Source organism: Triticum urartu, chromosome 6A, assembly GCF_056163025.1.
Source record: "Triticum urartu cultivar PI428250 chromosome 6A, HENAU_Tu73, whole genome shotgun sequence".
Lineage (NCBI taxonomy): Eukaryota > Viridiplantae > Streptophyta > Magnoliopsida > Poales > Poaceae > Triticum > Triticum urartu.
In genome coordinates, this window is record NC_141878.1 from 446485264 (window position 1) to 446606767 (window position 121504).

Below are 121504 nucleotides of genomic sequence, written 5' to 3' on the forward strand. Positions count from 1 at the left end.
CTTGCTTGAATTGTGTGATGATTGCTTGACTTGTCCTACAATAGCTAAAATCTACCAAGAACTAAAATTGGGAAAAGGTTAAGTTTTTATTTGGTAAAGTAGTCTAATCACCCCCCCCCCCTCTAGACATACTTTCGATCCTATAGGGTATATGGGTATATATGGGAGGAAGAAGTACGTTGGTGGACCTCCGGGCTGTCCACGAGGCAGGGGGGCGCGCCCCCACCCTCGTGGGCAGCCCGGGACTCTCCTGGTCCAACTCCGATACTCCGTGGGCTTCTTTTGGTCCAAAAATAAGTTCCGTGAAGTTTCAAGTCAATTGGACCCTGTTTGATTTTCCTTTTCTGCGATACTCTAAAACAAGGAAAAAACAGAAACTAGCATTGGGCTCTAGGTTAATAGGTTAGTCCCAAAAATCATATGAAATAGCATATAAATGCATATAAAACATCCAAGGTTGATAATATAATAGCATGGAACAATCAAAAATTATAGATACGTTGGAGACGTATTAGTGGACTTGCTGAAAAGCTCTTATATTAACTCTTTCCTATGTTATGATAAATTGCAATTGCCTCAATGACTGAGATTAGAGCTTTTTGGTTCTCAATGAAGTTTATGATTCATATTTGAAATTGTGATTGAATTGTTACTTTAGCATAAGAGATCATATGACAATATATATATATATATATGTTGTTGTTCTAAGAATGATCATGATGCCCTTATGTCCGTATTTAATTTTTATCGACACCTCTATCTCTAAACATGTGGACATATTTTTTGATTTTGGCTTTCGCTTGAGGACAAGCGAGGTCTAAGCTTGGGGGAGTTGATACGTCCATTTTGCATCATGCTTTTATATCGATATTTATTGCATTATGGGCTGCTATTACACATTATGTCACAATACTTATGCCTATTCTCTCTTATTTTACAAGGTTTACATGAAGAGGGAGAATGCCGGCAGCTGGGATTCTGGGATGGAAAAGGAGCAAATATTACAGACCTATTCTGCACATCTCCAAAAGTCCTGAAACTTCACGGGAGCAGGTTTCAGAATATATAAAAAATATTGAGCGCAAGAAGTACCAGAGGGGGCCACCCATCAGCCATGAGGGTAGGGGCGCGCCCTACCCCCCTGGGAGCGCCCCCCTGCCTCGTGGGCCCCCTGGTGGCCCTCCGATGCCCATCTTCTACTATATGGAGTCTTTCGTGGAGAAAAAGGCATAAGCAAGCTTTCGGGACGAGACTCCGCCGCCACGAGGTGGAACCTTGGCGGAACCAATCTAGGGCTCTGGCGGAGCTGTTCTGCCGGGGGAAATTCCCTCCGGGAGGGGGAATTCATCACCATCGTCATCACCAACTATCCTCTCATCGGGAGGGGGTCAATCTCCATCAATATCTTCACCAGCACCATCTCCTCTCAAACCCTAGTTCATCTCTTGTATCCAATCTTTGTATCCAAACCTCAGATTGATACCTGTGGGTTGCTAGTAGTGTTGATTACTCCTTGTAGTTGATGCTAGTTGGTTTACTTGGTGGAAGATCATATGTTCAGATCCATTATGCATATTAATACCCCTCTGATTATGAACATGAATATGCTTTGTGAGTAGTTACGTTTGTTCCTGGGGACATGGGAGAAGTCTTGCTATTAGTAGTCATGTGAATTTGGTATTCGTTCGATATTTTGATAAGATGTATGTTGTCATCCCTCTAGTGGTGTCATGTGAACGTCGACTACATGACACTTCACCATTGTTTGGGCCTAGAGGGAGGCATTGGGAAGTAATAAGTAGATGATGGGTTTCTAGAGTGACATACGCTTGAACCCTAGTTTATGCGTTGCTTCATAAGGAGCTGATTTGGATCCATATGTTTCATTCTATGGTTAGGTTTACCTTAATACTTCTGTTGTAGTTGCGGATGCTTGCAATGGGGGTTAATCGTAAGTGGGATGCTTGTCCAAGTAAGGGCAGTACCCAAGCACCTGTCCACCCACATATCAAATTATCAAAGTACCGAACGCGAATCATATGATCGTGATGAAAACTAGCTTGACGATAATTCCCATGTGTCCTTGGGAGCGCTTTCCTTCATATAAGAGTTTGTCTAGGCTTATCCTTTGCTACAAAAAGGATTGGGCCATCTTGCTGCACTTTATTTACTTTTATTACTTGTACTCGTTACAAATTACCTTATCACAAAACTATTTGTTACCGATAATTTCAGTGCTTGCAGAGAATACCTTGCTTAAAACCGCTTATCATTTCCTTCTTATCCTCGTTGGGTTCGACACTCTTACTTATCGAAAGGACTACGATAGATCCCCTATACTTGTGGGTCATCAAAGACCAAACTCATAACTCAAATATTCACCTCCACGATCAGATCGTAGAAACTTTATTTTCTTGTTACGATGATTTTCCACTTCACTTTGAAAGTCCTTGAACTTTTCAAATGTTTCAGACTTATATTTCATTAAGTAGATATACCCATATCTGCTCAAATCATCTGTAAAGGTCAGAAAATAACGATACCGGCCGCGAGCATCAACACTCATCGGACCACATACATCAGTATGTATTATTTCCAATAAGTATGTTGCTCGCTCCATTGTTCTGGAGAACGGAGTTTTAGTCATCTTGCCCATGAGGCATGGTTCGCAAGCATCAAGTGATTCCAAAAGCCATCAACATGGAGTTTCTTCATGCGCTTTACACCAATATGACCTAAAGGGCAGTGCCACAAATAAGTTGCACTATCATTATTAAACTTGTATCTTTTGGATTCAATACTATGAATATGTGTGTCACTACTATCAAGATTCAATAAAAATAGACCACTCATCAAGGGTGCATGAACATAAAAGATATTACTCATATAAATAGAACAATCATTATTCTCTGATTTAAATGAATAACCGTCTCGCATCAAACAAGATCCAGATATAATGTTCATGCTTAACGCTGGCACCAAATAACAATTATTCAGGTCTAAAACTAATCCCGAAGGTAGATGTAGAGGTAGCATGCCGACGGCGATCACATCGACTTTGGAACCATTTCCCACGTGCATCGTCACCTCGTCCTTAGCCAATCTTCGTTTAATCCATAGCCCCTGTTTCGAGTTGCAAACATGAGCAACAGAACCAATATCAAATACCCAGGCGCTACTATGAGCATTAGTAAGGTACACACATCAATAACATGTATATCAAATATACCTTTCACTTTCCCATCCTTCTTATCTGCCAAATACTTGGGGCAGTTCCGCTTCCAGTGACCAGTCCCTTTGCAGTAGAAGCACTCAGTCTCAGGCTTAGGTCTAGACTTGGGCTTCTTCACTTGAGCAACAACTTTCTTGTCGTTCTTCTTGAAGTTCCTCTTCTTCCCTTTGCCCTTCTTCTTGAAACTAGTGGTTTTGTTGACCATCAACACTTGATGCTCCTTCTTAATTTCTACCTCCGCAGCCTTTAGCATTGCAAAGAGCTCGGGAATTGTCTTATCCATCCCTTGCATATTATAGTTCATCACGAAGCTTTTGCAGCTTGGTGGTAGTGATTGAAGAACTCTGTCAATGACACTATCATCAGGAAGATTAACTCCCAGTTGAGTCAAGTGGTTGTGGTACCCAGACATTCTGAGTATATGTTCACTGACAGAACTATTCTCCTCCATTTTGCAGCTGTAGAACTTATTGGAGACTTCATATCTCCCAATCCGGGCATTTTCTTGAAATATTAACTTCAACTCTTGGAACATCTCATATGCTCCATGACGTTCAAAATGTCATTGAAGTCCCGAATCTAAGCCGTAAAGCATGGCACACTGAACTATAGAGTAGTCATCAGCTTTTCTCTGCCTGACGTTCATAACATCTGGAGTTGCTCCTGCAGCAGGCTTTGCACCTAGCGGTGCTTCCAGGACGTAATTCTTCTGTGCAGCAATGAGGATAATCCTCAAGTTACGAACCCAGTCTATGTAGTTGCTACCATCATCTTTCAACTTAGCTTTCTCTAGGAACGCATTAAAATTCAAAGGAACAGTAGCACGGGCCATTTATCTACAACAACATAGACATGCAAAATACTATCAGGTACTAAGTTCATGATAAATTAAAGTTCAATTAATCATATTACTTAAGAACTCCCACTTAGATAGACATCCCTCTAGTCATCTAAATGATTAAGTGATCCATATCAACTAAACCATGTCCGATCATCACGTGAGATGGAAAAGTTTTCAATGGTGAACATCACTATGTTGATCATATCTACTATATGATTCACGCTCGACCTTTCGGTCTCAGTGTTCCGAGGCCATATCTGCATATGCTAGGCTCATCAAGTTTAACCTGAGTATTCTGCTTGTGCAAAACTAGCTTGCACCGTCGAATGTGAATGTAGAGCTTATCACACCCGATCATCACATGGTGTCTCGGCACGACGAACTGTAGCAACAGTGCATACTCAAGGATAACACTTGTACCTTGAAATTTAGTGAGAGATCATCTTATAATGCTACCACCTACTAAGCAAAATAAGATGCATAAAGGATAAACATCACATGCAATCAAAATAAGTGATATGATATGGCCATCATCATCTTGTGCCATTGATCTCCATCTCCAAAGTACCGTCATGATCACCATCGTCACCGGCCTGACACCTTGATCTCCATCATAGCATCGTTGTCGTCTCGCCAACTATTTCTTCTACGACTATCGCTACCGCTTAGTGATAAAGTAAAGAAATTACATGGCAATTGCATTTTATACAATAAAGCAACAACCATACTGTAGCGACCCGACCTCAGACGGTCAAGTCTCTGTGCTTAAGTGTCATCCCTGGATCGGTATGCTGACACACAAAGTACTCGAGGATTTATAACAGAGGTAAATCACATGTATAAAGTAACGTAAATACTATTACCTTAATCCAAATAGCGGAAGTAACAAGGTTGTGGATTCCCATCAACACCAACGGCAAAGTTGAGTGTAGAAATCGTAGCCCTAACGTATCACTTACTTGTCGTAAGATTCCTGCAACATGAGACGTTGCAGCCACAGGGTCAGTACATTGAATGTACTGGCAAATTCACACCATAGGATAATGATGAATAATAACTATCACTACATGCATATATGGCTGGTGGAGGCTGTATGGTTAATATGTTTTGCGGAAAGCCAATTTTTCCCTACTACAAAGGAATATATTTTATTTAACTACAAAGTTTGTTGAAAACATTGAGAATGGTAAACCCCATCTCAATCCCAATTAAAAGGTAATTAATAACCCAACAAAATTAATTTAGAGTGATGAGATCCACATGATAATCCAAGAACTAGATAGTCAAGATGTCCATAACTGGGGACACGGCTAACCATGATTAGTTTATACACTCTGCAGAGGTTTGTGCACTTTTCCCCACAAGACTCGATCTCCTCCATTGCATTTCTCCCACTACATAATGTTTGAGAAACGGATGACCGAGACACAGTCTTTCTGAAGAGGTCCCCTTAACCCATAGATAAGCCTGTACACCTACAATCCCCTACATCTGCTAGCCCATCATGGAAAAGTTTCCCACAACTTACTCAACTATGCCAGAGCCCATAATGGCATGTGGCTGCACATGGAAGTTTCTAGCATGGATAATCTTATAATCCCTTTGAGCCTGGGTGGCAGTCCATAGGAGAATCACACGGTACCCCGGGATTTCCAAAAAATACAGGGAATCACTTGGTTCCCTAGGTGCCTCAATCCACCCAGATGTGTATTAAAGTTGCCACCTTAAGTTAACCATTAATTAACAATACTCACATATGTCATGGACTCACTCAAACCCAATCCACGTCTATGAGCATATCATATCATAACATAATAAGCAACGTAGAAGTAACTCCCAAGGGTTTGATAATAAAACAGGTGAATAGGTACTACCTCAACTACTTCCCAACCCACAATTTATTCAGATCCTAACCATGCAATTGTTTAAGGGTTGATCTAATGCAATAAAACTAGGTAGTAAAGAGGTATGATCAAAGTGTGAACTTGCCTGTACTATTGATGAAGATGATTCCACTCAAAACTCTTGATAGTTCTACTCGTCATACTCCGGTCAATCTATCGTGAGCAAGCAATAGTAAACACACATAAGCAATCACTCAAAAGATCGAAAAGAACTAAAAAGACAATTTGGAAAACCTCAAAACTAAGCAAATAACTCATGCAACATAAAACAATTTCTAACAGTACCAAAATTATGTGAATTTGGCCTTATCAGAAAGTTTAGGTCAAGAACTTCGATTTGCAAAAAGAATCAACTGAATTGGAGTTATAAAACTCAAGTTATGATCAAAGAAAGTTTGAATCTAAATCTGTTTGAAACCAAATTTTAAATTTTCAAAAACATGTTTAAGTTGATTATCTGAATAGAGGGGATCATAACGAAGAAGTGAGCATTGGTTTCGTCGGATTTGGATAAACGGGTAAAAAGATGTGATAGATTGAAGATCAGGGACTAATATGTAAATAAATATTCACAGATGGGTCCCTGGCTGAAAAATAAAAAGAAAAAGAAAAACTCTACCGAGCGAACGTTCGCTACCAAACGCTAATCGAACGAACTCATTCACTACAGAACCCTAACTAATGAACGTCCATTAAATAAATCTAACTAAAAAGAAAAACCTAACTAAATCTAACTAACCGAAAAGAACCGGAATAAAAACCGAACTAAAACAATAAACCGGACCGGGCGGTTCTTTACCGGTTAAACGGGGTTCGGCCGAGCGGAAGTCAACGGCGAGTCGGGTGGCGGCTCCGGCGAGCTAGGCAGCTTCGGCTACGGCAGTAGGCAGCGTGGGCGGCGGCAGTAGGCGGCGTGGGCGTCGGCAGACGGCACGGCGGCGGCGCAAGCGGCAGCGGCGTGCAGCGGCAAGAGGCGGTTGGTGGCGGCGATCTGCGGGGTGCGGCGGCGGGCGGCGAGAAGAGAGGGAGGGGGTCGGGCGGCGGCTTAAATAGGCGGAGGGCGGTGGTCTTGGAGGAGGGGGCAGAGGAGGTGGCGGCGCTGCAGACTCCGGAGAGGAGTCCCGGTCGGCGACGGAGGTGGAAGGCGGCGCGGCTACGGGCCGGTCGGCTGGCTGGGCCGGTCCAGTCAGAAAGTTTTTTTAAAAATAAACATTTTTTCAAACAAACAAAATAATAAAAACAAAAAAAAATTGAAATATTATATAGGCATATAATATATCAAAATAGTCAGAAAAAGATTTTCTGCAACATGGACATTTTTGTAAAATCAAATAAAGTCGAGAAAAATTCAAATAATTCAAAGAGTGCTATTGTCCTACTAAAATCCAATAAAAATCATTTTAAAAATACCAAAATGATTTCAAATTTATTTATCTCCAATTTTCTTATGTAGGGAATCATGTTACCCTATTTTCCATATATTCTATTTTTTGGAGAAAATAATTTGAATAAAAACCAAATAACTCCAAATTGAAAATAATTTCAAAGGGACTTTAAATTTGATTCGTTTAAACTTCCAACTCATATTTCATATGTTTTGAAGAAGTCATTTTATCTTCTCTCATGAAAATCATTGAGTTGCTTAAAGTTTCTGAATTTAAAATATTTCCCAATGAAATTCAAATATTTTCAAATACCCTTTTCATTTAATTAAATGGAAGAAGTCATGTCATCTTCTCTCTAGGGTTTTGTATTTGAATAGAATTTGAATTCACGGAGATCAAAATGCAAAATGAAAGTTTGGGAAAGTCTTTTTATTCCCTCTCATTTAACTTTCAAAAGGTTTCGAATTTCACTCAATTTCAGTCAATCAATCACACAACAATCAAACAATCAATCAAATCTATCTATTTATTATAACATTCCAAAATTTAGAATTTTGGGATGTTACAAACCTACCACCCTTAAAATGAATCTCGTCCTCGAGATTCGGAGAGGCTAGAAAGAAAGAGGTTAGGGTCGAGGTCTTCTCAAAATCCATCGATCGTCTCAGGGGTCTGGGGTGCTACCACCCTTAGAAACATGGTAATGGTTCCATGTAAACTCATTTACTCCATCCTTATTCTTGATGGAGTCGGTCTTCTCAAATCTTCAGTGTAATTCCTTCTCTGGCTCTTCCGGTAGTGGCATAACCTTTTCCTCAATACTTATGTCCTTTTCATCTTGGTACGGTTCTTCTGTGATCAAGTCTTCTTAGCTGATGGGTCTGGCGCCAATACTAAACAACTATCGATATCTCATGGTGTCAACAATTTATGGTTTCTCTTGCAGGAAGTGGGTCTGGACTTCATTCTCACTGTATGACCTACGATTGGCAGCAGCTGCCTTGTACGAGGGAAAAAAATACTTATACCATTCTAAGGTTCAAACAAGGTTTAATATCATCGTCCCTCTACTATAGGCAAGTCACTCAGATTTACCATCCCATATAGCAAGGCAAATAATAAGAGTAAGTCGGTATGGTGATCAATCCATCCCGCACCCAAATCATTACCTTGTACATGGTTTAGCGAATCTCGCATTCTAACACTCGGTCATCCTCACAAGCATTGCAGAATTTCTCTTGTCGACGAACTAAGTTCGGATAATCCATTGATTCTGCAAGCCAGACAAACAATCCATCGTTTCTTCATGACTCTCGGGTTTAGCGTTACTCCTGTAAGATCGTCTATCGATAAAATCGTAACTTATTCCATGGTTTTTCCTTCAGCAAGAATGTGCTTGCTTCTTGGCAGGTCCTGGGGCCTATGGTTTATGGCTCATCTCATCGCTTGTAAACCTTGAACTCATCCTCGGGGCAACGGATCTTTAATCCAACATCCAACATCCAACTACCAGCTTCCTAGCATACTTAAAATCCATCCAATTGTATTGTCTCTCTTCCTTCTATTTGTACAAGACTAAGACATCATTACTCAAACTCATCATGGGGTTGCAATTGCTCCATATTTCCAACATCATACCTCCTTTATCCAATAGCACTTCATCTCTTCATACTCTTGGGGCTACCCCACATATCGAGACAAGACTCCTTATTTTGTCCAAAATCCACTTCGTGGTATATCATTCTCCTTTCCATGGGCCAAGTGTCCTCACAGGGTACTACCACCCTTAAAATGCACAAATCTTCCATAGACCATATTTCTCATATCCTCGAAAATGGTCAACATCTTTCTTCATAGAGTAACTACTCATAAAATCCAAATCAGTACCAACGATGCTAACTTTATTGATTCTCCCATGATAATCTCTTGCTTCTCCATCACATGCCTCAACTCATCGCCTCAATATAACAGAAAATGTTCTCACTACTACTACTATACTTCTCACAGACACAACTAATTATCACAAGTCTCCTTCTCCTTGGGGCATTCTCTGGTAAAGTGCCCTACTTTATTACAACCAAAACATATTACTTCTGACAAATCTCGAGGTTTCTTTTTTTGGGCAACTGCTGAAGTAGTGCCCCGACTCCTTGCACCTAAAACAGGTGATATGACTCAGGTCCTTCCTGAAATCCAATCTTCTTCTCTTCCTGGACTTTTCCGTTTCAATCAGGGCTTCTATTTCCTGTGGGTCATACTCTACTTCCTCTACCGGGAATTCTACTAGATCCCCATTCAAACAATTCTGGGAGATGTGTCCTTCTTCTCCACATGAATAGCATGACTTGGTGCAGGGTTTAATTGGTTCTTCTTTGGGTGTGTCCCCGACATCTTCCTTCATCACGAGTTCTTCTAAATCTTTCATAAGGGCTCCTTTCTTTACTTCTTTCTTCTGTTGTATGGTTCTTCGTACCATGGGGTAAATGTGACACTGAGCAGGATAGTGGGTAGTCCCTTCACACAAGAAACAAGTAATCTGCCTAGTTGGACATTCTTCAACTGGATGACTTCCTTCACAATTAGGGCATTCATCCTTGTGTTCTTTATGGGTGTGTTCTATTTCTCCATAAATCTTGCATGCACAAGGTTTCTTCATATCCTTTCCATAAGGCTTCAACTTCTGGGACACAAGACGAGATCTTTGCAGAGTCAACTTAAATTCTTTCCAAGTGGTTACTCCTTGCCATCCATTGATGGTTTGGTACATCCTCCACCAAGTAGCAGCACCTCTTTCAAAGCACTGAAGAGCATGCTGGGTCATATCCTTTCCAACTATAGGGTTATTCTTCATATGATTCTCCATGTTCTGAATCCATCGGTCCGTCTCCAATTGACTCATCGGTCCAGAAAATACAAGCTCATCTTCATTCATCCTCTATTGGGTCCATGGGTTTGGGGTGAGATAAGGGAGATATAGAGGGATACACCTAATACAAACAATAGTTTTGAAAAGACAGGTTTTTATTTGTGTCTATCGGAAAAAATAACAAACAAATGACACCTCACAACGTCGCATCTAACGTAGGTATATAACAGGGGTTTGGTCTTCTAAAGGTCAATAAATCTTCAAAGTCGCCAAACTCCTCAACTCTTGTTCATGTCTCCGATGGGCTTCTTCCGATCGTGCTCGTCCTTCTCAAGTTCTTTTGCCAGATCATCTCTGTTGACGTGAAGTCTCTCGTGACGTCCTTTAATATTTCTGGAGTTGCATTCCAAACTTCTGGGTTTCAACACCCCTGGCATGAGCCATGGTCCTACTGTCCTTCAGTTCCTGACAAATCTCCAGTATTCTCGAGGTTTTGCTCCTCTCTCTTGGCTACTTTCATCTTCTGGGGTCCTGAGTTCTTCACGAAAATGCTTCTTTGTCAAATACGGCTTCCTAAAGATCCATCTTATAATTCTTGATGTAATACTCCAAATCCTAGTGATACACCAGCTAAGGTTAAAACTTCATCTTACTGATAGGTGCTCCATCAGCCTTCTACCATACAATCCTTCTGAAGAAATGCATCCTTAACTCAGCACGGTGACAATAGCATCTACGGGCGATGACATCACGGATAACCGTGTTTATACCCATGTCATTGCCATGAGCTTTCATTCCATAATTGCCATCTCCTGTCTTGGGGTTTTCTTGACAAAATCTTTAATCGAGTTTTAATGCTCTATGTTTCGGTCTTTCTCCGACACACCTTGATCTCGGGTATTGACAGATCCAATAATCTGCCAAGTTCCATAAGGATAATCTTCCTAGGTCATACAAACCTGGAAAATTCTACAGGGCTTCCAAATTCTCCTAGTCTTCGGAGTCTTCAACCGTTGTAGTTTCCATTATTTTAATGCACGATAAAATCCTCTTCATTCCAAAATGATTTTACTTGTCTGATATCTTGTCCTTCTCGGAGTGCTCTCATCAGCTGAATATTCGCGTAGTCAAAAGGGGAAAAGAGGCGTATGGTCTCACTAAAAGGGAATATTTGAAGAAGCTCAGAAGAGAAGAGAGGTAAAATATCTTTTTGAAAATGAAGTTGAGAGAAAAATCTTTCCTATAGGCCTGCCAATTTCTAGGGGTCACGTCCTACAGTCAACATGTGCTCTTATACCATCTTGTAGCGACCCGACCTCAGACGGTCAAGTTTCTGTGCTTAAGTGTCATCCCTAGATCGGTATGCTGACACACACCGTACTCGAGGATTTATAACAGAGGTAAATCACATGTATAAAATAACGTAAATACTATCACCTCAATCCAAATAGCGGAAGTAACAAGGTTGTGGATTCCCATCAACACCAACGGCAAAGTTGAGTGTAGAAATCGTAACCCTAAGGTATCACTTACTCGTCGTAAGATTCCTGCAACATGAGACGTTGCAGCCATGAGGGTCAGTACATTGAATGTACTGGCAAATTCACACCATAGGATAATGATGAATAATAACTATCACTACATGCATATATGGCTGGTGGAGGCTGTATGGTTAATATGTTTTGCAGAAAGCCAATTTTTCCCTACTGCAAAGGAATATATTTTATTTAACTACAAAATTTGTTGAAAACATTGAGAATGGTAAACCCCATCTCAATCCCAATTAAAAGGTAATTAATAACCCAACAAAATTAATTTAGAGTGATGAGATCCACATGATAATCCAAGAACTAGATACTCAAGATGTCCATAACCAGGGACACGGCTAACCATGATTAGTTTATACACTCTGCAGAGGTTTGTGCACTTTTCCCCACAAGACTCGGTCTCCTCCATTGGATTTCTCGCACTACATAATGTTTGAGAAATGGATGACCGAGACACAGTCTTTCTGAAGAGTTCCCCTTAACCGATAGATAGGCATGTACACCTACAATCCCCTACATCTGCTAGCCCATCATGGAAAAGTTCCCCACAACTTACTCAACTATGCCAGAGCACATAATGGCATGTGGCTGCACACGGAAGTTTCTAGCATGGATAATCTTATGATCCCTTTGAGCCTGGGTGGCAGTCCATAGGAGAATCACACGGTACCCCGGGATTTCCAAAAAATACAGGCAATCATTGGGTTTCCCAGGTGCCTCAATCCACCCAGATGTGTATTAAAGTTGCCACCTTAAGTTAACCATTAATTAACAATACTCACATCTGTCATGGATTCACTCAAACCCAATCCACGTCTACGAGCATAGCATAGCATAACATAATAAGCAACGTAGAAGTAACTCCCAAGGGTTTGATAATAAAACAGGTGAATAGGTACTACCTCAACTACTTCCCAACCCATAATTTATTCAGATCCTAACCATGCAATTGTTTAAGGGTTGATCTAATGCAGTAAAACTGGGTAGTAAAGAGGTATGATCAAAGTGTGAACTTGCCTGTAGTGTTGATGAAGATGATACACACTCAAAACTCTTGATAGTTCTACTCTTCACACTCCGGTCAATCTATCGTGAGCAAGCAATAGTAACCACACATAAGCAATCACTCAAAAGATCGAAAAGAACTAAAAAGACAAATTGGAAAACCTCAAAACCAAGCAAATAACTCTTGCAACATAAAACAATTTCTAACAGTACCAAAATTATGTGAATTTGGCCTTATCAGAAAGTTTAGGTCAAGAGCTTCGATTTGCAAAAAGAATCAACTGAATCGGAGTTATAAAACTCAAGTTATGATCAAACGAAGTTTGAATCTAAATCTATTTGATACCAAATTTTAAATTTTGAAAAATATGTTTAAGTTGATTATCTGGATTGAGGGGATCATAACGAAGAAGTGAGCATTGGTTTCATCGGATTTGGATAGGCGGGTAAAAAGATGTGATAGATTGAAGATTATGGACTAATCTATAAATAAATATTCATGGATGGGTCCCTGGCCGAAAAATAAAAAGAAAAAGAAAAACTCTACCGAACGAACGTTCGCTACCGAACGCTAATCGAACGAACTCATTCACTACAGAACCCTAACTAATGAACGTCCATTAAATAAATCTAACTAAAAAGAAAAACCTAACTAAACCTAACTAACTCAAAAGAACCGGAATAAAAACCGAACTAAAACAATAAACTGGATCGGCAGTTCTTTACCGGTTGAACGGGGTTCGGCCGAGCGGTAGTCAACGGCGAGTCGGGCGGCGACTCCGGTGAGCTAGGCAGCTCCGGCGACGGCAGTAGGCAGCGTGGGCGATGGCAGTAGGCGGCGTGGGCGTCGGCAGACGGCGCGGCGGCGGCGCAAGCGGCAGCGGCGTGCAGCGGCAGGAGGCGGTTGGTGGCGGCGATCTGCGGGGTGCGGCGGCGGGCGGCGAGAAGAGAGGGAGGGGGTCGGGCGGCGGCTTAAATAGGCGGAGGGAGGTGGTCTTGGAGGAGGGGGCAGAGGAGGCGGCGACGCTGCGGACTCCGGGGAGGAGTCCCGGTCGGCGACGGAGGTGGAAGGCGGCGCGGCTACGGGCCGGTCGGCTGGCTGGGCCGGCCCAGTCAGAAAGTTTTTTTAAAAATAAACATTTTTTCAGACAAACAAAATAATAAAAACAAAAATAAATTGAAATATTATATAGGCATATAATATATCAAAATTTTCATAAAAAGATTTTCTACAATGTCGACATTTTTGTAAAATCAAATAAAGTCGAGAAAAATTCAAATAATTCAAAGAGTGCTACTGTCCTACTAAAATCTAATAAAAAACATTTTAAAAATACCAAAATGATTTCAAATTTATTTATCTCCAATTTTCTTATGTAGGGAATCATGTTACCCTATTTTCCATATATTCTACTTTTGGAGAAAATAATTTGAATAAAAACCAAATAACTCCAAATTGAAAATAATTTCAAAGGGACTTTAAATTTGATTATTTTAAACTTCCAACTCATATTTCATATGTTTTGAAGAAGTCATTTTATCTTCTCTCATGAAAATCATTGAGTTGCTTAAAGTTTCTGAATTTAAAATATTTCCAAATGAAATTCAAATATTTTCAAATACCCTTTTCATTTAATTAAATGGAAGAAGTCATGTCATCTTCTCTCTAGGGTTTTGTATTTGAAAAGAATTTGAATTCACGGAGATCAAAATGCAAAATGAAAGTTTGGGAAAGTCCTTTTATTCCCTCTCATTTAACTTTCAAAAGGTTTCGAATTTCACTCAATTTCAGTCAATCAATCACACATAAATCAAACAATCAATCAAATCTATCTATTTATTATAACATTCCAAAATTTAGAATTTTGGGATGTTACACATACGGCTCCTGCCAGTTGCCGATAACTGTTACAAAACATGATCATCTCATACAACAATTTATATATCATCACGTCTTGACCATATCACATCACAGCAAGCCTTGGAAAAACAAGTTAGACGTCCTCTACTTTGTTGTTGCAAGTTTTACGTGGCTGCTATGGGCTTCTAGCAAGAACCGTTCTTACCTACGCATCAAAACCACAACGATTTTTCGTCAAGTGTGTTGTTTTAACCTTCAACAAGGACCCGGCGTAGTCAAACTTGATTCAACTAAAGCTGGAGAAACAGACACCCGCTAGCCACCTGTGTGCGAACACGTCGGTAGAACCAGTATCATGAACGCGGTCATGTAATGTCGGTCCGGGCCGCTTCATCCAATAATACCGCCGAATCAAAGTAAGACGTTGCTGGTAAGCAGTATGACTATTATCGCCCACAACTCATTGTGTTCTACTCGTGCATATAACATCTACTCATAGACCTGGCTCGGAGGCCACTGTTGGGGAACACAGTATTTCAAAAAAATACAATTACTGCTATGATCATGCAAGATCTATCTAGGAGGTGCATAGAAACAAGAGGGGAGAGTGTGTCTATGTACCCTCGTAGACCGAAAGCGGAAGCGTTTAGCAACGCGGTTGATGTAGTCGAACGTCTTCGTGATCCAACCGATCCAAGTACCGAACGTACGGCACCTCCGTGATCAACACATGTTCAGCTTAGTGACGTCCCTCGAACTCTTGATCCAGTTGAGGCCGAGGGAGAGTTTCATCAGCACGCCGGTGTGGTGACGGTGATGATGAAGTTTACTGGTGCAGGGCTTCGCCTAAGCACTACGACGATATGACCGAGGTGTGTAACTGTGGAGGGGGGCACCACACACGGCTAAAAGATCAACTTGTGTGTTCTAGGGTGCCCCTGCCCCCGTATATAAAGGAGGAAGGGGGAGGCCGGCCGACCCTAGGGGCACGCCGAAGGAGAGGGAGTCCTACTAGGACTACTAGTCCTAGTAGGATTCCTCCACAAGGAAGAGATGGGGAAGGAAGGAGAGGGAGAGGGAGTAGGAAAGGGGCCGCCGCCCCCTTCCCTTGTCTAATTCAGACTGCTAGGGGGGCATGGCCTTCCCTGGTGGCCCTCATCTCTCTCCAATAAGGCCCATGGTGGACCATTAGTTCCCCCCGGGGTTCCGGTAACCCCTCCGACACTCTGTTTTTACCCGAAACCATCCGGAACACTTCTGGTGCCCAAATAACATGGTCCAATATATGAATCTTTACCTCTCGACCATTTCGAGACTCCTCGTCATGTCTGTGATCTCATCCGGGACTTCGAACAAACTTCGATCATCAAATCACATAACTCATAATACAAATCGTCATCGAACGTTAAGCGTGCGAACCCTACGGGTTCGAGAACTATGTAGACATGACCGAGACACATATCCGGTCAATAACCAATAGCGGAACATGGATGCTCATATTGGCTCCTACATATTCTATGAAGATCTTTATCGGTCAAACCGCATAACAACATACGTAGTTCCCTTTGTCATCGGTATGTTACTTGCCCGAGATTCAATCATCGGTATCATCATGCCTAGTTCAATCTCGTCACCGACAAGTCTCTTTACTCGTTTCGTAATGCATCATCCCGTGACTAACTCATTAGTCACATTGCTTGCAAGGCTTATAGTGATGTGTATTACCGAGAGGGCCAGAGATACCTCTCCGATATACGGAGTCACAAATCCTAATCTCGATCTATGCCAACTCAACAAACACCATCAGAGACACCTATAGAGCATCTTTATAATCACCCAGTTACGTTGTGACGTTTGATAGCACACAAGGTGTTACTCCGGTATTCGGGAGTTGCATAATCACATGGTCATAGGAACATGTATAAGTCATGAAGAACACAATAGCAATAAACTAAACAATCATAGTGCTAAGCTAACTGATGGGTCTTGTCCATCACATCATTCTTTAATAATGTGACCCCGTTCATCAAATGACAACACATGTCTATGGCTAGAAAACTTAACCATCTTTGATTAACGAGCTAGTCAAGTAGAGGCAAACTAGGAACACTCTGTTTGTCTATGTATTCACACATGTACTAAGTTTCCGGTTAATACAATTCTAGCATGAATAATAAACATTTATCATGATATAAGGAAATATAAATAACAACTTTGTTATTGCCTCTAGGGCATATTTCCTTTAGGACCCTCCTAAAATAATCCCTGGTCATCGCGACAAAAGGCCGCAACACCACCAGTATATCCCACCCTAGAAACACCACCGTCCACATTAATTTGCGCATCCAATAGGAGGAAACTTCCATGTATTAATAGGAGTAGGCGGTGCAGGAGAGTTAGAATTGCATAACAGGCCGTTGTATGAATTTTTACCATAGGATTTTATGCACTAACATAAAAATTCCATCATACCCGATAAATTTTGGGCCCTGCCACGCGTCGGCCGGCGGATCTTTTCAAAAGACCCGCCGCCTCGACATCGGCTAGATGTGGCACCATCCAATGATTCAGTCAGGTCTTTATCATTGCAACAAAGACGGTATTGCAGTATTTTCTACAACAGAGCTCATGTTGCAGAAAATATTTGTAATAGTTGCTGAATGCAACATGGATGATATTGCAGAATGCAATGAAAGATGTTGTCACAACTGCCCCTACGTCGAGTGACCCCATAGGAAACACGTTGAGTACGAAGGAGGTAGTCAACGAGTCGCATGAGATCCGGATCCTATAGTATGTAATTAGTATGTAAATTGTTAGAAGGGAGAGAGAGGTTTGGTGGAATTGTCGTTGTATTGCTTGAGCCTCGTGGGCATATATATATAGGAGTACATGATCTACTTGGAGTACAAGGCAAGCCAGACTATTTCCTATTCTAACCTACGTTTCCTAATACAATCACGTTACTCAACATCCCCCTGCAATCACAATGGTAGCGACGCAGACGGTGAGACTAGAGAAGAATTCGAAGGCAAGCCGACGGACACCCCCCACAGTTGTAACGGTCGACGCATCGCGGAGTCGTGGCTGGAGTGAAAACCAACGAGGTTGCTCAAGCAAGGCTGTAACGCCCCGTGACCGATGTGCCAGGTGTCGTCCAGTTATTCGCTGTTGTTGCATTGTCTTTGCTTGCGTGTCATGCATTGCATATCATGTCATCATGTGCATTTCATTTGTATACATGTTCGTCTCATGCATCCGAGCATTTTCCCCGTTGCCCGTTTTGCAATCCGGCGCTCCTATGTCACCCGATGTCCCTTTCTACCTCTTTTCGTGTATGGGGGTTAAACATTTCCGGATTGGACCGAGATTTGTCATGCGGCCTTGGTTTACTACCGGTAGACTGCCTGTCAAGTTTCGTACCATTTGGACTTCATTTGATGCTCCAACGGTTAACCGAGGGACCGAAAAGGCCTCGTGTGTGTTGCAGCCCAACACCCTTCCAATTTGGCCCAAAACCCACCTAAGACATCTCCATCATCTCGGTCGTTCGATCACGATCGCGTGACCGAAAACCGCACCTCATTTGGACTCTCCTAGCTCCCTCTACCTATAAATATGTGATCCCCACCCCAAAAATCGCGGATGAACCCTAGATCCACTCCTCCGCGCGCCACCGGACATGTCCGTCCCGCCGCTGGACGTGTCCACCGCCGCCGCCACATCACTTCGACCAATGGCGCGATGCCACGTCACCCTCGTCGCCGCCCTCGGCCTATCAGCCTGCGCCATGTCATCCCGCGCCTCTCCCTCCTCCCGCCGCGGCCCGTGGGGCCCGAGGCAGGCCCGCCCGGGCCCAGAGCCGCCCGCCGCCGCATTCGCGCGCCCCGGCCGCGCCAGACTTCCGCGCTGGGCCCGCGCTTCACCGCCACCAGCGCGCCACCCCGCCGCCGTGGTCGCCGTCGCCGGCGTCCACCGAACGCCGCGCCACCACCCGGCCTCCGCGACACCGCCCTCCGCCGCCCTCCTCTCCCGGCCGGCAAGCCCCCCTCACTCCGGCGAAATCCTCCCCGACGGGATCCGTCTCCGGCGAACCTCGGGCTACGTGCATGAACAGTACCCGCGCTGGATCTGGATCTGGAAATCCCCCGCGGTTGACTTTCTCATCCCTAACCCTAATTATTTTGCATATTTTGACCTGTTGTATCTCCGCATCTCTAGCTCCGTTTTGGGCATATAGCATATGAAAATGTTCGTCTCACAGAGTACATCATTTCATATCATTGCATCATTTTCATTTGAGTTCATCTTGATGCTCGAAATGTTGTTAGAAGAGTGCTAGTTGAGATAATTGTCAGATCTGCTGCTCCATTTAGCTATTTGTCATTTTTGCCATGATTATTGTGTGCATGATATGCCCTTGAGCTCTTCATGAGTTTTGTTATATGTTTTGCCATCTTTCTAGAGGTGGAGCCCATGTATTTTTGTGATTTGTGTGGTGAGTAGCACAAGCTTGCAAAGTGGTGCATTCGTTAATGCTGATTTCAGGGACTTAGCATTTCCACTAAGTCCTTGACCTGTTTATCTCATTATGCCATATGTTCATGTTGTTTCCTAGTGATCCGTGCCTCTTTTGAGGATGACCAGTAAGGATGTTTTGTTAATCTTGTAGTGCTATATCCATCCATGTCTTTGTTTGCATTTATGGAGCACCCTAGCTTGAGTCAATCGAGCTCTAATTTTGCTATTCCGTGAATCTGGGCAGATTGTCTACTTGTTAGCGATTTTGCCGAGGATGTTGTAGTTGATCCGTGCATGCTATGTTATTGTTCTTGCCATGTCTAGCTTGTATAATGTGTATTATTGATGGGTGTATGCTTAGATTGTCATGACTTGCTCTGTAGTGAGTGCATCGAGCTCGTAAACATGCCTACTTGATATCTGTTTCAGCATGCTCCAGTTTTCACTAAGTCTGTGATCTGATTATGTTTTTGCCATGTTCACATGCTTGCAATTGTATTTTTTGATCCCTTTTGGCTCAAGGTCACTAAGGGACTTTTGTTAAGCTCTTTGAGTAGCTCAATTTCATGCTTTACTTTGCCATTTCAGGTCCTGTAGCATATAGTTTTGTTGCTCCGAAGAGTGCTATCTGATCTAAAATTCCAGACAAGTGTTAATTTCACTAAGTCTGAGATCTGTTTACCATATGCATTTTTGCCATGCTTGTTTGAACCTGTTAATGGATGAATTGGCCGTAGCTCAGTGCTAGACTTTTGTTAAGCATCATGAATGCATCCCTGCCATGTATTTTTATGCCATGTTTGAGTGATGTATCATGTTCATCTTGTTGCATTTAGATGACTACTTGCTGTAAATCGCAGAACATGGTCATATTTGAATTGCTTGCCATTTCCAAACTGTAACTCCGATTCCGGCGTTCTTTATATCGTTTTCCAGCGATTTCATCTCATCTTTACAGTGGCACACTTGGATTTCCATGTTGAGGTCAGGTTCGATCATTCCTTGTCAAATCATGCATATGCATCGCATATCGCATACCGCATATCATACCATGTTCATGTGTTGGTTGTTTACTATGTTGTGTGTTTCTTTTCGGTGTTTGCTTCTTCGGGTTGGTTCCGGTAACATCGTGTTTTTGAGGACCCGTTCGTCTACGTCCGTTTGTCTTCTTCATGGACTCGTTCTTCTTCCTTGCGGGATTTCAGGCAAGATGATCATACCCTCGAAATCACTACTATCTTTGCTTTTCTAGATGCTCGCTCTTTTGCTATGCCTATGCTGCGATACCTACCACTTGCTTATCATGCCACCCATATTGTTGAACCAAGCCTCTAACCCACCTTGTCCTAGCAAACCGTTGTCTGGCTATGTTACCGCTTTGCTCAGCCCCTCTTATAGCGTTGTTAGTTGCAGGTGAAGATTGAAGTTTTGTTCCTTGTTGGAACATGGAGATCGTTCCTTATTGGAACATGTTTACTTGTTGGGATAACACAATACATCTTATTTAATTAATGCATCTATATACTTGGTGAAGGGTGGAAGGCTCGGCCTTATGCATGGTGTTTTGTTCCACTCTTGCCGCCCTAGTTTCCGTCATATCAGTGTTATGTTCCCGGATTTTGTGTTCCTTACGCGGTTGGGCTATTATGGGAACCCCTTGACAGTTTGCCTTGAGTAAAACTTCTCCAGCAATGCCCAACATTGGTTTTACCATTTGCCACCTAGCCTTTTCTTTTCCCTTGGGAGTCGCGCTCCTGAGGGTCATCATTATTTTACCCCCCCCTCCCCGGGCCAGTGCTCCTCTGAGTGTTGGTCCAATCTTCAGCTGCCGGTGACCACCAGGGGCAACTCTGGGCTGGCCTACCCGTACCTAGGACAATCTGAGTGTGCCCTGAGAAAGATATATGTGCAGCTCCTATCGGGATTTGTCGGCACATTCGGGCGGTGTTGCTGGTTTAGTTTTACCTTGTCGAAATGTCTTGTAACCGGGATTCCGAGTCTGATCGGGTCTTCCCGCTAGAAGTCTATTCCTTCGTTGACCGTGAGAGCTTGTGATGGGCTAAGTTGGGACACCCCTGCAGGGATTTGAACTTTCGAAAGCCGTGCCCGCGGTTATGGGCAGATGGGAATTTGTTAACGTCCGGTTGTAGATAACTTGAACCTTAACTTAATTAAAATGAGTCAACTGCGTGTGTAACCATGATGGTCTCTTTCCGGCAGAGTCCGGGAAGCGAACACGGTGTTGGAGTTATGTTTGACGTAGGTTGTTCTAGGATCACTTCTTGATCATAGTTTATCGATCGTGCTTTGCCTTCTCTTCTCGCTCTCTTTTACGTATGTTAGCCACCATATATGCTAGTCGCTTGCTGCAGCTCCACCTCATACCTTTTACCTTACCCATAAGCTTAAATAGTCTTGATCGCGAGGGTGCGAGATTGCTGAGTCCCCGTGGCTCACAGATACTTCCAAAACCAGTTTGCAGGTGCCGTTGAGTCCGTGCAGATGACGCAACCAAGCTCAGGAGGAGCTCGATGAAGATCTTGTCCTTTGTGTTGTTTCGTTCTAGTTGATTAGTGGTGGAGCCCAGTTGGGGTCGATCGGGGACCTTGTCGCATTTGGGGTTATCCTTTTATTTTGGTTCCATAGTCGGACCTTGATTGTATTTGGTTGATGTAATGCTTTATTCATGTAATTGTGTGAAGTGGCGATTGTAAGCCAACTATGTATCTCTTTTCCCTTATTGTATTACATGGGTTGTGTGAAGATTACCTCACTTGCGACATTGCTTTCAATGCGGTTATGCCTCTAAGTCGTGCTTCGACACGTGGGAGATATAGCCGCATCGAGGGCGTTACAAGTTGGTATCAGAGTCTTCCCCGACCTTAGGAGCCCCATTGCTTGATCGTTTTTAGCGGCCGAGTTGTGTCTAGAAAAAAAATGTTTTGAGTCATTTAGGAATTATATATCGGAGAGTTTAGGAATTCTTTTTACTCCCCAGTCTCCTCATCGCTCTGGTAAGGCATCCTGACATAGAGTTTTGACTCTTCTCATCTCAAATTTCACTAATTTTTTTAGGATCACGCGGGTATCTTGGAATCGTTCCGATGGTTTTATGACGAGAACATTGTCTTGGTGCCTCCTATCAGGGGTTTTGTGGAAGTGTCCCGGGGAGTTGAGCTCCGAGGTGTTGTCGTCATAATTTTATCGTTGTAGTTCTGGAATACCTGAGTTTAGTACGCCGACATCGAAAATCTCTTTTATGCAGTTTGTTGGTGAGATAACCTCGGCGCCACCCAGTACTGGGGCGGGAGTTCGGGAGTATCGCCATAACTTGTATAACGGATGCTTTTCGAAGGTTGAGGTAGACGATTTCCGAAGGTTTCTTGGTTATGTGTTGAAGGATGGATACAGCTGGATGTAGGATTTGCTAGATTTGGGTGAGATATTATGCTTCCCCTGTATCCCCAACACCTGATTGCATAACCGGAAAGTTTCGGGAGTTTCATAAGTGGGAAATCAAGTAGCTCTTCGGATATCTTTCCGACAAATGTATGATATGAAATTGGGGTTCGACGTCTAGTGGTCCGCCTATTCACGGTCGGTTTTACAGTGGTCTCGTTGTGTCTTAAAGAGTCCTTGACTATGCCGACTCGGGGATGCTTCGTATGTCATGTGCACTGCCTTGTACATGATGGTGCTGTACGATCGAGCCCGTGTAGGCCCCACCACGAAAACTTCGGACGAAATCTCTATCATATGTTTGTTCCGGCTTATTTTGCAAGTCAATCCTTTGTTTTGTTTTGAGTTGTGGTATTCGAGTTGCTTCAATGTCAAGTGTTTGATTCCATACCTTCCCTAAATGGTGTTCTCATACTCCGATGCGAATACTAATCCTTCTTGATAATCGAGATTGTCATGTCAATCCTCTTCTCAACCGGTGTGCTTCTCCTCAAGTGGATCCGTTCACTTCAACATTCGCAAGACCAATTATCACTTCTTCTCAACGGTGTTCGTTTCATCCATTCCAAATTGTCTTTGTTTTTCCCGCCCTCCCTCCCTTGTTTTTCTTTAAGGACTCAGACTTCTTAATCGAGTATCCATCTTATTGATGTGAAGCCTCTCCGTTATTTTTCCTTCAATATTCTTATCCGATTATTCTCATGAAGGTTCTAACGGAGCTTCTAGTTCATCATTCTTCGCTGTTTTCTTCTCCGGTGGATTCAATTCAAGCTTTGCCAATTATATCCTTTCCTCGTTGCAAATACCTTCTCATGCCGGTGCACCTCTTAATCATCCACTTCTCGCTATTCATTTGTTCCGGAGTGCTCAAGATATCTCGAAGATTCGTGTTTTCCACTCTGCATTCATTCAAGATCTTTCGAGGTTGTTATCTCATTCAAGTCATTTAATTTAACCAGTGCAATATCTTTCAAGTAATCATTCCAACGGTGTTTATTTTGAGTGGGCCCTAACCCACAGGTTTTTTCCCAGGATCTTACCTGACTCTTCCAATCTTCCCGGAGCTATCCTCATATTTTCTTTTCAAAGTTTGACGTAAGAATGATTTATCATCAGTCAAATGTCTTCTCCTAGATCTTTCACAATTCTTTTCATCATTGGCTAAATCTCTTCGCTTTTGATTCTTCCGGTGTGCCTCAACAATTCATGGTGGTGTTTCTCGTCGTAATTCTCAGATTTTGAAGACCGAAGAAGATTTTTCTCTCAATCTTGCTCCACTCTCCTCAAGATTCGTGGTTCAAGCTTGTTGCCATCCTCTCATAATTATTTTCGATTGTGAGAATCCTTTTCACCCATCAGGAGATATTCAAGAGTCTTCTCAGTTTGATTATCCGGAGTCCATCAATTAAGGTGTATTCATTCTAAGCTGTCAGTTATCATTCCCCAATTTTACCGGTGCTTTGTTCAAGTGATCTTTAATCGGATCGTGATCTCTTCGTTCTCATGGGTCTAAATTCTCTCAAGCATCTTCATTCATTTGCTAATTCTTCCCGGTGTCTTCCTTATCTTTTCTTTGTTCATTTTTTTAATTCTTATGGTGATTCGTTCAAGAGTTTTCTTCCTTCGTGTATCATATCTATTTATTCGTTGTTTCCAAATCCTACCGGTGGATCGTTGAAGACTTTCTCAAGTTTGCGCCATATCTATCTTAATCTTTTCTACGGGAATAAGTAATATGCCAAATCCGTTGATTGTCATCAATTTAATTGATGAAGGAGAAGCATAATGTAATTCTTATTCTTGTTTCATCCAAGAGATTAATTCCTTATTCCAGAGGCTTATCAAATTCTCATTTTCATTTGTTTCATCTTTTCTTTTCCCGGAGTTCCAAGCTTTCATCATCATGAAGATCCATCTAATCATTGCAAGGCTTCAACCTTATTCTTTTCATCCTCCATTTCGATTGACCATTTCTTTTATTACCGGAGTTCTCATGAAGGTTCTACATGATGGTTCATCAAGGATTAAATTCCTTCTCGAAGTGTTCATCGAGATTCTTTTCTAATAAACTCAAGCTTTCTTCATTTTGTAGTCCGGAGTGCATTTCTGTCTATCGTATCATTGGAGGTGGTATTATGTCATTCTTGATAATTTGAGTTCATGTTTTTCATGATTCACATGCTTTCAATATTGGGATATTTTAAATCCATCAACCTATTCGTTGGAATTGTCTCGGGTTATATTTCACCTAAAGCCATCCCTAAGGACTGTTGCTATATATGGTGCTCATAAATGATCCAAGCTCTTCTTTATCCTCCCGGTGAAATACTTTCTCGTCTCCTTGTTCAAATAAATACAATTCTTTCCCGTGAGTGGCAAATTGTCACCTCATAATTTTGAGATGTATTTCATAAGACCATATCAAGATTTTTTTTCTTTTCGTTGTTGGTTTTCCAACAACTCCGTTCTAGCCTTTGTTGTAAGCATGCTCTGCCAAGATATTGTTTTCTACTTTGTTCACTCCTTTCCACTCTCTCTTTTCTTCCGGAGGCATTTTGATGTGGCTCTCTTCTATTTTTTTTCTTTTTGTTCTTGTCAAGATCATGTTCCTTTCATCTTATCAAGTCTTGCATCTCTTTCCAACCGGAGCGCTATACGAAGTTGTTCTTATTTGTTCCTCCTTTCTATCGGTGTGTTTTCAATTTTGTTCATCTCCGTTGTATTCTTTTCTCGTATTTGCTTAACCTCTTCAAGGTTCGTGGTTTCACTCGTTTGTCAATGAAGAAACTTAGTTTTACCTCTTCTCTTTCTCTTCCATTGTCCCTCCGGTGCCATTCTAGATCTCGGGACGAGATCCTCTCGTAGTGGTGGAGTGTTGTAACGCCCCGTGACCGATGTGCCAGGTGTCGTCCAGTTATTCGCTGTTGTTGCGTTGTCTTTGCTTGCGTGTCATGCATTGCATATCATGTCATCATGTGCATTTCATTTGCATACATGTTCGTCTCATGCATCCGAGCATTTTCCCCGTTGTCCGTTTTGCAATCCGGCGCTCCTATGTCACCCGGTGTCCCTTTCTACCTCTTTTCGTGTATGGGGGTTAAACATTTCCGGATTGGACCGAGATTTTTCATGCGGCCTTGGTTTACTACCGGTAGACCGCCTGTCAAGTTTCGTACCATTTGGACTTCGTTTGATGCTCCAACGGTTAACCGAGGGACCGAAAAGGCCTCGTGTGTGTTGCAGCCCAACACCCTTCCAATTTGGCCCAAAACCCACCTAAGACATCTCCATCATCTCGGTCGTTCGATCACGATCGCGTGGCCGAAAACCGCACCTCATTTGGACTCTCCTAGCTCCCTCTACCTATAAATATGTGATCCCCTCCCCAAAAATCGCGGATGAACCCTAGATCCACTCCTCCCCGCGCCACCGGACATGTCCGTCCCGCCGCTGGACGTGTCCACCGCCGCCACCACATCACTTCGACCAATGGCGCGACGCCACATCACCCTCGTCGCCGCCCTCGGCCTATCAGCCTGCGCCACGTCATCTCGCGCCTCTCCCTCCTCCCGCCACGGCCCGTGGGGCCCGAGGCAGGCCCGCCCGGGCCCGGAGCCGCCCGCCGCCGCATTCGCGCGCCCCGGCCGCGCCGGGCCCGCGCTTCACCGCCACCAGCACGCCGCCCGTCCGCCACCGGCCGCCGCCTGTACCTCGCCGCCCCGCCGCCGTGGTCGCCGTCGCCGGCGTCCGCCGAACGCAGCGCCACCACCCGGCCTCCGCGACACCGCCCTCCGCCGCCCTCCTCTCCCGGCCGGCAAGCCCCCCTCACTCCGGCGAAATCCTCCCCGGCGAGATCCGTCTCTGGCGAACCTCGGGCTGCGTGCATGAACAGTACCCGCGCTGGATCTGGATCTGGAAATCCCCCGCGGTTGACTTTCTCATCCCTAACCCTAATTATTTTGCATATTTTGACCTATTGTATCTCCGCATCCGTAGCTCCGTTTTGGGTATATAGCATATCAAAATGTTCATCTCAGAGAGTACATCATTTCATCTCATTGCATCATTTTCATTTGAGTTCATCTTGACGCCCGAAATGCTGTTAGAAGAGTGCTAGTTGAGATAATTGTCAGATCTGCTGCTCCATTTAGCTATTTGTCATTTTTGCCATGATTATTGTGTGCATGATATGCCCTTGAGCTCTTCATGAGTTTTGTTATATGTTTTGCCATCTTTCCAGAGGTGGAGCCCATGTATTTTTGTGATGTGTGTGGTGACTAGCACAAGCTTGCAAAGTGGTGCATTCATTAATGCTGATTTCAGAGACTTAGCATTTCCACTAAGTCCTTGACCTGTTTATCTCATTATGCCATATGTTCATGTTGTTTCCTAGTGATCCGTGCCTCTTTTGAGGATGATCAGTAAGGATGTTTTGTCAATCTTGTAGTGCTCTATCCATCCATGTCTTTGTTTGCATTTATGGAGCACCCTAGCTTGAGTGAATCGAGCTCTACTTTTGCTATTTCGTGAATCTGGGCAGATTGTCTACTTGTTAGCGATTTTGCCGAGGATGTTGTAGTTGATCCGTGCATGCTATGTTATTGTTCTTGCCATGTCTAGCTTGTATAATGTGTATTCTTGATGGGTGTATGCTTAGATTGTCATGACTTGCTCTGTAGTGAGTGCATCGAGCTCGTAAACATGCCTACTTGATATCTATTTCAGCATGCTCCAGTTTTCACTAAGTCTGTGATCTGATTATGTTTTTGCCATGTTCACATGCTTGCAATTGTATTTTCTGATCCCTTTTGGCTCAAGGTCACTAAGGGACTTTTGTTAAGCTCTTTGAGTAGCTCAATTTCATGCTTTACTTTGCCATGTTCAGGTCCTGTAGCATATAGTTTTGTTGCTCCGAAGAGTGCTATCTGATCTAAAATTCCAGACAAGTGTTAATTTCACTAAGTCTGAGATCTGTTTACCATATGCATTTTTGCCATGCTTGTTTGAACCTGTTAATGGATGAATTGGCCGTAGCTCAGTGCTAGACTTTTGTTAAGCATCATGAATGCATCCCTGCCATGTATTTTTATGCCATGTTTGAGTGATGTAGCATGTTCATCTTGTTGCATTTAGATGACTACTTGCTGTAAATCGCATAACGTGGTCATATTTGAAACGCTTGCCATTTCCAAACCGTAACTCCGATTCCGGCGTTCTTTATATCGTTTTCAAGAGATTTCATCTCATCTTTACAGTGGCACACTTGGATTTCCATGTTGAGGCCAGGTTTAATCATTCCTTGTCAAATCATGCATATGCATCACATACCGCATCCCGCATATCATACCATGTTCATGTGTTGGTTGTTTACTATGTTGTGTGTTTCTTTCCGGTGTTTACTTCTTCGGGTTGGTTCCGGTAACATCGTGTTTGTGAGGACCCGTTCGTCTACGTCCGTTTGTCTTCTTCATGGACTCGTTCTTCTTCCTTGCGGGATTTTAGGCAAGATGATCATACCCTCGAAATCACTACTATCTTTGCTTTGCTAGATGCTCGCTCTTTTGCTATGCCTATGCTGCGATACCTACCACTTGCTTATCATGCCACCCATATTGTTGAACCAAGCCTCTAACCCACCTTGTCCTAGCAAACCGTTGTTTGGCTATGTTACCGCTGTGCTCAGCCCCTCTTATAGCGTTGTTAGTTGCAGGTGAAGATTGAAGTTTTGTTCCTTGTTGGAACATGGAGATCGTTCCTTGTTGGAACATGTTTACTTGTTGGGATAACACAATACATCTTATTTAATTAATGCATCTATATACTTGGTAAAGGGTGGAAGGATCGGCCTTATGCCTGGTGTTTTGTTCCACTCTTGCCGCCCTAGTTTCCGTCATATCGGTGTTATGTTCCCGGATTTTGCGTTCCTTACGCAGTTGGGCTATTATGGGAACCCCTTGACAGTCCGCCTTGAGTAAAACTTCTCCAGCAATGCCCAACATTGGTTTTACCATTTGCCACCTAGCCTTTTCTTTTCCCTTGGGAGTCGCGCTCCTGAGGGTCATCATTATTTTACCCCCCCCCGGGCCAGTGCTCCTCTGAGTGTTGGTCCAATCTTCAGCTGCCGGTGACCACCAGGGGCAACTCTGGGCTGGCCTACCCGTACCTAGGACAATCTGAGTGTGCCCTGAGAAAGAGATATGTGCAGCCCCTATCGGGATTTGTCGGCACATTCGGGCGGTGTTGCTGGTTTAGTTTTACCTTGTCGAAATGTCTTGTAATCAGGATTCCGAGTTTGATCGGGTCTTCCCGCTAGATGGTCTATTCCTTCGTTTACCGTGAGAGCTTGTGATGGGCTAAGTTGGGACATCCCTGCAGGGATTTGAACTTTCGAAAGCCGTGCCCGCGGTTATGGGCAGATGGGAATTTGTTAACGTCCGGTTGTAGATAACGTGAACCTTAACTTAATTAAAATGAGTCAACTGCGTGTGTAACCGTGATGGTCTCTTTCCGGCGGAGTCCGGGAAGCGAACACGGTGTTGGAGTTATGTTTGACGTAGGTTGTTCTAGGATCACTTCTTGATCATAGTTTATCGATCGTGCTTTGCCTTCTCTTCTCGCTCTCTTTTACGTATGTTAGCCACCATATATGCTAGTCGCTTGCTGCAGCTCCACCTCATACCTTTTACCTTACCCATAAGCTTAAATAGTCTTGATCGCGAGGGTGCGAGATTGCTGAGTCCCCCTGGCTCACAGATACTTCCAAAACCAGTTTGCAGGTGCCGTTGAGTCCGTGCAGATGACGCAACCAAGCTCAGGAGGAGCTCGATGAAGATCTTGTCCTTTGTGTTGTTTCGTTCTAGTTGATTAGTGGTGGAGCCCAGTTGGGGTCGATCAGGGACCTTGTCGCATTTGGGGTTATTCTTTTATTTTGGTTCCATAGTCGGACCTTGATTGTATTTGGTTGATGTAATGCTTTATTCATGTAATTGTATGAAGTGGCGATTGTAAGCCAACTATGTATCTCTTTTCCCTTATTGTATTAAATGGGTTGTGTGAATATTACCTCACTTGCGACATTGCTTTCAATGCGGTTATGCCCCTAAGTCGTGCTTCGACATGTGGGAGATATAGCCGCATCGAGGGCGTTACAAAGGCGGTAGCCCTTTATGCCGTTTGTCGATGTAGCCGAGAGCGTAGGATGGTGTAGCCATGGTCGAGGTAGCCATGCAAAGAATGCCGTGGTTGATGTCGAGTTGGGGTAGCCGGTGTTGAGGAAGTCGCCGTGGAGCCGTGGGCGCAAGGGGGCGCCGAGTTAGCATGGGCGCAGTGGTGTCGAAGTAATGGTGCGCCGGAAAGGAGATGTTGTTGACGACGCGTCGCGGCGGGTTTGCCAAGCCCGGGGACACATCGTAGACGAAGGCACGCGGCCGTGTTACCAACACCGGGCACGCGGAGACTGGGACATGCATGAGCTATACGCCATGTCGAAGAAGTCGGAGAGGCCAGCTAAGAAGAACTCGACGACGATTGCGGCATCCATCGGCGCGGGGCCGATGTCACCAACGGTGGTCGGAGTAGACGAAGTGGTCGGGGTAGATGACGGACGCTGGCGACGGGCTGGTGCTGACGAAGACGAAGGAGGTGGACGGGCGGCGGCGGCTACGTGAGTAGTGGCGGCGGCGACCAAAGAAGAGCGGCGGCGGCGGCTAGGTTAGGAGCGCGGTGGCGGTGCTCGAAGTAGGCGAAGAACCAGACAGTGTGACGGAGACCGGCGCGGACAGTGGCGTTCCCGCGCCAAGGGAGACGGCGCAACGCATACCACGGGAAGTCAACGCGCGTGGATGACGAAGTGGACCGTGGGCCGCTGCGCTACGGCCCGAAGGGGCGACGCAACGGCGGCGGGCAGGTCGGGGTGACGGCGGGAAGACCTCGGGGCGGCGGCAGGGACCGCGGGCCGCGGTGCAACAGCACGAAGGGACGGCGGAAGAGCGCGGTGCAACAGCACGAAGGGGCGGCGGAAGAGCGCGGGTCGGTGCAACCGCGGGGACGGCCTCTAGACGGCGGTGTGGCCCGCGTGCCACGCTCGCTACGGCCCGACGAGGCGACGCAGTGGCGGCGCGAGGGTCGGTGCTGCCACGGGGACGACCTGGAACGGACGGCCTCTGGGCGGCGGTAGACCGCGGGCCGCGGAACTACGGCCTGATGGGGCGACGCAGCGGTGACGCGGGTCGGTGCAGCTGGGAGAAGAACCACGGGGCAATCGACGTTGCGGCCCGATGGGGCGACGCAGCGGCAGCCCATTGCTCGATCGGTAGAGGGGCGCACTGAACTCGGGACGGTCTTCATGGGGCCTGCGGAGGCGCGCGCAACCGACGAGCCAGGATCGGTCGCACGGTGTAGATTAGACGGATCGCGGCGGCGGGCGGGTGATCAATCCGATCGCGCGCGAGGTCGGGGACGCCGCTCGGTGGAGGCGTGGTGGCGGCGGAGTCCGAGATGAAGCCGGCGGCGGCAGGCGGCAGGGCGGCTATGATTGGCCGCAGCATGGCGCGAGGCCGCCGGGTCGGGGTGATGCAGGAGTCCCGGTCGGAGCAGGGCGGTGACAGCCGGCGTAGATCGACGGATAGGCCGTCACGCGAATGGCGGCGGTGAAGGGTCGCCGCATGACGTGAGGCCGCCGGGTACGGCGACCGGCGGGAAGTCATGCGGACGCCGCCGGATCGGGGCGATCGACGGGCAGACGCGCGAGGCTGCCTGGTCGGTGAAGAAGCCGGTCGATCGCGCCGATGTTGGAGTAGAGGCACACGGGATCGACGACGGTGGTGGGCGACGCAAACCGGATCACATAGACCGGAAAATCAAAAAGAAGGCGCCGATCAAAGCGATCGGCGAGAGAGAAAACTCGTATCAAAGAATCGGGAAAAAAACTCTCTAGAGCAGCCGGCCAACATGGCCGGGGGACGAACCCTACATACGGGCGGCGCGGCCCCCGGCGGTGGTCATGGAGGCCGACCGCCCCGGGGGCGGCGTGCGGTTGCGGAAGCGCCGGCGGCTAGGGTTTGGATTGTGATTAGGCTGATACCATGTTAGAAGGACGAGAGAGGTTTAGTGAAATTGTCGTTGTATTTGCTTGAGCCTCGTGAATATATATATATATATATATATATATATATATATATATATGAGTATATAATCTATTTGGAGTATAAGACAAGCCAGAATATTTCCCAGTCTAACCTATATTTTCTAATACAATCACATTACTCGACATAAATAGACTGCTACCCAAGCCATCCGATCAAATCATATCCGACGGCCACAAAGACGAGCGATGTGTGCGTCATTTCGGGTGACGGTAAGCGTTTTCCATAAAGTTTAAGCCTTCAAGTTTAAAAAAAATCCTAATAAGTGTCATACGTATGGCATAAACACATGTCAATTTAAACTTTGTGATGGCAAATTTAGTGACGGGAGAGTGACAACTTTATTTTCGGATGGCAGTTTTCAGTTTTCTTTTAGTTTTTTTTCGGATGATAATTTTAGCTGTAAAAAACATCAGGATTTGCTTCGTTTTACTATCGTCTATCTATGGTTTGGGTAAAAAAAAATAGTTACCGGTGAAAAAGGCGGCCCGCGGGTCTAGCTTGGATCGATACCAGACACACACCGAAGCCGAGATCCAGGCCAGGCCAAGCACGCCGCCGCCGGCAGTCGAAAATAACACATTCCCTAGCCACGCCGTGACATGGCCACTCCGACGGCAGCCGCCGACACCGCCGCCGCCCCGCTGACTCCAGTTGCCCCGGAGCCCGCGGCGAAGTTCTCTCTTGCCTCTTCTGATATGGCTGCTCCGACCGCAGCAGCCGACACCTCCGCCCCGCCGCCGCCTGCTCCAGTCCCTCCGACCGCAGCCGCCGACACCTCCGCGCCGCCGCTGCCAGCTCCATCCCCTCCGACCGCAGGAGCCGACACCGCCGCTCCGCCACCACCTCCTCCTCCAACAACGACGGAGCCTGCGGCCAAGGTCTCTCATAGTCCTTACCACATGGCCGCCCCGACGGCAACCGCCGAGACCGTCGGTCGGCCAATTCCTCCTCCTCCAGCCCCGGAAATCGCGGCCAAGGTCTCCCATTTCCCCCCTCCTTTTCCTCCTCAGCCCGATGCGCCGGCGCCCAAGAGGCGGAAGCTGGAGGAGGCGGGGTTCCACACCTCCGCCTACTACAAGATCCGGGCCACTGTTGCCGACCTCCGCCTCCGCTTCGTCCAGGTCCGCACTCTCTCATGCCACACTGTAATATTTTTCACAATACTAGTCAGTTGCTATGCATTGTGGAAATGGCTAGCTAGTTGTTCTCTTAACCTCACTACCTCAGGAAAACTTGGTTGTTGGCAAATTTTAGGCTGCAAGACCGCAGGAGAAATCTACCAATCTGAACTCTCACGTGCTTATGTTTGATGAAATATTTGGTATGCATTGTTGAGCTGGTAATTTGCTCTGAACTGTTTACCTCTGTTTTAAAGGTTCACGAAGCTACTGATTTTCGGAAGAGCGATGCTGCTCGCGAGATTCTGAGAGGTATTTTTCTCTCTCTCGAACATATGCCATGTTAGAAAGGCATCAGTTATTTTAGACGACCTAGGGTACAGGAAAGAAAAATAGAGAAACAAAAGGTTCTTCGGTCATGGATCCGAATATGAACCCCTTTTCATACCATAATTTCATTCAGAAGCATCCTCAGTTATGCTTTCCACACTGCCGGCAGCAGAGGGGAGCTGTCTTAACCTGGAGAATGTTGTTAGAATAAATCCGAGGCATACCGTCGATCATCCGAGGACCAAGCAATCACACGAGCACGACACCGAGATTTGTTAACGAGGTTCACCGATATGGCTACATCTCCGGGGCCTGACTATGGGCGCTCCTCCCCATGACACCGCTACAATACCGCACCCGGTTGCCCTGGACACCGGCACATGCCGCCGGCTTCCCTTGCGTTCCGGTGCTATTATGTTGGCATAGGTTACATCATGTGTCTACCCCCGCTATATAAGAGAGGCCTAGGATACAAGTGTCCTACTAGGACACGACTCCACATCCTATGTAAACACAATACAACTCATAGTCCAACTGCAACCTACCTTGTACACAATATTCGACACAACTCTAACAAACTCCACCTTGGCGAATATTCTCGACCACCCTGAAATTGTCCATGCATCATACTTCCATGTACATTGGACTTGAGCTTATCCCATGAGTACCGCTGCTACTCCAAAGACCCCATATGACTCCACCTGCAACTTGTAGTCCCTTCTTTTCTTGACCACAGTCAACACTCGAGCAAAATTACCTCTTTACTCTAGATTATGCTCCCAACTTCCGGAGTATCAATCCAATGCCATCACACACTGATCACTGATCTGCGTGAAAGTGAACAACTCACATATTGGGTGTCACACATAAGAGTTACCTGAACTCAACATCACCGCTCCTTTCTTGACCGTCTGTCTGAAACTTGGAAGGAATTTCACCATTGCTTGTAATCATCCCGAGTCAAATTCGCAGTTGTCTCACCACATGTATAACCACCAAGCCCCGGCCCATCTCCATGTCCGTGCGTACCGCACGCCTCGCCGCTATTACCGCGGCGAGCCTCCGCTGTCCCGGTCGAGTCTCAAAGGTCGCGAACCCACACCACTCAACCCCCACTGCAGAGTACCACGGATTATCACCGACTGATGACGAGTTTCACGCTTCCATCAGACCACTGGGCTCCAATCCGAACTGCATGTCACTCGCTTTTCCTGCTGAAATAGGCTTCGACTCTCTGACGTCTTACGCCGTAGCCCCTCAATCAGCACCAAGTGAAGTCTTCCGTCAGACTCCAGCTCCACCTTCAACATGACTCCATGGTAGATGATCAGTCCACCCCTGCGCCTCATCGACTTCAAGCTCCATGTATACACCACCTTGAATCAATCCCGCGCCATAGTCTTGTCTAAGCCGCACAAGCCCTCGGGGCATGCGCCACGCGTTTCCACGCCCAGAAGTCGGTCACCATCAGCATTACGCTCCTATGTCGTCCTCACCGATCCCACCACCGTCTTCTGTACCAACCGACTCGCGTCGATCTGTCAGACTGACCTGTCCGACCCAGCCGAACTTGTCCGGCTACAACCATGCTCCACCTTGCACCATGACCGCTCGCACATCTGTGCATATCTTGGACGCCCTGTGTATTCATGATTCTGCCGTGACACACTCCAGACTTCTCCAAGCCCATATGCCCGTCGCTGTCCTTGCTGCACGCACACCCTGAAAGGCACTCACAACAAACTTGACCCAGCAAGGAAAACTTCCGTCCAGACAAAACACTATTTTTCCTTTTCCTTGTCCCTGTTTGCTTGTAGCCTCTCTTGTGTATGCACGAAGACTTTTTTTTTGTCCAAACAAATCTCACGTAAGCTTGTTGGTGTGTTGCACATCGTATCTCCACGCGTAGACCACACTAGGCCTTGCCTGCACGCACCTGGGCAGCATCACCTCCAGGTTGATCCGCGCCGCTTCGATCGATCCACTGCTACACACGCATCTTCCCGAAACCAAATCCGATCAGCAAGACCTCCAACATACTCGTCTGTGTCTGATTGCATCCAGCTGATATCGCTGAACCACACAAGTCTCGTCGAATCATGTACGACGCCGCTAGCCCTTCCAGCCGCACGCCTGCTTGGACTGCGTGACCGCGTCCTCCGGCCGGACCGCACTTGGCCCAGCTGCCAGCTGCGTTGCCGCAGGCCACGTCCTGACCTCGCCGACTCCGAGTATCTTTCAACTTGGCGTTGTTCACACGATAGTGACGTCACGTCGTCTCTTCCAATCTCGACAGTTGATTCTTCCACGATATCTTCACCTCTAGATCAACTGAATAACCGCCTCATAACCTAGCTCATGATACCACTTGTTAGAATAAATCCGAGGCATACCGTCGATCATCCGAGGACCAAGCAATCACACCAGCACGACACCGAGATTTGTTAACGAGGTTCACCGGTATGGCTACATCCCTGGGGCCTGACTATGGGCGCTCCTCCCCATGACACCGCTACAATACCGCACCCGGTCGCCCTAGACACCGGCACATGCCGCCGGCTTCCCCTGCGTTCCGGTGCTATTATGTTGGCATAGGTTACATCGTGTGTCTACCCCCGCTATATAAGAGAGGCCTAGGATACAAGTGTCCTACTAGGACACGACTCCACATCCTATGTAAACACAATACAACTCATAGTCCAACTGCAACCTACCTTGTACACAATATTCGACACAACTCTAACAAATGTGGTGAAGTCCACAAGCTGAGGATTGAACCGATGAGTATTCTTTTAGTGTGGGGTGTATATAAGCACTGAAAGGAGGGGATGTACCGGATAGGTTCTGAGTAGTTTATTGGTCTGTCTATGGAGAAGTATCTATTTGGTTTGGCGCTGTTGTTCAATGGTTAGTTACTACCAGCAAATATAATTTTATGCATTTTAGAAATATATCATAAGCTTGAGAGCTAGGATAAAATATACCAATACTGTGGATGAACCATAGCTGTTACTTGCTGTCTCATGGTTTTTTGTGCCAAGCAATACTTGAAAGAGAGAATAAGGGACACTGATCTTATCCAACATAAATTCCACTTCCAAGGTGTAACAGTTGAGACTTTAGCTAATCACACTGATCTTTCTTTTGTTGGTTCTGTAATCAAGTTCTTGCGAAGCGTAGTTTGTTGATCCTTTTTGCGTGCGGATCAGCTAGTTGTGCATTTGCATTTTGAGCTTGATGCAGTCTATGTTATACAATCCTGCAGATTGAAGCATATGAACTACTTATTAGCTTGTCTTTATGTCTTAGATTCTACATTCATGACTGACCTGTGAGAAATTGGGTTTATGCAGTAACATCCTTTTCATCTGACGAACCTATTATGCACCATGTCGCTCTAGATTCTTGGCGGTGTTAGTTATGCAAAAATATGTTCTTCAATACTGTAACTCATACAAAATATTGTTTCATTTCTATCCATTTTTTCCGTTAAGGAATTCCTACATATCATGGTAGATGTTTACAAAACTCTCCCAGGTTGTGAAAATAACTAATTAAACTGCCAGAGGTATATCATGTTTTATTCATCATTTTATCTTTCAACTTGCTGGATCTTGACATGCATTGCCTTTTTGTGTTTCAGAGATAAAGACAGTTATGGAACTCTCCAAGAAAATGAGGCTTGATCTCGGCGTCTCTTCTGAACCCATGAAACCGTCAGAGAAGCCTTTAGCTGGAGCTGTGAAGGATGAGCCCGCAGAGCCAATTCCTTCTGGAGAAAGAAATCAAGTTCCTCCGACAGGTCAGCCTGCAGTTCCTCCTAATATTGCAAATGATGGTGCACCGGCCACCCAAGCCTGACAAGTGATAACTCAGCGAGTGCAGCAGAGAAAATATCAGAGGGAAAGGGAACCCTAAGCAGTGAGATGGCAAATCACCCAAAGCACCTCGTGAAAACAGTGCAAGGGTCTTATGTGGTTGGTGGATCTCCTGTTGGCTGGAATTTTCTTGTTTGGCTTGGTGGTGAAATAATGTATTGTGGGGTTGCCAAAGAGGTGTTTCGGACGCGCCAAGCTGCAAATTGAGATGTTCCCTTCAAATTGAAACTTTCTGATTTGTAATGTACTCTTTAAATTGATGGGGGTTATGATTTAGTTTTAACATCCTTATCCTTAAATTCACTAAGCTCCCTAGGGGTTGGGGCGCTCTCAGTCAATTGAGGCATCAATTCTGGCATTTGATTTTGAATTTGACTGTGGGCCTGGATACTCATTGGGGTCGATGGTTATTCTCCCCCCTTTCGTGCCTCCCACGTGGATTTACCCCTGTTGTTCTTGGCTGGGTTCCATTATCCAATAATATTTGGGTCTGACTATATCTTATCTAGATGTGAGATAATATCTAACATCTAACATGACATCACCTTCTGTTAGTAATAACTAAACGATCTCTTATATTGTTTGTTTGTCGGGAAATTATACATCGTGACCTGTGGCGGGGCGCATCAAGCTGTGATTTGTCTTCGCGCAGTGTGGCATTTTGTGTGTGCCTTGTACCACTACTGCATGCATGTGTCGTTGTCCAGCTACAGTGAGCAGTGTGCTACAACGCTGACTAGACTAGTTTGCCAAATTTACCTTTCGCTACGATAGCTCATCAGCTATTTTTGTCTGCTTGCTTGTTAGGCATTACTACAGTGAGCAGTGTCCCTTTCCTTTTTCTTTTGTGATCGTACCTAGATAGGTCTAGCTTTTCTCATTTTGGTTGTCAACATCTCCCACGAAAAGCAGAGATATAGTAAGGCCTATTTCTACAACACCTCACACAGAAAACAAATCGAATTAAATGGGAAAAAAGTGCTAAACAACAAAATGTTAATAAATTCTCTGCATAAAAATGTTAGTATTTAAATACAAAAAAATATTTTTGCAAACTTTATAAAAGCATTTGTAAATTTTAAAAAAGTCGTGAAACTTCAAATGTTCGTGAAACTAAAAAAAGCTCACAAATTAATTGCTTGTCACTTGTTTAAAAAAAGATGTTCACCATGCGTTTAAAATTTTATAACACTGTTTTGAAAAAAAATCACAGAGTATTAAAACAATGTATGCTGCGCATTTAACATATGCGTAGGTCGAGTTGCAAGTCAATGGTGGAGTTGCAACTAGGATGAAACACACTACGATCCTAGTTGCGAGTCAAGGACGGACTTGCAATCTGGACAACTACACAAAATTACGATACCATTCGCGTGTAGAGGGTGGACTTGCAACTGGGACAACAACAAAAAACAAGACCAGTTGCAAGTCGAGCGTGGACTTGCAATTGAGATGAAAAAACACGTGCTCAGTTGCGATACAGGGGTGGACTTCCAACTAGGACAACTACGAGCTCATTTGTGACCCGAGGATAGACATGCAACTGGGACAACTACAAAACTACGAGCTTGTTGCGAGTCGATGGTCGGCTTGCAACTGGGGCCTCCAGCAAAACACATACACCCTTAGTTGTTGAGTCAATGGTCGGCTTGCAAATGAGGGGCCCTCGACAAAACACACGCGCCCTTGGTTGTTGAGTCGATGGACCCGTAGAAAGACACTCTCCTCCCCTCCCCCCCAGTCACGAGTCGATGGTTGGCTTGCAACTGGGAGCCTTAGACAAACACGCACACCCTTAGTCGCGAATCAATGGTTGACATGCAACTAGGGATCTCGACAAACACACAAATACACCTGTTGCGAGTCAAAGGTCGGCTTGCAACTGGGGCCGTGATAAACACACACACACACACACACACACACACACACACACGCACGCACGCACGCACGCACGCACGCACGCACGCACGCACTAGTTGCGAGTTGGATGGTCGGCTTGCAACTGGGGCCCCGACAAACAAACACACACCTTGTTGCGAGTCGACAATCGTCTTGCAACTGGGGGCCCAGACAAACACACACACCCCTAGTTGCGAATCAATGGTCGACTTGCAACTGGGGACCCTCGACAAACCCACACACACCCCTAGTTGCGAGTCGACTGTCGGCTTGCAACTGGGGCCCCGGATAAATACACATCCCCTGGTTGCGAGTTGATGGTCGTTTGCAACTTGGGGCCACAACAAAACACACACATCATTAGTTGCGAGTAGATGGTCGGCATGCAGTTGGGGACCCTCTACAAACACACACACTCTTAGTTGCTAGTCGATAGTGGACATGCAACTCTGGACCCTCAACAAACACATACACCCCTAGTTGCGAGTCGATGGTCGGCTTACAACTGGAGACCCTCAACAAACACACACATCTAGTCGCGAGTTGATGATCGGGCACCGATAACACACACACCCCCTAGTTGCAAGTCAATGGTTGACATGCAACTGGGGACCCTTGACAAATACACACACCCCTAGTTGTGAGTCGATGGTCGGCTTGCAACCGGGGGTCCCAACAAACGCGCACGTACACACACACACACTTAGTTACGAGTCGATAGTAGACATGCAAGTGCGGACCCAAACAAACACACACACCCTTATTCATATTTTTTAAATGTAAATTCAAATAAGTGTTCACAAATTAAAATTTTGTGAATTTTAGTAAGTGGTCACACACTTCAAAAAATGTTCATGTACTTAAAATATCATGAATTTGAAAAAAGGGGAAAAAATTAAAAAGGAGAATAACAACAAAAAGGAAAAAAGCAGCTCAAATAAATGGGACAGATGAAGGGAGAGAAAGTGCCTAAATAGAGAATGAGTGAGAGCATAAGCTAACACCAGATCCTTTGTATATGGTGTCCGTTAAGTCTTCCTATTCTCCACGATCCAGAAAATACAAGTAACGATCCTCAAAAAAAAAATGACCCACGATAGCAGGCCGGCAAGAAAAATGGAAGAAGGGGCCAACGAACCAACGGTAAGCGGCTGCACGTGACAAACAAACGGCCGACCAAAAGCTGCCTAAGATTTACATACAGGACGGACAAAGACTTGAGACACGGCCGAGATAAACAAAACGATTAATGGCCCGTCAATATCGGCGTACTAGACCGGCGAGACAAATACGATGCAGGATAACCACAAAATCAACGCCGATCCAACGGTGAAAGATTTAGATGTGAGATAACCATTTCACATCTAGATATGAAATAGCAAATTCGATAATATTTATCCGAAGAACCAGATATGTGAAGGCTCTCGGATGGTCTACCATCTGTAAAAGCCAGGGGTCATGTGGGTTATTGTGCCTGTCCGTTAGGCGGGACAAGGCCGTGCATTGTCGGCGGCACGACCGACGATCATGGACCGTATAGGTCAAACAAGCCTCGTTAGAATGAGCGTTTACATGTACCATAGTAGTCAGTTCGGTAGGCATGAATGTTGGGGCCAGATTCAAAATAACTTTTCCAAGGGTCAGTGGGCGAATTAGTCATTTAGTACATTGATTTATGGGTGAGTACCTCCTGTGAGTCAAACTAATTAAATTTGGTGCTGTTCATAGACTGAATTATGTTTTTTTGTTTCTTAAGCTTTGAGTGGATATTTCTTTTTGAAGCTAACTTTGAGTGGAATTTGAATGTGCAATTTTGGCACATGGTAGATGTGGACTTTTTATTTACTCCTTTTGATCCATATTAGTTGTCACTGAGGTGGATGTATTTAACAAATATTTTAATGATAGATACATCCATTTAAGCGAGAATTAATATGGATCGAAGGGAGTATCAGTTTTTTACACCATGCCTACATGCATTTTTTGTTGACCTTGTACACTGGCCTTGGTGGCATCAGAGTGCTGGTTGTTAATAAAATCGCAGCAGTTGATCTAAAAGATTTCAGCTTTTAGCCGAGAAGTTGGCAGCGGAAGCTGAACCAGCGACTTGCCTGTACCAGTAAGCATTCGTTTTGCCCCGCAAAAAAAAAAAATCTATTCGTTTACCACAAAATACTGAACGACAACATATCAAACTTTTGTCCATACATGCAACAATATGTAATATGGATTGTCATGTACGTTAATAATACAAAATAGCACTTCAAACATCTTGAACTTGGACAGGAGGGTAAACAGTCAACTGGCCAGACACACCACTGAAGTTAGATTCCTCCTAGCAAAATTTGATTAGGGACCAGGTCACAGTGACCTCAATCTCACATGAATCAACATTAACTGTACCTTCAAGTTTACCGCGTTCCTGAGGCGTAAAATGCAGACCGTCATCAAATCGTTGCCCACCGACGCCATAAGCGCTGACAGAAACTTCCAGATACTCTCGTTTTTGAAGTTCAGCACAAACAACATGGCGTTGAAGCTTGATGGTGCCATCATCAGCAAGAGGCAACCCATTATCATCACCGATCTCAAGCAACCAAACTGTCATGTCATTTATGCTGGCAGTTCTTGCAGCAAAAGAGCCTCGAAACCATCTGGCCACGGCCCATGGACGACTTTCATACTGACTGAGGCCTCTACTGACCCAACAACGTGGCCAAATGTCAAGTCGAGTGCGCTGATCTTGTTGGTGTAGACAGACGTAAACAGGGATGAATCAGGCGGCTGGGTATTCCTGAACGGAGAGGCTACGTAGATTAGCTCTTGATCCTCGGATTGCCCAGCTCCACTCACCTTGAGGTCAACCTCAAAGTAGACAGGATCAACCAGCACAGCAGCACGTGCAGGCCCAGTCAGTGCTAGGTACGGAGACCGTTGGATTATGGATGGGCTTAGGCCATATAAAACACTAATCCCTGGTTAATCTTGAGGCCCATGTATGAGATGGCAGGTGGTGGAAAGTTTAGTCACACCTTATTAGTTGAGAAGAGTTGAGACCCCTTTATAAGGGCTGCTCTACCACTTGCCACTGGGAGCTTGGGAAGAGGAGTGGTACACGCGCGTTCCTCTTCCTCCGCCGCCCGCCTCGCCACGCCGCGGGTTGCGGGAATGAGCCGAAGTTTATTTTTGCCGCTCAGAAATGAATTAATTAATCAGGGATTATTCGTCGACTCGGGAACTACGACTCCCTTGTCGGGAATGGGCCGACTTGGTCGTGGGCCTCGGCAAGGCCCACGACTTTCTTTCTTACGGACTATATAAAAAGGCTCTGGCCAGTGAAGTAACCAAGTTTGGTTCACTCACTCCCTCTCGCGTGACCTAGCTGTCATCTACTGTTTCTCACTCTGTGCTGCCTCCGGCGATCCCATCCCGACGATCGCGTGCACGGCTGGTCGGGAGAGCAGGTGCCTCCGGAACCCTGTCGTTCGAGATCCTGCCCGGGAGAACGGCAATAAGGTTTTTGGGGAGCGTCTCGACGCGACTGCTTCCGATCCGTCCCCAACTCCGTTCGCCTCTGCTTCCACTACTTCCCCTGCATCGACACCATGGCCGACGACGCCGCCTCCAAGAAGAAGGCCACGGACGACGCCGAGGCTGCTGCTGCCGCCGCCGCGTTGGCCTGGCCAACCGGAGGGTATGATCTGTTCACCCCTCGTTTACTCGTACTTATGCTAGCCGTATATGTGCTGCTCATAGATGGTTCGATTCTATATTCTGTACGTGCTAGTATGCTTAGGTATCGCTATGAGATGCATATCTTTTATGCCATGCTTACTGTTAACTCGTGGATAAGTCTAATCGGAAAAGTGCTAATATTTTCAACAATAAAAAAACCTTATTTTAGGCACTTTTCGATTCAAGGCTTTGCTGCTACTCTGAAACCGGAAAAGTTTACCGGGACGCATTTTAAGCGTTGGCAGACTAGGACCACCTTGTGGCTCACAGCGATGAACGTGTTCTGGGTTGGTGGTGTGTCCCTCATAGAAACGGTTGCTCCTGAACAGGAGAAGGCGTTTAGGGAGGCAACCACAATCTTTCTGGGAGCAGTTTTGAGTGTGATTGGAGACAAGTTGGTTGACGCCTATATTCATATGGGTGTTGCCAAAAACTTGTGGGATGCACTCGAAGTCAAATTCGGCGCAACTGATGCTGGTAGTGAGCTGTATGCCATGGATCAGTTCCATGATTACAGGATGGTTGATAACCGTTCTGTATTGGATCAGGCTCATGAGATACAGTGCATTGCTAAGGAGCTGGAGCTCCTGAAGTGTGAGTTACCGGACAAGTTTATCGCGGGTTGCATTATTGCAAAACTCCCTCCTAGTTGGAGGAATTTTGCTACTCCTCTCAAGCACTTGAGACGTGAATTCTCTGTTGAGGATGTCATTGGTCATCTCAGTGTTGAGCAGAACTCGAGAGCAAAGGACTCGCACGTGAAAGGGGCAGAGGGTTCTTCTAGCGCCAATGTGGTGCAGAAGAACTTCCACAAGTTCAAGGGAAAGAACGCTGTCCAGCAGAATACTACCTTTAAGAAGAAGGGTGTAACACCCTCGATGCGACTGTATCTCCCACTTGTCGAGGCACGACTTAGAGGAATAATCGCATTGAAGGCATATGTCGCAAGTTAGGCAATCTTCACAACATCCCATGTAATATATATGTAATAAAAGGGGAGATAACATAGTTGGCTTACACTCGCCACGTCAATCAAGTACATAAATAACATTACATCATCCAAACACTCATGGCCCGACTACGGCGCCAAAATAAAAGATAACCCAACAAGCGACACGGTCCCGATCACCCCCAACTGGGCACCACTACTGATCATCAGGAAAAGAAACATAGTAACGTTGAGAGTCTTCGTCGAACTCCCACTTGAGCTTGAGCGCGTCACCTGGAGCGAAATCATCAGGCCCTGCATCTAGTGTAATAGTAATCTGTGAGCCACAGGGACTCAGCAATCTCGCGCCCTCGCAATCAAGACTATTTAAGCTTATAGGTAAGGAAAGGTAAAATATGTGGAGCTGCAGCAAGCGACTAGCAAAAATATGGTGGCTAACTTATTCGCAAAAGAGAGCGAGAAGAGGAGGCAAAGCGCGAGCGAGAAATTAGAGAACAATCTACACAAGCATTACTCCAACACCGTGTCCACTTCCCGGACTCCGCCGAGAAGAGGCCATCACGGTAACACACTCAGTTGATTCATTTTAGTTAAGTTAAGGTTCAAGTTATCTACAACCGGACGTTAACAAATTCCCATCTGCCCATAACCGCGGGCACGGCTTTCGAAAGTTCAAATCCCCGCAGGGGAGTCCCAACTTAGCCCATGACAAGCTCTCACGGTCAACAAAGGAATAGACCTCCTCCCAAGACGTTCCGATCAGACTCGGTATCTCGGTTCTTCAAGACACTTCGACAGGTTAAAACAAGACCAGCAACACCGCCTAAATGTGCCGACAAATCCCGATAGGAGATGCACATATCTCTTTCTCAGGGCACACTCAGATGAGCCAGACGTCGGGTAGGCCAGCCCAGAGTTGCCCCTGGTAGCCCCGGACATCGCTCGGTGGGACCAACACTCAGAGGAGCACTGGCCCGGGGGGGGGGCTAAAATAAGATGACCCTCGGGCTCCGGAAACCCAGGGGAAAAAGAGGCTAGGTGGCAAAAGGTAAAACCAAGGTTGGGCATTGCTGGAAAAGCTTTAATCAAGACGAACTATCAAGGGGTTCCCATTATAACCCAACCGCGTAAGGAATGCAAAATCCGGGAACATAACACCGATATGACGGAAACTAGGGCGGCAAGAGTGGAACAAAACACTAGACGAGAGGCCGAGCCTTCCACCCTTCACCAAGTATATAGATGCATTAAGATAACAAGATAATATAATGATATCCCAACAAGTAAATAAATGTTCCAACAAGGAATGGCCTCCAATCTTCACCTGCAACTAGCAACAATATAAGAGGGGCTGAGCAAAGCGGTAACATAGCCAATCAACGGTTTGCTAGGACATGGTGGGTTAGAGGTTTGACATGGCAATTTGGGAGGCTTGAAAGCAAGTGGTAGGCATCATAGCATTGGCATAGCAAAAGAGCGAGCAAACTAGCATAGCAAAGATAGTAGTGATTTCGAGGGTATGATCATCTTGCCTGCACAGTTGTCAGAGTTGACTGGATCCTCGAAAGCAAACTCAACGGGCTCCTCGTTAGCGAACTCGTCTCCCGGCTCTACCCAAACAAGACAAACAAGCAACAAGGACACAATCAACCACGTGCAAGGACCAAACAAGATGATGCAAAGATGATATGCTATGCGGGATGCGATGCGGGATGCATATGCAAGATTTGACAAGGGATACATGAACCTGGCCTCAACTTGGGAATCCAAGTGTGCCACTGGAAATATGAGATGAAATCGCTTGAAAAAGATATAAAGAACGATGGAATCGGAGTTACGGTTTGGAAATGGCAAGCGATTCAAATATGACACCGGTCTGCGATTTACAGCAAGTAGCCATCTAAATGCAACGGGATGAACATGCTACAGCACCCAAACATGACAACAAAATACATGGCAGGGATATATTCATGATGCTTAACAAAAGTCTAGCAGTGAGCTATGGCCAATTCATCCATTAACAGGTTCAAACAAGCATGGCAAAAATGCATATAGCAAACAGATTTCAGACTTAGTGAAATCAACACTTGTCTAGAATTTCAGATCAGATAGCACTCTTCGGAGCAACAAAACTACATGCTACAGGACCTGAACATGGAAAAGTAAAGCATGTCATGGAGCTACTCAAAGAGCTTAACAAAAGTCCCTTAGTGACCTTGAGCCAAAAGGGATCAGAAAATACAATTGCAAGCATGTGAACATAGCAAAAACATAATCAGTTTTCAGACTTAGTGAAAACTGGCACATGCTGAAACATAACTCAAGTAGGCATGTTTACGAGCTCGATGCACTCACTACAGAGCAAGTTATGACAAGCTAAGCATACACCCATTAAGAATACACAAAATGCAAGCTAGACATGGCAAGAACAATAGCATAGCATGCACGGATCAACTACAACATTATCGGAAAAATTGCAAACAAGTTGACAATCTGCCTAGATTCACAAAGTAGCAAAAGTAGAGCTCGATTGACTCAAGCTAGGGTGCTCCAAAATTGCAAACAAGGACATGGCTGGATAGAGCACTACAAGATAACAAAACATCCTTACTGATCATCCTCAAAAGAGGCACGGATCGCTAGAAAACAACATGAACATATGGCCATATGAGATAAAGAGCTCAAGGACTTAGTGGAAATGCTAAGTCCCTGAAATCAGAATTACCAAGTGCACCACTTTGCAAGCTTGTGCTAGTCACCACACACATCACAAAAATACATGGGTTGTACCTCTGGAAAGATGACAAAACCCTTATCAAAACACATGTAGTACTCATGGGCATATCATGCACACAATAATCATGGCAAAAATGACAAAAAGCTAAATGGAGCAGCAGATCTGACAAATATCTCAAGTAGCCCTCTTCTAACAGCATTTCGGGCATCAAGATGAACTCAAATGAAAATGATGCAATGGAATGAAATGATGTACTCTCTGAGATGAACATTTTGATATGCTATATGCCAAAATGAAGCTACGGATGCAAAGTTACAAGGCTATGAACATGAGCATATGGGCTAGGGTTTTCTGAGAAAAGTCAACCCTAAAAAAACAGATCTCAGATCCGGACGGCGCGAATAACGAGGTTCGTCGGGGCACTGTTCACCGGCGGGGAGGGAGCTCGCCGGAGCCGACGTGACGGCGGAGAGGCGGCGGGGCGAGGCCGGTCGCCGGAGTCGGCGTGACGGCGGGGAGGCGGCGGCGAGCTCGCGCACGGCGAGGCGCGAAGGCGGCGGGCGGCCGGACCGGGTCGAGGTGGCGGCAGAGCGGCGGGCGCCGGCGTCGAGGCGGAGCGGCGGAGGCGGCGGCGCGCTCCGGCCGGGCGGGGCCGGGCGGCGCCTCGGGCGCGAGGAGGCGGGGCGAGGGAGCGGGCCGCGGGGGCCGGCCTTGGGCTTCCCGTGCCCGGGCGGCGCGGCAATCTGGGGACCGGGCGCGGGCGAATCCCGGGGCGACATGTGGCGGAGGCGGCTGGGTCGGACGTTGTCCGGCTCCGCCCGGACACGTTCGGCTGCGGCGGAGATGGATTTTTTTTAGGGTTTGAAGAGGGGATCCGGGATTTTCGGAGGAGGGGCTATATATAGGCATAGGGGGAGCTAGGAGAGTCCAAATGAGGTGCGGTTTTCAGCCATGCGATCGTGATCGAACGCTCTAGATGATGGAGAGGGTTTAGGTGGGTTTTGGGCCAAATTGGAAGGGTGTTGGGCTGCAACACACACGAGGCCTTTTCGGTCCCTCGGTTAACCGTTGGAGTATCAAACGAAGTCCAAATGGCACAAAACTTGACACGCGGTCTACCGGTAGTAAACCAAGGCCGCTTGGAAAGTCTAGGTCCAATTCGGAAATGTTTAATCCCCACACATGAAAGAAAGGTAGAAATGACCACCGGAGGAGATCGAAGCGCCGGAATGCAAAACGAACAACGGGGAAAAAGCTCGAATGCATGAGACAAACACGTATGCAAATGCAATGCACATGATGACATGATATGAGATGCATGACAATGACAACAACACACGGAGACAAAGACCCGAACCCGAGAAAATAAAATAACTTAATGCCGGAAACGACAAGAGTTGGAGTACAAATTGGGAAAGTTGTTGGGGAACGTAGCAGAAATTCAAAATTTTCCTACGTGTCACCAAGATCTATCTATGGAGAGACTAGCAACGAGGGGAAGGAGAGTGCATCTACATACCCTTGTAGATTGCTAAGCGGAAGCGTTCAAGTGAACGGGGTTGATGGAGTCGTACTCGTCGTGATTCAAATCACCGATGATCCTAGTGCCGAACGGACGGCACCTCCGCGTTCAACACACGTACAGCCCGGTGACGTCTCCCATGCCTTGATCCAGCAAGGAGAGAGGGAGAGGTTGAGGAAGACTCCATCCAATAGCAGCACAACGGCATGGTGGTGGTGGAGGAGCGTGGCAATCCTGCAGGGCTTCGCCAAGCACCACGGGAGAGGAGAAGGACTTGGGAGAGAGGGAGGGGCTGCACCAAAGGCAAAGGTGTGTCTCAAGAGGCCCTCCTACCCTCACTATATATAGGAATCCCAAGGGGGGGTGCGCCAGCCCCTAGGAGATCCAATCTCCAAGGGGGCGGCGGCCAGGGGAGGTTTCCCTCCCCCCAAGGCACCTAGGAGGTGCCTTCCCTCCTTGGGACTCTTCCTTAGGGTTCCCTCTTCACCCTAGGCGCATGGGCCATAAGGGAAGTGGCGCCCCAGCCCACTTTGGGCTGGATCCCTTCCCACTTCAGCCCATGGGACCCTCCGGGATAGGTGGCCCCACCCGGTGGGCCCCGGGGACCCTTCCGGTGGTCCCGGTACAATACCGATGACCCCGAAACTTGTCCCGATGGCCGAAACAGGACTTCCTATATATAAATCTTTACCTCCGGACCATTCCGGAACTCCTCGTGACGTCCGGGATCTCATCCGGGACTCCGAACGACATTCGGTAACCACATATAAGCTTCCTTTATAACCCTAGCGTCATCGAACCTTAAGTGTGTAGACCCTACGGGTTCGGAAGACATGCAGACATGACCGAGACGTTCTCCGGTCAATAACCAACAGCGGGATCTGGATACCCATGTTGGCTCCCACATGTTCCACGACGATCTCATCGGATGAACCACGATGTCAAGGACTTAATCAATCCCGTATACAATTCCCTTTGTCTAGCGGTATGTTACTTGCCCGAGATTCGATCGTCGGTATCCAGATACCTTGTTCAATCTCGTTACCGGCAAGTCTCTTTACTCGTTCCGTAACACATCATCCCGTGATCAACTCTTTGGTCACATTGCGCATATGATGATGTCCTACCGAGTGGGCCCAGAGATACCTCTCCGTTTACACGGAGTGACAAATCCCAGTCTCGATTCGTGCCAACCCAACAGACACTTTCAGAGATACCTGTAATGCACCTTTATAGTCACCCAGTTACATTGTGATGTTTGATACACCCAAAGCATTCCTGCGGTATCCGGGAGTTGCACAATCTCATGGTCTAAGGAAATGATACTTGACATTTAGAAAAGCTTTAGCATACGAACTACACGATCTTTGTGCTAGGCTTAGGATTGGGTCTTGTCCATCACATCATTCTCCTAATGATGTGATCCCGTTATCAACGACATCCAATGTCCATGGTCAGGAAACGTAACCATCTATTGATCAACGAGCTAGTCAACTAGAGGCTCACTAGGGACATGGTGTTGTCTATATATCCACACATGTATCTGAGTTTCCTATCAATACAATTATAGCATGGATAATAAACGATTATCATGAACAAGGAAATATAATAATAACTAATTTATTATTGCCTCTAGGGCATATTTCCAACAGTCTCCCACTTGCACTAGAGTCAATAATCTAGTTCACATCGCCATGTGATTAACACTCACAGGTCACATCGCCATGTGACTAACACCCAAGAGTTTACTAGAGTCAGTAGTCTAGTTCACATCACTATGTGATTAACACTCAATGAGTTTTAGGTTTGATCATGTTGCTTGTGAGAGAGGTTTTAGTCAACGGGTCCGAACCTTTCAGATCCGTGTGTGCTTTACAAATCTCTATGTCATCTCCTAGATGTAGCTACCACGCTCTATTTGGAGCTATTCCAAATAACTGTTCTACTTGGAGCTATTCTAAATTGTTGCTCCATTATATGCATCCGGTATCTCTACTCAGAGCTATCCGGATAGGTGTTAAGCTTGCATCGACGTAACCCTTTACGACGAACTCTTTTTACCACCTCCATAACCGAGAAACTTCCTTAGTCCACTAGTTACTAAGGATAACTTTGACCGCTGTACTGTGATCCATTCTTGGATCACTCTTGTACCCCTTGACTGACTCATGGCAAGGCACACTTCAGGTGCGGTACTCAGCATAGCATACTGTAGAGCCTATGTCTTAAGCATAGGGGACGACCTTCGTCCTTTCTCTCTATTCTGCCGTGGTCGAGCTTTAAGTCTTAACTTCATACCTTACAACTCAGGCAAGAACTCCTTCTTTGACTGATCCATCTTGAACACCTTCATGATCATATCAAGGTATGTGCTCATTTGAAAGTACCATTAAGCGTTTTGATCTATCCTTATAGATCTTGATGCTCAATGCTCAAGTAGCTTAATCTAGGTTTTCCATTGAAAAACACTTTCCAAATAACCCTATATGCTTTCCAGAAATTCTACGTCATTCTGATCAATAATATGTCAACAACATATACTCATCAGAAATTCTATAGTGCTCCCACTCACTTCTTTGGAAATACCAGTTTCTCATAAACTTCGTATACACCCAAAATCTTTGATCATCATCAAAGCATACATTCCAACTCCGAGATGCTTACTCCAGTCCTTAGAAGGATTGCTGGAGCTTTGCATACTTATTAGCATATTTCAGGATTGACAAAACCTTCCGGTTGTATCACATACAACCTTTCCTCAGAAAATAGTCGAGGAAACTATGTTTTGACATCCTATCTGCAAGATTTCATAAATAATGCAGTAATCGCTAATATAATTCCAACAGACTCTTAGCATCGCTACGAGTGAGAAAGTCTCATCGTAGTCAACTCCTTGAACTTGTCGGAAAACATCTTAACGACAAGTCGAGCTTTCTTAATGGTGACATTTACCATCATTGTCCGCCTTCCTTTTAAAATCCATCTATACTCAACAGCCTCACGACCATCGAGCTGTTCTGTCAAAGTCTACACTTTGTTTCCATACATGGATCCTACCTCGGATTTTATGGCCTCGGGCCATTTATTGGAATCCAGGCCCACCATCGCTTCTCCATAGCTTGTAGGCTCATTGTTGTCCAGCAACATGACTTTCAAGATAGGGTTACGTTCCATTCTGAAGTAGTACGCATCCTTGTCATCCTACGATGTTTGGTAGTGACTTGATCTGAAGTCTCATGATCAATATCATAAGCTTCCACTTCAATTGGTGTAGGTGCCACAGGAACAACTCTTTGTGCCCTGCTATACACTAGTTGAAGTAACGGTTCAATAACCTCATCAAGTCTCCACCATCCTCCCACTCAATTCTTTCGAGAGAAACTTTTCCTCAGAAAAGGACCTGATTCTAGAAACAATCCCTTATTGCTTCCGAATCTGAGACGGGAGGTATACCCAACTGTTTTGGGTGTCCTATGAAGATGCATTTATCCGCTTTGGGTTCGAGCTTATCGGCCTGAAACTTTTTCACATAAGCGTCACAGCCCCAAACTTTTAAGAAATGACAGCTTAGGTTTCTCTAAACCATAGTTCATACGGTGTCATCTCATCGGAATTACGTGGTGCCCTATTTAAAGTGAATGTGGTTGTCTCTAATGCCTAACCCATAAACCATTGTGGTAATTTGATAAGAGACATCATGGTATGCATCATATCCAATAGGGTGCAGTTATGATGTTCGGACACACCATCACACTGTGGTGTTCCAGGCTGTATCAGTTGTGAAACAATTTCCACAATGTCTTAATTCCATGCCAAACTCGTAATTCAGATATTCATCTCTACGATCATATCATAGATATTTTATCCTCTTGTCATGACGATCTTTCAACTTCACCCTGAAATTACTTGAACCTTTCAATAATTCAGACTCATGATTCATCAAGTAAATATACTCAACATCTACTCAAATCATCTATGAAGTAAGAACATAACGATATCCACTACATGCCTCAGCACTCATTGGACTGCACACATCAAAAATGTATTACTTCCAACAAGTTGCTTTCTTATTCCATTTTACTGAAAACGAGGCTTTCAGTCATCTTGCCCATGTGGTATGATTTGCATGTCTCAAGTGATTCAAAATCAAGCGAGTACAAAACGGTCCATTTGCATGGAGTTTCTTCATGCATATATACCAATAGACATGGTTCGCATGTCCCAAACTTTTCAAAAACGAGTGAGCCCAAAGATCCATCAACATGGAGTTTCTTCATGTGTTTTATACCGATATGACTTACGTGGCAGTGCCACAAGTAGGTGGTACTATCATTACTATCTTATATCTTTTGGCATGAACATGTGTATCACTACGATCGAGATTCAATGAACCATTCATTTTAGGCGTAAGACCATTGAAGGTATTATTCAAATAAACAGAGTAACCATTATTCTCCTTGAATGAATAACCGTATCGCGATAGACATAATCCAATCATGTCTATGCTCAACACAAACACCAAACTCGATGGTAGAGAGAGCTTGCGATGTTTGATCATATCAACATTGGAAACACTTCCAACACATATCGTCAGCTCACCTTTAGCTAGTCTCCGTTTAATTCCGTAGCTTTTATTTCGAGTTACTAACACTTAGCAACCGAACCGGTATCTAATACCCTGGTGCTACTAGGAGTACTAGTAAAGTACACATCAACACAATGTATATCCAATATACTTCCATCGACCTTGCCAGCCTTCTCATCTACCAAGTATCTAGGGTAATTCTGCTCCAGTGGCTGTTCCCCTTATTACAGAAGCACTTAGTCTCGGGTTTGGGTTCAACCTTGGGTTTCTTCACTAGAGCAGCAGCTGAATTAACGTTTCATGAAGTATCCCTTCTTGCCCTTACCCTTCTTGAAACTAGTGGTTTCACCAACCATCAACAATTGATGCTCCTTCTTGATTTCTACTTTTGTGGTGTCAAACATCACGAACATCTCAAGGATCATCATACATGTCCCCGATATATTATAGTTCATCACGAAGCTCTAGCAGCTTGGTGGTAATGACTTCGGAGAAACATCACTATCTTATTTGGAAGATCAACTCCCACTTGATTCAAATGATTGTTGTACTCAGACAATCCGAGCACAAGCTCAACAATTGAGCTTTTCTCCTTAGTTTGCAGGTTAAGAAAATCGTCGGAGGTCTTATACCTCTTGACGTGGGCACGAGCTTGAAATCCCAATTTCAGCCCTCAAAACATCTCATATGTTTCGTGATGTTTCAAAAACGTCTTTGGTGCCTCAACTCTAAACCGTTTAACTGAACTATCATGTAGTTATCAAAACGTGTATGTCAGATGTTCGCAACATCCACACACAACGTTCGAGGTTTAGCACACTGAGCGGTGCATTAAGGACATAAGCCTTCTAAGAAGCAATGAGGACAATCCTCAGTTTACGGACCTAGTCCGCATAATTGCTACTATCAACTTTCAACTAATTTTTCTCTAGGAACATAACTAAACAGTAGAACTAAAGCGCGAGCTACGACATAATTTGCAAAATCCTTTTGACTATGTTCATGATAATTAAGTTCATCTTATGAACTCCCACTTAGATAGACATCCCTCTAGTCATCTGAGTGATTACATGATCCGAGTCAACTAGGCCGTGTCCGATCTGTGCATGAGACGGACTAGTCAACGTCGGTGAACATCATCATGTTGATCGTATCTTCTATACGACTCATGCTCGACCTTTCGGTCTTCTGTGTTCCGAGGCCATGTCTATACATGCTAGGCTCGTCAAGTTAACCCTAAGTGTTTTTGCATGTGTAAAACTGTCTTACACCCGTTGTATGTGAACGTAAGGATCTATCACACCCGATTAACACGTGGTGCTTCGAAACGACGAACTGTAGCAACGGTGCACAGTTAGGGGAGAACACTTCTTGAAATTGTTGTAAGGGATCATCTTATTTACTACCGTCGTTCTAAGCAAATAAGATGTATAAACATGATAAACATCACATGCAATCAAATAATAGTGACATGATATGGCCAATATCATATGGCTCCTTTGATCTCCATCTTGGGGCTCCATGATCATCTTGTCACCGGCATGACACCATGATCTCCATCATCATGATCTCCATCATCGTGTCTTCTTGAAGTTGTCTCGTCATCGACATGCAAGTCATGATTCCCCTTGACAAGAACATGATCAATCTCATACATCACATATATCATTCATCACATCCTTTTGGCCATATCACATCACATAGCATACCCTGCAAAAACAAGTTAGACGTCCTCTAATTGTTGTTTGCATGTTTTACGTGGCTGCTATGGGTTTCTAGCAAGAACGTTTCTTACCTACGCAAAACCACAATGTGATATGCCAATTGCTATTTACCCTTCATAAGGACCCTTTTCATCGAATCCGATCCGACTAAAGTGGGAGAGACAGACACCCGCTAGCCACCTTATGCAACTAGTGCATGTTTGTCGGTGGAACCGGTCTCACGTAAGAGTACGTGTAAGGTTGGTCCGGGCCGCTTCATCCCACGATGCCGCCGAATCAAGATAAGACTAGTAACGGCAAGTAAATTGACAAAATCAACGCCCACAACTACTTTGTGTTCTACTCGTGCATAGAATCTACGCAATAGACCTAGCTCATGATGCCACTGTTGGGGAACGTAGCAGAAATTCAAAATTTTCCTACGTGTCACCAAGATCTATCTATGGAGAGACTAGCAACGAGGGGAAGGAGAGTGCATCTACATACCCTTGTAGATCGCTAAGCGGAAGCGTTCAAGTGAACGGGGTTGATGGAGTCGTACTCGTCGTGATTCAAATCACCGATGATCCTAGTGCCGAACGGACGGCACCTCCGCGTTCAACACACGTACAGCCCGGTGACGTCTCCCATGCCTTGATCCAGCAAGGAGAGAGGGAGAGGTTGAGGAAGACTCCATCCAACAGCAGCACAACGGCACGGTGGTGGTGGAGGAGCGTGGCAATCCTGCAGGGCTTCGCCAAGCACCACGGGAGAGGAGAAGGACTTGGGAGAGAGGGAGGGGCTGCACCAAAGGCAAAGGTGTGTCTCAAGAGGCCCTCCTACCCTCACTATATATAGGAATCCCAAGGGGGGGTGCGCCAGCCCCTAGGAGATCCAATCTCCAAGGGGGCGGCGGCCAGGGGAGGTTTCCCTCCCCCCCAAGGCACCTAGGAGGTGCCTTCCCTCCTTGGGACTCTTCCTTAGGGTTCCCTCTTCACCCTAGGCGCATGGGCCATAAGGGAAGTGGCGCCCCAGCCCACTTTGGGCTGGATCCCTTCCCACTTCAGCCCATGGGACCCTCCGGGATAGGTGGCCCCACCCGGTGGGCCCCGGGGACCCTTCCGGTGGTCCCAGTACAATACCGATGACCCCGAAACTTGTCCCGATGGCCGAAACAGGACTTCCTATATATAAATCTTTACCTCCGGACCATTCCGGAACTCCTCGTGACGTCCGGGATCTCATCCGGGACTCCGAACGACATTCGGTAACCACATACAAGCTTCCTTTATAACCCTAGCGTCATCGAACCTTAAGTGTGTAGACCCTACGGGTTCGGGAGACATGCAGACATGACCGAGACGTTCTCCGGTCAATAACCAACAGCGGGATCTGGATACCCATGTTGGCTCCCACATGTTCCACGACGATCTCATCGGATGAACCACGATGTCAAGGACTTAATCAATCCCGTATACAATTCCCTTTGTCTAGCGGTATGTTACTTGCCCGAGATTCGATCGTCGGTATCCAGATACCTTGTTCAATCTCGTTACCGGCAAGTCTCTTTACTCGTTCCGTAACACATCATCCCGTGATCAACTCTTTGGTCACATTGCGCATATGATGATGTCCTACCGAGTGGGCCCAGAGATACTTCTCCGTTTACACGGAGTGACAAATCCCAGTCTCGATTCGTGCCAACCCAACAGACACTTTCGGAGATACCTGTAATGCACCTTTATAGTCACCCAGTTACGTTGTGACGTTTGATACACCCAAAGCATTCCTACGGTATCCGGGAGTTGCACAATCTCATGGTCTAAGGAATGATACTTGACATTTAGAAAAGCTTTAGCATACGAACTACACGATCTTTGTGCTAGGCTTAGGATTGGGTCTTGTCCATCACATCATTCTCCTAATGATGTGATCCCGTTATCAACGACATCCAATGTCCATGGTCAGGAAACGTAACCATCTATTGATCAACGAGCTAGTCAACTAGAGGCTCACTAGGGACATGGTGTTGTCTATATATCCACACATGTATCTGAGTTTCCTATCAATACAATTATAGCATGGATAATAAACGATTATCATGAACAAGGAAATATAATAATAACTAATTTATTATTGCCTCTAGGGCATATTTCCAACAAAAGTTACATCCGGGGTGTTACAACACTCCACCACTACGAAAGGATCTCGTCCCGAGATCTAGGACTGAAAGAACGCCGGGTACTCAGAACGGAGGTGATCCTCGCGTTCCCAGGTAGCTTCACGGTCGGAATGGTGTGACCACTTGACTTTGAGAAATTTGATTGACTTGTTGCGAGTCTTGCGTTCAGTCTCTTCAAGAATAGCAACTGGGTGCTCACGATAGGAGAGATCTTCTTGGAGCTCAATGTCCTCGAAGTTGACGGTGCGGTCAGGAGTCTTGAAGCACTTTCGGAGCTGAGAGACATGGAACACATCATGAACATTCGCAAAGTTTGAAGGAAGCTCGAGTTGATAGGTGAGGTCGCCTCTCTTGCTGACAATCTTGAAAGGTCCCACGTATCTGGGGGCAAGCTTCCCTTTGATACTGAAGCGATGAGTACCTTTCATAGGAGAGACGCGGAGGTAAGCATGATCTCCGATCTCGAAAGCCAAATCACGGTGCTTACTATCATAGTAGCTCTTCTGGCGGGATTGGGCTGCTTTGAGGTTATCACGAATGACTTTGCACATTTCCTATGCCTCTGTGATTAAGTCATTACCCAAAAGCTGACGTTCACCGGTTTCAGACCAGTTGAGAGGGGTACGGCACTTCCTACCATACAGAATTTCAAATGGGGCCTTGCCCGAACTTGCTTGAAAACTGTTGTTGTAGGAGAATTCAGCATAAGGAAGACGATCCTCCCACTTCATGCCGAAGGAGATCACACAAGCTCTGAGCATATCTTCAAGAATCTGGTTGACACGCTCGACTTAACCGCTAGTTTGAGGATGGAAAGATGTGCTGAAGCGGATGTTGGTGCCCATGGCCTTCTGAAAAGAATCCCAAAACTTGGATGTAAAGATGCTGCCACGGTCTGAAGAGATCACTTGTGGAATACCATGCAGAGAGACAATCCGAGAGGTATATAGTTCCGCCAATTGAGCTGCAGTGATCGACTCTTTGATAGGAAGAAAGTGAGCCACTTTGGTGAGTTTGTCGATGACAACGAATATAGCATCATTGCCACGCTTGGACTTTGGAAACCCAGTCACGAAGTCCATTTCAATGTGGTCAAACTTCCATTCTGGAATGGCAAGAGGTTGTAGGAGACCTGCTAGCCTTTGGTGTTCTGCCTTCACTCTTCTGCAGACATCACATTCATTCATGAATTGAGCAATCTCGCGCTTCATTCGAGTCCACCAATAAGCCTGCTTGAGGTCCTGATACATCTTCGTGCTCCCAGGGTGGATGGAGAGGAGAGAATTGTGAGCCTCGTTCATGATCACTTTACGGAGGTCACCTTTGGGTACAACAATACGATCCTCGAAGAAGAGAGTATCCTTGTCATCAAGGCGGTAACACTTGTAGTTGAGTTGACTTTTGGCAATCCCAATCTTCACCTTTTTCACCATAGCATCAAGAAGCTGGGCTTGGCGAATCTGGTCTTCCAAGGTAGGAGAGACTTGAAGGTTGGCGAGGAAACCTTGAGGAACAACTTGCAGATTAAGTTTGCGGAAAGCTTCACAAAGCTTGGGTTGATAAGGCTTGAGAATCAGACTGTTGCAATAAGCTTTCCTGCTCAATGCGTCAGCAATCACATTGGCCTTGCCTGGAGTATACTCGATACTCGGATTATACTCTTGAATCATTTCGACCCATCGAGTTTGTCTGAGGTTGAGATTAGACTGAGTGAAGATGTACTTGAGACTCTTGTGATCAGTGAAAATGTCCACTTTTCTTCCCAATAAGAGATGTCTCCAAGTCAAAAGAGCATGCACAACTGCCGCCAACTCGAGATCATGAGTGGGGTAGTTCTTCTCATTGGGCTTCAACTGGCGAGAGGTATAAGCAACAACTTTCTTCTCTTGCATCAATACTGCGCCAAGACCTTGGAGAGAGGCATCACAAAAGACCTCGTACGGCTTGGATTCATCAGGCGGAGTCAGAACTGGAGCAGTGATCAATTTCTCTTTCAAAGTGTTGAAAGCAATGTCACACTCCGGAGACCAAACGTACTTGACGTGTTTCTGGAGAAGATTAGAGAGAGGCTTCGCGATCTTAGAAAAGTTTTCAATGAATCTTCGACAATAGCTTGCGAGACCGAGGAAGCTACGGAGTTGCTTCACGTTCTGAGGAGGTTCCCAATTCACCATTGCAGACACCTTCTCAGGATTCATGGCAATGCCCTTGGCAGAGATGATATGACCAAGATAAAGAACCTCATCGAGCCAAAATTCACACTTGCAGAACTTGGCGTAGAACTGGTGTTCCCTGAGCTTATCGAGTACCAAACGCAAGTGCTTGGCATGATCTTCCTTGTTCTTCGAGAAAACCAGAATGTCGTCGAGATAGACCAAAATGAAGTCATTGGTGTAGGCGTTGAAGATGAAGTTCATCATGCGAGAGAACGTCGGAGGAGCGTTGACGAGGCCAAAAGACATGACAGTGTATTCATATGAACCATAGCTTGTCCTGAAAGCCGTCTCGGGAATATCTTGCTCACGGATTCGAATCTGATGATAACCCATACGGAGATCAAGCTTGGAGAATACTTGGGCACCTTTGAGTTGTTCGAACAGCTCATCGATGTTGGAAAGTGGGTATTTGTTCTTGATGGTCTTCTTGTTCAATGGACAGTAATCAACACAAAGTCGGTCCGTTCCATCCTTCTTCTTCACAAAAAGAACACCACAACCCCACGGAGAAGAACTAAGCCAGATGAGACCCATTTTCTCTTGAATATCGAGTTGCTTCTTCAGCTCCTTCAACTCTTCAGGTCCGAGATTGTAAGGACGTTTGCACACAGGTTCCGTGCCAGGCTCAAGATCAATAACGAATTCAACTGGCCGGTGCGGAGGCATTCCTGGGAGCTCTTCTGTAAAGACGTCTTGATATTCGCAAACGACTGGAATTTGCGAGATGGCATCGAGTTCACCCTTCTCATTGAGAGAAAACAGACGGATGGTATCATCACGAGTGGCAAAGACAATTACATCCTCAGACGAATGAGTCAATTGAATCTGCCTGGCTGCACAATCAAGCTGAGCCTTGTGCTTAGAAAGCCAATCCATTCCGAGAACAAGATCAATATCCGAGTTACCAAGAACCACCGGAGAAGAGAGAAACTTGTAGTCGATAGTAACATCTGGGGCAATAGCGCTAGCATTCATGAATTTACCTGGAGAAACAACAGATAACTGTCTAGGCAAATCTTGTAAAGGCAACTCATGCTTAGAAACAAATGGCCTCAAGATGAAACAATGCGATGCACCCGTGTCAAAAAGAACTTTTGCAGGAATATTGTTAACTGGAAGGTTACCCATGATGACATCTGATGAATCCTCTGCCTGAGCTGCGTTCATCAAGTTGACCTTGGCGGACTTGGGGTTATGCTTGACCACAGCTGTACTTGCCGATCTGACAGGAGGAGGAGGGGGAAGACGCCTCTGGTTTAGACACTTGTTGGCATAGTGACCCTTCTGTTGGCACTTGTTGCACGTGACTTCTGAAAGCGGACGGTGATACGGAGCACTCGATCTTGGAGCTTGAGACGAAGTCTTGTTTTGAAAGCCAGGGTTGGGTGGGTGGGAAGATCCACTGCCACCTTTGCTCTTCTGCTGATACGGCTGACGGAACGGAGGAGGAGGAAGCCAATACTTCTGCTGCTTGGCCATTTGAGTAGAGGAAGAAGGAGTAACATCTCTGACTCGCTTCTTGGAAGCATCACACCTCAACTGAGCGGCCTCTTGCTTCAGTGCCATGTTGTAGAACTCATCGTATCTCAAGGGCTCAAAGAGAACAAGAGCTAGCTGAATTTTTATCTGAGACCACCCCTGAACTGGTATATCATGCTCTTCTCATCTGGGACGTCCTGCTTGGCAAAGTGGGCGAGCTTTTGGAACAACTTGTTGTAGTCATAGAAAGACAAAGAGCCTTGCTTCAGGTTGCGGAATTCCTCACGCTTGCTTTCAACCACACTTTGAGGGATATGATGAGCTCAGAAATCTTGACGGAATTCATCCCAAGTGATAACACGTCCACCTCTGGAATCCTTGTACTGCTGGAACCATTCTGCAGCTTGATCTTTGAGTTGGAAGGAAGCGAACTTGACGAAATCCTCAGGCCTGACGTTACTGCACTCGAAATGCTTGCACAGATCCACAAGCCAATCGTCAGCATCGGTTGCCTCAACACAATTGCTGAAAGTCTTTGGCCCATTAGCAAGGAACTGGTTGAGTGTAGCAAAGTGATTCTGATTGTTGCCTGGGTTCCCTTGGTTGCCTTGATTGCGCTCTTGGAGAATTTGCATGATCAACTGTGTGTTTGCATTGGTTGCGGCCATCACAGCTTGCCATGCCTCCGGAGGAGGTGGAGGTGGTGGCGGATCAGGATTCGGAGTCGTGCACGTTGGAGGAGCCATCCTGAAGAGGTTGACATCCATTAGCACATTGATAGACAAATATTGAAGCTGAATCCAACGGAATGAAAATTGCAACATATAGTCTTCACATCCGAACAAAATGAACGAATGCATTCCTCTTGAAATGGTCACATATCCATAAATTGAGAAGCCACTTAGAATTAAGGTAGAGAAATAAATCAACGAGGTACGGATCAAGAACGAATAATCGGTAAGAAATCCCAATCTCAAACCAATATCCGTGGAAGAAGAACTAGAGCTACTAGAATTCCCACCTATGAAACTCTCGAACCTTTCCGGTTATGCAATCAGGTATTGGGGATACAGGGGAAGCATAATATCTCACCCAAACTAGCAAATCCTACATCCAGCTGTATCCATCCTTCAACACATAACCAAGAAACCTTCGGAAACCATCTACCTCAACCTTCGAAAAGCATCCGTTATACAAGTTATGGTGATACTCCCGAACTCCCGCCCCAGTACTGGGTGGCGTCGAGGTTATCTCACCAACGAACTGCATAAAAGAGATTTTCGATGTCGGCGTACTAAACTCAGGTATTCCAGAACTGCAATGATAAAATTATGACGACAACACCTCAGAGCTCAACTCCCCGGGACACTTCCACAAAACCCCTGACAGGAGGCACCACGACAATGTTCTCATCATAAAACCATCGAAACGATTCCAAGATACCCGCGTGATCTTAATTTTTTTTAGTGAAATTTGAGAAGAGAAGAGTCAAAACTCTACGTCAGGATGCCTTACCAGAGCGATGAGGAGACTGGGAAGTAAAAAGAATTTCTAAACTCTCCGATATATAATTCCTAAATGACTCAAAACATTTTTCTAGACACAACTCAGCCGCTAAAAACGATCAAGCAATGGGGCTCCTAAGGTCGGGGAAGGCTCTGATTACCAACTTGTAACACCCTCGATGCGACTATATCTCCCACATGTCGAGGCATGACTTAGAGGCATAATCGCATTGAAAGCATATGTCGCAAGTTAGGCAATCTTCACAACATCCCATGTAATATATATGTAATAAAAGGGGAGATAACATAGTTGGCTTACACTCGCCACGTCAATCAAGTACATAAATAACATTACATCATCCAAACACTCATGGCCCGACTACGGCGCCAAAATAAAAGATAACCCAACAAGCGACATGGTCCCGATCACCCCCAACCGGGCACCACTACTGATCATCAGGAAAGGAAACATAGTAACGTTGAGAGTCTTCGTCGAACTCCCACTTGAGCTCGAGCGCGTCACCTCGAGCGGAATCATCAGGCCCTGCATCTGGTGTAATAGTAATCTGTGAGCCACATGGACTCAGCAATCTCGCACCCTCGCGATCAAGACTATTTAAGCTTATAGGTAAGGCAAGGTAAAATATGTGGAGCTGCAGCAAGCGACTAGCAAAAATATGGTGGCTAACTTATTCGCAAAAGAGAGCAAGAAGAGGAGGCAAAGCGCGAGCGAGAAACTAGAGAACAATCTGCGCAAGCATTACTCCAACACCGTGTTCACTTCCCGGACTCCGCCGAGAAGAGGCCATCACGGTAACACACTCAGTTGATTCATTTTAGTTAAGTTAAGGTTCAAGTTATCTACAACCGGACGTTAACAAATTCCCATCTGCCCATAACCGCGGGCACGGCTTTCGAAAGTTCAAATCCCTGCAGGGGAGTCCCAACTTAGCCCATGACAAGCTCTCACGGTCAACAAAGGAATAGACCTCCTCCCAAGACGTTCCGATCAGACTCGGTATCTCGGTTCTTCAAGACACTTCGACAGGTTAAAACAAGACCAGCAACACCGCCTAAATGTGCCGACAAATCCCGATAGGAGATGCACATATCTCTTTCTCAGGGCACACTCAGATGAGCCAGACGTCGGGTAGGCCAGCCCAGAGTTGCCCCTGGTAGCCCCGGACATCGCTCGGTGCGACCAACACTCAGAGGAGCACTGGCCCGGGGGGGGGGGGGGGCTAAAATAAGATGACCCTCGGGCTCCGGAAACCCAGGGGAAAAAGAGGCTAGGTGGCAAAAGGTAAAACCAAGGTTGGGCATTGCTGGAAAAGCTTTAATCAAGACGAACTATCAAGGGGTTCCCATTATAACCCAACCGCGTAAGGAACGAAAAATCTGGGAACATAACACCGATATGACGGAAACTAGGGCGGCAAGAGTGGAACAAAACACTAGGCGAGAGGCCGAGCCTTTCACCCTTTACCAAGTGTATAGATGCATTAAGATAACAAGATAATATAATGATATCCCAACAAGTAAGTAAACAAGATGATGCAAAGATGATATGCTATGCGGGATGCGACGCGGGATGCATATGCAAGATTTGACAAGGGATGCATGAACCTGGCCTCAACATGGGAATCCAAGTGTTCCACTGGAAAGATGAGATGAAATCGCTTGAAAACTATATAAAGAATGCCGGAATCGGAGTTACGGTTTGGAAATGGGAAGCGATTCAAATATGACACCGGTCTGCGATTTACAGCAAGTAGCCATCTAAATGCAACGGGATAAACATGCTACAGCACCCAAACATGACAACAAAATACATGTCAGGGATGTATTCATGATGCTTAACAAAAGTCTAGCACTGAGCTACGGCCAATTCATCCATTAACAGGTTCAAACAAGCATGGCAAAAATGCATATGGCAAACAGATTTCAGACTTAGTGAAATCAACACTTGCCTGGAATTTCAGATCAGATAGCACTCTTCGGAGCAACAAAACTACATGCTACAGGACCTGAACATGGCAAAGTAAAGCATGGCATGGAGCTACTCAAAGGGCTTAACAAAAGTCCCTTAGTGACCTTGAGCCAAAAGGGATCAGAAAATACAATTGCAAGCATGTGAACGTAACAAAAATATAATCAGTTTTCAGACTTAGTGAAAACTGGCACATGCTGAAACATAACTCAAGTAGGCATGTTTACGAGCTCGATGCATTCACTACAGAGCAAGTCATGACAAGCTAAGCATACACCCATTAAGAATACACAAAATGCAAGCTAGACATGGCAAGAATAATAGCATAGCATGCACGGATCAACTACAACATCATCGGCAAAATTGCAAACAAGTTGACAATCTGCCCAGATTCACAAAGTAGCAAAAGTAGAGCTCGATTGACTCAAGCTAGGGTGCTCCAAAATTGCAAACAAGGACATGGCTAGATATAGAACTACAAGATAACAAAACATCCTTACTGATCATCCTCAAAAGAGGCACGGATCGCTAGGAAACAACATGAACATATGGCCATATGAGATAAAGAGCTCAAGGACTTAGTGGAAATGCTAAGTCCCTGAAATCAGAATTACCAAGTGCACCACTTTGCAAGCTTGTGCTAGTCACCACACACATCACAAAAATACATGGGTTGCACCTCTGGAAAGATGACAAAACCCTTATCAAAACATATGTAGTACTCATGGGCATATCATGCACACAATAATCATGGCAAAAATGACAAAAAGCTAAATGGAGCAGTAGATCTGACAAATATCTCAAGTAGCCCTCTTCTAACAGCATTTCGGGCATCAAGATGAACTGAAATGAAAATAATGCAATGGAATGAAATGATGTACTCTCTGAGATGAACATTTTGATATGCTATATGCCAAAACGGAGCTACGGATGCAAAGTTACGAGGCTATGAACATGAGCATATGGGCTAGGGTTTTCTGAGAAAAGTCAACCCTAAAAAAACAGATCCCAGATCTGGACGGCGCGAATAACGAGGTTCGTCGGGGCACTGTTCACCGGCGGGGAGGGAGCTCGCCGGAGACGGCGTGACGGCGGGGCGAGGCCGGTCGCCGGAGCCGGCGTGACAGCGGGGAGGCGGCGGCGAGCTCGCGCGCGGCGAGGCGCGAAGGTGGCGGGCGGCCGGACCGGGTCGAGGTGGCGGCGGAGAAGCGGGCGCCGGCGTCGAGGCGGAGCGGCGGAGGCGGCGGCGCGCTCCGGCCGGGCGGGGCCGGGCGGCGCCTCGGGCGCGAGGAGGCGGGGCGAGGGAGCGGGCCGCGGGGGCCGGCCTTGGGCTTCCCGGGCCCGGGCGGCACGGCGATCTGGGGACCGGGCGCGGGCGAATCCCGGGGCCACACGTGGCGGAGGCGGCTGGGTCGGACGTTGTCCGGCTCCGCCCGGACACGTCCGGCGGCGGCGGAGACGGATTTTTTTAGGGTTTGAAGAGGGGATCCGGGATTTTCGGAGGAGGGGCTATATATAGGCATAGGGGAAGCTAGGAGAGTCCAAATGAGGTGTGGTTTTCGGCCACGCGATCGTGATCGAACGCTCTAGATGATGGAGAGGGTTTAGGTGGGTTTTGGGCCAAATTGGAAGGGTGTTGGGCTGCAACACACACGAGGCCTTTTCGGTCCCTCGGTTAACCGTTGGAGTATCAAACGAAGTCCAAATGGCACAAAACTTGACAGGCGGTCTACCGGTAGTAAACCAAGGCCGCTTGGCAAGTCTCATTCCAATCTGGAAATGTTTAATCCCGACACACGAAAGAAAGGTAGAAATGACCACCGGAGGAGAACGAAGCACCGGAATGCAAAACGGACAACGGGAAAAAAGCTCGAATGCATGAGACGAACACATATGCAAATGCAATGCACATGATGACATGATATGAGATGCATGACAACGACAACAACACATGGAGACAAAGACCCGAACCCGAGAAAATAAAATAACTTAACGCCAGAAATGGCAAGAGTTGGAGTACAAATTGGGAAAGTTACATCCGGGGTGTTACAAAGGGTAAGAAGAAAGACAAAAAGAGAGATGGCTGCTTTACTTGTGGTTCATATGAACATTGGGCAAACAAGTGCCCAAACAAGTATAAGAAGCCAGCGCAGGACTCTAAGTCTGTGAATGTCACTCTGAGCAACAATGATGCGGCATCTGTGTATGGTAATCTGTTTACCATACTTTCAGCTTGTCAGTCCACTGATTGGTGGATTGACACTGGGGCCAATATTCATGTGTGTGCTGATGTGTCTTTGTTTTCTTCCTACCAGGTCACACGAGATTGTTCCGTCCTGATGGGGAATGGCTCGCATGCTTCTGTTCATGGTGTTGGCACGGTAGATCTGAAGTTTACTTCGGGAAAGATCGTGCAACTAAAGAACGTGCAGCATGTCCCCGCCATAAAGAAGAATCTCGTTAGTGGCTCCCTTCTATGTAAAGAAGGATTTAAGTTAGTATTTGAGTCTAAGAAAGTAGTCGTATATCGGTATGGACTATTTGTTGGAAAAGGATATGATTGTGGTGGTTTGTTCCGCCTTTCCCTGGAGGATTTTTTTAATAAAGTCATGAACCAAATTCATTCTAATGTGAACGAAACTGAGGTTTGGCATTCACGTCTTTGTCACATAAATTTTGGTTGTATGACGCGGCTAGCTAAGATGGATTTAATCCCGAGTTTCACTTTATCCAAAGGCTCTAAGTGCCATGCGTGTGTGCAAGCTAAGCAACCTCGTAAGCCTCACAAGCCTGCGAATAAGAGACACCTGGCACCTCAAGAGCTCATACATTCAGATCTCTGTGAGATGAATGGTGTGTTGACTAAAGGTGGAAAGAAATACTTCATGACTCTGATTGATGATTCCACTAGATTCTGCTATGTGTATTTGTTAAATACTAAGGATGAGGCTCTACACTACTTTAAAGTCTATAAGGCTGAAGTTGAGAACCAACTTGAGAAGAAAATAAAATGAGTTCGGTCTGATCGTGGTGGAGAGTACTTTTCTAATGAGTTTGATTTATTCTGTGCGGAACATGGTATTATTCATGAGAGGACGCCTCCCTACCCACCCCAGTCAAACGGAGTTGCCGAACGGAAAAACCGTACTCTAACTGATTTGGTTAACGCCATGTTAGATACATCGGGTTTATCCAAGGCATGGTGGGGGAGGCTGTATTGACATCTTGTCATGTCCTGAATAAAGTTCCCACAAAGGATAATGAGACTACTCCCTATGAGCAATGGGAAAAGAAAAGAACTACACTCTCTTACTTGCGCACTTGGGGCTATTTGGCGAAAGTCAATGTGCCGATAATCAAAAAGCGCAAGTTGGGGAGAGAATTCCTTATTTAACACTGTCTTAAAATTTGTTGCCTTATTTAACACTGGAAAACTTTTTCTTCCTTATTTGATACTGAGTCTAAATTTTATGCCCTTTATAACACTTTCGTCCATTTTTAGCCTTAGTGGTGTTAAATGACACCTGAAAAGACGTATTTGCCCCTAATGTGTATGTGACCAAAAAAATCGTGTATGTGTGTATCGGGCCGACTCATTTTGTGTTGGCCTTGGTCCTGACCTCGACGGCGTTGTAGCAGGGTGCTTTCCGACGTACATTCATGGTACTTTCTGAGCTAATGGGTTCCGTACGAGGCTAGCACGTACACAAGAAACAAGTAGGCGGGGAGGTGGACTGATTCTAGTTGGACGTATACTTATGTACGTACCAGAGGAAGCTAGCAGCGGTTCTCTCGCTTGATGATTCTACTTTGGCTGGCTAGCTAACCAGCTATATGTATTGGAGGAAGCTAGCTAACACCGTAACACGAACACACGAGGCGATTGATGATGGCCACACGGTCTTTCTTTCGATCTCAACTCAGGGTTGTTATAAAGGGGCTGGGTACATACATATATACACTACGTTACAACTAGCATTTTTTTATAGCTATTTATGATCTAAATTACCACATAATTTTTTTGGTCACATACCACATGAGGGGCAAATAGGTCTTTTCAGGTGTCATTTAACACCATTAAGGCTAAAAATGGATGAAAGTGTCATAAAGGGCATAAAAATTTAGACACAGTGTTAGATAAGGAAGAAACAAAATTTGAGTGTCAAATAGGGAAACAAAATTTAAAACAGTGTTATATAAGGAATTTTCTCCAAGTTGGGACCAAAGACCGTGGACTGTGTTTTTCTTGGCTATGCCAAGCATAGCGTTGGCTATAGATTTCTAGTGGTGAAATCTGAGATACCTGACCAGAAGGTCGGTACAATTATAGAGTCTAGGGATGCTACATTCTTTGAGGATATTTTCCCCATGAGAGATATGCAAAGCGTTTCTAGACTGGAATCTGATGAGACTCCTGAACCTGCTATTCTGATGGAATACTATGAACATAAAAGTGATGAGAGTTCCACGGAGGATGACGAGGAAGTTCCTGTTAGGAGCAAGAGACAGAGGACTACAAAGTCCTTTGGTGATGATTTTCTTGTGTACCTCGTGGATGATGATACTCCCAGTACCATTTCAGAAGCTTATGCATCTCCGGATGCTGACTACTGGAAGGATGCGGTCCGTAGTGAGATGGATTCCATCTTGGCTAATGGGACATGGGAGATCACTGATCGTCCCTATGGTTGTCAACCATTAGGATGTAAGTGGGTGTTCAAGAAGAAGCTTAGGCCCGATGGTATTGTTGAGAAGCACAAGTCTAGGCTTGTGGCCAAGGGTTATACCCAGAAAGAAGAAGAAGAAGATTTTTTTGACACTTATTCACCTGTGGCTAGATTGACAACCATTCGAGTGTTACTCACTTTGGCTGATTCGCATGGTCTTCTCATTCATCAGATGGACGTTAAGACGGCTTTCCTTAATGGAGAGCTAGACGAGGAAATTTACATGCAACAGCTGGATGGCTTTGTAGTAAATGGTCAGGAAAGAAAGGTGTGTAAGCTAGTGAAATCTTTGTATGGCCTGAAACAAGCGCCTAAGCAATGGCATGAGAAGTTCAACACTACTCTGACATCTGCTGGCTTTGTTGTGAACGAAGCTGACAAATGTGTATACTATCGCTATGGTGGGGGCGAAGGAGTTATACTGTGTCTGTATGTCGATGACATACTGATATTTGGAACCCACCTCAAGGTCATTGAGGAGGTCAAGTCTTTTCTATCGCACAACTTTGAGATGAAGGACCTGGGTGTGGCTGATGTTATCCTAAACATCAAGCTATTGAGAAATTCTGAGGGTGGAATTACACTTTTGCAATCCCACTATGTTGAGAAGATTTTGAGCCGTTTTGGATATTCGAACTACAAACCTTCTGCAACACCATATGATCCTAGCGTGCAGATTCGAAAGTTCGAAGGCACGGCTGTAGATCAATTGAGATATTCTCAAGTGGTTGGTTCACTGATGTACCTAGCATGTGCTACTCGTCCTGACATCTCATTTGTTGTGTGCAAACTGAGCCGGTTTGTTTCCAATCCGGGAGATGTGCATTGGCATGCTGTAGAGCGAGTGATGCGTTATTTGCAAGGTACTGCGAACTATGGAATTCACTATTCTGGGTACCCGACGGTACTTGAGGGGTATAGTGATTTGAATTGGATATCTTATGCTAATGAGATGAAAGCCACAAGTGGACATGTCTTCACACTTGGTGGTGGTGCTGTTTCCTGGAAGTCTTGCAAGCAGACGATCTTAACCAGATCGACTATGGAAGCAGAACTCACAGCATTAGACACATCATGCGTCGAAGCAGAATGGCTTCGAGAGCTTTTGATGGATTTGCCAGTGGTTGATAAACCAGTACCGACTATCCTTATGAACTGTGACAATCAAGCAGTGATTGCCAAGGCTAAGAGTTCAAAGGACAACATGAAATCCACAAAGCACACAAGAAGAAGATTGAAATCTGTCGGAAAATCAAGAAACTCCGGAGTAATAGCGTTGGATTATATCCAGACGGCTAAGAATCTGGCAGACCCTTTTACGAAAGGGCTATCACGGATTGTGATAGAAAATGCATCGAGGGAGATGGGTATGAGACCACGTAAGTTGCCATGGGGGTAACTTGTAACGCCCCGAGACCGATGTGCCAGGTGTCCTCTAGTTATTCGCTGTTGTTGCCTTGTCATTGCTTGCGTGTCATGCTTTGCATATCATGTCATTATGTGCATTTCATTTGCATACATGTTCGTCTCATGCATCCGAGCATTCTTCCCGTTGTCTGTTTTGCATTCCGGCGCTCCGTTCTCCTCCGGTGGTCACTTCTACTTTCTTTTAATGTGCGGGTGTTAAACATTTCCGGATTGGACCGAGACTTTCCAAGCGGCCTTGGTTTACTACCGGTAGACCGCCTGTCAAGTTTCGTACCATTTGGACTTCGTTTGATACTCCAACGGTTAACCGAGGGACCGAAAAGGCCTCGTGTGTGTTGCAGCGCAACACCCCTCCAATTTGGCCCAAAACCCACCTAAACCTCCTTCATCATCTCGGTCGTTCGATCACGATCGCGTGGCCGAAAACCGCACCTTATTTGGACTCTCCTAACTCCCTCTACCTATATATATGTGTGCCTCCCCGAATTTTTCGCAGTCTAAACCCTAGCCTCTTCTCCACCGCGCCGCCGGACACGTCCGGGCGGAGCCGGACATGTCCACCGCCGCACTGCCACGTCGCCCGACCAATAGGAGTGCGCCACGTCGTCACCGCCGCCTCCCTCCTCCACTCGCGAGCCGCCATGTGGCCCTGCTTCCCTCCTCCACCGCGCGGCCCGGGGAAGCCCATCGCGGGCCCGCCCGGGCCCGGATCTCGCCGCCGCCCAGCCCGCTCTGCCCCGCCGTGCGTCGCCGCCGCCCTCGCCGTCCGGCTGCCGCCACTGCACCACAAGCTCGCCGCCGACCTTCGCCGCGCCCCGCCAACCTCGTCGCGTTGCCGTCTGCTTCCTTTGTCGCGCGCGCGCCTCCGACCCACGGCGCCACCGCCGCCCTTGCTCCTCCGATGCCTAGCGCCGCTGCTCCGGCCGCCGCTTGCCGGAGCGCTCCACCACCGTGCAGCCGACGTCGCCGACCCCGTCCGGCCGTGCCCTCGACGCCGGCCCGGATCCGGCGAGCCCCCCCCCCTCGTCTCCGGCCTTCTCCCTCGGCTCTGGTCGTCTCCTGGCGTTTTTCGGCGATCTTCCGGCGAGCTCACCCGACGAACTTCGAAGAACGTGCACAAACCCTAGATCTGGGCGAGGTCTATTTCTAAGTCCCCGAGTTTTCCATGTTTCATATGCCCATCTTCATCATGTCGTAACTTTGCATCCGTAGCTCCGATTCATGCGTGTAGCATATCAAAATGTTCGTCTCAGAGAGCACATCATTTCATATCATTGCATCGTTTTCATTTGAGTTCATCTTGATGCCCGAAATGCTGTTGGAAGAGTGCTATTTGAGATAATTGTCAGATCCGCTGCTCCAATTAGATATTTGTCATTTTTGCCATGATTATCGTATGCATGATATGCTCTTGAGCTCTACATGTGTTTTGTTATATGTTTTGCCATCTATCCAGAGGTGCGACCCTTGTATTTTTGTGATGTGTGTGGTGACTAGCACAAGCTTGCAAAGTAGTGCATTTGTTAATGCTGATTTCAGGGACTTAGCATTTCCACTAAGTCTTTGATCTGTTTATTTCAATATGCCATATGTTCATGTTGTTTCCTAGTGATCCGTGCCTCTTTTGAGGATGATCAGTAAGGATGATTTGTTAATATTGTAGTGCTCTATCCATCCATGTCTTTGTTTGCAATTATGGAGCACCCTAGCTTGAGTCAATCGAGTTTTACCTTTGCTATTTCGTGAATCTGGGCATATTGTCTACTTGTTAGCGATTTTGCCGAGGATGTTGTAGTTGATCCGTGCATGCTATGTTATTGTTCTTGCCATGTATAGCTTGTATAATGTGTATTCTTGATGGGTGTATGCTTAGTTTGTCATGCCTTGCTCTGTAGTGAGTGCATCGAGCTCGTAAACATGCCTACTTGATATCTGATTTGCATGCTCCAGTTTTTCACTAAGTCTGAAAGTCTGATTATGTCTTTGCCATGTTCACATGCTTGCAAATGTATTTTCTGATCCCTTTTGGCTCAAGGTCAATAAGGGACTTTTGTTAAGCTCTTTGAGTAGCTCCATGCCATGCTTTACTTTGCCATGTTCAGGCCCTGTAGTTTATAGTTTTCATGGTTCAAAGTGTGCTACCTGATCTGATATTTCAGACAAGTGTTAATTTCACTAAGTCCGAGATCTGTTTACCAATTGCACTTTTGCCATGCTTGTTTGAACCTGTTAATGGATGAATTAGCCATAGCTCAGTGTTCATCTTTTGTTAAGCTTCATGAATGGATCCCTGCCATGTATTTTGTTTTCATGTTTGAGTGCTGTAGCATGTTCATCTTGTTGCATTTAGATGGCTACTTGCTGTTTATCGCAGACCGGTGCCATATTTGTTTTGCTTGCCATGTCCAAACCGTAACTCCGATTCCGGTGATCTTTATATTGTTTTCAAGCGATTTCATCTCACCTTTCCAGTGGAATACTTGGATTTCCAAGTTGAGGCCAGGTTCAATCATTCCTTGTCAAATCATGCATATGCATCGCATACCGCATCCCGCATATCATACCATGTTCATGTGTTGGTTGTTTACTATGTTGTGTGCTTATTTCCGGTGTTTGCTTCTTCGGGTTGGTTCCGGTAACGTCGTGTTTGTGAGGACCCGTTCGTCTACGTCCGTTTGTCTTCTTCATGGCCTCGTTCTTCTTCCTTACGGGATTTCAGGCAAGATGACCATACCCTCGAAATCACTTCTATCTTTGCTTGCTAGATGCTCGCTCGTTTGCTATGCCTATGCTGCGATACCTACCACTTGCTTATCATGCGTCCTATATTGTTGAACCAAGCCTCTAACCCACCTTGTCCTAGCAAACCGTTGATTGGCTATGTTACCGCTTTGCTCAGCCCCTCTTATAGCGTTGTTAGTTGCAGGTGAAGATTGAAGTTTGTTCCTTGTTGGAACATGGATATGTTGTTCCTTGTTGGAACATGTTTACTTGTTGGGATATCACAATATATCTTATTTAATTAATGCATCTATATACTTGGTAAAGGGTGGAAGGCTCGGCCTTATGCCTGGTGTTTTGTTCCACTCTTGCCGCCCTAGTTTCCATCATATCGGTGTTATGTTCCCGGATTTTGCGTTCCTTACGCGGTTGGGTTATAATGGGAACCCCTTGACAGTTCGCTTTGAATAAAACTCCTCCAGCAAGGCCCAACCTTGGTTTACCATTCGCCACCTAGCCTCTTTTTCCCTTGGGTTAGGCCAGCCCAAGGGCCATCTTTATTTTAACCCCCCCCCCCGGGCCAGTGCTTGTCTAAGTGTTGGTCTGAAATGGGCAGCCTGCGGGGCCACCTCGGAGAAACTTGAGGGCTGGTTTTACTCGTGGCTTGACCTATCCGGTGTTGCCCTGAGAACGAGATATGTGCAGCTCCCATCAGGATGTCGGCACATCGGGCGGCTTTGCTGGACTTGTTTTACCATTGTCGAGGATGTCTTGTAGAACCGGGATACCGAGTCTGATCGGAATGTCTCGGGAGGAGGTCTATTCCTTCGTTGACCATGAGAGCTTGTGATGGGCTAAGTTGGGACACCCCTGCAGGGATTTGAACTTTCGAAAGCCGTGCCCACGGTTATGGGCAGATGGAAATTTGTTAATGTCCGGTTGTAGATAACTTGGATCTTAACTCAATTAAAATGCATCAACCGCGTGTGTAACCGTGATGGTCTCTTTCCGGCGGAGTCCGGGAAGCGAACACGGTGTTGGAGTTATGCTTGACGTAGGTTGTTTTAGGATCACTTCTTGATCATACTTTCTCGAACGTGCTTTGCCTTCTCTTCTCGCTCTCATTTGCGTATGTTAGCCACCATATATGCTAGTCGCTTGCTGCAGCTCCACCTCATACCTTTACCTTACCCATAAGCTTAAATAGTCTTGATCGCGAGGGTGCGAGATTGCTGAGTCCCCGTGACTCACAGATACTTCCAAAACCAGCTTGCAGGTGCCGATGAGTCTGTGCAGATGACGCAACCAAGCTCAGGAGGAGCTCGATGAAGATCTTGTCCTTTGTTTTGTTTCGTTCTAGTTGATCAGTGGTGGAGCCCAGTTGGGGTCGATCGGGGACTTTGTCGCATTTGGGGTTCTTCTTTTATTTTGGTTCCGTAGTCGGACCTTGATTGTATTTGGATGTTGTAATGTTTTATTTATGTAATTATGTGAAGTGGCGATTGTAAGCCAACTATGTATCTCTTTCCCTTATGTATTACATGGGTTGTGTAAAGATTACCTCATTTGCGACATTGCTTTTAATGCGGCTATGCCTCTAAGTCGTGCTTCGACACGTGGGAGATATAGCTGCATCGAGGGCGTTACATAACTCAACCTATGTGATCGGAGATCCCGTGAACTAGGACCTGGGAAAACAATCCAGTAGTCAACTGAGGAGAGTATCCTTAATTAACCCACTCCGTTGGAGATGCACAATACTCTCAATTCTGTAAGGCAGGCTGACTTTTGTCTTAATGTGTTCCAAAGCTTGTGTAAGCAAGATGCTAACCTACAGAGCATTCTTTGGAGGAACACACCTATGTGAGCCCGACTGCTGGTCACAATCTATGAGATTGGGTAATCTCTATTAAGCTCATGAGAAGGTACGGAGTATGACTAATAAGCTCCACCCGTGGGGTTTAGCCTTCGGCAGCCATGTATCAGCTAACAATAGGCGAAATTTCTGCACGCCAAACTAACAATTCAAGGCATAGTCCATTGTTTAATTGTGAAGAAGTCTAATCCTGTTGCTCTAGGTGGAAATTCAACTTAACAGTCTCCACTGAAAATTCTGGTATATCAAACATTGTTTGGAATAGTTGACAAACTTATGTGCCTCGAGATCTGGTAGGGGATTGTTGGATTATGGATGGGCTTAGGCCCATATAAAACACTAATCCCTGGTTAATCTTGAGACCCATGTATAAGATGGCAGGTGGTGGGAAGTTTAGTCCCACCTTGCTAGTTGAGGAGAGTTGAGACCCCTTTATAAGGGTTGCTCTACCACTTGCCATTGGGAGATTGGGAAGAGTGGTACACGCGCGCTCCTCCTCCACCGCCCGCCACACCGTGCCACGCCACGCCACGCCACGACGCGCGCGCGCCGCCGGTTGCGGGAATGAGCCGAGCCGAAGCTTATTTTCCAGGAATGGGCCGACTCGGTCGTGGGCCTCGGCAAGGCCCACGACTTTCTTCTTTACGGAGTATATAAGAAGGCTCTGGCCAGTGAAGTAACCAAATTCGGTTCACTCACTCCCTCTCGCGTGACCTAGCCGTCATCTACTGTTCCTCACTCTGTGCTGAGAGCAGGTGCCCCCGGAACCCTGTCGTTCGAGATTCTGCTCGGGAGAACGGCAATAAGGTTTTTGGGGAGCGTCTCGACGCGACTGCTTCCGATCCGTCCCCAAATCCGTTCGCCTCTGCTTCCACTACTTCCCCTACATCGACGACGCCGCCTCCAAGAAGAAGGCCACGGACGACGCCGAGGCTGCTGCTGCCGCTGCCGCGTTGGCCTGGCCAACCGGAGGGTATGATCTGTTCATCTCTCGTTTACTCGTACTTATGCTAGCCGTATATGTACTGCTCATAGATGGTTCGATTCTATGTTCTGTACGTGCTAGTATGCTTAGGTATCGCTATGAGATGCATACCTTTTATGCCATGCTTAGTGTTAATTCGTGGATAAATCTAATTGAAAAAGTGTTAATATTTCCAACAAAGACTGCATGCAAAATTAATCAAGCAAGTAGTAAATACTAGTGTAAGGCTTAGCTGAAGACCAGATGAAATAGTAATTCATGTAAATATATGTAGACAAGGGGCTAGCTAGCAAGACAGAGACACGAACCCCCTCACTGACGATCTGGCAGTTATCTTTTCCACGCTCAAAGATGATATTGCGCTTGTAGTCCACCGAATCACGCGTGGCGATAAAACCATACACATGCAGCGGCCACACTAAGCCTGAGGCCTCTTTTGTTGGGATTCTGACTTCAAAGAGCTGCACAGTGTCGACGGTGCAGATGCTGGCCCTGGGGGAAACAAGGTCCGTGAAGCCCACGCTGGGTACAGTCGCTGCATCACATGTACGTAGTTATGCATATGAGATTTCGATTGCCACTAATTTTGGTATCATAATGCTTCTAATATGTCCATCTAGTAATAAGAAGAAGAAAAATTAAGAAACGCATGCAATTTGTAGGATATATGCTTACTTTTTCGGTCCATGGAAACGATGAGATCGCCCCATATTCCCATCCACAGTTCGTTGAACTCGTCGCGATTTTCATCGCCGACAGGAATTGTCAGCTTGTATACTGGCGCCCGGCGACGCGTTTCCCTCGCCGTGCTGTCTATCTTCCTCACGCTCGGTTTCGCTGCCTTCTTTGCCATCGCAGGTACCTTTTTTTTTGCTTCGTCTTCTGCTTCCTTTTTTTCGCGAATACGCAAAAGCCTTGCGTATCTTTGCATTGATAGATAGAGTGACAAAACATGAAGGTATTACAAGGTGGAGGGGAAGCTAACTAGTTCATGCACAATGATGGCAAGCATCGGTAGCCTTGGCACACGGTCGACGGAGTGTGCAGCCCGATCTGCCATAGCCTACGTCTCAGGCAAGACGAGGGCCATGCCCTTTGCGCCGGCGCGCGCCCAGAGCCGCGCCTCCTCCTGGATCATATGCACCGCGCGTCCCACAGCTGGTTGATCGCCGTCGAAGAGGCAGCCGTTCCGGTGTTTTCATAGGTGCCAAACGGTGAGGACGGCAATGGAGGCGAGGCCATGGCGAAGAGGAGCTGAGGTGTTGGAGATGGCCGTAGAGAGCCAGCTGGCGAGCTCGTCACTGCGTGCGGGGATCGCGCTGGTGCATCGGCACCATGAGAGCACCTCGTGCCAGGTTTGGCGGGAGAAGGAGCAGCCCGTCATTAAATGCTGCATGGATTCTGGCTCTTGGTCGCATAAGAGGCAGCGAGGCTCGTGGGGAAGGCCATGGCGTGCCAGGCAGTCAGCAGTCCAACACCTGCCCATCAGCGCAAGCCAGACGAAGAACTTAATGCGGAGCGGAGCCCATGTTCTCCAAGTGATGTGCCAGTGCGGGTCGGCGGTGGAGCCGGCGAAAAGGGCTTGATAGCAGGAGCTGGCCGAATAGATCCCAGAGTCAGTCCAACGCCACGACAGCCGGTCCGGCTCGTCGGTCAGGTGCATGTGCCGGAGATGCCGCCATAGTGTGACGTACTGCACGGTCATGGCCACGCCCATGGCGCCGTGGATGTCGGCGATCCACGCCCGGTTGAGTAGGCCGTAGCGCACCGAGCGTGTCCTGCGCTGGCATTTGGGCACCCTGCAGTAGACCAGAGGCGCAATCTCGGAGATGCTCTTCCCGTCCAACCAGTGATCCTCCCAGAATAAGCAGGACTCACCATTGCCAACGTGCCAAGAGGTTGAAGCCCTGAAGATGGCCTGAACCTCCGGGCAGCGGGGGATGTGCAGGTGCTGCCATGGGCGCGAGGCGTCGGATCTCTGGAGCCACATCCACCGGGCGCGCAGCGAGATGCCGGCGCGCTGCAGATCCGAGATCCCAAGGCCACCGAGGGATATTGGTCTACAAACCCGGCGCCAGTTGACCTTGCAGTAGCCTCCACTCGCGTCTTTCCGGCCATACTAGAGGAAGTTTCAAATCAGGCGATTGATGCGCTTTAGGATGGGTGGGTTGATGGCCATCGCGATCATGATGTGCGTGGGCATGGCCGAAAGAACATGACGGCACAGGGCAAGCCTGTCGCCCCTCGACATCAGAGATGCCCACCACGGTGACAGCCTGCGCTCCAGCTTGTCTATGATGGGTTGTAGAGCGGTGGAGCTGACTTTGCGGATCGACAGTGGCGGTCCGAGGTAGGTGGTGGGGAAGTCTTGCAGCGGGTAGGCGAGGTTCGCGGTGATCATGGCCCGGTCCGCGTCTGTGCACTGGATGGGGGAGGCCGCGCATTTGGCGTAGTTGGTGTGCAACCCAGACGCGGCCCCGAATACCCGCAGTAGCTCGCGGACGGCAGCCAGGTCGTGCCCGTCAGGTCGGCAGAAGACAACGACGTCGTCGGCGTAGATGGAGACGCTTGAGGACATATGACGCACAGTGAGGCGTTGCAGCACCCCCTCGCTGGCCGCGCGGCATATGAGGTTGTTGAGGGTGTCGATGACCATGAGAAATAGCATGGGGGACACGGGGTCGCCCTGCCGCAGCCCGCAGCGGTGTTGGATGGGCGGTCCGGGGACGCCGTTGGTGAGGACCCGTGTGCTGGCCGTGCCGAGGAGTATGCATATCCACTCACACCACCGGTGAAAGAATCCAAGGTGGCGTAATGTCTCCAGAAGGAAAGCCCAGGACACGGAGTCGAAGGCGCGTGCAATATCAAGCTTGAGCATGACGCGGGGATTTTTCAGGTTGTGGAGCTGCGGCGCTGTTTGTTGCACGAGTAAGAAGTTGTCGTGTATGCAGCGACCGGCGATGAACGCACTTTGGTTGGCGGAGATCATGGCGTCGAGGCGTGGCGCGAGGCGAAGCGAAAGCACCTTGGCGAAGAGTTTGGCAACGAGGTGTATCAGGCTGATCGGCCGATAATCCGAGAGCGATGCAGCATCTTGTTTCTTGGGTAGGAGGATGAGTAGCGCCTCATTGATCCGCTGGAACCCGCGGCCGTTGAGGTTGTATAACTTGTTGAACGCAGCCACGAAGTCGTCTTTGATGGTTGCCTAAGAAGCACAAAGGAATTCCGATGTGAAGCCGTCCGGGCCGGGGCCCCGGCCCTTCGGGAGCCGCCGGATGGTCTCCCATATCTCACCCTCAGAGAAGGGGAGCTCGAGATCAAGCAGCTCAAAGGAGCGCGGGTCTAGGGCGTCCAGGTCGATGGATGAGGTGCGCTCGACGCCGGTACCTAGGATCGCCGTGAAGTGGTTGAAAGCGGCTTCAGCAATCGCGGCCTGGCCATGCATGTGGTTATCACCGACCTGAAGTTGGAAGATGTGGTTCTTGCGGGCACGGTGGGCGGCATGGAGTCGGAAGAAAGCGGAGCCCGTGTCACCAGCTTTGAGGAAGTTGAGACTCGTGCGCTGCCGGGCCAGGGATCGCTCCAGGGAGGCCAAGCCGAGGTACGCGGCTTTCAACCGTCGTCGAAGCCAGGCCTCGGCCGGGGAGAGCGCCCTCCAGTCCTGCGCCGTGTCAAAGCGCGCGATCAGCTCACGGGCGACGGACAGCTGCAACGAGACGTCCCCCACCGTCCTGGAGCTCCAACGCTAAAGGCACTTGGCAGTGGCACGCAGTCTCGTGAAGATACAATGGAACGGGTCTGGCTCATGGGGTGTAGAGTTCCAAGCCTGCGCAACCACCTCGTGGTAGCCCGGAAGCGAGGGCCAGAACCGCTCGAAGTGGAATCGCCTCGGTTTGCAGGAGCGCGGGAGGGAGTCGATGATGAGCGGCGCGTGAACAGATGCCGCTGACGACAAGCAACGAAGCATGCAGCTTGGATGGTCAGTAGCCCAGCCAGCGGTGCAGAGAACACGGTCGATGAGCTCGAGGGTCGGCGCCTCGCGTTCGTTAGACCAGGTGTAGCGTCGGCCGTGTAGATAGATGTCCTGAAGCTCCTCATCGGCGATGAAATGCCTAAAGCGGCGCATGGTAGCCCGGTGCAGATTCCCGTTGTTCTTGTCCTCGACGTTCGTGATCATGTTGAAGTCGCCCCCAATAAGCCAAGGCCCGGCGCAGCAAGATCTCGTGTCGTGCAGGTCGGCAAGGAAGGCGATCTTGTCCGGCTCCTCTTGGGGCCCGTAAACTCCCGTCACCCACCAGTGTGGGCTGCCGTCGCGGGGGGTCACCAGCGCGTTGATGAAGTGGTCGGCGATGGTTGGATGGGAGAGGGAGACGATGTCGTTCTGCCATGCAAGAAGAATGCCGCCGCGTGTATCCGTGGCTGGGAGGAAGAAGTAGTCGGCAAACGGAGCGCCCAACGTTTCGCGTACGAGGGACGACGAGAAGGCAGCGATCTTTGTTTCCTGAAGACACGCGATACATGGGTTAGCCGAACGGATGACGGAGCGAACAGCGCTACGCTTAGCAGGGCAGTTTAGACCCCGCACGTTCCAAAATATAGCCCTTAGGTTGTACTCCATTGGAAAACTAGTGTTGTCTCGGTGGGGAGGAGCAACAGAAGTTAGGCCTCGGCGATGAGCGCGGGTGGGGCGTGCAGCGAGTCGTCGGGGTTGGCCGGCACCTCCCAGCCATGGTAGTCTGCGAGTGCGGTGATCGTGTCGGCAGCCAGTGGGCGATCAAACATGCGCGCGTACTTCTCGAGGATGGAGTCAGAGATTGGTTCATCGTGCTGCAGCAGGCCAAGGCGGCGTAGGAGCACCCGCTTTGCCTTCATCTCGGAGTCGAGGCCACGATCAGCCTTGGCAATGCGTCCACTGCGACGAGGCGTGAAATCCAGCGGGACGGCGTTGCGGCGTCGGCGCGGAGGCGGGGGTGGGAGGACTGGTTCGTTGGGGCGCTGCACCGAGGAGACGAACCGCTCCAAGCGCTCCCCAACCGCGCGATCGTGGCCATCAACGGTTGGGATCCCGTCTGTGGCGCATGGCGCAATGATTATGGCCTGACATGTGTTGGGCCCGCAATCCACGTCATGCGCCTGGGTTGGCTCCAGCATCGCAGGGACATGCATGGCGCTGACCGGCACCGCGGAGGCCAGGGCCTGTAGCACGTGGGCGGGGGTGGGGTAGGCTCTGTCTGCGCCACGGTGGGCCTGGGCTGCGCCGCCTGCAGGCCGCAGGCCGGTTGGGAGATGGGATTGGCACGGTGGGTTGGAATCTCCGGCCTGTCGGCGGCAGAATGAACAGAAGCAGCTTTGTCGGGGGAGTGTGGGGCGTCGAGCGCGAGGGCTAGCACCGGTGATGGGCCTGGCGGGGTCTGGTCGGGCGCAGAGGACTGACAAGTGGCAAGCCCGTGGTCGCCAAAGCTGACCTGGGGTGGCAGCGATTGGATGTCTCGTAGCGAGGAGCGCGTCAAACCGTTGACTGGTGAGCCCGAGGTGGACAGACGGCCGTCCAGCGTGGACCCGGGCGTGGCAGCAGTTATCCGTTGGCTAAGCGCGGGCCCGCCAGCAGGGATTGGGTCCGTGGGTGGGTGGGGCCCCAGAATGCCCCGCCAACCGCGGAGGACGCATACCTCGGCGGCGGTGTTGGCCCTGGCCGACGGTCCTAGTGCGGCGGGTGCCGGGCGGGGACGCCCGAGAGGGGCGCGGCGGGAACTCGTGTCGCCGGGGCCAGCGCGGAGGGAGCGGGGGTGACAGGGGGTTCGCGTCACCGTCATTGGCGCCGCCCGGCGAGCGCGGCCGTGCAGGTGGAGGCACCGGCCGGCGGAAATCCTCCGAGGCGGTGACCAGGATCTGCACCGGCTTGCGGAGCGTGCGCCGGACGAAGCGCTCGGCGCGGTCGGGGTCGGCGCCCGCATTGACGGCGTCTGGCTCCGGGAGCAGCAGGTCGGTCGAGCGCGGGATGGCGTCGGGATTCGCGGTCCAGGCCGAGAATCTGAATCGGGACATGTCGTTGCCGTCATGAGTGGAGGGGAGGAGGTGCTCGATCTCGAGGAATGGGGAGAGCATGGATTCGACGGAGGAATGGTGCCACGCCTGGTCGGGGAGGCCGACGATCTCGACCTCCACCCGAAATCGCAGCTGCACCGGCTCGCAGCCAGCGGAGTGACTCCAGGGGTGGACGATGAGTCGGAAGCGTGGCGAGCGCACCGGGCGCAGGGCCACCCTGGCTCGGGCCTCGGTCGAGGAGAACTTGAGGAGGAACTCGTCGTGGCCACGGCTGTGGACGGAGAACTCGTCGTCGGCGAGGCTGAATCTCTCGCGCAGCAGCCCAGCGACCTCCTCGCGACCAATGCCAGAGCGGTTGCCAGCAACAGTGGCCGTAAGGGCGCGCTCCTGCAGCTCCTTCTCGGTGGCGACCAGCCTGGCCGTGCGCGGCAGGTAGCACACGGCAGATGCGGGGCGGAGGGCAGGGTGGCCGGGGAGCACGACAGGCGTCTTGCTCGAGGAGGTGGAGGGGTTGCTCTGGGAAGAGCGCGACGGCGAAGCAGAGGCGGGCGAGGACCGGCCCCCACACCCGGAAGACGCGGGGTTGCTTGGGCCGGCGGCACTCGCGCCCACGCTCGTGGGAGAGGACGAGGCTGGGGGAAGGCACGGTCGCGGCGAGGAGCCGCAGCGACGCTTGGATGGCGGCTCAGCAGAGGAGGCCGGAGAGCGCGGGTTAGTGCAGTCGCGTGCAACATGGCCCGAGAACCTGCAGCGGCGGCAACAAATGGCACGGCGGCACTCCGAGCGCGGGTGGGCGGTGTTGTAGCAGCGCGGGCACTCGCCGGGCGCAGCCACGGGTGGGGAGCGCCGCGGAGGGACGGGATCCGCCTGGCAGCGACGGGGGGAGCACCGGCGGGGCCGCTTACGGCCGTGCGCGGACTCCCAAGGCGCCTCAGGGCTGACGCGGTGGACCTCGGATCTCGGCCCGAGGCGTTGCAGAGGCTGCGAGTCACCCTCGGAGGACGCGAGGGGCTCCTCGCAGAGCACGTCCGGGAAGGAGCGAGGCGCGGCGGGGCTTGTAGATCCAGCGGCGGAGGGGCTTGAATCCAACCAGCGAAGCTCGCAGCCGCGACCGCCGGTGGGGGGGGGGGAGGCCATGCGTAGGGTGGAGGTGGGCGGTGTTGGGTTTCGTAGTAATTTCAAAATTTTCCTACGCACACGCAAGATCATGTGATGCATAGCAACGAGAGGGGAGAGTGTTGTCTACGTACCCACGCAGACCGACTGCGGAAGCGTTGACACAACGTAGAGGAAGTAGTCGTACGTCTTCACGATCCAACCGATCAAGCACCGAAACTACGGCACCTCCGAGTTCGAGCACATGTTCAGCTCGATGACGATCCCCGGACTCCGATCCAGCAAAGTGTCGGGGAAGAGTTCCATCAGCACGACGGCGTGGTGACGATCTTGATGTACTACAGCAGCAGGGCTTCGCCTAAACTCCGCTACAGTATTATCGAGGACTATGGTGGCTGGGGGCGCCGCACACGACTAAGGAATAGATCACGTGGATCAACTTGTGTGTTCTTTGGGGTGCCCTGCCTCTGTATATAAAGGACTAGAGGGGGGAGGCTGGCCGGCCAAGGGAGGGCACGCCAGGAGAGTCCTACTCCCTCTGGGAGTAGGATTCCCCTCCCCCCCCCCAATGCTAGTTGGAATAGGATTCCTTGAGGGGGAAAAGAGAGAGAGGGGGCCGGCCACCTCTCCTAGTCCTAATAGGACTAGGGGAAGGGGGGAGGCGCACAGCCACCTTGGGCTGCTCCTTTCTCCTTTCCACTAAAGCCCACTAAGGCCCATATCGCTCCCGGGGGGTTCCGGTAACCTCCCGGTACTCCGGTAAAATCCCGATTTCACCCGGAACACTTCCGATATCCAAACATAGGCTTCCAATATATCAATCTTTACGTCTCGACCATTTCTAGACTCCTCGTCATGTCCGTGATCACATCCGGGACTTCGAACAACCTTCGGTACATCAAAATGCATAAACTCATAATATAACAGTCATCGTAACCTTAAGCGTGCGGACCCTACGGGTTCGAGAACAATGTAGACATGACCGAGACATGTCTCCGGTCAATAACCAATAGCGGGACCTGGATGCCCATATTGGCTCCTACATATTCTACGAAGATCTTTATCGGTCAGACCGCATAACAACATACGTTGTTCCCTTTGTCATCGGTATGTTACTTGCCCGAGATTCGATCGTCGGTATCCAATACCTAGTTCAATCTCGTTACCGGCAAGTCTCTTTAATCGTTCTGTAATACATCATCCCGCAACTAACTCATTAGTTGCAATGCTTGCAAGGCTTATGTGATGTGCATTACCGAGAGGGCCCAGAGATACCTCTCCGACAATCGGAGTGACAAAACCTAATCTCGAAATACGCCAACCCAACATGTACCTTTGGAGACACCTGTAGTACTCCTTTATAATCACCCAGTTACGTTGTGACGTTTGGTAGTACCCAAAGTGTTCCTCCGGTAAACGGGAGTTGCATAATCTCATAGTTATAGGAACATGTATAAGTCATGAAGAAAGCAATAGCAACATACTAAACGATCGGGTGCTAAGCTAATGGAATGGGTCATGTCAATCAGATCATTCAACTAATGATGTGACCTCGTTAATCAAATAACAACACTTTGTTCATGGTCAGGAAACATAACCATCTTTGATTAACGAGCTAGTCAAGTAGAGGCATACTAGTGACACTAGGTTTGTCTATGTATTCACACATGTATTATCTTTCCGGTTAATACAATTCTAGCATGAATAATAAACATTTATCATGATATAAGGAAATAAATAATTGTTGGGTTTCATAGTAATTTCAAAAACTTTCCTACGCACACGCAAGATCATGGTGATGCATAGCAACGAGAGGGGAGAGTGTTGTCTACGTACCCACGCAGACCGACTGCGGAAGCGTTGACACAACGTAGAGGAAGTAGTCGTACGTCTTCACGATCCAACCGATCAAGCACCGAAACTACGGCACCTCCGAGTTCGAGCACACGTTCAGCTCGATGACGATCCCCGGATTCCGATCCAGCAAAGTGTCGGGGAAGAGTTCCGTCAGCACGACGGCGTGGTGACGATCTTGATGTACTACAGCAGCAGGGCTTCGCCTAAACTCCGCTACAGTATTATCGAGGACTATGGTAGCTGGGGCGCCGCACACGGCTAAGGAATAGATCACGTGGATCAACTTGTGTGTTCTTTGGGGTGCCCTGCCTCTGTATATAAAGGACTAGAGGGGGGAGGCTGGCCGGCCAAGGGAGGGCGCGCCAGGAGAGTCCTACTCCCTCTGGGAGTAGGATTCCCCCCCCCCCAATCCTAGTTGGAATAGGATTCCTTGAGGGGGGAAAGAGAGAGAGGGGGCCGGCCACCTCTCCTAGTCCTAATAGGACTAGGGGAAGGGGGGAGGCGCACAGCCACCTTGGGTTGCCCCCTTCTCCTTGTGACGCCCGGGTAATTAGGCTACAGTAATCCCACGCTAATCGTGCCATGACACCTCGGTTACTGTTGCTGTCCTCGTAATAGTTTGAAACCGTTCAAAATTCAAATTCAAGTTTATGACAAGAATAAAAGTTTTCAAAAATTAAAACAGAAATGTTCGGTGGTTGCCGAATATTATAAGGGTAATTATGGGGCAACAAACACCTTTTTATAAAATGGCTAAATGGTTTAAAATGATTTAAACAGGAAAGAAAGAAATAATAAAAGAAAACACAAAAAACAGAAAAAGAAAACTAACAAAAAAAGGTAAAAAGAGACCCCCCCCCCACTGGACCCCTTGGCCCAACTGGGCCATGGCCCAGCCGGCCACCCCTGGCCTATAGGCCACCCCACCCCTACCGAAACCCTAACGCCCCACTCGCCCCCCCACTCGCTCTCCCCTTCTTCCCCGATCCAGATCCGATCGGGGGAACGAACCCCGCCGACGAGCGCCGCCCACCCTTGGCGCGCCACCACCTCGTCCCGCTGCCCACCTCGACGGCGCCCGCCTTCTCGTCCCGCATGGCGCTCGGTCCCCTCTCGACCCGAGCAAGATCAGGATCAACCCCGCGCCGCCCCAACGCCCGCCGTCACCGACCGCGCCGGCGCTGCCTCGCCGGACCGCTTCCTCGCCGGATCTCCCTCGTCAGACCACCCCGAGCCACCCCGAGCTCGCTGCCTTATCCCCTACACCCGTAGTGAGCTCCCCCCCTTCTCTCTCGCGCGCGCGTTCCGGCGCCCCGCTGCCTGCTCTGCCGCTAGGGCCGCGCACCCTGCTCCTAGTTGCCGATGCTCAAGCTGCCGCAGCCGCGGCCTGGCCGAGCGCCCGCGCCCCGCGCGTGGCCACGGTCCTCTGCTCCTCACGCCGCCCCGCAGTCGTGCACGCGCGCGCCCGCGGCCACCCATGCGCTCACCCCGCTCCCCCTCTGCGCTCGCCGCGCGACGACCGCGCCCGCCCGCACGCGCCCGGTGCGTGCCTTGCCTCGCGCCGTCCGCGACCCCCCTGCTGCTGCTCGCGGTCACCGCGCCGCCCGCCGTCCCGCTTCGCCCCGCCCACGGGCTCGCCCTGCCCCGCGCATGCCTCGCTTCCCCTCTGGCCCCGCGCTGGTCAGCCGCTGCCGCCGCGCCTGCCTCGGCCCTCCTCGCCCCGGCGATCTCGGCGAACGCCCAGTAGAGCGCCGCAACGCCCGACCCGCCCCGTTAGTGCCCAGCGCCCGATAGGCCCCCTGGGCCACTGACAAAATGGCCCCACGGCCCAGAACGATTTAAAAAAAAGGGAATTAAAAAAATAAATAAAAATAAATAAATAGATAATAATAATTAAATTAATTAATTAATTAAGGAATTAATTAATTTAATTAATCACAATTAGATTAACCTAATTAACTGTTAAATAATTAATCAAACAATGACAGTGGGGCCCACCCCCTAATTAATTATGATTAGTTTAATTAATCTGTTAGTTAAAATGTGTCACTGACCAGTGGGACCCACTGGTCAGGTTGACCAGTCAACTCTATTGACTGCTGACGTCAGCATGACATCATGCTGATGTCATTAATCTATTTTCGAATTTAATTTAAATAATTAATTAAATTCCAAAAATTATTAAAATCTTTAGAAAATCATATCTTTTAATCCGTAACTTGGATTAAAATACTTTCTGCATGAAAGTTGCTCAGAACGACGAGACGAATTTGAATACGCAGCCCGTTTATCCGCCACACATCCCTAGCATAGCGAACACGCAACTTTCCCCCTCCGGCTCCTCTGCCCGAAAACGCGAAACACCGGGGATACTTTCCCGGATGTCATTCCCCTTCACCGGTATCACCTACTACCGCGTTAGGGCACCTCTAACGCCGTTACTTGTCATGTCATGCATCGCTAAGCACCTGCTTGCTTAAATATTTATTGTTTCTTCCCCCTCTTCTCTCGCTAGACACCGAGACCGACGCCGCTGCTACCCAGTACGACTACGGTGTTGACGACCCCTCTCTCTTGCCAGAGCAACCAGGCAAGCCCCCCCTTTGATCACCAGATATCGCCTACTCTTCTCTATACTGCTTGCATTAGAGTAGTGTAGCATGTTACTGCTTTCCGTTATTCCTATCCTGATGCATAGCCTGTCCTTGCTACTACTGTTGTTACCATTACCTGCTATCCTACTGCTTAGTATAGGATGCTAGTGTTCCATCAGTGGCCCTACACTCTTGTCCGTCTGCCATGCTATACTACTGGGCCGTGATCACTTCGGGAGGTGATCACGGGCATATTCAATATACTTTACACAGTTACATTACCTGTGGTACTGTTCGGAGTTAGGGGCTGAAGGGGCAGGTGGCTCCATCCCGGTAGAGGTGGGCCTGGGTTCCCGACGGCCCCCGACTATTACTTTGTGGCAGAGCGACAGGGCAGGTTGAGACCACCTAGGAGAGAGGTGGGCCTGGCCCTGGTCGGCGTTCGCGGATACTTAACACGCTTAACGAGATCTGGGTATTTGATCTGAGTTTGGCCATTTGGTCTATACGCACTAACCATCCACGCGGGAGTAGTTATGGGTATCCCGGCGTCGTGGTATCAGCCGAAGCCTTCGTGACGTCAGCGACTGAGTGGCGCGCGCCGGATTGGAACGTAAGCCTGCTCTTGTATTAAGGGGGCTAGTTCTGCTTCCGGCCGCGTTCGCAACGTGCAGGTGTGCTAAGGGCGATGGGCCCAGACCCCTGTGCGCTTAGGTTTAGACCAGCGTGCTGACCTCTCTGTTGTGCCTAGGTGGGGCTGCGACATGTTGATCTTTCGCGGCCGGGCATGACCCCGAAAAGTGTGTCCGGCCAAATGGGATCAAGCGTGTTGGGGTATGTGGTGCACCCCTGCAGGGAAGTTAATCTATTCGAATAGCCGTGATCTTCGGTAACAGGACGACTTGGAGTTGTACCTTGACCTTATGACAACTAGAACCGGATACTTAATAAAACACACCCTTCCAAGTGCCAGATACCACCGGTGATCGCTCTCTCACAGGGCGACGAGGGGAGGATCATCGGTTAGGATTATGCTACGTGATGATACTTGGAGGACTTCAGTCGACTCTCTTCTACATGTTGCAAGACGGAGGCTGCCAGAAGCGTAGTCTTCGAAAGGATTAGTTATCCCCCTCTTATTCTGGCATTCTGCAGTTCAGTCCACATATGATACCCTTATTCCATTTGATACCAATGCATACATATGTAGTATAGCTCCTTGCTTGCGAGTACTTTGGATGAGTACTCACGGTTGCTTTCTCCCCCTTTCCCCCTTTTCCTTTCTTTCTGGTTGTCGCAACCAGATGCTGGAATCCAGGAGCCAGACGCCACCGTCGACGACGACTCCTACTACACCGGAGGTGCCTACTACTACGTGCTGCCCGCTGACGACGACCAGGAGTACTTAGGAGGATCCCAGGCAGGAGGCCTGCGCCTCTTTCGATCTGTATCCCAGTTTGTGCTAGCCTTCTTAAGGCAATCTTGTTTAACTTATGTCTGTACTCAGATATTGTTGCTTCTGCTGACTCGTCTATGATCGAACTCTTTTATTCGAGCCTTCGAGGCCCCTGGCTTGTAATATGATGCTTGTATGACTTATTTTATTTGTAGAGTTGTGTTGTGATATCTTCCCATGAGTCCTTGATCTTGATCGTACACATTTGCGTGCATGATTAGTGTACGGTCAAATCGGGGGCGTCACAAGTTGGTATCAGAGCCGACTGCCTATAGGAATCCCCCTTTCCAACTGCTTGGCCGAAGTTGAGTCTAGGCATTGCAAAACTTTTACTAACTTGGCTGTGTGTCTTACGGGCACACGTCGCCATTGGGTGGTACTAGGATCTTTTACTCCTTGTCTATACTCTGGGACTCTGATCTCTCTTCTATTCGGGTTAAATGAAATTTGCTAAATCTAACATTAGGATCTCGTTATCACTTTCACCCGGAGAGCCCCTTATTACTGATGATCGTGTGCTGCACGCGGAGACCCTGAAGATACTCTCCGCTGTTAACCCGAGGACTTGTGTTCATCGCGTTTGCAATTCCCTTCCACCATCAACCCTTATGGGTAACTACTTGCGGTTGTTATTCTTACATTCATCCCCAGTTGGTCTTGTTATTACAAGATACCCCGAATTACTCGTCGATGTTTCGATAATCTTTTAAGCCTACTGCCTTGCAGTTATTTGTCACCTGAATACCCCTATGGAAAAATTCTCACACTTATCGAGTATCCGCTCATCCCCAGTTGTTCTTGTGTTTCACAAAAGTCTTCAAAATACTATTCGATCTTCCAAAAATCCTCTGGAGCCTTTGGCTCTTGAAATTCTTGCTTGCTTGCATTATGGTTAATCCCATAAGTCTCGTAGTCTTATTGACATTCCTTGTCATTATCATTTTGAGTCTATTGACTCAATATGTTTGCGAATACACACAATCATCATTGATCCTTATAAATTACCTTTCCGGCTGAGCTGCCATTCTTTAACTGGAATTGGTTCTCGACCAATCCAATTTTCGTTGATTGTACCCTAAGGCTATTCAACTTATCCATCCCTAATCAGAGCATTGCTTCTGATCCCTTGATTTGGAAATCATAATTCCTTTGCATTTGACAATTGACTTAGTCAGTTGTTTCTATAATCTGATCTCCTTGTATTCTTCTTCCTCTAGTTGAGTACCGATGCTCACGTCAGATCCCTTGTGGACCACCAGAACCTTTATTGGATTTTATCCGACAGTGTCCTTCGTATTCAATAACCTTGTGAACCTTCCCTCGGATACATAATGCCTTTGGTAAATTGTATCATCTACTTTCTCAACCTGGCTCTACTTTCGAGCTTGTGATATTTACTCTTGAAGCTTGTGGTATATGTTTCTAAGAAGCCCCTATGGGTTGAACATATGCCTTCTCTAAACTGTGGGAACTCGAAAGTTTTCACGAGTCATACACTTCTGGTATCTTGCCAGATAAAATTTCAACACTGCAACTTCATCAAACGCGAGAAGTGAATGAAAGGTTATGCATTGAGGAAGTGGGAGTCGACCTTGAACTTTGCGTTCATGCCCATGGACACGATGCAAATCTTATCATGGAAGCTTCTCGCAGAATAGTTACCCCCTTGTTATAAGTGCTTGTATCTGTGGTTTGATCATGTACAAATGTGATTCTGACCATATTGTTTCCCTTTGATTCAATTCCTCAGACAAGTTAAAACCACTTGTCCTCTGCAGAGCAATACCCAATCCAACCTCTATTTTGATCTGTCGTCGAGTATTACCCCCTGGTATCTCGAGATTATCACAGAACTGCATAACCTCTTATGAGTTCTTTATCAAGTACTACATCCTCACTGATTCCAATTTTTCACGGGCTCCGAGTCATTAAACACTCAAAAACACCGATAACTGAACCGAGTCTGCACTATGGTTCAACGACACTTGATAATCTTCTTTAAGTACGAGTTTGTACCCGACCACGCCATTCGTAGCCTGTATGGCTATATCATTGTCATGGTGATTTTAACCGTGCTACCTGGTCCTTATTCTCGGAGCACCACTTCGACGATGAGCTAAGCTTACGTCGATTTTCCTTGTTATATCATTTCACCTTGAAAAGCAAGCTTGGTTTCGAGTTTGTGTCGTATCTGTGCTTCCATTGACCTCTTACTTCATCATTCCTTTGACTTGATGTCATCGCTGATCGATTACATCCTCATGAAACCTCTCGACAAATGTGTCATGATCATCATCAACATTTTGACCCCTTCCAGGATATCAATTGAATTCATGATGAGAAGTACCCTCCTTGCCCTCGATGATTTGTGTTATCATCGACCACTTTATTGCCTTCCGTTCAACACAAACTTGTTTGTGTTTCTAGCAACCCTATTGCTTTCAAGTTAATGGTCGATAATTCATTCTTAGACTATTGGTTGTTGAATCACCTTTCTAACATTGGTCATGCTACCTAAGGCCATATTTTGGGTGCACTTTTCAACCAATGCTTATTGTGTATGTTTTCCTCGAGCATACATCCTTATATCATTTGATCCGACAAATGTTATCTCCTTGTTCGCATAAGTGTGGAAATCCATCTTTTGAAAATCTCAATGAATTGTCGCTGAGTTCATCAGCCATCTCTTCATCCTCTCCTTGGTTTTAATGATGAACTCTTGTTTCGGAACTCGCTACCATAGTACATTTCCCGAGAATCTTACAATGTCGTCTCGTCAATTGTGTTGCACCTTTTCTTCTCAGGCATCCTGAGTCTGAGGTATCCTGACACCAATCAGATCTAAATCTTGGTCAGATATGATGGTTGGAACATTTTTCAAGAGACATATCATTGGTCCTTATATGACCCGGTAAGGTGATGTCATGCCTAGCCCACCTGACTGGAGGACCTAATGTTTTAGTTTCCTTTTTAGCAAGGTTAACCATTCTTCCATGAGGAAATGGAATGACTTTCTTTATAAATTGTTCCTGATGAATCCTTTGTATATCCAAAGCCCGACCTTTGTTTGAAGACCATGTCAGTACTATCTCGAAGCATGTATGTGGTACTCCTATCATCGATAAGAACACTTGAAGCACAAAGCTAAATTTTCTTAATCAAATTATCCAAACATCTTGTATGGGTAATGTCATGAAATTTCTCTCCCCTACCTAAAGAGTTTTCTACGTTATATCATGTCATGGATATCATGCTCAGCTTGTCCTTGGGAAGGATATACCCTTGAAATATGTGTTTAAACACATTTTCCTTTCCATTGTTCTATTTAATCTAATGACCACCTTTTCCTTTCCATTGGTTTGTTTAAACCCTTTCTATGGTCAATATGATCTAAGCAGTGATAGTTCCATGCTTAGGTAAGCACCTCATTGTACACTCTGTTAGTAAGACCCTGTTACTTTTGTTGATGACATTCTGGTAACCACCGATGGACGAGAACCTTGCCTATTGGTCCACCTCGTTTCAACAAGTAGGGAAATGGTTCTCTTCGTCCCTCGCCCTTGGTACCGACGTTGTTGCCAACATAACCGACATGCTATCCGTTGACATGTCTTGCCTACATGGTCATACAAGACGTCACCGCCCTTCCTACCGATAACTCACATGGTGGGCCCATAACCCACAGTTTCACAGGATCGAAACCTGACTCCTATACATCCCTGTTTCGAAGTTATCCCTTGCGCTTCGTTTTGTATGTAATTCGCGAGCCACCTTCCTAGTGATCAAATCTGGTATCGGACACAATACTTATTCCGTTGCTCTGAACCCCTTTCACACTTGTTTTAGGCAATAAACGATTGCCTATCCGCTCGAAACTTCTTATTGCACCGTCTTACTTGCTCTCGATGTTTTCTTAAGTTTCAATTCGAGAGTTACTTTCCGCCACCTTCCCTGGTGTTATCTACCAGCTAAGCAACCTTGTAGAGGTCTGCTCTCTCGGAATAACCATCCTTTATTCTTTCGTAAGAACGATGGAGATCCTGAAGAAAGGACGACAATTTCATCATGATGCGATGAAGCAGAGAAATGAAGACGTCCATATAAGGGATCGACCTCTTCGAGAAGAGCAACCAAGACCGAGAAGATCCGCTAGAATTTCACAACCACAAATTTCCCCCTTACACCACCTCTTAAATCTCGGGACGAGATTTCTTGTAGTGGAGGAGAATTGTGACGCTCGGGTAATTAGGCTACAATAATCTCATGCTAATCGTGCCATGACACCTCGGTTACTGTTGCTGTCCTCGCAATAGTTTGAAACCGTTCAAAATTCAAATTCAAATTTATGACAAGAATAAAAGTTTTCAAAAATTAAAATAGAAATGTTCGGTGGTTGCCGAATATTATAAGGGTAATTATGGGGCAACAAACACCTTTTTATAAAATGGCTAAATGGTTTAAAATGATTTAAACAGGAAAGAAAGAAATAATAAAAGAAAACACAAAAAACAGAAAAGAAAACTAACAAAAAAAGGTAAAAAGAGACCCCCCCCCCACTTGACCCCTTGGCCCAACTGGGCCATGGCCCAGCCGGCCACCCCTGGCCTATAGGCCACCCCACCCCTACCGAAACCCTAACGCCCCACTCGCCCTCCCCCCTACTCGCTCTCCCCCTCTTCCCCGATCCAGATCCGATCGGGGGAACGAACCCCGCCGACGAACGCCACCCCACCCTTGGCGCGCCACCACCTCGTCCCGCTGCCCACCTCGACGGCGCCCGCCTTCTCGTCCCGCATGGCGCTCGGTCCCCTCTCGACCCGAGCAAGATCAGGATCAACCCCGCGCCGCCCCAACGCCCGCCGTCACCGACCGCGCCGGCGCCGCCTCGCCGGACCGCTTCCTCGCCGGATCTCCCTCGTCAGACCACCCCGAGCCACCCCGAGCTCGCTGCCTTATCCCCTACACCCGTAGTGAGCTCCCCCCTTCTCTCTCGCGCGCGCGTTCCGGCGCCCCGCTGCCTGCTCTGCCGCTAGGGCCGCGCACCCTGCTCCTAGTCGCCGATGCTCAAGCTGCCGCAGCCGCGGCCTGGCCGAGCGCCCGCGCCCCGCGCGTGGCCACGGTCCTCTGCTCCTCACGCCGCCCCGCAGTCGTGCACGCGCGCGCCCGCGGCCACCCATGCGCTCACCCCGCTCCCCCTCTGCGCTCGCCGCGCGGCGACCGCGCCCGCCCGCACGCGCCCGGTGCGTGCCTTGCCTCGCGCGGTCCGCGACCCCCCTGCTGCTGCTCGCGGTCACCGCGCCGCCCGCCGTCCCGCTTCGCCCCATCCACGGCCTCGCCCTGCCTCGCGCATGCCTCGCTTCCCCTCTGGCCCCGCGCTGGTCAGCCGCTGCCGCCGCGCCTGCCTCGGCCCTCCTCGCCCCGGCGATCTCGGCGAACGCCCAGTCGAGCGCCGCAACGCCCGACCCGCCCCGTTAGTGCCCAGCGCCCGATAGGCCCCCTGGGCCACTGACAAAATGGCCCCACGGCCCAGAACGATTTAAAAAAAAGGGAATTAAAAAAATAAATAAATAGATAATAATAATTAAATTAATTAATTAATTAAGGAATTAATTAAGTTAATTAATCACAATTAGATTAACCTAATTAACTGTTAAATAATTAATCAAACAATGACAGTGGGGCCCACCCCCTAATTAATTATGATTAGTTTAATTAATCTGTTAGTTAAAATGTGTCACTGACCAGTGGGACCCACTGGTCAGGTTGACCAGTCAACTCTATTGACTGCTGACGTCAGCATGACATCATGCTGATGTCATTAATCTATTTTCGAATTTAATTTAAATAATTAATTAAATTCCAAAAATTATTAAAATCTTTAGAAAATCATATCTTTTAATCCGTAACTTGGATTAAAATACTTTCTGCATGAAAGTTGCTCAGAACGACGAGACGAATTTGAATACGCAGCCCGTTTATCCGCCACGCATCCCTAGCATAGCGAACACGCAACTTTCCCCCTCCGGCTCCTCTGCCCGAAAACGCGAAACACCGGGGATACTTTCCCGGATGTCATCCCCCTTCACCGGTATCACCTACTACCGCGTTAGGGCACCTCTAACGCCGTTACTTGTCATGTCATGCATCGCTAAGCACCTGCTTGCTTAAATATTTATTGTTTCTTCCCCCTCTTCTCTCGCTAGACACCGAGACCGACGCCGCTGCTACCCAGTACGACTACGGTGTTGACGACCCCTCTCTCTTGCCAGAGCAACCAGGCAAGCCCCCCCTTTGATCACCAGATATCGCCTACTCTTCTCTATACTGCTTGCATTAGAGTAGTGTAGCATGTTACTGCTTTCCGTTATTCCTATCGTGATGCATAGCCTGTCCTTGCTACTACTGTTGTTACCATTACCTGCTATCCTACTGCTTAGTATAGGATGCTAGTGTTCCATCAGTGGCCCTACACTCTTGTCCGTCTGCCATGCTATACTACTGGGCTGTGATCACTTCGGGAGGTGATCACGGGCATATTCAATATACTTTACACAGTTACATTACCTGTGGTACTGTTCGGAGTTGGGGGCTGAAGGGGCAGGTGGCTCCATCCCGGTAGAGGTGGGCCTGGGTTCCTGACGGCCCCCGACTGTTACTTTGTGGCAGAGCGACAGGGCAGGTTGAGACCACCTAGGAGAGAGGTGGGCCTGGCCCTGGTCGGCGTTCGCGGATACTTAACAGGCTTAACGAGATCTGGGTATTTGATCTGAGTTTGGCCATTTGGTCTATACGCACTAACCATCTACGCGGGAGTAGTTATGGGTATCCCGGCGTCGTGGTATCAGCCGAAGCCTTCGTGACGTCAGCGACTGAGTGGCGCGCGCCGGATTGGAACGTAAGCCTGCTCTTGTATTAAGGGGGCTAGTTCTGCTTCCGGCCGCGTTCGCAACGTGCAGGTGTGCTAAGGGCGATGGGCCCAGACCCCTGTGCGCTTAGGTTTAGACCAGCGTGCTGACCTCTCTGTTGTGCCTAGGTGGGGCTGCGACATGTTGATCTTTCGCGGCCGGGCATGACCCCGAAAAGTGTGTCCGGCCAAATGGGATCAAGCGTGTTGGGGTATGTGGTGCACCCCTGCAGGGAAGTTAATCTATTTGAATAGCCGTGATCTTCGGTAACAGGACGACTTGGAGTTGTACCTTGACCTTATGACAACTAGAACCGGATACTTAATAAAACACACCCTTCCAAGTGCCAGATACCACCGGTGATCGCTCTCTCACAGGGCGACGAGGGGAGGATCATCGGTTAGGATTATGCTACGTGATGATACTTGGAGGACTTCAGTCGACTCTCTTCTACATGTTGCAAGACGGAGGCTGCCAGAAGCGTAGTCTTCGAAAGGATTAGTTATCCCCCTCTTATTCTGGCATTCTGCAGTTCAGTCCACATATGATACCCTTATTCCATTTGATACCAATGCATACATATGTAGTATAGCTCCTTGCTTGCGAGTACTTTGGATGAGTACTCACGGTTGCTTTCTCCCCCTTTCCCCCTTTTCCTTTCTTTCTGGTTGTCGCAACCAGATGCTGGAATCCAGGAGCCAGACGCCACCGTCGACGACGACTCCTACTACACCGGAGGTGCCTACTACTACGTGTTGCCCGCTGACGACGACCAGGAGTACTTAGGAGGATCCCAGGCAGGAGGCCTGCGCCTCTTTCGATCTGTATCCCAGTTTGTGCTAGCCTTCTTAAGGCAATCTTGTTTAACTTATGTCTGTACTCAGATATTGTTGCTTCTGCTGACTCGTCTATGATCGAGCTCTTTTATTCGAGCCTTCGAGGCCCCTGGCTTGTAATATGATGCTTGTATGACTTATTTTATTTGTAGAGTTGTGTTGTGATATCTTCCCGTGAGTCCTTGATCTTGATCGTACACATTTGCGTGCATGATTAGTGTACGGTCAAATCGGGGGCGTCACACTCCTTTCCACTAAAGCCCACTAAGGCCCATATAGCTCCCGGGGGGTTCCGGTAACCTCCCGGTACTCCGGTAAAATCCCGATTTCACCCGGAACACTTCCGATATCCAAACATAGGCTTCCAATATATCAATCTTTACGTTTTGACCATTTCGAGACTCCTCGTCATGTCCGTGATCACATCCGGGACTCCGTACAACCTTCGGTACATCAAAATGCATAAACTCATAATATAACTGTCATCGTAACCTTAAGCGTGCGGACCCTACGGGCTCGAGAACAATGTAGACATGACCGAGACACGTCTCCGGTCAATAACCAATAGCGGGACCTGGATGCCCATATTGGCTCCTACATATTCTACGAAGATCTTTATCGGTCAGACCGCATAACAACATACGTTGTTCCCTTTGTCATCGGTATGTTACTTGCCCGAGATTCGATCGTCGGTATCCAATACCTAGTTCAATATCGTTACCGGCAAGTCTCTTTACTCGTTCCGTAATACATCATCTCACAACTAACATATTAGTTGTAATGCTTGCAAGGCTTATGTGATGTGCATTACCGAGAGGGCCCAGAGATACCTCTCCGACAATCGGAGTGACAAATCCTAATCTCGAAATACGCCAACCCAACATGTACCTTTGGAGACACCTGTAGTACTCCTTTATAATCACCCAGTTACGTTGTGACGTTTGGTAGTATCCAAAGTGTTCCTCCGGTAAACGGGAGTTGCATAATCTCATAGTCATAGGAACATGTATAAGTCATGAAGAAAGCAATAGCAACATACTAAACGATCGGGTGCTAAGCTAATGGAATGGGTCATGTCAATCAGATCATTCAACTAATGATGTGGTCCCATTAATCAAATAACAACTACTTTTTCTATGGTTAGGAAACATAACCATCTCTGATTAATGAGCTAGTCAAGTAGAGGCATACTAGTGACACTCTGTTTGTCTATGTATTCACACATGTATTATGTTTCCGGTTAATACAATTCTAGCATGAATAATAAACATTTATCATGATATAAGGAAATAAATAATAACTTTATTATTGCCTCTAGGGCATATTTCCTTCAATAATAACTTTATTATTGCCTCTAGGGCATATTTCCTTCAGGCGGCGGGGCCGGGGTGGCCGCCGTCGAGAGTGGTGTACGCCGGGGCTGGAGTGGCCGGCGGCGGAGTGCGCGAGGCAGGAGCTAGAGCACCAACCCTAAACCCTCGTCTTTTGCTTCCCAGCCGCCGTATCCTTGCTTGTAGTTGTAGCCCCCGTATCCATCTGCATCTCGGACCTACCCTTCTTGGAATCCATCTCAATCTCACTATGGTACGCACCTTGCATAGTTTTCCTAACCCTCGCGGCCTCTTTTTTACGTGAGGAAACCCTAGGGTTTAGAGTTCGCGTGCGGGTACCAATCGATCTCGCCCAACACAAACAAAGCAGGTTTTGCTTGCTTTTTTGCAGGGGTAAAGGAGATTTTCATTACTCACGAGGGCCTCTCAGCCACAACCAAGTTTACAACGAAGTCTAACCCCGAGTACAACCACACCGCGGTTCGGTGGTACTACGGCCATAAGCAGCAAGTTCATGGCTAACTTTATTTTGCGAACGATGACAAAGAGGAAAAGAAATCTCCCTATCCTTAGTTGAAGCCAAGCTTTTAATCTCCTGGATCACGAAGCGATGTGTTGATCTATCATTAGAATTTTCTATGATCAGCGACACTGCCTCAGAACTATCTAGTTCTACTGAAATTGGCAGCATCGTCCGACGGAAGGCTAGCTCTCCAGCCCCTCCCTACACGCTGTGAGCTCGGCGCCCACCGCGTCGCCACAAGTACAGAGTTCATGGCAAGCGCTAAATATGATGTTTCACTTAGTGTACTGGAGGATCATCCCACCTCCCGCCATACCTATAGCCGGTATGAAGCTTCCGTCCGTGTTCAACTTGGTCCATCCTGTAGTAGGAGCGACCCAACTCAGCTCCTCTTTAGCTAGGGTGCTGGCTGTATGTGCTGGTGGCGCATCATTGATCACCATTTTCCCCTTCACAACATCATCATTGGGGTACTGCTTGAGGCACAATAAAGAGCTGATATATCCATGTAGAAACCGCCAAGAGGACTCACTTGGAGGTGGCTGTTTTTCATGCGTGATCTCATTTCGCACGTGCCAAGTCCTCCACATGATCATCAGTACGATCATACGCGTCATCTCGTCCAAAGGCTCAAGGAGGGTGAACAACCATTCTGGCCCCGTGTTGCGAATGGATTCAATCCTCGGGATGACCCAATCTAGCGCAATGGCATGCCAAAGTTCCTTCGCAAAGGGGCACCTGCACATCGCATGGAACCCATCCTCTCGTTCCACACCACAAATGGGACATATGTCAGAAAGCTCAAGATGACGTGAAAATTTATTTGCCCAAGTAGCTAGAGAGTTGGTCACAATCCGCCAAGCAAACACGCGTACCTTTGGGGGAGCAGGGCACCCCCATATGGTCTTCCAGATGGCGCGACGACCATCCGGTGCCCTGCTCATGGCGGTGGCCAATGGACGCTCGCGCTCGTCCATGGCCAACCGATAGGCAGAACGGACGGTGAAGATACCGTTCTTCTCCGGCGCCCAAGCAATGATGTCGTCGGTGCAGCGAGGCGAGGTGCAAATGCTGGATATCGCATCGACGTCCACTGGAAGGAAGTGTCGGCGGAGAAGATCCATACGCCAGGACCCATCCGCCGCGAGAAGCTCCGCCACTCTCCTCAGCCGGCAGGTGCCTTGCTGCGTGATAGGTTGGCGCAAGGGTTTCCTCGGCACCCATCGGTCGCGCCATATCCGGATGTTTTGGCCGTCTCCAACACGCCATATGATGCCCTTTTTCAAGAGCTCGAGGCCATACTGTATGGCCTGCTAGGTCGAGGATGCGTTCCCGGAGAACACTGTATCCTCAAGGCGACCATCTGAATAGTACCGAGCTTTTAGTACCTGCGCACATAAACTGTTAGGCTTAATTAACAGGCGCCACGCCTGTCGAGCAAGGAGCGCTTGGTTGAAGAGACGGAAATCTTTGAAGCCCAAGCCTCCCTTGGTCTTATGTGCTAAAATTTTCGGCCATGCCAATCAATGTGTTTTTCTCTTGCCCTCCGCCGAGCCCCACCAGAAATTTCGTACCATTCTGTTCAAGTCGTCGCAGACTGACATGGGTAGTTTGAAGATACCCATTATATAAGTTGGAATGGCTTGAGCAATAGCTTTAATCATGGCTTCCTTTCCTGCAAGTGACAGAGTGTCCCTCCATGCAATGATCCGCTTCAATAGATGAGACTGCAAATTCTGAAATTTCCCTGTTGGCATACGGCCTTCGGGCGTTGGTAGACCCAGTATTTTTCCTCAAACCACACTGTATCAATATTCAGTACAGCCCGTACCTTTCCCTGCTCATCCAGCACACAAGCTGGGCCAAAGAGCGCACTACACTTTGCTGGGTTGATACTCTGCCCTGTAGCTCGCTCATATGTGTTTAACACATTATGTATTTTTGTAGCTTGCTCCTCGTTCGCCTTAAAAAACAGTAAAGTGTCGTGTGCAAAGAGCAAGTGAGACACTCCAGGGGCTCTGGGACATATTTTCAATGGGGAGTAATCATCTTTTTCCTCTCCATCTTTCAACAGAGTAGACAATCCATCAGCCACAAAAAGGAATAGGAACGGGGATAACGGATCACCTTGCCATAGTCCACACGACGGTGCGAACGAATCCAAGAGGGTTCCATTGAATTTCACAGTATATCTCACCGAGGTGACGCAAGCCATAATCCAGTTCACCCACCGGTGAGTGAAGCCCATCTTTTGCATCATTCGCTCCAAAAAGATCCAATCCACCCTGTCGTAAGCCTTAGACAAATCCAGCTTATAAGCACAAAAGCTCTTGTTGGGGTCTTTTTCATGCTGTATATAATGAATGCACTCAAACGCAATCAAGGCATTGTCAGTGATCATCCGTCCAGAAACAAAGGCACTCTGCTCGGGAGAAATAATATCATCTAACATAGGTCTCAAACGATTTACCAGACACTTCGCCGCCACCTTGTAGATGACGTTACATAAACTGATGGGCCTGAATTCCGTGAGCTTCGACGGGTTATCTATCTTTGGAATGAGAACAATGGCAATGTTGTTCACCCCCTCCGGCATTATTCCCGTCCGAAAAAAATCCTTCACCCCAGCAATAATTTGCTCCCTCATAATCGCCCAGTTTCTCTGAAAGAAACGAGTGGGGAAGCCGTCCGGTCCCGGCGCCTTCACTGGCCCAATCTGAAACAGGGCGTCAGCGATCTCCTTGTCCGTAAAATCTGCGCAGAGTCCATCATTCATATGATCAGTAACACGGGTATTAATCAAGTCAATTACTGGATCCGCACACAAGGAAGCATCAGCTGAAAATAAATTTGAGAAATAAGACGTCGCCATGGCAGCTATAGATGCATGATCCGTGTGAGCATTCCCTGTGTCATCCACGAGCACCTTTATACGGTTTTTCCGGCGGGCCAGACCGCTTTCCTATGAAAGAACTGGGTATTCCGGTCTCCCTCCCGCAGCCATGCAATCCTAGACCTCTGCATCCAAAGCATTTCCTCACGGTACAAGAGTTCATTCATCCGGTCCGTCGCCTCTCTAATCTCCTTCCGATCTGCATTCATAGACATGAGCTCCTCTAGCCAAGAGTGTGACTTATTAATCTCTTTGATGATATTACCAAACTTTTGACGACTCCAATCTTGTAGCTGTTTCATCATGTTACCCAGACCAGAAGCAATATCACCAAGGTTAAGCATAGATCCTAATTCAGTCCATGTGTTCATGATTACCTCCGGGAGTGAGGGGTCCCTCTCCCACATTACCTCATACTAGCGACACTTCCTGCCAGTCACCTGCTCGGCACCTCCCACGTACAACGAAGCAAAATGGGGAGGTGGTCCGAACTGCGAGCCACGAGGTGTTCAACCTTTGCATGGCCAAAAATATTTCTCCAGGAGTTGTTCGCGACGGCTCGATCAAGTCGAACCTTGATGTTGGCCCGGCCGCCACGACGATTATCATATGTGTACGGTAGCCCTGCAAAACCAAGATCGTACAGACCACAGATTTCAAGGGCATCATGAAAACCAATCATCTGACCTGCTGACTGTGGCGTTGCAGAAAAGTGCTCGAAGCTCCACATAGCTTCATTGAAGTCACCAATCATGGCCCATGGCATGTTGGCCTGTTGGTGAAGACCACGGAGGGCGGACCACATGCGGTGTCGGTCCTCCTTCCACGGTTCGCCATATACGCAAGTGAGCCTCCAGGGCGGCTCACCCGCCACACTCGTAACATACACATCAATATATCTCTCGTTTATTTCTTTTACATCCAGACTCAAGAACTCATGCCAATACAAAGCAAGACCACCACTAAGACCAACGCTATCAGAAGCATCAAAACCTCGTAACCCTAACCGAGCATGGTACCTACTCATTTTATTCTTAGACTGCCTAGTTTCACAAAGAAAGACGATACTAGGGGAGTGAGCTTGCACAAGGCTCACAAGATCACGAACTGTCCGGGGGTTCCCTCCCCCTGGCAGTTCCAACTTAAGATATTCATTGCTCCCGACGGGGCTCCAGAGGCCCCGTCAGTTCGTCGGCGGCCCCTGGGCCGACTGCCTCCGTTGTGGTCGTAGCATCCTGCATGTCATGATCACGAGTCCCTCCATGCGCCTGTGACTGCTGCCCCTCCAGCATCTCACCGGTCCTCCGCTTCTTAGGTGTACCTGAAATAAGACATTCTGCTGTGGAAGCTTACTTCGTGTACACGACCAATGCCTTCTCGCCAGCATCGTCGTCCGCATCGGCGGCCAGCTCCTCTCCCGCGTTCCGCTTGCGCAAGGACGAGGTGTTTTTCTTGCTACTGCTGCTACACCCGGTTAATCTGTTTATTAATGTTATATATTGTTATTTTAAATTTGTTGATAATATTATATCTTCTCGTTTTATTACTTTTATAAATTTATTAGATCACGACATATTTCTTCTAGTTTCAATCAATCAACTGTTTGATATGTTAAAATACAGGATGTGGACCTATGAAGGGTTCAGAAAGAGAGTTAATGAGGTGCATGTAGGCAAAAAGTATGCAGGGTCCAACACGAAGATGTGGATGTGGACCCGTAGAGGGTTTTGATCCATATTTATTGGGCTACAAGCATGTGATATTAACATCAAAAGAGCTAAAAAAACTGACGTTGATTTTCGCTCACCTCGCGCGAACGTGCTAGATGCCGTTGGATAACCACACAAATCTTGAAGCAGCGAAGAGGAAACACATCAGCTCTAAAACCCATTTAGTAGAACAGAAAACCGGCGAGAACACTCTTCTATGCAAACACAATAGTTCACCGCATTGGCTAGCACCTTAGGCCTCCATTTAGGAGATCCGGCTTCCAACCCTAGTTTCTCCCCTGTTTACAGAGCAATTTTACAAAAGGAAATGTACATGGTAAATTTATTTTTTGATCAATGAATGGTAATTATTTTTCATAATTTACTATGGTAATTTTAATTTTTGGACCATAGCAAATTTATTTTATAGATGGTGGCAACTATTTTAGTTGACCATGGTAAAAACAAATTTGACCAACAAGTTTGTCAATTTACTTGTTTGCATTGATGTGTTTTTTTCTCTTCTTCCGACAAATTTTGTAATATTGTTTATTTTTTGACCCGCGGTTAGAGTTATGGAGACAAACCTTGGAATCGAAAGGGTTTAGGCTTAGTAGAACTAAAACCGAGTACATGATGTGCGGTTTCAGTACTACTAGGTGTGAGGAGGAGGTTAGCCTTGATGGCCAGGTGGTACCTCGGAAGGACACCTTTTGGTATTTGGGGTCAATGTTGCAGGAGGATGGGGGTATTGATGAAGATGTGAACCATCGAATCAAAGCCGGATGGATGAAGTGGCGCCAAGCTTCTGGCATTCTCTGTGACAAGAGAGTGCCACAAAAGCTAAAAGGCAAGTTCTACAGGACGGCGGTTCGACCCGCAATGTTGTATGGCGCGGAGTGTTGGCCAACTAAAAGGCGACATGTTCAACAGTTAGGTGTGGCGAAGATGCGTATGTTGAGATGGATATGTGGCCACACGAGGAAGGATCGAGTCCGGAATGATGATATACGAGATAGAGTTGGGGTAGCACCAAGTGAGGAGAAGCTTGTCCAACATCGTCTGAGATGGTTTGGGCATATTCAGCGCAGGCCTCCAGAAGCTCCAGTGCATAGCGGACGGCTAAAGCGTGCGGAGAATGTCAAGAGAGGGCGGGGTAGACCGAATTTGATATGGGAGGAGTCTGTTAAGAGAGACCTGAAGGATTGGAGTATCACCAAAGAGCTAGCTATGGAAAGGGGTGCGTGGAAGCTTGCTATCCATGTGGCAGAGCCATGAGTTGGTTGCGAGATTTTATGGGTTTCACCTCTAGCCTACCCCAACTTGTTTGGGACTAAAGGCTTTGTTGTTGTTGTTGTTGTTATTGTTTATTTTTTGACCCGCAACATGGCAATTCTTTTTTTAAAGTTTTTTTCTGAGAGAATTAAGATCGGGCTGGAGGCCTAGTAAAAGGCTTATATTTCCGGGGTTCATGCAAGGCGGCTGCTTTGAATTTGTTTTCTTCAGCGCAGCTGCAGATGAGTTTAGGCTCAGAAGTGGATTATCGGAAACGGAGGGAGTACTCCAGGTGTAAGGAGAGAAGTAGAGCACAATTTTTGCAAACACTAGTCTTAATGTGTTTTTCCATCACTTCACCGAGCTTCTGACGGAAAATAAGCAACACCAGTTCTTAAATAGGGGAATAAAGGGACGTGATTATTCTGCACTCGGGCTCAAATGAGCCTGAATATGAATAGTAAAATCGTTGTAAATAGCAAAAACATTAAAAAAATTATCTTTTTTTGGTGAAAGATGCTTATGTACCCGGGCTTAATTTTTGGTGAAGTTTGGACATTCGAGGAGCTAGAAACTTTTAAAGAGAACACTATTCATACCTGATTTTGTCTTTTTACCAATGAGCTCCTCGAATGTCCGAAAACCATGAAATTTTGCACGAACATAACGCACTTGAGCATGTAGCACAGAAAAATTGTTTGTTTGAATTTTTCTAGTATTTTTCACTGTTCGTGGGGTGTAGATGAGCCCGGGTATTGAATTGAATTTTCGGAAATAAAGGAACAATCTCGTTGAATAAATGAGAAAGGTTTGGAAATAAATGGCTCACTAACCGACCAAAGATATACCACAACGTGCGTGCGGTTCAACAAAAAGTACGAATACCAATCATAAATTAAGGAATTAACGACCGGAAGCCCTCTATTATCAGAGATGATCCACTAAATAGGGTTGGATTACTAAAAACGGGAGCATGTTTTCTGGGGCAAAAAGAAAAAATGCATCATGAATGTGTCAATAACAAAAGGGAAAATGAAAAAAGAAATATTAAAAGAACAGGATGAGAGAAGGAGCAACGTCATTATCATTTCTAAAGTACATGGAAGTGCTTCAAAGTAGTACTCTGCATTAATAAAGAGTTTTTAAGTTCGTCATGTCTAATACACTAGTGGGGACTTTGTGCTATAGAACATGACTTGTGTATTCCGACTTCCGAGGATGAGCTACCTCGGATGCTTTAGATCTTCGTGAGCAAACAAATAGGATGCACATTTTGCTAGTTCAAAAAAGAGATATCATACATTAATAGATCTAGTACATATGGTGCATGACAATCCTACTCATTGTATTAACATCGATTATAAAGTATTTCCATTTCCTAATGATTAGTTGTGTTGATGCAATACTTTCTTCATTTCCGACTCCTCATAACACCATAATTATTCTTATTTCTCCTTTTTAAGCGCGGGAGCGAAGAACCTAATGTGAAGTTTCCTAGGGCGTGTTTGGTTGCCTGCATGAGGCTCAACCAGACTCGTGCGGGAAGGAAACGGGCTGTTTGGTTGTTTGGTTTTACAGTTGAGCCTGCATAGCACGAAACTTAAAGCAGCTCTGGGCCTGGCTCACTGGAAACACTCAGATCGGCAGTTTCTCACGAGTCAAGCCGAGCCAAACGCAAGCGAGTGGGCCATTGCACGAGTGGAGACAGGAGGAATGCGAGGTGATTACTTGAGGTCTTCTTCAACCTCCACTAAGCTCCTATCTAATCTCCTTCCTCTGATCTACACAACGGTGCTTCGGTTCGAGGTAAGCTCTACACGAAAAAGATGCACCTCGATGCTATGGTTCCATTCAGGCGATCAGTTCGTAGTTTCGTCGGTTGTAAGTTCTTAATATCGTGTTTTCGTTTGGAGCTATTCTGGATAAATTTTGTCAGGTTCTCGCGCATGATTGATCATTTGAAATTTCCTTTAACCAACAGCCTAATCTCGCAGTTCCTCACAACATTTGTGTTGTAAATTTTTGATTTCGACGGTCGTAGCTTCATCTCTCTTTGAATAGCAGTCTACTGCACTGACGCTGCCATGTCAAGCTCCTCTGTTCTCTGCTCAGATCCCTCCTATTCGTCCCTCTCGACGCCGAAACCCTTCCCCTTGATCTCCTTGCCCGCATGCTACTACACTAGAGTCGTTTTCGGCGTCGTTCATCTCGGCCTACTCTCTGTCGTCCTCCTATTGCATTGACGCTGCAATGGTGCGCACACTGCTTTCTTGTACCCTCTGCCTCCATGCCCGCGCCGCTGATGGGGTCGATCATCTTCGCCTCCTTTCTGTCACCCTACTACACTGGAGTCGTTTCCGGCGTCGATCATCTCGGCCTCCTCTCTCGTCCACTGCACCGACGATACCATGACGCGAGCACTGCATTCTCCTCCTCTGTCCACTGTCTTTGCGCGAGCACCGCAACTAGTTCGCCGACGGTGTCGCTCGTCGTGCTGCCGACGGGGTCGCTTGTCCACGACGCCATGCTCGTCATGTCGGACATGGCGCCACGGCCACTATCCACCACAGTCGCCATGGTCCGATGCACACTGCATTTCTTCTCCCCCTTCCTCTGCTAGCTCTTACCCCTGTGTGCTAAGTGCAAGTTGAAAGTGCGTTATATCGACTAGAGGGGGGGTGAATAGGCGATTTTTATGAAAGTCTTCAAAACGTGAGAGTTATGAAGACAAACAGTGAAGATTATGCCTATTACTATGCAGCGGAAGTTAGATTACACTAGGCCAGCCATGGTCATGTATTCAATAGAGTGAAAGCGCAATGACAAACAGCTTCAGTGTAATAAGGATCAGGTAGGAAGAAGTTATGAAGCCAAACAGATCATACATTCATGTTGTGAAGACAAAAGATAAAGCAAGCACGCAATGGCTTCACAATGAATAACTGTAAGTAAAAAGGAAGTGTAGATGAAACCAGTGACATGTCGAAGACAATGATTTGTTGGACCAGTTCCAGTTGCTGTGACAACTGTACGTCTGGTTGGAGCGGCTAGGTATTTAAACCGAAGGACACACAGTCCCGGACACCCAGTCAAGGACACTTAGTCCAAGACACCCAGTCCTCACCGTTTTCTCCTTGAGCTAAGGTCACACAGACCTCGCCCAATCACTCTGGTAAGTCTTCAAGGTAGACTCCCAAACCTTCACAGACTTCGTTCACCGGCAATCCACAATTTCTCTTGGATGCTCAGAACGCAACGCCTAACCGTCTGGAGGATGCACAGTCCTCAAGTGTAATAAGTCTTCAGATCACACAGACACGAAGACTTAAGTGATGCCCAATTTACTCTGGCTCTAGGTGGTTAGGGCTTTTCTCCTCACTAGGAATTTTTCTCTCAAAGGCTTCGAGGTGGGTTGCTCTTAAACGACAAAAGCCGTGCACTGAAATCTGAGCAGCCAACCGTTTATGGTTGTGGGGGGTGGACTATTTATAGCCACTTGGCAACCCGACCTGATCTGTCCGAAATGACCCTGGGTTACTAAGGAACTGACACGTGTACCAACGGTCGAATTTTGAACTCACACGGCAACTTTACTTGGGCTACAAGTAAAGCTGACTTGTCTGACTCTGGACAAGATTTTCTCTCAAAGTCTTCGCTCGAAGACATAGGATTTGAATTAGGCATCACTTCAGTCATTCTGACTGGTTCTCTTGGACCCCACTTAACAGTACGGTGATTCCTATGACACAACATAAATGAAATAAAACTACGAAGGATCTAAGTCTTCGAGTTCCATAAGCTTCATAGGGAGTCTTCTCATGTCATTGTCTTCAATATGAATATCTTCATAAACCACCATTGTCTTCAATGTCTTCGTACATTTTTAGGGGTCATCTCTGGTAATAAAACCGAATCAATGAGGGACTTCTACCTGTGTTTTCCTGCAATTCTCACAAACACGTTAGTCCCTCAACTAGGTTTGTCGTCAATACTCCAAAACCAACTAGGGGTGGCACTAGATGCACTTACAATCTCCCCCTTTTTGGTGATTGATGACAAACTAGTTGAAGTTTTCAACGGGGAACATAATTTGTGAAATAGTAAAGGAATTTGTCTTCATAAGTTGCAAGGGCTCCCCCTGAAGATGTGCATATAAGTAATTTGCCTTTTGAATGCAAATGCACATGGCAGGTTGTACTTGTGGAGATCCACTTCAACTTACGATGACAATCCACTATGCATGTGAAAGTATATGAAGATAATGACATGCATAATGAAAAATGGACGTCTGCAGTAAGAGATGAGTGCGGAATTTATCGTCGCACATGCGGAATTTATCTTCGCATAACGGAGTGACAAACAGGTAGCAGACGGCCATCAAGGCTAAGTGTTACAACTCAAAGAAGCAAATGTAGCAAAAACGGGAGTTGTAAGCACGAAGCAAAATGTAGCAAAAACGGGAGTTGTAAGCACGAAGCAAAATGTAGCAAAATATAAAGGCGCCCGGCCAAAGTGACCCGCTTGAAGACTATAAACATCATGCTTCTCCCCCTTTTGTCAGTGATGACCAAAAAGGTTTGAAGACATAGAGTTTTCTACGCGTTCCCAGGCGCAGCAGGATCGGTGGAGTTGTTTGGTGGCGGTGCAGATGAGCTTGGTGCAGATTCGACGTGTGTTGAAGCAGGTGGAGATGATGTCGCGTCGTCGTCTTCTTCAATAATCCGGGCAGACACGGTGGCAGCAGAAGAAGAGAATTCTGACTCTTCAAGTGATGGTGTGCTTCGCATCACAGCTCTTCTTGGAGGCGTGGAGTCAAATTGGAATCTCTCTCTGAAGCCATCCTCTTGCAGTTCAGCTTCATTGCTCATCATGGTGAGGCCTTTCCAAGTGCGGCGACAGGTCTCGTGTGCGACAAACGCATTCTTGGTTGCGAGATTTCTGATGCGATTGACGTCTTGCATGATGCTTCTCATCTGCCGTTTGAGCCAGTCGTGATGCCTATCTTGCTTTTGGTGAAGAGCCACAAGAAGCTCTCGGTCATTGAGTGCTCGAGCGCGCTTCTTGGGTCTCTTGGCAGCTGTGCTGTCAGTGGCTTCAGTTGATGCAGGGGCACGTGTGGTGCCAGCCATTGGATACACTCGGGAGAGAGCTTCAACACCTTCAATATTTTGAGTGAAGCTCTGGTGTTCTGCATTTTGAAGACTTAATGGTTGCTTGCCAGGCTCTGGATATATTGCTTCAGCAGATGTGTCCACATCTGGCAAAAATATCCTATGGTTGCGGGCTGAGGGTTGATAGGAGATTGCAGAGTGAAGCTTGATCAGCCTCATAACCCAAGGAGCATAGAACTTTAATCCAAACAGTTCTGAGGCAGACGCTGCAAAGTGACGGATGAAGAGATCCTGTGCATTGAAGCATTTGCCATGAAGAATGCAGAAGATGAGAGTCTTCATTGCACCATCAATTGTTGCATATCGAGAGTGTCCCTTTACAGGCCATAGAGTCCGCCTTATGATGTGATATATTGTTCTGGGCAGGTACTCTAAGTCTTCAACGAAGAACCTAGTTGGATAGGGTGCATTAGGAGGCAGTGGCTTCATTATTGAGAGCATCTGACTCATATCTGGCTCAGGACGCTGAAATATGCTCTCAATTGCTTCAGCATGGAGTTGGCACCCTTCTTCAAAGAATTCGCCAGGAGTGGGAAGGCCGGTAAGCTCAATTAGGTCGAAAGCATTGGCTTCATGATGGATATTGCCTGTCATCCACTCCAGAATCCATGTCTTCGGATCTCTGTTATAGCCTTTGATATGCAAAGTGGCATAGAACTGGAGCAGAAGCTCTTCGTTCCAGTGCTCTTCATCAGTGATAAATGGCAGCAAACCCACTTGCTTGAAGCAATCCAGTGCTTCTTCCAGACCAGGCAGACCAGCAACAGCTTCAACCTCAAGGCGCTTGTGGGGAAAGATGCGGCCTTGGTTGTATAGGATGCATGAATAATAGCTGCGCTGTTGATGGCTCCAGAACCTATCTGATACAATCCGTTCCCTTGAATAAGGGTTCTTGGAGCGGTCGAAAAACATGTTATCTGCCCTGAAGCCGTTGATGTTGAAGGAACCAGGAGCTGATGCAGGACCTGGGAACCTTGGCAGTCGTGGGATCGGCTTCTGGACCTGGGGTCTGTACGCAATATGATAGTTGAATTGTGGTCCGGCAGCAGACTCAGGCACAGAATGTTCAGGAGCAGTAGCTTCATTGTCTTCTGAAGCTATTGTTGGGTTGGGCTCCACATTTGCTTCGGCGTTGTTTGTGGCAGCCTCAACATTTGCAGACTCAGGCACGTTCTCCTGGAGAACTGCTTTTTGTTGGTGTGGGGAAGTTGGAGCTTGTGGTATCTCTGCATGCTCTTCGGCTGATGCAGCCGGAATGTCGTCAGCAGCCTGAGCCCTTGGCCCTTTGCGAAGCCTACGGAATGTAGGCGCCGGTGGAGTTGTAGTGGGTTGGGGCTCATCTTCCTCCTGTGGGCGATCTGCCCACGATGCATCTTGTGTGATTGGCATCAATGGACGACCAATACTGATCAGTTCACTTGTCTCAAGATGAGGAAGGGCTGCATCACCTTGCACATTGTCTTGGAGACCAATGTCTTCAGCAGCGTTGGGTTCGTGCACAGTCAACTGACGATCTGCGTCAGGATAGCGGACGGAGAGGGGTTCAACTGTCAAGGGCTCTGTGGGAGCAGCCCGAGATTTCTTGGTCTTGCGCTTCTTGATGATGGGTTCAGAAGGAGAGGCTTCAGAGTGTTTTCTCTTCTTAGCTTCAGCCTCTGCAGTCCGTGTCTTCTTGAGCTGTGAGGCGGTTGATCGACTCTTTGGCTTCGAGCCAGTCGTTGCAGCGGGGAAGACAATCGGAGCAGTTTCTGACCTTGGCGCTTCAGGTTCAGGCACAGCAGCCTTCTTTTTCTTCTTCGCGGCCATCCTGGGGTCAATGCCGGGACGCCCAAGTGCCTTGCGCTTCTCTGCCTCATTGTAGGCCTGCACGCAGCGATCAGCCAAAGTCTTCATGCGCTCTCGCGAGCCTTGAGCTTCAGCACGCGTCTTCAGAAAGTTCTCTTTCAGCTCGTGCAACATGATCTTGAGGTTTTTCACTTCTTGCACGCTGAGCTTGGCCACGTGCTTCTTGAACTGAGCCTTTTCATAATCAATTTTCTGCTTCGGTTCTACAATTCGCTGGGCTATTGCAAGTTCTGAAGCAATTGCACCTTGAAAGACAACGCTGAGGCCTATGGGCAGCTGCAGATCATCGAAGCTTATGCCTGGTGTGTCAAACCATTCATCAATGAAGCTGTGGATGACGGCGACATCAAACAGAGGCAGATTGTTGAAGATTTCAGCCTCCTCCTTGCTCTTGATGAGCTGCTCAAGTGCGTCATCTCCAAGATCTTCATCGCTTGATAGATCAATGTTTTCGCAGCGCAGAACGGCAGCAGTTGTGAGCTCTTTGCCTGTGTGTGGCTGAGGCTTCTTGGCTTCTTGTGGCTTGGAGACTCGTGATATGTCTTCAGACTGCACACTGGCTTCAGGAGGTGCAGTTGCCAATGGCTTCGCTCGTGAGATTTTGGGAGAAGCGGCTGGCTTTGAAGCTTTTGGAGCTTTTGGCTTCTTCTGCTTTGGCTTCGGAGCAGCAGGGGCGTCATCTGACTCAGTATCTGCTGGAGGGTCATTCACAGCAGTCCCTTGGACTAGGATGCGAGTGATGAGGCCTGCAAGATTGGCATACGGCCCGATGATATTGGGATCGGCGTCGCGTGTGCCATCTGCCCTTGGTGAGGAGGGACCAGGGTTGAAGTCAAGCCCAAATTTCTTCTTGTTTATCTTCACTGACTATTGTGCAAACTGAAAGTTGCGCTTGAAGAGATTATCATCGCGGCACCAGAGAAGTGATGACGGATGTGCTTCAGCTGGCTTTGGTCCTCTCACCATGCATGGATAGAAGCCTTGAGCAATGGCTTCGACTCTGGACCTGGGTACGAGATTTTTGTATAGTACGTCTCCCCACGGTCTCTTGATGGCGCACTTCTCCGCATATTCCTGAGTGACGAAGCGGTAGTGAAACCATTGCTCTGCCCAATATCTTCGAATCCATTGGATTCGTGTCTTGCGTTGACCATAGCTTTCTTCAGGATCAGTTTTGTACATCTCTGCCAATTCATCAGGCAGATCTTTGAACGTTTCACCACGTCGCTGTCTGCCTCCCTTCCTTGCTGCTGTTTCTGAAGCCATGAATAACTTGGAAGGCTTCAAGATGTTCAAAGGCTTCAAAGGCTTCCTTTTGCAAGAACTGGCTTCAGGAGAGCTGATGTGATGCTGCAAGTACTCTGCAAATGAATGCAGACTATGAGAACCAAAGGATTCTCCCACGGACATGTACCTGTGACAGCATTAAGGTGCGAGGGAAGGGGAAGAGGTCATATGCATTCTCAGAAGATTTTGAAGATAAATCGGTTTAGAAGACATAGACCTCATTGTGCGAAGACATTCACTCATAGATAAGAAGTTGGTTCCAGATTTGTACGAACCCACAGATCAGTACAAGTGAGGAATCTAACTACCTTATGAAGCACAAGTGAATATACTAGGCATGTCATGAGATGTAGCGAGATAACTAACTGATGTGAAGAGAAACTCCTTATGGTAGAAAGTGACTGAACTATGGGATCAAAAGAGGCTGTAAAAAGAGGTTTTATTTACCACACTTGGAACTGCTAGACGAAGTGAGAGTTGAGGTCGAGCAGTTCGATCCTCCGTGCCCTAACTTGGCGACGGAAGACACCTACGGCAACGGCGGAGAGAGCGATGTCCGCTGTCGGCGTGAAAACGGCGTCGGAGAGGTTGCGGCAGTGAAGCGCTTCGTCGCCGGCGTCGTCGAGTGCTAGCGGTGGCGCTAGGGTTCGTGCGAGGGTGAAAGAAGGAGATAATGACTGCAGTGAATCGTATATTTATAGGGATAGAGGCGGCACTGCGCTATTACGCAGGTACCCCTGGCGGTTCGCATTTGAGGCACGCGTGGCCAGTTAGAGGAAGATTGGGATTTGTTCCACGTCCCATGCACGCCTAAATTGTCGGACGGTCATTCCTGCTTCTCCGGATCTTATGTGGAGGAATGAGCATTAAAAACGGACTTTTATGGTTGTCACTATGTCTTCAGCTGACAAGGACACAGTGAAGACATTTGACAGTTTCAACAGAATGCATATGACTTGGAGAGATAGAGTTTGAGATAGAAAGCATAGAGAGGTTAGGGTCCGATCACATTCACTTAGTTCAAAAGATTCAACCAAGAAGACATAGCTATAAGTGAATGCTGTAGAGGACAGAACATCAGTACATATATATCCATATAATCAACGCAGTGAAGATAATCATGAAGACATATTGAGAATGAAGCCAAACCAAATGTGAAGACATTGAGAGGTAACGCCATGAGAGAAACACTTCACAATGGAAGTTTGGTGGTGGCGTTACCCACCGTATAGGAAGTATTAGACCCAGACACGGCGCACAATTATCGTGGCGCTCCGAAGTCAAATTCCACATTAATGTATTCACACTTAGAATGTATGTCTTCATTGTCTGAAGATATACGCTACTTCATGTGTTGCACATCTAAGTCATCAATATGCATAAGTGTTAGGATGTGTGCCTGATCACAGGACATTTGAGGATTCCAAGATATTTAGCTCACACCGTAACTTGCAAAATCTCTTCTCATCCAAGGGCTTGGTGAAGATATCTGCCAATTGCTCTTCAGTGTTGACGTGTATGATATCAATGTCTTCCTTCACAACATGATCTCTGAGAAAGTGATGACGAATTTCAATGTGCTTTGTCTTCGAGTGCTGAACTGGGTTGTTGGCAATCTTGATGGCGCTTTCGTTGTCGCAGTAAAGTGGCACTTGCTTCAGATGAATGCCATAATCCTTGAGTGTTTGCTTCATCCACAGAAGCTGAGCGCAGCAAGATCCAGCAGCAATGTATTCAGATTCAGCAGTGGAGAGTGATACATAGTTCTGCTTCTTTGAAGACCAACATACAAGTGATCGTCCTAGAAAGTGACATGTGCCTGATGTAGACTTGCGATCAACTTTGTCACCAGCATAATCAGCATCCGAAAATCCAACCAAATCAAACTCTGAGCCCTTTGGATACCATAATCCTAGAGTTGGGGTGTGAGCCAAATATCGAAGAATTCGCTTCACAGCTAAGTGATGCGACTCCTTTGGTGTCGCTTGAAATCAAGCACACATGCAAACACTAAGCATGATATCTGGCCTAGATGCACATAAATAAAGCAAAGCCCCAATCATGGAGCGGTATACCTCTTGATCGAACTCTTTACCATTGTCGTCGGGACCCAGATGATGCTTGGCTGGCATTGGTGTTGTGAAGCCTTTGCAGTCTTGCATACCGAACTTCTTCAGGCACTCTTTAAGATATTTCTCTTGAGATATGAAGATGCCGTTGCGTTGTTGCCGTATTTGAAGACCGAGGAAGAACTTCAGCTCCCCCATCATGGACATCTGATATTGCTCTTGCATCATATATCCAAACTCTTCACTATACTTCTGATTGGTGCAGCCGAAGATAATGTCATCCACATATATTTGGCACACAAACAGTTCACCATCATATGTCTTCGTGAAAAGAGTGGGATCCAGGGAACCAGGTATGAAGCCTTTGCTTTTCAGAAAGTACTTGAGTGTATCATACCAGGCCCTAGGGGCTTGTTTGAGGCCATACAGTGCCTTGTTGAGCTTGTATACCATATCAGGATGTTTTGGATTTTCAAAGCCAGGTGGTTGTGCAACATACACTTCTTCTTCAATTTTGCCATTGAGAAAGGCACTTTTCACATCCATCTGATAGAGAAGTATGTTATGATGATTTGCATAGGCCAGCAGTATGCGTATGGCTTCAAGCCTAGCCACAGGAGCAAATGTTTCATCGAAGTCAATGCCCTCCACTTGAGTATATCCTTGAGCAACGAGACGAGCTTTGTTTCTGACAACTTGACCATGCTCATCTTGCTTGTTGCGGTATATCCATTTGGTGCCTATTATGTTGTGCTTCCGTGGATCAGGACGTTTAACCAGTTCCCATACATTATTCAGCTCAAACTGTTGAAGCTCTTCTTGCATAGCTTGAATCCATTCAGGTTCCATGAAGGCTTCTTCAACTTTCTTGGGTTCTGATATTGAGACGAATGCGAAATGCCCACAGAAGTTTGTTAGCTGAGTTGCCCTTGAACGAGTGAGTGGACCAGGTGCATTGATGCTGTCAAGTATTTTGTCAATTTGTACTTCATTTGGAACACGAGGGTGTGTAGGGCGAAGACTTTGCTCTTGCTGATCTATGTGGTCATTTGAAGGTATATCTTCAGGCTGAGCATTGTCTTCATGTGGATCAGGTGCTGAGATGATAAGTTCTTCTTCAGGATGAGCTTCAGAAGGTACAATCTCTCCAGTTCCCATAAGCTTGATTGATTCATTAGCTGGAACTTCATCTAGCACATTTGGCAATTGCTCTCTTTGTGATCCATTGGTTTCATCAAACCGCACATCCACTGTTTCAACCACTTTGTAGTGGAAGAGATTGAAGACTCTGTAGGAGTGCGAATCCTTTCCATATCCAAGCATGAAGCCTTCATGTGCTTTTGGTGCAAACTTTGAGGTGTGGTGTGGGTCCTTGATCCAGCATTTTGCGTCAAATACTCTGAAGTAACTGACATTTGGCTTCTTGCCAGTTAGGAGTTCATAAGATGTCTTGTTCAGAAGCTTGTGAAGATAAACACGATTGATTGTATGGCATGCAGTATCAATGGCTTCAGTCCAGAATTTTCTTGGAGTCTTGTATTCATCTAGCATTGTTCTGGCCATCTCAATGAGTGTTCTGTTCTTGCGTTCGACGACGCCATTCTGCTGTGGCGTGTATGGAGCTGAGAATTCATGTGTGATCCCCAAGGTATCCAGATATGTATCAAGGCCAGTGTTCTTGAATTCAGTGCCATTGTCACTTCTGATGTGCTTTATCTTGGCGCCAAAATTGTTCATAGCTCGATTTGCGAAGCGTCTGAAGACATCCTGCACTTCAGTCTTGTAAAGGATTATGTGCACCCAAGTATATCTAGAATAATCATCAACAATTACGAAGCCATAGAGGCATGCAGAAGTAGTAAAAGTTGAGTAGTGAGTGGGACCGAAAAGATCCATGTGAAGCAGTTCGAAGGGTTGTGTAGTAGTCATGATTGTCTTCGAAGGATGTTTTGCCCTTGTCATCTTTCCTGCTTCATAGGCACCGCATAAATGATCTTTCTTGAACTTGACGCCTTCGATGCCTATGACATGCTTCTTCTTTGCAAGGGTGTGGAGGTTCCTCATGCCAACATGCCCAAGCCTTCGATGCCAAAGCCAGCATTCTGAAGCTTTTGCAAGAAGACATACCGCAAGTTGTGGTCCTGCTGAGAAATCTACCACGTACAAATCATCTTTCCGATACCCTTCAAACACTAGAGATTTGTCAGATTCCATAAGCACCAGGCAGCGATATTTGCCAAACATTACAATCATATTCAAATCGCAAAGCATTGAGACAGACATTAAGTTGAAGCCAGGGGATTCAATAAGCATGACTTTATCCATGTGTTGATCCCTTGAGATTGCAACTCTTCCTAGACCCAATACCTTACTTTTACCAGTGTCAGCAAATGTAATGTGGCTCTTGTCGGATGGACGTAAAGTTGAGTCCATGAGAAGGCTTCTTTTGCCAGTCATGTGATTTGTACACCCACTGTCAATAATCCATTCTGAAGACTTTGAAGTCACTGGTGTCATACCCTACAGTGCAGTTAGGGGGATAGGCTTCACGAAGGGTATTGTGAAGCATAAACATTTGACGAACCAGTGGATTATGAAAACTTAAATCCAGATTAGGACTAATAGGGAGAGTAGCATGCGATTCAGGAACGAAGTACATAATGATGCCATTTGGGCATTTTATCTTGCGCCCTACAAGATTTTTAAGGTCCCCAGCAATAGCATCAGAAGATTTTGTTTTTCTGCTGGAGACCTTTCCCTGCAAAAGAGAGTTAAGCTTTCTTAACCACCCACATCTTCAAGGGTGGCTTAGAAGCAATAAGTCTAAGTGCAGCATCTGAGAATTTTGGCTTTGAAGCCTTAGCAAACAGTCTAGCAGGTGGACAATAATACTCATAAGAATAAGCAGAATAATTTTTGGTCATATGAACATGACGGTTCGAAGAACCGCTCTCATATTCGTATGCCTGAGTATGGTTTCCCTGCAAAACATTAGCGTTAGTGCGACTCAGGTGAGTCCTATGTTCATATGAAGCCTTTGGACCGTATGAAGTCTTTGGTCTGAGGTTTGTCTTCTTCAAGTGAGGTGTCATGAAGACATTCACAGGAAGATTTTCCAGACACTTTTTCGGAACCAGATCTTTTTCATAGGCGGTCCATTCCTGCAGTTAGTACCAATGTACCTGGCAAACACTTCACCATTCTGATTCTTAAACAGTTTATAGTTTGCATCAAAGGATTCATCAATGATAATAGGGTTAGCACAAGTGAAGCCAGATAAATTGGATGGATCTGCTGAAAGTTCCTTTGCAGCAACCCATGTAGTTTTGGGGTACTGCTCAGGTTTCCAGTAAGAGCCATCTGCATTGATTTTCCTCACAAATCCAACACCCTCTTTCCTAGGGTTACGATTCAGGATCTGCTTTTTGAGGACATCACATAATGTCTGATGCCCTTGAAGACTTTTGTACATCCCTGTTTCAAGCAATGTCTTCAACCTAGCATTCTCATCAGCAATAGCAGTGGTATCCTCAGCAGAGGGGTTAGTTACCACATCAACATTTGAAGATATTCGAACAGCAGTAGCAGTGGAACATTCAGCAACAGAATTAGCATTATCGCGCTCAATGCATTTAAGACATGGTGGTTCAAATCCTTCCTGAGCGGGACTGATCTGTTCGGAGCAAAGTGACTCGTTTTCCTTTTGAAGGTCTTCATGAGCCACCCTCAATTTCTCAAGTTCTTGCTTCCTTTGAAGATAATCATAGGCAAGCTTTTCATGAGTTGTTGAGAGAGTATCATGACGATCTTCAAGTTCCTGATACTTAACGTGAAGGTTTTTATGTCTTCAATTAAGGATTCAGATCGAGTCATTTCAGCACCCAACAGATCATCGCTTCTGTCTAACAGTTTTTGAATATGTTCCATAGCTTTCTGTTGTTCAGTTGCAATTTTAGCAAGCGTTTTGTAGCTAGGTTTTGAATCACATTCAGAGTCATTGTCACTGGATGTTTCATAGCGAGTAGTGCGTGTGTTTACCTTGGCACCGCGGGCCATGAAGCAGTAGGCAGGAGTGGAGTCGCTCTTGTTATTTGTGTCGGTGTCGGTGATGCAGTCATTGTCTTCAGTGTTGAAGATGGACTTGGCGACGTATGCTGTAGCCAGACTCGCAATGCCAGAATCAGACTCCTCCTCAGACTCCACCTCTGCCTCCTCAGATGCGGACTCCTCCTCTGAATCCATCTCCTTTCCAACAAACGCACGTGCCTTGCCAGATGAGCTCTTCTTGTGTGATGAAGACTTTGATGAAGACTTGGAAGAAGACTTTGAGAATTTCTTCTTCTTCTTGTCGTCAGAATCATATTCCTTGCTCTTCTTCTTCCTTCTGTTCTCATTGTCCCACTGTGGACACTCAGAGATGAAGTGTCCAGTTTTCTTGCACTTGTGACATGTTTTCTTCTTGTAGTTATGAGCAGAAGCTTCATCATTCCTTGAGCTTGATCGTGAAGATTTCCTGAAGCCTTTCTTCTTAGTGAATTTTTGGAACTTCTTCACTAGCATTGCAAGTTCTCTTCCAATGTCTTCAGGATCATCAGAACTGCAGTCAAATTCTTCTTCAGATGAGGAGACAGCTTTTGCCTTCAAGGCACGAGTTCGCCCATAGTTTGGACCGTAGATATCTCTTTTCTCAGAAAGCTGAAACTCATGTGTGTTGAGCCTCTCAAGTATGTCAGACGGATCGAGTGTCTTGAAATCAGGACGTTCTTGAATCATCAGGGCCAGGATGTCAAACGAACTATCAAGTGATCTCAGCAGCATCTTGACGATTTCATGTTTGGTGATCTCAGTGGCGCCGAGGGCTTGAAGCTCATTTGTGATGTCAGTGAGCCGGTCAAATGTGTGCTGGACATTCTCATTGTCATTTCGCTTGAAGCGGTTGAAGAGGTTGCGAAGAACACTGATTCTTTGATCTCTCTGGGTTGAGATGCCTTCATTGACCTTGGAGAGCCAGTCCCAGACTAGCTTTGATGTCTTCAAGGCACTCACACGGCCATACTGTCCTTTGGTCAGATGACCACAGATGATATTCTTGGCAGTAGAATCCAGTTGAATGAACTTCTTGACATCAGCAGCAGTGACACCTTCTCCAGCCTTGGGAACGCCGTTTTCGATGACATACCATAGGTCGACGTCAATGGCTTCAAGATGCATGCGCATCTTATTCTTCCAGCAGGGATATTCAGTTCCATCGAAGACGGGGCAAGCAGCGGAGACTTTGATTATCCCTGCAGTCGACATAGCTAAAACTCCAGGTGGTTAAACCGAATCACACAGAACAAGGGAGCACCTCGCTCTGATACCAATTGAAAGTGCGTTATATCGACTAGAGGGGGGGTGAATAGGCGATTTTTATGAAAGTCTTCAAAACGTGAGAGTTATGAAGACAAACAGTGAAGATTATGCCTATTACTATGCAGCGGAAGTTAGATTACACTAGGCCAGCCATGGTCATGTATTCAATAGAGTGAAAGCGCAATGACAAACAGCTTCAGTGTAATAAGGATCAGGTAGGAAGAAGTTATGAAGCCAAACAGATCATACATTCATGTTGTGAAGACAAAAGATAAAGCAAGCACGCCATGGCTTCACAATGAATAACTGTAAGTAAAAAGGAAGTGTAGATGAAACCAGTGACATGTCGAAGACAATGATTTGTTGGACCAGTTCCAGTTGCTGTGACAACTGTACGTCTGGTTGGAGCGGCTAGGTATTTAAACCGAAGGACACACAGTCCCGGACACCCAGTCAAGGACACTTAGTCCAAGACACCCAGTCCTCACCGTTTTCTCCTTGAGCGAAGGTCACACAGACCTCGCCCAATCACTCTGGTAAGTCTTCAAGGTAGACTCCCAAACCTTCACAGACTTCGTTCACCGGCAATCCACAATTTCTCTTGGATGCTCAGAACGCGACGCCTAACCGTCTGGAGGATGCACAGTCCTCAAGTGTAATAAGTCTTCAGATCACACAGACACGAAGACTTAAGTGATGCCCAATTTACTCTGGCTCTGGGTGGTTAGGGCTTTTCTCCTCACTAGGAATTTTTCTCTCAAAGGCTTCGAGGTGGGTTGCTCTTAAACGACAAAAGCCGTGCACTGAAATCTGAGCAGCCAACCGTTTATGGTTGTGGGGGGTGGACTATTTATAGCCACTTGGCAACCCGACCTGATCTGTCCGAAATGACCCTAGGTCACTAAGGAACTGACACGTGTACCAACGGTCGAATTTTGAACTCACACGGCAACTTTACTTGGGCTACAAGTAAAGCTGACTTGTCTGACTCTGGACAAGATTTTCTCTCAAAGTCTTCGCTCGAAGACATAGGATTTGAATTAGGCATCACTTCAGTCATTCTGACTGGTTCTCTTGGACCCCACTTAACAGTACGGTGATTCCTATGACACAACATAAATGAAATAAAACTACGAAGGATCTAAGTCTTCGAGTTCCATAAGATTCATAGGGAGTCTTCTCATGTCATTGTCTTCAATATGAATATCTTCATAAACCACCATTGTCTTCAATGTCTTCGTACATTTTTAGGGGTCATCTCTGGTAATAAAACCGAATCAATGAGGGACTTCTACCTGTGTTTTCCTGCAATTCTCACAAACACGTTAGTCCCTCAACTAGGTTTGTCGTCAATACTCCAAAACCAACTAGGGGTGGCACTAGATGCACTTACACAAGTGTTAGCTCTTAATCATACCCCATGCGGGCAACCAAAAAGCGTGTAGTTGTATGCGACGAGACAATGCAGGCAACCAAACAACGTGCCAAAGTTGATCTCCTAATGCAGGAAGTCCACATGCAGGCAACCAAACAACTCGAAGATGTCGCATATGAGAGCAACTCGAACGGGCCGACCCAAACGGACGGCGATTTCGTCCGCTTTTATCCGTTTGGATCGGCCGCCCGTCCTGCGCCCGCCCTCTTTTAGATTTGGGTCGGCAGCGCGCCCAACGCGCCAACCCATATGTGCCGGCGTGGCCGGCTGGTGATACGTCTCCAACGTATCTATAATTTTTGATTGCTCCATGCTATATTATCAACTGTTTGGACTATATTGGGCTTTATTTTCCACTTTTATATTATTTTTGGGACTAACCTATTAACCGGAGGCCCGGCCCAGAATTGCTGTTTTTTTACTATTTCGGTATTTCGGATAAACAGAATATCAAACGGAGTCCAAACGGAATA

At 47.2% G+C, this 121504-nt stretch overlaps 1 protein-coding gene and 1 pseudogene across 1 annotated transcript; one reads left to right on the top strand and one right to left on the bottom strand.

The window, feature by feature from the left end:
* The first annotated feature begins 32234 nt into the window (after positions 1-32234).
* LOC125513971 (uncharacterized) lies at positions 32235-37463 on the top strand. Its single transcript, XM_087528298.1, has 4 exons — positions 32235-32888; positions 33143-33197; positions 36859-37017; positions 37092-37463. The coding sequence occupies exons 1-4, from the start codon at positions 32367-32369 to the stop codon at positions 37298-37300; spliced, it is 945 nt and encodes a 314-aa protein (XP_087384424.1). The 5' UTR covers positions 32235-32366; the 3' UTR covers positions 37301-37463.
* A 3864-nt stretch (positions 37464-41327) lies between these two features.
* On the bottom strand, positions 41328-79950 carry LOC125515695 (uncharacterized; annotated as a pseudogene).
* Positions 79951-121504: the final 41554 nt, after the last annotated feature.

What these genes read in the sequence shown, in the direction of transcription:
- LOC125513971 (XM_087528298.1), top strand. Translation starts at nt 32,367, where the DNA reads ATGGCCACTCCGACGGCAGCCGCCGACACCGCCGCCGCCCCGCTGACT. An exon ending in TCCGCCTCCGCTTCGTCCAG is followed by an intron (nt 32,889 to 33,142) that starts GTCCGCACTCTC and finishes TCTGTTTTAAAG; the next exon opens with GTTCACGAAGCTACTGATTT. An exon ending in TGCTCGCGAGATTCTGAGAG is followed by an intron (nt 33,198 to 36,858) that starts GTATTTTTCTCT and finishes TTTGTGTTTCAG; the next exon opens with AGATAAAGACAGTTATGGAA.